Below are 144,179 nucleotides of genomic sequence, written 5' to 3'. Positions count from 1 at the left end.
AGACTGGGCCAGAGAGGACACAGATGCCTTAAATGACTTGATACCATGGGACTGAGGAAGCACGACTCAAGTAAATCCAAACATTTTTGAAGGACATAATAATGAATGCAATGATAGGATGTTTTTCTTCAATACAAACAAAAATAAATGATTGAGGAGATGTTTAGATCACCTCGTGGGGTTATTCTTCATGACATCTGTCATTGAAAAGGAGATGACAAAGTCAGCACGATTCTTCTTGAAATCATTGAAATCCTAATGTGTAAGCTGGGCTGCCATGAAATGGGCATTTTGAAACTACAGCTAATGCTAATTGTCAACTGTGCCTGACTCATGGACAGTTGAAAAGAGTTTTAAGGTGTAAACCGTTGAACCAGGTTGATCCCAGGAAGTCTTTCTCAACTGTTCCTAGCGGAGGTGCACATGAACATGGCTTGTATTGTCACGGTAGCCCGATGCCCACCTTACTACTGCGAACTCGAATCGGCAGAACATAGTCTGAAGCAGTAAGGCAGGGACCAATGAACATGAAATAAAATCCTAACACAATCCTAACACAAATGATATGCAATTTAGGAAGATGCTATATTCATACATAATACATTATAATCTTCAAGAAATAAAAATAACAATCTTGTTGCAGTTCTTTCTGTTGACAACAGGTGGGGCTGTGCCCCACATGCCCCTAATGACCAGTCAACCCTGCCGATACCAAGTTAGCTAGCTAACACCAGATTGAAATTAATTGTGGCCAAGATAATCTAGTTAAATTTAATTTCAAATGCATAATTTTCCTTTGGTTTACCTGAATAAAATCAAGTTTTAATGATTTTGTTTGAAAGAGGTCTGTCACATCTACATTCAGCAGGAACAAGCGAAGGCTTTATGCTATTCTTTTCAATATTTTTTTTATTGAACCCGAGAAGGGCCATGACATTCCGTAGGCATCTTTATACATACAGTTTTTGTTTAAAATCTGTTGTAATGGTATTTCAATGTAGAAGTGACATAAAAGTAATCATTCACTCTCTTCTGATCCTTGGCTGGGTGCCTATCCATATCCCATTTAAACCGAACCACTCAGTAGAATCTCAAGGTTATGTGATAATCATGTTAGCTGTGTTAAAAAAAAAAAAAGATGGCACTGAACCAGGTTGATCCCAGGAAGTCTTTTTCAACTGTTCCTAGCAGAGGTGCACATGAACGTGGCTTGTATTTTCAGGGTAGCCCAATGCCCACCTTACTCGATCGACAGAAGGCCTCTCATTAGACACTAATTCATATTGAAGCACTGGGACCACAATATCGTTTTCTGCCGAGACACTTGCCAGTGTGTTGAGCAGAATGGGCACCACAATCTGGCGTGTGAGAAAAAACACAGGGTTTCTGATAATATTAAGATTTGTTTTTCTCCTTTCTTCCTAAATCAGTGGCTGTATAGCTCTGATTTAGACCCTCTGAAGACAGTCTGAAAATAAGTGAGTCATAACGGTCCAAAAGCCTGCCATTCCTCCAGTACCTACACTGAATGAGGTCTCTACATTTAGGTCTATAGTATTTGCTCCTCTTTCTATCAGTCATTATTTTTTACAACACTGTTGCTATGTAGAAAGGGTGTAAACATACAGATTCAGTGCTTTCCATTAGTCACATTCAAGTCAAACCGTCACTTTAAAAGTGGGACCAGGTCTCACATTCGTATTGGTTTTAGCATAAATGGTTGCTATGTATTAACTCAATGTTAACTGTCAAATACTGCAAGAAGAAAAACACTATAATGAGAATATGCATGAGCTTCCGATACCCAGTGGCATTATTATATGTAAAAAATTGGTGGGGCAAAAAAACATTTCAAAATATAGGATACATACCAGTAAAGCCACACAACTCCCTCTTGCTACTGATGTGTTTATTTAACACATCAACAAACAGCGTGGCTCCACAAAACACTTTGAAAGACAGAGCGGCTTGCTTCTACCAGTTGTTGTAGTACACATTCTGGAGAGAGAGAGAGAGAGAGAGAGACCTTCTTGTGTAATTGCTATCCTTCTCTCTCACTCACATGTAAAATTACCACTGTCACATTTATAAACCTAAATTAGGAATGCAACCAAGCTCAGAACCAATGTGCCTATAGGGCCATACGTGAACAGCAATGAGCTCAACACCACTGAAGGCCACAAGAAGCAAAAAAAAATATTTTTAGGGATACAGATCCATTCTATGAATACAACCTTAATAGATAAGCATGGACACAATGACACTCATCACCATCTATATCAATCGATCTAGCACCAAAATATGACCAATGCACGGACCAGCACCACAAAGGCAGGAAGATAAAATATTCACTCACCAAGACTGAGGACTCACTTGAAGAGAAAGGTGGCATGGCGGTTCTTCCTCTGCATAAACCTTTCAATGACTTTGGGAATGAAGTAATGTAGCTGCTGAATCAGATGGCTTTAGATGGACAACATGGCCACAACTGTCCCATGGTATTGCAAGTAAAGGTTTTTATGCTGTTCAAGGTGGAAAAGTTCCTCTCTGACTCGGATGTCGTCATAGGTGTTGTTATGATAATTTTCAGCAGAGTGACGGTCTCAGCAAAAGCCTCCTCTAGGTTGTTCTCATGGATGGATCTTAACAGAGACAGGGCTGTCTTACCAGTGTGAAGCTCAGTGTGGCGGTACAGAGTGGTCAGCTCAGACTTCCACTTTTCCTTATTTCCTAGAGGCCATAGTTTCACCGCACAGTCAAGCTCAGATGTAGGGAATGACAGGACAAATTGTGGGAAGAGCGAGCTGTCAACCAGCTTGGCAGCGATCAGGTGGTCACTTTGTGAAAACCTCTGCTCCACCTGGGAGATGACTGTGTCACATGCCTCCTTCATCACCCCTGCTGTGTTGGTTACTCCTTGGCCTGGCTCGTCTGTTCCATCGTGAACGGTGGCAGCCCATTTATCGGTTTGCTTCCACATATTCTGGACATTCTCCTGGAAACAGGTGAGTGCACTGCTAATCCCAGATGCATCGATACTCCGTTTTGCATAGTTTTGTATAAAACATCAACTTCTGGCATAAGGACGAAAATAAATCCCAGCAGCTGCAGAAAGGCTCGGTCCCAGAGTTCTTTTGACAGGCCATATGCCTCACTTATCGTGGCCTCATCCCATCCTGGTTGTGTGCGTATGTCCTCCATACACAGGAGCAGCGCATCGTGCTTTTCCTAGAATGCGTTGACAGATCTACTTTTAAAGTTGCAACGTACAGCGGGTGGCCTTGGAATGCATCTCTGTGTTGCCTCAACAAGTGCCGCAACATGTTTTGGAGCACCAGAGAAAAAGGTGGCAAAAGCAGTTAAATCTGCAAAAAACACCTTCAGGATGCTCATCCTTGATGAACAAAGTTGTTGCAAGGTCAGGTTCAGCTGGTGAGCATAGCAGTGAACAAACTGGGCATGTGGGTATGTCTCTTTCATTAGTGTCTGTATCCCTCAGACATTTCCACTCATTACAGCCACATCATCATAAGTCTGAGCGATCAGCTTTTCTCCCAGCCTCAGTGGTTCCAGCACACCATTGATGCTATTAGAGAGGCCGGGTCCAGTTTTTTCTTTGACTTCCACAAACTCCAAAAACCTCTCTGTCAATGTATTGTCAGGCAATATGTATCTCAACACAACCATCATTTGTGATTTACAGGAGAAATCAGTTGTCCCATCTGCCTGTATGGCAACAAATTATGTCTAGTCCACTTGCTTGGCTATCTCCTCCCTGAATACTTCGTACATACAGTCTAACAGTTTGTTTTGTACAGTCCTAGATGTCCCTTTGAAGATGGGCTGAGCCCATAGTGCTTCTGAAAATTTGAAGAACAAGTATTTGATACACTGCCAATTTTGCAGGTTTTCCTACTTACAAAGCATGTAGAGGTCTGTTATTTTTATCAAAGGTACACTTCAACTGTGAGAGACAGAATCTAAAACAAAAATCCAGAAAATCACATTGTATGTTTTTTTAATAATTAATTTGCATTTTATTGCATGACATAAGTATTTGATCACCTACCAACCAGTAAAACTTCTGGCTCTCACTGACCTGTTAGTTTTTCTTTAAGAAGCCCTCCTGTTCTCCACTCATTACCTGAATTAACTGCACCTGTTTGAACTCGTTATCTGTATAAAAGATGCCTGTCCACACATTCAATCAAACAGACTCCAACCTCTCCACAATGGCCAAGACAATTAAGAGAGCTGTGTAAGGACATCAAGGATAAAATTGTAGACCTCAAGGCTGGGATGGGCTACAGGACAATAGGCAAGCAGCTTGGTGAGAAGGCAACAACTGTTGGCGCAATTATTAGAAAATGGAAGAAGTTCAAGATGACTGTCAATCTCCCTCAGTCTGGGGCTCCATGCAAGATCTCACCTTGGGACATCAATGATCATGAGGAAGGTGAGGGATCAGCCCAGAACTACACGGCAGGACCTGGTCAATGACCTGAAGAGAGCTGGGACCGCAGTCTCAAAGAAAACCATTAGTAACACGTTACGCCATCATGGATCAAAATCCTACCCTCCTCGCTCTTCTTGCCGACTAATGTTGGCGCCAGACAATCAGGTCTGAATTACAAAATTATGCTATAGTTGGTCTACTGGCTGTCAGCCCCACTTGGCATCAAATTCATGTGCTCTGCATTGATCATACTAACATTCTGAGCGTGTGTATTAATCATTTCAGCAAGGCAGGGACCAATCCTAACACAAATGATATGCAATTCAGGAAGATGCTATATTCATAGATACTAAATTATACAAAGTAATCTTCAAAAAATAAAAATGTTGATGCAGTTCTTTCTGTTGACAACTAATGTTGACATGGGGTGACTGGTCAACTAATGCCCAGTCACCCCTGCTGATACCAAGTTAGCTAGCTAACACCAGATTGAAATAAATTGAATTTCAAGTGCATCATTTTCCCTTAGTTTACCTTAATAAAATCCAGTTTTAATGATTTTGTTTGAGAGAGGTCTGTCACATCTGCATTCAGCAGGAACAAGCGAAGGCTTTATGCTATTCTTTTCAATATTTTTTTTATTGAAACCGAGAAGGGTCATGACATTCCCTAGACATCTTTATACATACAGTTTTAGTTTAAAATCTGTTGTAATGGTATTTCAATGTAGAAGTGACATAAAAGTAATCATTCACTCTCTTCTGATCCTTGGCTGGGTGCCTATCCATATCCCATTTAAACTGAACCACTCAGTAGACTCTCAAGGTTATGTGATAATCATGTTAGCTGTGTAAAAAAAAAAAAAAAGGAAAAAAAACGGCATTGGTTCCACATTAAAATGTGTGCTTTCAGTTCATACATTTGAATGTAAAGTTGCAGATGAGGTTGGTCCATATGTCCGCACAGGTCGGAGAACTTTGTTCATTTGTCTCTAATCAATCCTCTCATTCTTCTTTTTTTCTTTTGTGTTTTGACATACAGTCATTGTGGCTGGTTTGATCCTGCCCATGTTTCCCAAGAGACGGTGTTCAAATTGGATTTTTTTTTTTTAGAAGGTACTAGAAGTGGAAATCACCCAGCTCTGGCCTGACTCCTCACTGCACTTCACTTCCCATCTCTTTGTTTTGACCAGCGCAAACTGAGGTTCGACACTCATGTTATCACTAACACAGTTCACACAGATACACAAACCCACAACAGGCATGTGAAAACGTACACTCATAGTGAATGAGTGAACTCCCGAAATACTGCCACATTTATGTTGATCACACCACATGTCCCTTGACAGCTTTACTGGGCTAATGCTGAGGCGGGAAAAGCGTATAGCGATCGGTATGTGATCAGGAGGGACAGCGGAAAGAAATAGGGCCGAAACAAGTCCTTTAACTTTTTAAAGACTTCTCAGCATTTGTTCTGCACACTTACCTACGCAAACTCCAAGGGGCCGCAGTGACTGGGGTCCCATTTCAGGGCCCAGCATGGAGTCGCCTAGCTCGTCAGCTGTAAAATGAGAGCGCCGGAGCGCGGTGTGAAAATGGATTAGCCTCGCTGAGATAAGGGGGAGCCCTCGGTGAGCCGCGCGCAACTTCAACGGGGAAAAAGAAACGCCATACAAATTGTTTTTGGTACATTAAGTACCTGTTACTTTATTTCACAGATGGAAAACAATAACACAGACTCCCAGGGCTGGAACCACCGCGGCATGGAGGAATTGGAGGGAGAGAGAGCAAGAGCGCTTGGGCTATAGAGCTTAAACACCCCCCCTCGCCCACATTCTTTATTATGCAAAGTGATTTTCTTGAGGACTTTTGACTCCAGAATTCAACAGATTGACAAATATAGTATATGATGATAAATGACGAAGTGCCTGGCAAGGAGTCAACAGGCTACTGTGGGAAATCATACGGCATCTCTATGTTAATAAAAAATAAAATAAAAAAAGGCCTGAATGTTCTCCGTCAGCGAACGGGAAAGGGATTTTTCAATTAATAAGCTTGCTACCGCACCAGGGCCTACCAAATTAAATGAGTGTGTCAGATCCTGGATGATTTATACATTTGGACTGATCTAACAGCTCGGTGGAACAGCTATGACACCCTGACAAGCCAACAATGGATATGAAAAATGAGCCAATACCACAGCGCTAAATCGGAGACTTTCAAAGCCAAATGCAACACACTTGTGTAGAGTCAAAACCCCATACATACACAGGAATATAATGAAAAGAAAATGGGGAGGAAAAAAATCCCCTCAAGATTCTTCACACTATTTAAGCTAAATCATTCTGTGTTTATATGAATTGAGTGATGGAGACAAATTGGTCAAAGTGGAGCGTACTTGCGATATCAGGCCTATTGGTTTGGGCTTTGATGGAACGGGAGAATGTCAAACCCAGTTAAAGCCAAGGTGCTTTTCAAAACCACAAGGCACTCTAAAATAATAACTCCCAAGCTATGTTTGAATAAAACAAAATTAAAGGAGAAAAACAAATCTACTGTAGGCTTCTATGATGGAAACATTTTCATTGACTGAACTTCTCTTTAAACCAGAAAAATAGTTACTCAACTTGGTATTAAAGACTGTGAAATTGAAATTATAACAGCACAAGGTCAGGACTTTAATTCTAAAAACAGTGTAGTGTTTAACAGTTTTAATGTGGATATAGTCACAATTATAGACAAAAACATGGGGGGACATAAGCATTGCTGATTTCTCAACAGTTGCTCTTTTTACCTCAGTTTTTCTGTCCATCTGATGAAAAACTTCATTTTGTTTTCCTTTTCAGAGCTCAGCAGATTTAGAGGAAACAATTACCAGTCCAGTGATCTCTGCTTCCCGCGTCCCACCGTTAAACGTTCAACGCCCAGAGGTATGCTCTGGAAATGATACAGTTTTTAAAGGGGTTAAATTTCATCTTCTTCTTTATCCCCATTCATTACCTCTATCGCTGTGTCCTTTCAGAGGTTTTATTTCACAAAACTGCCAAACATTGTTTGTTGATGGGGAGTGAAGAAAAGAGCAACAATAAAGATTATGAAAAGCCCATCTTCACAGAACATTAGACATGGCCAAACAACCTACAGCTATTATTGGATATATCAAAACTGACAAGTAAAAGTTGATTGCTGAGTGCTTATTGATTGAGCTATATTTCACAAGGATAGCCCAGGCTGAAATGCTAGCTCCTCTCTGCACATCACAATAGAGCTAGTAGAACCTTCCCTTAGAGAGTATGCCCTGCAAACTAAAACATGTTCGTTCAGATGACCCCCGGAACACCAGCGCTACGGTAGGTTACGTCCTGGTGCCGTATACTGAGGCAGATTGACTCAACTCCAGTTTATTGAACTACATTTCTCTTTTAATTATTGTGCAGAATTTTCTATAAATGGTAATACACACTTACCTCCAAAATTATTGGCATTCTTGATAAAGATCAATAAAAGAAAATCTGTGGCTAAGGAGCTTTGTCTAAACTGACCAAAGAACTATTTTCAGACCCAGTGCTAATGTTGTTTAGAAAACTCCCCATGTTCAAGTTATATCTCTTTGGCTAGGCAAGCCAGTAATTATTTTGACATTAAAATAAGGCATGAGCAAAAAATAACGCACTAACTACTGTGAAATATGGGGGTGGATGTTTGATATCATCGGTCTGTTTGTCTTCCACGTGGTCAAGGGACCCTTGTTTAGGTTAACTAAATCATGACCTTTACTCAGTAACCAGATATTTTAGCCATAAACTCGGGTGCATTTCATGAGGCTGACATTTTTCTGAACAATCAGTGATCCTAAATTCTGGCTTGAACTTCAAACGTTGTCCTTCAAAGTCTTGGAAAGAATATAAATCCTACAGTACATGGACCAATAATACCACATGAGGAAGACGGTTTTGTAATCACTGAGGAGAAACATTCAGCTGCACCTCAAGAGTCTGATCTGTGACGGTTGCTCCGTGTGATTCTCTGTGCTCTCTCCCTCTCCAGTGCTCGGCGTACTAACTACCGGCAGGAGATGATGGCAGCAGCGCACCTCAAAGACACACCTGCTCCTCATCAGTTATTATGTGTTTATTTAAGTTCCTTGTTTCCCCCTGCAGCTTATGGGTTGTTGTGTCCTGTTCGGTTTGAGACCATGTGGTGCAGCCTTTGCATTTATTAAGATAAAGGTATAGAAATGTTGTTCTTCCTGTACTTGTACTTCTCGCTACCCTCGCACCTCACAGGATTTCAATGCCAACCATCCTAAACTAAGCCATTAAAATAGCTATTAGATACATTTGTGGTTAGCTGTTAATTTGGGTAGCTACGTCAAACAGTAATACAACTTAAAAGAGTAGTGTACAGTAACAATAGCATTGTCAGCATTCAATACAAAACTGTCTAGCTAATAATAACATTAATGTTAGTTGCATACAGTTTGCCCTACTACATAGCGGATACGATTTGCATCCCTCTTATTCCTCAAAACTGTAGCTAATTTGTCATAGTTGCATACGCTGATTCAAATGTGTCATTCAAATTAGAATTTTTGTATTAGATTTGATTTAGCTCTAAAAGCCTTTACTCTTTGACACATACACTCACACAAGTATAGACCTCACAAAAAAAACATTGCAGTGTAAATAAACATGGCCGCAGACAAACCCAATAATTTGCTAAGTTAGCGTGTTTCCATTAACATTACAAGACTCAAAATACATGATTTTTCAAAGATATTTGAAAATGTGAATAGAAGAGTTACAAATTATGACTACCAGCCTTGGAATTTCGTCATTTTAGGGCCAAGGTAATTTGGCCTTTGGTGTCACAAAAATGTTTAGGAAACAAAGGCCACATGCCAGGGCACAAAGGCCATTGAGTGAAATAGGAGGATTTGGAGCTAACAAATAAACAACTTGAATTGCTGATAAGGGAAATAAAACATGCATGACATGAAAACATACATTATTCACTTTTTAATATAATTCTTTGAATTGTAACTTATTATAACTGATATGGTTTTTCCACATAAAAAGTTGAAATTACATCTACTCCTCGCTCAAAATGTTTATAGATTCTGGAATTCTTTTCATTTCAGGAGTTGTAGTTGAGGGCGTTCTCATGTCGACACCAAACAGGCAACTGTATTGACAGTTAAGTAACATTAAGGTTAACTAGCAAGAACACTAACATTACCTCAGTTACACATTAAGGTAAAACATAAAGTATCCTTTAACATCACAATCACCTGCGCAAATGTGTACGACCTAAATAAACATGCAGTGACTGGAGCAAGTCATTTTAATTTTTTTATTTTTCACCACAAACGCAGCCATGTCTAGTGTTGTCAAACTTAATGTTACTTCTTGGAGCTCTCAGAAAGCATTCAGGGGTATTCTCCCGTATTCTCCCACTCTGAGTTTATAACTTTCCCACTTCCCAGATGCTCTTGAACGTAGAGGTTTGATTCAGTTAAGCACAAAATATGTCAGCTATCTATCGATCGATAACTAACTAGCTTGCTTACCTCCATGTAGTCCGCTCTTGTGGTTGTTCTCAGTTGCGAACAACAAACAAACAAACCGAGTGCTGACCGTGAGATTTTTACAATAACTGGAGCAAAAAGGCCATGGTGGCCACAGGGCGTACAATGATTTCTAAATGAATCGAAATGTAATGTGCGACGTACCTTTCATGCGGATGCTTAGACACACCTGTTTCCACGTCAGTTAGGCATGTAGAAATGTGTATCGCCACCTGAGCATTAGAAGGGGGGAAAGAGAAAAATGTGTAATTTGTATAGCAACAATAGGAGAGATAATGAGAGGATATTATGTAGCGAAGAGAATTGGTTAAAGAGAGAATAGAAGAGGACCTATAACTGAGCCCTGTGGTGTACCAATGGTGACAGTCCATAGACTAGCCACATATTTACTTAACATGACCTGGGAGACATGGCCTGCTAGGTTGCGTCTGAGATACCCAGCCAGGAGATAGTGGTGAGTAGAATATCAGGGTTCATAGTGACGAAGGCACCAGTCAGATCTAAAAGGGTGAGAAGAGAAAAGAATGAGTCAGCTTTGGCTCAAGGATTGAACGGAAGGTAATGACCATCTTGAATTCAAAGGAGATGCAGCCAGGGATTCAGGAATGTGTTGATGATGGATGTGAGGAATTTGCAAAGTTTTCCAGAGATTATCTGCAGAAGGAAACGGGATGGCATTAATGAGGTTGGGCAGACTTCACTAGTTGCAGGATTTACGATCTAGTTGCAGGATCTGGAGAGAGTGGGGAAAAAGCAGTTAGTGCCTAGACATATTTGGTGTGTAAAAGACCATTGGAGTGAAAAAGACTGAGGTGTGGATCTCATCAATCTTATTTTCAATGTAGTTGTCAAAGTAATCCGGTGAGGGAAGATGAGGGTGGACGCAGAGAGATGAGGAGAGAGCAAAAGGTGGCAAACACTTAGAGGTTAGAGGAAAGAGCATGATATTTGGAGTGAAACAAAGTGGCTTTAGTAGCAGATCGTGAAGAAGAGAAGGTATCGAAGATGGAGTGAATTAAGATTTTTATTTAGCTTTCCTCCATTTTTTCCTCAACTCCCTCTGCAGTTCTACTCTCTGGGCTTGAAGTGAGTCACTTTGCCACAGAATAAGAGAGCTAAGATGGCCAGGAAGGAAGTTGGAAGTGTGAGTCATAGAATTTCACACGATAGTATAGAAGAGCATAGAGTGGTCAGGGTGAAAAAACGAAGATTGCGATGGTGCTTGACCATCTGGGTAGTGGCTGTTAGGGTAGGGCTGGAGAAAAGTAGAGGAACGGAGTGGAAAGAATGAGTTGGAAGTAAATCAAAGGCAGATGATGGGAGGTTGAAGTTTCCCAGTAAAATTAGTAGTGAGCCATTGTCAGGAAAGTAGCTTATCAAGCTATCAAACTCATTGAGGAAGTCTCCAAGGGCCCCTAGTGGACAATAGATGACAGATCAATGACCTTAACAGCATGCAAACAAGGGGGAAAACAGGCAGTCTGCTCTAAGATAAATTTGTGTTCTCTTTTGTAGTCCATATCTACGCCAGGGCTGAGATTGAGAGCAGATTAACCATGTTAACTGCTGTTGGAGACCATTCTGCATGGATGGACCAAATATTAGATGGGTAGCAGCCAAGGTGTGGGAATTATCTATAGAAAGTATAAGATGAAGAATGAACAGGGACAGTAAACAGGCATAGTTGATAAAGCTACAAACATGCAACTGAGATCTGATTTTTGGTAATTTTCATAATTTGTAATTATGATAAACCAAGGTTACATAGTCAATGGGCAGAGTTGTGGAGTAACGGATTACAAAAAAACAGTAACTGTACTCCTTTACATTACCAACAAAAATATTGTAATCGGATTACAGATACTTTTGAAAAAAATATTTATTTTGGATTACTTCAATTCAAAAAGTGAAATAATTATGACACGTTGTATGTTTGAGTTTATAATTTAATGATATAAAAACATTGTTATTTCAACTAAAATATGAATTGTGGGCCACAATTGTGAATGTGATCATCATACGTGAAAAGGTGGACTCGCATAACCAGTTTAGTGATGGAAGAAACGCTAGTTTACATTTCTCCGGTTTTGCTTGGTTGGATGGCTGGTAAAAACAGAGTATATCTACGATAGTATTAGCAGAGTCATATAAAATGTTATTTAGTTATCTACTCAACGCATAATTCTCAGAACAATGATAGGACTTAGGCCTACCTGGTGTTATATCTTTTTCAAGTTTCAAGGTTTATTTGTCAAATGCACCGAACAACACAGCCAGGACGAGTTGCCGAATAACTTTTACAGGAATTGTTTAATAGATTAGGCAACTATTTGTTAAATAGCTGTAACATGGTGCTGCCTTCAAGATAAAACATGAAATGGAAGAGGCAAGATCAAGGTTAATTGGATTAATTGGAATGACTGAATATCTGACAGACCTTTAGTGTGTAATGTACAGATGTAGCCCAATCATATTGAAGTAAAAAGCAATGGTTTAGAAACCCATTTCCAAAGGCACTGTAGGCTACACAACTGTTCAGGGTTGGATAAAGCTGTTGGGAAAATACAACTTACAGTAAATGTTTCTAACTACAAACATACAGCATTAAATATTAATAGATTAAGACAAACATACAGTTGTGCTCATAAGTGTGCATACCTTGGCATAAATTGTAAAATGTTGGCATTCATTTTGAAAATGTGACTGATCATGCCAAAGAAACTGTATTTTATTTAAAGATTGTGGTCATATGAAGCTATTCATTATCACATAGTTGTTTTTCTCCTTTTGAAATCATAATGATAAAAGAAATCACCCAAATGGCCCTGATCAAAAGTTTACATCCCCTTGAATGCCTAGTTACAGACACACAAGGTGAAAATGAATTTTCCACACCTGCGGCTTTTTAAATTGCAATTAGTTTCTGTGTATAAATAGTCAATGGGTTTGTTAGTTCTCACGTGGATGCACTGAGCAGGCTAGATACTGAGCCATGGGGAGCAGAAAAGAACTGTCAAAAGACCTGCGTTACAAGGTAATGGAACTTTATATAGATGGAAAAGGATATAAAAATATATCCAAAGCTTCGCAAATGCCAGTCAGTACTGTTCAATCACTTATTAAGAAGTGGAAAATTCAGCGATCTCTTGATACCAAGCCACGGTCAGGTAGACCAAAAAAGATTGTTCGGGATACAAAGAAAATCTGACAGGTAACCGGAAATAGACAGTGTGGTTGTTTCAAGGAGCACAATACGACGAAACATGAACAAAAATGAGTTGTATGGTCGAGCTGCCACAAAAAAGCCTGGTTACAATATGCCTGACAACACCTTGACACGCCTCACAGCTTCTGGCACACTAATTTGGAGGGACGAGACCAAAATAGAGCTGTATGGTCAAAACCATAAGCGCTATGTTTGGAGCGGGGTCAACAAGGGCTATATTGAACAGAATACCATCCCCACTGTGAAATACTGGTAGACAATTTGCATTCTTCTGCATGAATGCTGCGCATGGAACACTCTTGGACTTTCCAGCACGACAATGACCCTAAGCAAAAGGCCAAGTTGACCCTCCAGTGGTTACACCAGAAAAAGGTGAAGGTTCTAGAGTGGGCATCACAGTCTCCTGACATTAATATCATCGAGCCACTCTGGGGAGATCTCAAACGTGCGGTTCATGCAAGTCGACCAAAGACTTTGCATGTCCTGGAGGCATTTTGCCAAGACAAATGGGCAGCTATACCACCTGCAAGAATTCAGGGCCTCATAGACAACTATTACAAAAGACTGCACGCTGTCATTGATGCTAAAGGGGGCAGTACACAGTATTAACCCTTTGACGCGTACTATCACACCAGTGTGATCAGTCTAGAGTGGTCCCTGAAGCGTACGATCACACCGGTGTGATTAGAACGTATTGTTTAGAACGCACCATTAGAATACCTAGGTACAAGTACAGAACAACGGCTGGTCAGACTGTACTGTTATTTACTCACATTTAGCTCAAACAGTGTTTATAACTTTATTTCCTGATTGTAATTGTTTCAAGACCACACTATGATATTAACCAGGTAGCAAGCATTCAAATCGGGACAAGAAGTGTTGCTTACGTACCAACAGACAGCCAACACTAATACACAAAAATGATTGATATTAGCAACTACTATAGAGCATCTTAACATTTCCTGGAAGAGCTGACAACCGAACAAAACCATTTAAAAAACCTTATAGAAGTTACGTTACCTGTTGTGGGCGCCGCTATGCTTTTTATATAGTTTATTCATTTTCACTGCACTGAATTTCAGGTCACGCTTAGTTAGCTAGTGGTTAGCTGACGATTGCTGGCTAGCTAGAGTTACACATCAACCAGCTTTTGCAGCTCTTTGAATTCGAGTCAATGAGAGAAGCTTGCAATGCAATGTATTGTGTGTTCCTTACCTGGCAAGGTGACTGTTAAAAAAAAAACTCATGCTGGGGAGCCGTTAAGGAATATTTGAAACTTACACGTGATAAGGTTAAGAACTAAGGGTATGTAGACTTAATTTTTTTCTTTGTTGACATGTTTTGTTGTATGATTGATAAATGTTTTAAATGACATACGGCTTAATACTGATTCGGATAAAATAACAGTTCTGGTTCTATTAGATCTCAGTGCAGCATTTGACACTGTAGATCATAGAACACTTATAGTTCGCCTGGAATATTGGGTAGGACTCTTTGGGACAGTCCTTAATTGGTTAGATCTTATCTAGATGGCCGGATTTACTTTGTCACCATTGGTAATCATGAATCTGATAGGGTGACTGTGACATGCAGAGTTCCCCAGGGATCAGTTCTTGGACCACTTTGGTTCAATCTCTATAGGCTACCGCTGGACCAAAATCTACAGAACAACAACAGTAGTAACAACAACACTATCATAGCCATGTCGATGATACTCAACTATATATGGCTCTCGAATTGTATGACAGCAGCTCTATAGACTCACTGTGTCACTGTGTAGAACACATAAATACCTGGATGAACCAAAATTGTCTACAATTAAACCTAGATAAAACAGAGATTATTTTGTTTGGCAACTAAATAAAATAACTGGTATTAGTAAAGAGCTGGATTCTCTGGCTCTAAAAATCTTGGTGTTCTGAAGGACTCAGACCTCACATTTAACAGTCATATGAAGGCGGTCACCAAAACAGCATTCTATCATCTTAAAAATATAGCCAGAATCAAGGACTTTGTGTCCCAAAAAGAACAAGAGAAGCTCATCCATGCTTTTATCTCTAGTAGGGTTGGACTCCCCAAAAAGACTGTATAACAGTTGCAGCTCATTCAGAATGCTGCAGCTAGAATATTAACCAGGACCAATAGAACCGGGCACATCACTATGGTTCTTAAATCCTTGCACTGGCTTCCAGTCAGTTACAGAATTGATTTTAAAGTGGTGCTTTAGTTTATAAATCACTGAACGGTTTAGGCCCCAAATACATTTCAGATATGTTTGAAGAATATAAACCAAGCAGGGCTCTTAGATCCATGAACACAGGTCAGTTAGTAGAGCCCAGAATCCACATTAAACATGGTCAAGCTGCATTCAGCAGTTATGCTGCACACAGCTGGAATAAACGACCAGAAGATCTTAGATGTGCCCCAAACGTATCAATTTTTAAATCCAGGTTAAAATCACGTATTTCTTCACGTGCCTATGACTGAGCACTTAAACTTAATCGCAATGTTTAGGCTTACAGAATTTTCTTATTCCATGTTTTCTTATTAGGATGTTTTGATGTTTTCATTTGAGTATTTATTTTTAGGCATTTTTTTTTCTCTTTCTTTGTAAAGCACATTAAATTGCTAAGCACATTAAATTGCTTTACAAATTGTGCTATATAATTGTATTAATTGTGCTGTATTAATAAACTTGCTGCTTGCTTGTGCCATTCTGTTATGATCTACAGTTGAATGTGAATCCCATAAGAAATAAAATATATTTTACCTGCTCACTCATATTTTCTTTACAAATGGTCCCAATTCTCCTAGGGTATGCAAACTTTTGAGCACAACTGGATGTGAAGGGTCTCTGACGATGCCTCATACCCTGTCCAGACACCCCTTGCACTGGAGGTCAACGATGGCTGGGAGCTGGGCACCAGGGATGTGCTGGGTAGTTTTCACCACCCGTTGCAGGGCCTTCCGGTCGGCCACGGAGCATCCACCAAATCACACTGTGGCGCAGTTAGTCAGAATGCTCTCGACTGTACAGCGTTAAAAGTTCACAAGGATCTTGGAAGACAGGCTGGCCTTCTTCAGCTTCCTCAAAAACACCATCTCCAAAGCTCTACACTCTGCCCTGACCCACCTGGATAAAACCAACACCTATGTGAGGATGCTATTCCTAGACTTCAGCTCAGCTTTCAACCCCTCTAGGCTGGTCAACAAACTACATGACCTGGGGATCAGTCTTCTCTGCAACTGGACTCTGTACTTCCTAACCAACAGACCCCAGTCTATCAGGTTAGACAACTTCTCCTCCACCCTGATACTGAACACTGGTGTTCCCCATGGCTGTGTGCTGAGCCTCCTCTTGTACTCCCTCTGCACCCACGACCGATTTCCTGTACACAGTTCCAAGACCATCGTCAAGTTTGCAGATGACACAATGGTGGTAGGCCTGATCAGTGACAATGAGTCAGCCTACAGGGAGGAGGTCATGCATGGTATGCTGACAACAACCTGGCCCTCAATGCAAAGAAAACCAAAGAGCTCATGTGGATTACAGAAAGTCTAAAAGCTGCAGCCACGCCCCAGTCCTCATCGAGGGTACTGAGGGGGAGCATGTGTCCAGCTTCAAATTTCTGTGTGACCACATCTCCGAGGACCTCTCCTGGACCCAAAAACACCTCAGCTCTTGTCAAAAAGGTGCAGCAGTGCCTGTTAATCTTAAGGAGGCTGAAGAAAGCCCGCCTGTCATCAAAGATCTTTGTGAACTTTTACAGCTGCACAATCAAAAGCATTCTGACAAACTGCGCCACAGTGTGGTTTATGCTCCTTAGCCGTCCAGAAGGCCCTTCAACGGTGCCCAGTTGAATCTAATCTTATCTAAATGACATGTGGTGATAATAAGTAATAAGGAGATAAATGACACCATATGTGGTGATACTTAGATACAGGGAGATAAATGACACCATATGTGGTGATACTTAGATACAGGGAGATAAATGACACCATATGTGGTGATACTTAGATACAGGGAGATAAATGACACCATGTGTGGTGATACTTAGATACGGGGAGATAAATTACACCATGTGTGGTGATACTTAGATACAAGGAGATAAATGACATCATATGTGGTGATACTTAGATACAGGGAGATAAATGACACCTTATGTGGTGATACTTAGATACAGGGAGATAAATGACACCATGTGTGGTGATACTTAGATACAGGGAGATAAATGACACCATATGTGATGATACTTAGATACGGGGAGATAAATGACACCATATGTGGTGATACTTAGATACAGGGAGATAAATGACACCATAATTACAGTATGTGTGGTGATACTTCGATACAGGGAGATAAATGACTCCATAATTACAGTATATGTGGTGATACTTAGATATTTATTTTGATTTTGTTTTCCACTGTCTTCCACAGAATCAAAGCATAGCCTGTCTGTAACTTATTTTGATCATTTGATTACTTTAGTCTTTTGGAATGTTCCAGTAAATCTGGAGGGGTCTTGTATTTTGTTTGCATATTATACTTTGGTACCGTAGTGAATAAGAACATTGTCATTGCTTATAGGAGACATAATATGCAGGTACTCAATTATTACTCCTCACAGTACAATCCATTTTGGCTAGTGAATTTTTATGTAAAACTATATTGTATTCAAGCCAGTTAAATGTCCTGTGGGGTGGGTCGGTGTGTTGGATGCAACAAGGTTCAGGCTATCATAATAGGTATTTTTTTTACCTGCAAGCCAGGGTCAGGGGTTGTCCCTTATCTGTGAACTCAACCAAGTTCTCCTAGATTGTGAACTATGGAAATGACAGCATTATCAATAACTACATGTCTACCTGTGTCTATTCTGACACTCTGGATGTGTAACTGAAGGAAATCCATGTGCACTTTGTCATGTTATATTCCTATATTCCCCAGCAAATTTTTTGTAAATATAACACTTTGTACCTTTTTCTTTGCTTTCCAAGGTATGTTGTGTTTCATCATCTGCACCATTCCGCTAAGTTACTTCCTGAATATGTAAAGGATATGCAGAAGTTTGTGTAATAAGGATCTCTTAAGATGAGGCGTTATGAACAACTCTGGCCCTTACTCACAAACTGGACAGGGAACAGTAAGAAAAACAATACGAGGTGTAGCCAGACAGACAGGCAGACACACAGGCAGACAGCACACCCTAGCCCACAGTGATTGAATGATCCCATCTCCTGGCTCTGTTAGACATCAGGCAGCCACGTATGAAGATTGATACAGAAGTGCTCGACTTGGTTTGCTGGATCATCAAACGGATTGATATTATAGTCCCACTCCGGATGAAGACAAAGTAACTGTTATCATACTCAATACAAGGGTTTGTCAGAAGTGGAAAATCATCCTGTGTCGCTGGTTATGGGAGCATCGCCGACTGTCATGGAAATTTATCTGGAAGATGCCACCGCTGTCTGTTATATGCTACGCCGTTTATTCAACAAAAGCCAAATAAAGATCTTAGCAAAAGACTGAATTACAGTCCCATGCTAGGAATTGTGTTTATTTCATTTCTATAATATGTTTCCTCTGGTACTTTAAATCCCTGCTCTCCATATCAAACAAGATGGATTATCGTTCAGTAACATCATTCAGGGTGATACTAATATAAAGAAAGCATGTATATCTACATGACTTTACAGTGAAGAGTACATTACCTCAGTGATAGATAAGTCTTATCTGTACATTCACATAATAGCTGCTACAGTAAGGTGGAAATCATTCATGATACACATTATCTACCTGATATACTGTAATGCTTAAGCATCGCTGTTGGAGGCTTCATTCATTTGCCTTGAGGGTATGTGAAATTTAACCCTTGAACCTGGGGTATAGTAAAACTGACAACCCATCAAGGACACTTTGTGAAATTGGGCTGAATATGGAAGTAAACCCCTTAATACAGATGAGATTAGATGCTCGACACCATAGCTGAAAAGCATAGTGAGTGAAAGTTTCCAGTACTGGGAGGCAGCTAAGTCGTCAGGGCTCCAGCTTTAATCCTCTTAGTACATGGTGGGAATGACCACAAGAACTCTATGACATTATAGGGGCATGTTTTCTTATGATTAGCAATGCGCTGGTTCAAGAGAGGTATGTGCTTATTTCTGTGGAGCAGTTTTATGCACACTGTAAATATGTCATTCATGTTTTCACTCTCCCTCTCTCTCTAACTCTTTCTCTCTCTCTTTGTCTCTCTCTGTCTCTCAACCGTCGGTAAGAAGCCATGTCTGGCAAACACATACATACAAGCAGGAGTGGTAGTGAATACAAGCACTTACACACACAGTATTTCTCCTTCCATTTATCATGTTTATATATACCTTCTGGAGTGGTGGGGCCACAGTGAAACCAGTGGGTTTACATCTTCACATTGAAATAATAAGACAAGCTGGATTGGTTGGGATCCAGTTACTACCTGGTTTGTAGTGCGTTATGTATTTTCAAGATATCACACGATGTTGTAAATGCAGAATTGTTTTTGGAATGTGTGGCATCACGGGAGTACAGGCAACACAGACACACCGACACAAATGTGAGAGATGTGTTCCCTTTCATCTGGCTTTTTTAAGCTTTTGAACTCGACAGTTGTGACCTCTGACTTAGGCAGGCTTGATGTGTATGCGTGTGTGCGCGTGTGTGTGTGCGTGTGTTTGTCTGCATGCACGCGTGTTTGTGTGAATGTGCGCATGTGTTTGTGTGCGTGCATTTTTGTGGCCGTTTGCATGTGGGCGTGTGCATGTGTGAATTTGGGTCTGCGTGTGTGTGTGTGTGTGCGTGCGTGTGTGTGTGTACAGGGGAGGTTTGAGGCAGAGGGGGGTGATCTACTATCGGGGGACAAACATCTTCTAGGCCCCAAAACCAGACGATCCATCTTCCTTTTCAGCTGGTGTCAGGAGCGTTTTGAGTGATGGCGACTTGACAGCATGTTCCTGTGTCCGCTCTTTAACCCCACGCAATGAGCTATGACAGCCAGAGCCGGGATCACCTTGTTGGGCTCCAACCACGGAAATATAGCCGTTTCTCCACGAAGCCGTTTCATAACCGAGTCCTAAGTATTTTCAAGGCTCTCACATGTGAAAACAGTTCACATGCGAAAACGAGAGGGCGTCTTCCTGTTTTCCGAATTGCAGTAATTGCATACGTTGATAAACACGTCGTTATTGATAAATGCGTGTCCTATGCGCCACGGTGTTGTGTTTAACATCTTCTAATGTAGACAGAGCCTTCGCACACTAGCCACGGCTTAGAGACACGTACACCTTGTCTGCGGCACAGTTATAACTCTCTCCAGCGGTGTGAAAAAAGTACTGGCCAGGGAGTCTGAGGGCCCCTGTGTAAATGAGAAGGTTCTGCTGCATTAGCTTCATAAAACCATAATCCTTTCCCCATAAACCATTACATGCGCCACAACATTTCTGATTTATGGGGTGGAGAATCGATGGGAAAAAATTAATGCTCGCAAAACATCTCCGGGACGTTATTGAACAGATTTTAATTGTGATTTCATTCCTTGTTGTGGCCGTTAGCCAGATGATGAATGAGGACCTAACCTTCCACTCTAGCGAGCACTGGAGAGAGTCTTTAATATGACAATTAAGTGTCTGTCTTTTAGATTTTATTGTATCTCTCCCTCTCTTGTTTGCTGGTACCATTCAGCCCTACCTCCTCTTTCTCTCTATCTCCCTCACTATCTCTCTCTCTCTCTTTCTTTCTCTCTCCCTCTCTCCGCTCAGATCACTTCATCTGTACAGTGCAGCTATTGTGCAGATTAAATTGAGACTCTGGTTTTCTCCATCTCAGAGCACTTACTTATGTTTTATGACACACACTAAATCAATTTTATGCTACTATTGATTTTTTTCTTCTCCCTTCTCTTATTACCCTCTCGGTTAAATCGACACAAACCGTTTTGCCTTTTGCTCTCTGGCTTCTTCCCACTCCTTGTTCCTGTTGACCTTATGTACGTCTAAGACAGCAATGCACTCCTTGGGAGGGGGGGCAATGGGGGGGGTTTAGTGGGAGGAATTTGTGGAGAATAGGTGGAACGGGGGTGGGGATTTAGTGGGAGGAATTTGTGGAGGGTAGGTGGAACAGGGTGGGGGTTTAGTGGGAGGAATTTATGGAGGGCAGGTGGAACGGGGTGGGGTTTAGTGGAAATAATTTGTGAAGGGTAGGTGGAACGGGGTGGGGGTTTAGTGGGAGGAATTTATGGAGGGTAGGTGGAACGGGGTGGGGGTTTAGTGGGAGGAATTTGTGGAGGGTAGGTGGAACGGGGTGGGGGTTTAGTGGGAGGAATTTGTGGAGGGTAGGTGGAACGGGGTGGGGGTTTAGTGGGAGGAATTTGTGGAGGGTAGGTGGAAAGGGGTAGGGGTTTAGTGGGAGGAATTTGTGGAGGGTAGGTGGAAAGGGGTAGGGGTTTAGTGGGAGGGATTTGTGGAGGGTAGGTGGAAAGGGGTGAAAAGCCCTCAGCGGACTGCTCTGAATCGCACTCAGCACCAGTGGGCAGTGTGGCTCACGGACACCAAGCGGACATGGTGCCACCAGAAGGTGGCAGGTTAAACTCTACTATTGTAGTGATCAAATATGGTCCACATTCCGGAGTTCACAGGAGAGTTCTGAGAAGGTGGATAGATACTGTCAGAGTGTTAAAAACCTTCAAATAATTGTTGTTTATTATCTTGTTGTGAATTTATTTAGGTTATTTTTACATGTAATTAACTTATCAGATGCTGTTATCCAAAGGGATTTACAATAGTAAGTGCATTAATATCTAATTTTCTCATAAAGAAATATAGTTCTCCAGCTGATTCTCCGGGAGAAACCTTTATAGATCCCTTTTGGGTTCTACTTTTTTTAGATGGATGCCTGCTTTGAGTTTTCTTTGCCTTACGGCAGAGATAAAAAAAAGAAAATAATTCAGATGAAAGTCCCACAAAAATCTGTTTTCATTCAATATTTTTCCCACTTTTTATCACCTTTACACTGAGTGTACAGATGCCTCCACAGAGTGTGACTGGTTTAAACTGAAGACCATCATTTGAATGACACAAAGATTTCAACAGAAAATGCAAATGTAATGATGTTTAATATAAGCACCGCCTATCGCTACTAACTTACCCTCACAGAAAAAAACATTGAAATGAATTACATCCAAAACAACAAAACAAATTGGCAACATTTCTACAGAAAATGACAGTGAAACAACGATGACTTTCCACTCCACTCGAAAGGGACCTACTTAAAGACTTCATAACGCATTCATAACCGACACAACCTGCATTCATGAGAAGTTCCTAAGATTGCGTAAGTTCTTCAAGCAGCAGGGTTAGAATGAATGTAATGGGAGCTGGCTTGGATCAAATCAATTTGTCCCTGGGTGAAGCTAGCTGGCAAAGGCCCTGGCACTCCTTGCATCCCTGATCGCTGCTGGCTCGGTCGAGCCCCTCAGCAAAGAGCTAAACGCGGGCATCAATGTGACCATTTAGTGTGCTCTCGGAGCAGATGCAGGCTGAAGGTCAGCCCATTGTAGTTGCTCCTCCGCCCCCTGCCTTTCACGGCGACACTCTAGGCTGCTGTCCACATCAAAGGTGTTATTGAAGACCAATCGGAAACCCCGGTTTGGCAGGGAAATAGGACATTAAGAGAGAGAGGAGAGGAGAAAACGACCTAAGATGCAGACTCTTAACTAAGCCAGTGAGCCACAAAGAACAGAGCTTGATTGATGGCAATATCATTTTTAGGGGTTTGGTATAAATAAAATATACAGAAATACAGACAACTTGACCAACGGTTTTGTATGCGGGAGTGAGTGAGAGAGAGAGAGAGATGTGGACATGCAAACGGAGATATGACTAGAGAGGGCAATAGAAACTGGGAAGCAGGGAGAGGTTTTAAAGGGAGGAGGAGGTGTTGGTGATAGAGGTTGGGAGCTGAGGACCCATATGCCTCCCCCCTGCCCCCCTGTCCCCCCTCCCTGTGTCCTGAAGGCACATGGGACAGCCTTTCAAATTATGATGTGGATTGACACTCAGCAGCTGTCCCCGCCTTTCCTCAAACCCTCGCTCCTCTCCTCTTCCTAGTGCTGTCCGTCACCTCCCGGTCACTGCGGCGACAACACTGTGATGGATTAGGAATTGTCATCCAGGGAGCTTGTCACTTGCTTACAAGACGGCCATCCTTCATCTCTCACCAGAACAGGCCTTATAATCCTGTCGACATCTCTCTCTCTCTCTCTCTCTCTCTCTCTCTCGCTCCGTCTCTGAGCCAAACACGCGATACAACACAACACATACATTTACAACTGGCATTATTCCCCCCCCCTCTGGGCTGAGTTTAGATGCAGTCAACACTTATAATGCATTAATGTATTTGGTGCTGTTCGGTTGAGCAATCTCACAGGGACCGCGGTGATGTCTTCTCCTGTCAACCTCCACCTACCCCTGAGAAATGCATGTTTGATACGTACATCCCCAAGGAAAGAGGTAGGAAGCTTTTGTAAACTGCACGTGGGTATTGAAGAATAAGTGGTTTTAAAGTAAGACATGTATATTCATGGGCGGTATATACCATATATTAATTTACCAAAATATGCATTAAAGTTTGACTTGTGACTGGTCCAAGACGGCATGTATAATGTTTCCTAGTGATGTATAATATGTTTCCTAGTGATGTATAATATGTTTCCTAGTGATGTATAATAGGGTCAAAATGTCAATGAATTTCCCACAAAAAAATAATAAAACTGAACTGTTTGTCATTGCTAAACAAATGTGTCAAAAGTCCCTTGGCTTTGGATGGTTTTTGCACAATAAAGAGAACCCATTTGACCTTCAGAACAGGGTGTAAAAATGGTTGTAACATGATATTGCATCTTGATTTTTAATGGTAATGTTGAGCTAATGCTAAGGTCAGGTTAGTGATCACAGACACTGAACACACTAAAAGGTGCCAGTCTGCTGAATGTGGAGAGGAAGTCAACCTGGAGGAAGTGAAGACTCGTCCTGTTGTAAATACGCATGTAACTAACGTTCCTTGTCCCTCTCACTACAACTAAGGATACCCCTCGACTCCTACATATCTCTGTACTTTTATTTTCACTTTTCCTCTATCTTTCTCTCTCCTCTTATCTTCTGATGTCTCCCTTTTTCTTTTTCTCTCTCCCTCTGTCTTTCTCCCACTTTTCCTCTCTCTCTCCCCCTTTCCTTCGTGTCTGCCTGCTGAGAGGGGAACATGTGGATGGAGATGACTGCCGTGAAGCCATTCTTCCCGCTCTGCTCTGCCCAGCTTCTCCCAAAGAGACTCTCTCAGTCTTCCCAGTGTGGCTGTTAACATGGGCCATAATGTGCTCCTATCAGGTTTAATGGTCCCCGCCGTGGACTCACTCTGAGATGGCAGTAGAGGGAAGAGGTTGGGGGTGGTGAGGGGTTGGCATGTCGTATCAGACCGCCAGCATATTGTCTTTAAATTAAAATGTTCCTGAACAACTCCCCTGCTCGTGGCATAACCGCCGCCGAGAGAGCCATCATAATTGGCTCTGAAAACATGGCATAATTGCCTTCAGCTGTCGTTCTTTTACAGTTGACATTGTTCGGGCGGGGGGGGCACGGGGGGGGATTGGCGATTTGAATATGCAGCCTGGTTCGCGAGGGGCGGTCATAAATTGAAATATGGAAGATAACATTAGGAAGACCACCCATATAATCACCTGATAGGGGAGTAATTGAGTCTACAGTCTGCTATAGTGGCTAAGAGCAGAGGGGATGAAGGAGGCGAGAGAGGTGGGGGCAAAGGCATAGGGACGAAGAGGGGAGGAAGGAGGCGAAAGAGGTGGAGGCAAAGGCATAGGGACGAAGAGGGGAGGAAGGAGGCGAAAGAGGTGGAGGCAAAGGCATAGGGACGAAGAGGGGAGGAAGGGGAGTCAGGTATCAGGATGAGGGCTCTTGGCTCACTTGTTCGGAGCACCATTGGAGTGCCAGCCTGACATTCCTGGGATCTTTCAGTAGCCTTGTCTATACTCACCCTCACCTCCTCCACCCGGCCCTCCTCTTCCCCATCTCTCTCAGTCCCTCACTCCAAGCACTGTTGTGTTTTGAGTGTCCCAGTTCCCCTGAGCGAGCTGACAGACGACCATTTATGTCCTTCATTTCAGTTTCATATTTATATGAAATAAATTAACATTTGTCTTGCATTTCCAAGGGATGAGCACCTCTGAAAGACAAAGTAGGGCTGTCTCTGAGAATAAAGGAAGTGTGTGTGGCGACTGGGATTTTATCTGGCTTTTTTGGTGTTAACATAGGGAGACTTTACGAGTAGCACAAATCTCAAATAGGCCTATAGAAAGTTGTCGGGTTTTGTTCTCTCACTGACACAGAAGTGAAGTGTTTTCATTTGGAAAGGAAATAGTAAAATGTGTGTTCTGGGGGAGGGGGTTGGGGATGTGGGGGGAGGGGGCGTTGTTGAGTGTCTAAGTTTGTTTTGCTTTACATCTTTTTTATTGGGCACATGAGAGGGTAGGGCATTCTCCCCCCGTTTTACATTCACAATTTTGCAGGTTTCTAAACATTTTCATGTTGCCACAGATGCGATCCAGTTGTTCATTATTTTTGCAAGGTTGCTATAGAAAAGGAATTTATGTCCATTCTATCAAGAGCTGTTGCCATGCAGTCTGGCTAACGCTCTTGTCACTTTCTAGCAAACTTCATCTAAATCAGACACATTAAATAAGCAAATGGAATGACAGTGACTAGCTGGATTTTCATCTGTTTATTACATTATTTTCTATTGGCATTTATTTATAGACATATCCATGCTGATGAACATGTAGATGTGTGATATTAAGGCTCAGAAAAAATAAAACTGCTTTGTCTTGGCATGCATTGTTGATTCTGGAAGCCTACAGGGGAGATTATATTTCACAGCTAAAACAAATCTTCAAACAGGCACACCATTTTGCTTAAATGATACATCTGCCACATTGTTCTTGGCAAATTTTTCCCAGGTTGATAGGTTCGTTGGTTTGATGACAATTTTGGACTGCAATTTTCAATTAATGTCGCAGGTTATCAGTAGGATTGAGATCAGGACTTTAACTGGGTCACAGTTGGACATTCTTGCCTTGTCCTTGTGCTTGGGATCTTTGTTCTGCTGAAAGGTACGTCTTCCGATGGTTCTGTGTTTTAGTGGACATCTTTTCTTGCAGTATTTCTCTGAATGTTGCTCCATCAATTCTTCATTTAATTTGATCAAGATGCCCAGCCACTGCTGATAAGAAGCATCCCCACTGAATGATGCTGCCTCCTCACTGTAGGGATATTGTGTATTGAGGAAAAGGCATTGAGGCGTGGGCAGTGCTAGGTTTGTGCCACACACAGTGGTTTGAGTTTTGTCTAAAAAGCTGTAACCTCAATCTTAACTGGCCTGCATCCTCTCTCATGCATTCAGGCAATATCTAGTCATGATTTCAGGTGGTACTTTGTGAGTAACAGCTTCTTTCTTGCCAACCTCGTATACAGGTCAGAGTTATACAGGTCTTTATATGGTTGGCCAGTGCACCATTAGTCCCAGTCACTGAAATCTGCAGCTCCTCATAGAGATTGTTGGCCGGGCTGTGGCCTCTCTCACAAGTATCCTTGTTTGAATTGAGGGACAGGCTTATTTTTGGTTGTGCCTATGTGATGATGCAGCATTCACTTCCTGATTATTCATTCAACTGTGCTCACTGGGATATCCAAAAGCATTAATATTATTTTGTACCCTTTTCCTTATCAAGCCATTAGTATTAAACTTTAACTTCAATTAAATGCTCTTCGGTCTTTATTTTCCTTTAGATTCATATCCTGACCAATGATAATTCAATACTGAGGCTTTTATCCAGCTAACTGACAGCAAATGTAATGATACAAAGGCAGAGGCCAAATAGTAAGGTCTTCTGTCGACTGAGAGATTCCATAGCACAGAGGATGAATACTTATGCAAACAACATATATCAGTTTTTGCAATTTTCAGTATTTCACAACATGAAACCAATGTGACAAATAATTTATTTTGAGTCAAAATCTTTCAAAAAAAAATTACAAACAGAATGACATTTCTATGTACATTTTGTAATTCCTTAACATCAGAGAATTGGTCAGAGTTTTTAATACTTTTGGCATAAGTTAAGATATATAAAAGAACAGGCAGTGGCAACTAGCCATTCTCTTTCAATAAACACATGAAAACATGCACTTTTGTAATATTTTTGGCAAAAAAAGACAGATATGACAATCAAAATAATCAACAAAATGTACAGAATTTCTGTAATATTCTATTTACAAACATTTGTTTAGAGGCTTTTTGGAAATTGTATTTTGTAATAGAAAACAAATATAAATATATAAATATGTATAATTACCATTTAACTAAGAAAATGTATTGCCATTATGTGTGACGTGAATCCAGCTGTTAAATGTGTTTTAGTCTGGCTAGGCTGTTTCAGTGGACTCATGTAGGTATCCGTGCACATTTCTTCACACCACATATGTACGTTCCACCATAAAATCTGTGAATGCGCTACATTGACATCTCTGACAAAACACAAAAAATGACATTCAGAGACGCTCAAGCAAAAAAACGACATCAAAGAAGGCAGGGGGTACATTTTCTGTTTGTCAAGATGGACATTTTATTGTGGTGAGGCTTTTCAAGCTCTTCAAGTCAGTCATTCAAGTCATGCATTCCTGATAACTGTTGGTGTGAAATGTGTTGCACATAGCATAGCATAGCATCATCTTCCGCGTAATCGGGGCCGGGTCGCGGGGGCAGCAGTCTAATTAGGGATGCCCAGACTTCCCTCTCCCCAGACACTTCCTCCAGCTCTTCCGGGGGGACACCGAGGCGTTCCCAGGCCAGCCGGGAGACATAGTCCCTCCAGCGTGTCCTAGGTCTTCCCCAGGGTCTCTTCCCGGTGGGACGGGACCGGAACACCTTCCCAGGAAGGCGTTCCGGAGGCATCCGAAACAGATGCCCAAGCCACCTCAGCTGACCCCTCTCGATGTGGAGGAGCAGCGGCTCTACTCTGAGCTCCTCCCGGGTGACCGAGCTTCTCACCCTATCTCTAAGGGATCGCCCAGCCACCCTGCGGAGAAAGCTCATTTCGGCCGCCTGTATCCGGGATCTTGTCCTTTCGGTCATGACCCAAAGCTCATGACCATAGGTGAGAGTAGGAACGTAGATTGACCGGTAAATCGAGAGCTTCGCCTTGCGGCTCAGCTCTTTCTTCACCACGACAGACCGATACATCGACCGCATTACTGCAGAAGCTGCACCGATCCGTCTGTCAATCTCCCGTTCCATCCTTCCCTCACTCGTGAACAGGACCCCTAGATACTTAAACTCCTCCACTTGAGGCAGGCACTCTCCACCAACCTGAAGTGGGCAAGCCACCCTTTTCCGACTGAGGACCATGGCCTCGGATTTGGAGGTACTGATTTTCATCCCCACCGCTTCGCACTCGGCTGCAAACCGTCCAAGTGCATGCTGAAGGTCCTGGCTTTAAGGGGCCAACACGACAACATCATCCGCAAAGAGCAGAGACGAAATCGTGTGGTCCCCAAACCTGACACCCTCCGGCCACTGGCTGCGCCTAGAAATTCTGTCCATAAAAATTACGAACAGAACCGGTGACAAAGGGCAGCCCTGCCGGAGTCCAACATGCACAGGGAACAAGTCTGACTTACTGCCGGCAATGCGGACCAAGCTCCTGCTTCGGTCGTACAGGGACCTGACAGCCCTTAGCAAAGGACCCAGGACCCCATATTCCCGAAGCACTCTCCACAGGATGCCGCGAGGGACACAGTCGAATGCCTTCTCCAAATCCACAAAACACATGTGGACTGGTTGGGCAAACTCCCATGAACCCTCCATCACCCTGTAGAGGGTATAGAGCTGGTCCAGTGTTCCACGGCCTGGACGAAAACCACACTGTTCCTCCTGAATCCGTGGTTCTACTATCGGCCGTATTCTCCTCTCCAGAACCCTGGCATAGACTTTCCCGGGGAGGCTGAGAAGTGTGATCCCCCTATAGTTGGAACACACCCTCCGGTCCCCCTTCTTATAAAGAGGGACCACCACCCCGGTCTGCCATCCCAGAGGCACTGTCCCCGACTGCCACGCGATGTTGCACAGGCGTGTCAGCCAAGACAGCCCCACAACATCCAGAGACTTGAGGTACTCAGGGCGGATCTCATCCACCCCCGGTGCCTTGCCACCGAGGAGTTTCTTAACCACCTCGGTGACTTCAGCCCGGGTGATGGACGAGTCCACCTCTGAGCCCTCATCCTCTGCTTCCTCAATTGAAGACGTGACGGCGGGATTGAGGAGATCCTCGAAGTACTCCTTCCACCGCCCGACGACATCCCCAGTTGAGGTCAACAGCTGCCCACCTCTACTGTAAACAGCGTTGGTAGGGCACTGTTTCCCTCTCCTGAGGCGCCGGATGGTTTGCCAGAATCTCTTCGAGGCCAGCTGATAGTCCTTCTCCATGGCCTCACCGAACTCCTCCCAGGCCCAAATTTTTGCCTCCACAACCACCCGGGCTGCAGTCCGCTTGGCCTGTCGGTACCCGTCAGCTGCCTCTGGAGTCCCACAAGCCAACCAGGCCTGATAGGACTCCTTCTTCAGCTTGACAGCATCCCTTACTTCCGGTGTCCACCACCGGGTTCGGGGATTGCCGCCTCGACAGGCACCGGAGACCTTACGGCCACAGCTCCGAGCGGCCGCTTCGACAATGGCGGTGGAGAACATGGTCCACTCGGACTCAATATCTCCAGCCTCCCTCGGGATCCAGTCAAAGCTCTGCCGGAGGTGGGAGTTAAAGATCTCTCTGACAGGAGACTCGGCCAGACGTTCCCAGCAGACCCTTACAGTACGCTTGGGCCTGCCGAGTCTGTCCAGCTTCCTCCCCCGCCATCGGATCCAACTCACAACCAGGTGGTGATCAGTTGACAGCTCCGCCCCTCTCTTCACCCGAGTGTCCAAGACATGTGGCCGCAGGTCAGATGAAACGACAACAAAGTCGATCATCGACCTGCGGCCTAGGGTGTCCTGGTGCCACGTGCACTGATGGACACCCTTATGCTTGAACATGGTGTTCGTAATGGACAAACTGTGACTAGCACAGAAGTCCAATAACTGAACACCGCTCGGGTTCAGATCAGGGGGGCCGTTCCTCCCAATCACGCCCCTCCAGGTGTCACTGTCGTTGCCCACGTGGGCGTTGAAGTCCCCCAGTAGAACGATAGAGTCCCCAGTCGGAGCACTTTCCAGCACCCCTCCCAGAGACTCCAAGAAGGTCGGGTACTCTGCACTGCCGTTCGGCCCGTAGGCACAAACAACAGTGAGAGACCTATCCCCGACCCGTAGGCGCAGGGAAACGACCCTCTCGTTCACCGGGGTAAACTCCAACACATGGCGGCAGAGCTGGGGAGCTATAAGCAAACCCACACCAGCCCGCCGCCTCTCACCATGGGCAACTCCAGAGTGGTGAAGAGTCCATCCTCTCTCAAGGAGTGTGGTTCCAGAGCCCAAGCCGTGCGTAGAGGTGATCCCGACTACCTCTAGTCGGAACCTCTCAACCTCATGCTCTAACTCAGGCTCCTTCCCCGCCAGCGAGGTGACATTCCACGTCCCTAGAGCTAGTTCCCGTGTCCGGGGATCGGGTTGTCTAGGCCCCCGCCTTCGACTGCCGCCCGATCCTCTCTGCACCGGCCCCTTATGGTCCCTCCTGTGGGTGGTGAGCCCACGGGAGGGCGGCCCCATGTCGCTCGTTCGGGCTGGGCCCGGCCGGGCCCCATGGGGAAAGGCCCGGCCACCAGGCGCTCGCGAACGAGCCCCAACCCCGGGCCTGGCTCCAGGGTGGGGCCCCGGCTGCGCCATGCCGGGCGACGTCACAGAACACATGATTTTTTTCTTCATTAAGGGGTTTTTGTGTTGCACATGTTTTATGTCATTATTAATTATTAATTTTAACAAAAATCGGATTACCCCTACCTGGCTGATAATTGTCTGGGTCCGATCGTAAGGTAATGAAATGATGATCGTGGTGGTCGACAAATCCTCAACCTTCTTGCCCGTAGCCTTTGTGGGCATTGACTGCGGCACAAAACCAAGCTTGGTGAAGATTGACATCCCTGTTTGTAAAAGCAGGGTTGATACAGTAATTGTTAATAGTGCTTTGTTTTACTCCATTAGAAGAAGAGGGAGAGTGCATTTCAGAGAAGACGGGAGAAGAAGAGAGAAGAAGAGAGTGACTTTAATGAGCGGTTTGGATATCCAGTATCCCCATCCCACGGTACATTGAATCAGCCATGCTTCTGTTGCTAAGGTGAAAGCATGCAGGTGCCACTTTTCTATAATCTCCTCCCCCTCTCACCATGATCTCACATTTGGGGCATAAACAAAGAGACTGTAGAACCCGATAATATGCAATTAAAAACAAAGATCATTAAAAGTTATTGGTGTCTGCCTAATTACTATAACTTTCCCATTATAATGAGTGTGCATGGGTATTGATTGGAAGCAAATCTCCCTTTCCTCTTAGAAAAAAAAGCAGGTAGTTACTTTGTGTTAAATCATTAATATAGTAATGATTTTTCCAGAACACTCTCAATTAAGACCAGAGCAGAAAATGACCCAGGGGAATTAACGGTCTCCTGTTTAAAAGTGTGATGTTCCAAACATATCCAGCACACACTGCAGAATATGGATAGGTCTTATAACCCTACTCATGTTTCTGAATAATTTAAGGCAAAATGTGTGTGTGTTTGTGTGTGTGTGTATCTGTGTGTGTGTTTCTTAACTATATAACGGGAACAAAATTTTTTGCAAACTATGGTTGAATCAGAAAAAGTTGACTAATGGGGTTTTGGCTTAATGCTAGGCTAGGGGAGATGTAACAGTTGGGTTTGGGTTATGTTTAGGGTTATGGTTAGGAATTACCTCTTAAGTTAAGGCTTAATGTTTGTTTTTTATTTTAGGGTTAGGTTGAGGTAAGGATTAAGGTTAGGGTAAGGTTTAGGATTAGTTAAAGAGCAATTGACTTTGGTGTCCTCATTTCAATAGCTAACTAAACATGTGTGTTTGTGTATGTGTGTGTGCATCTGAAGATTTCTGATTTGTACTCCTCCCATCTGAAATGGACCACATCCTCCCAAAGTGCTACAACAATTAGATAATTTGTTGGTCTATTATTTCAACACCTGCAAGACAAGTCTGTCTCAATTTCCCCTTGGTTTCTACGGTTTCCTCCCTCCCTGCCCACTCTATGAAATGTCCAGGGTGTGGGCTCGGATCAGGCAGAACCTTGTGTCACAGGGCTTTTGCGCCATGCCAGCCCTCCACGCATTGTGCTCCAGCCAGTTGGCAGTGCCAGTTCACTCCCCTTTAGCACTGAATTCTTGTCTCAACCATCTCTTTTCTCTTTCATTTCAAATCCCTGCTGTGACACCACACACACTCAGGCCCTGACATATACACGCATGTGCGGGCACAAACACACACACACACACAGACAGACAGGCAGTTCTCCCTCCTCCCTTCAACCCAACTCCTCATAATATTCACTCTGGGAGGACCAGCAGGGTTTCGAACAAAGACCTTTTGCTGGGGAGAGATTCGTTATAGTCTCCATAACCAAAATTTACAGCAGGTTCCTTTTGAAATGCTTGACATTTCCTCCCACTCCTTAGATATACTCAGTGTGTACAGTGCGTCATCTTTGTTTCAATTTATCGCACATAACAAGCCATTTTCACCCAGTGTAATGTCATCACCTAGGTAACCAGGAGGTCTTAGGCAACAATGCAGAAACCGCACATTTGTCAATAGAATGTGTAAAGCTTAGTATAAATCTATCTTGTCCTAATCCCAGACTCCCTTTCACTGGACGATTTTTCATATGCATATGAGCATTTTTGGTGTATTGGTTTCTCACACATTTTACAGCCGGGACAGATTGTAATGAGGTTCCTGATGGGGTCGAGGGGAAGGAAAAGGGTACGGGGGAGGGAAGCGGGTGAGGGATTGGCGGTTGTGAGGTAGGAATGGGGGTAAGAGTAGTTTGGAGGGATTTATGTAACTCCTTTTGCAAGACATTTAAAATCCACCCGGGGCGTCACGCACTTTTTCCTCTTTGCCTCTTATCTACACATGAGGTAGCCTGAGCTCATTCCAAAAGATCAACGATAGCAGTGTTATAAAGCCCAAATAAACTCAGTCATGCCTCTTTTTAAAAGCTAAACTCTATAGTATTTTTTTCCTGGTATTTTTCCATGTTTTATTGGTCAGGCAACTGGGGAAAGACAGAGGGGAGAGCATGTTGATGGAAGAGTGGGCGGGATTTGAACCTGTGCTACTTTGGTGCATGTGCACTGGAGGCAGATGCTTAGATGCCTGGTCCACACAACACCCCAGTCAGGACGCTTTTGTAAACACGCCTGCTTCTCAACAGACTCCTTACACTTTAATAACACAGGAACAGACACCATCCCTGTCTTTCCTCAATGGCATTTGTCCATAAACATTGAATAGTGCTGTTTCATTGATTTACTGTATTAATGGAACACATTCATTAATACACATCCATGTGTATGCTGTAAAAGTGTGGTATATGACATGGAAGTCAGTTCTCAAACTTAGTTGCATTACACTATCACTGCATGCCATTTCTAGGTAACATTTTCAAACCGTTCACATTTCAGGCCCAATTAGAAATGCTCATGAAATGCAACAGAAAACGTATGCACTTTCCCTTCTATTGACATGACCTTTAATATGATCTTATTTCATTCATTTTCCCTCCCCTCATCTCCATAGCCACATGTGTGTCCCGCCCGGTCCCTCGATGTCTCCAGGGCCAAATTCCATCTAGTGTATGCCTCCTCTGAAAGCTGTTTCGCTAGGCCTAGCCTTTATTTATTGACTGGCGACAGGGCCATGAATCCCAGGCCCAAGTGAAACTCGCATAGTTATCAAAAGTATAAAATTCCTATCACTTTAGGTGTCAGAGCGGAGACAGGAAAATGAAACAGGTACTCATAAAGACAACGGCTGTCATAAATCGCGGCCGGTGGTTTGTAGCAGGACAGACAGGCGCAGCGGTTCTCGAGATAGGGTGAAGGTGTCCCGTGATTCAATAAGGGGAATTAGGTATTTTTTTTAAAAGCAGGAAATAACAGTGATGTATGCTCTGTGTCAGTGGGTTTGTGTTAGATACTATTGTGTATTGTTTAGTTGTGTCATTTTAGCAAATCAATCTCCCTGGCTGTCGGATGGGCGCAGGATTGCAGGGAACTGTCTGAGAATTCTCCCCTGAAGGCACCTGGTCACATGGTAGTGACTGTGGCTGGCTGTTTGTGCTCTCTGACGTCTTATCAATGTATATTCGTCAACTGTTAAGCTCCCATCCTGGTTGCCAAGATTTTTCACTTAATGTCAGTGTTGACCTTTTCCACAAAAAATCCCCCCAAAATCCTCCAGAAATCTAGGGTTATTCTGTGGTCAAATTAATCAACCCTTCTCTATTCCTGGTCACTGTTATCTTCTCTAACAGTATTTGTAATACACACTCAAATTAAACACTGACTATGCCTTAACAGGAACTTTGTACAATGATGTTTGTAGGGTGGCTAGCCACTGGATGTCTCTAAATATATTATGGCATGCAGTCACAGCTATTACCAGAGTTAACTACTGAAATCTATTGCTGTTGATGTTGCTGTTAATAGTGGATGATAGTTGTATTAATAAATATAGCTAGTTATTGAAACAGAAGGTTGTATATATAACATAGCTAAATTAGCTACCTAATAAAGAGTGACACATATCTGAGAGATAACTGACATTAGCAACCTTTGGTGGTCAATGAGCCTGAAATGAGCCTTATAACCAGCTAACCATCCAGTGTCTCCCCACTCTACCCATATTTTATGTTACTAAGTCTAATATAATTCTTCATGTTCTGAATGGGGTCTGTCTTCCAAATTTGGTTTATATTATACCTCAAAAATCTGATTTTGTAACCCATTTGTAGATAACCATAGAGTTAGTAAGTTAAATCATCATGACACAAGGTAAGCTATAGTATGTATGTAAAAGAGATTGAAAATGCAACATTAGTGCACACTTTTCAGTGCCTCGTTGATGGAGGTATGCTTGTTTTTGTGAGAAAATGTTTGCACAAGGTCCCCTGAAAGGCACAGCAGTAAAGTCACTGCCCTGTAGTTAGCTGTGTCATTGTGAGGCCAGGGTTCAAATCCTGAACAAGGATTAGCCCAGGGGTCTAGAGGAAGGTGGTGCAATTGGCCAGCACAGGGGTTAGTAATCGATTCTTTCACCTTTCCTTGTCGATGAAGCAGAAAACACATATTTCATCATCGTCTGTCTTGAGTCTGCTGTGACTTGCTGTGATAAAGCATGGCCATAATCATGAATTGGATATAATGAAAATTAGGAGGAAAAAACGGGAAAAAATATTTGAACGAGAAATTACCTGTTAATTAATATAAACAAAATACTGATAATTACTTGTGAAAAACACTTCATTTCAGATCTCAATATATATATCTCTTTTTTTATCTACATATGTCTTACCTTTACATTTATTTAGTTTGAGTTTAACAAGATTACCTGTCAGAACCGTTAGACCTCTATATTACTGGAAATATTTGATGGCATTAAGGATTTAAATTTTGAATGAGATCTATTTTTAGGCATTTTTGTGATTAATTTGATAGACAGTGAGGGGAAGAAGTTTTGTAGAGAGCAATTGACTGGAGCAAGGTCTTTTTGTGGTGCTATTTTTATCATTTTTTAGACACTTATTTCTCTGGCTTCTATCAAGCAACCCTGTATTAGCCATTCAATAACACATGTTTTCCATGGCACTCATTGACTGTCATGCTTTCAGAACATGAGTTCGTCTGAGGCTTCGACCTCAACAGCAGCGCTTTGTACTTGGGTGGAGCTAAACAGAGAGCCAATACCATTGATTGTGTAGAATAAAATATTTGTGTTGTGCCTATAGTTTATACCACCTGATTGAAGCAATTAGAAAGTAACACATCTGAGTATGTCATTTTGCTGAACGTTCCTATTGAATACCCATACTATCAAACTGTTTGTATCATCTCCACACATAGACCTGCTGTGCTGTGCGTATTTGTGTCAGATTTTGCGCCTTTATAGACACAATTTCAGGACATTCTCTTTTGTCGGTTGGAGGTGTCTGCAGCACTGATGAGATGTGTGAACTCTGGGGAGTGCGGGTCATGACCTCCCACCCCATCCATCATCCAGTGATAGACATGAGAAGCAGGCCAGTGACAGGCCTGGATTGGTGCCTGATGTGGGGCTGGGCTTGGTCTAGGGGGACAGGTCCACTGTGCGCAGGGAGTGTGGGGGTGGAGGGGTAGATAAGAGATTATCTCTTCATCACTGAAGTCATCTATCATCTCTTCAGCGTCTCTAGTAGGATTTTTGATTACCCGGAATAACCACACCAGTAACGAAGGCCTGATATAAGGGTGTCTCCCTGTTCATTATGTTATAAAACAAACTTAAAACAAATAGAGGTTGACTTAATGTCTTGCACAAGAATGCCAGACAGATTACAAAAAGCCGACAACCAAACCCATACTGTCAGGGGCTTACCTATTATATTTTGTTTAGCAAATTGACAATAGCCTACATACAATTATAGTATCACCTAAAATGACAACTCTCTAAGGCAAATCATATCAAGCCGGCTGCTTCGGTGATCAGCTGACATTTGTGAAGGAGAAAGCCAATCCAATATGAATGATGCATCTGGTCATTGTGACTAGTGTCGCTCCCTGCTCTTCTAATTCACTTGTAATGAGTCTCTCTGGGCCATTCGTTCCTCACACCATTGAAGAAGTGTTCAAAGCTCCCGACATGTCATTAATCTCTACAGTTGGGGAGTTGGCCAAGTTTTCTTCATGTGTTTGGCTATTTGTCTCATATCTACTCTGTGTTGACTCTGACAGAACCTGCTGTGTTTCAGAGAGCAAGGTCTGAGCACAAGCTGTGTAGACAATAGAATCGGCATCTCCGTTTGACACGGTACCTTTGAGTGAGTGACACAAAGGCACACACACACACACACACACACGCATACACAATGCAAGTGTAAAACGGGTTCAGTGACACTTGAACTGTTCCGACAAAGCTTCTCTCAACACATCAGCGATATCTGTGCGTGTCTGTGTTGTCATATTTTTTTCTCAGTCTGTTCTGCATGTGCTACTGTCTAGACACTTCTTGCACATATTTCGCTGAATTTATATTACTCCACTGTCAAAGCTTTCCTTTTTAAGGAAGTTAAACAAGTCTCCTTCCTTTTCTGATCAGACAGACAACATATTTCTGCTTAGGATGGTGGAACAATAAAAAAGACATGGTTGAAAGATGAGGCTAGTCAACACTGAGGGTTTAAGATTGATTGTAAGAGTTGTTTTTTGTTGTTGACATTGACATTTATTGAGTTATTTGGTTATCATCGCTGTACAGTTTAATTTCAGGTTGCTAATGCGTAAGTACAGGATCATGTAAATAAGACGAGATCTCGTTTTAATTCGATAATGTCTTAATGCTTTGGGTTACCACATCTGTAACTACAGACAAAACCCTCCACTGAGATTCCTTGAATAACCGAGATTGACACAGATATGCTTTAATCCTCTCTTAAGATTTCCTCTCTGATTGAAATACATGTTTTTCCTTTTAGGGAGACAGGTCATATTAAGCCTTCATACCAAAACATGTGTAGTAATTCTTGGATAGGCCATACACATGTGTCCTTTTGTTTAGATGTGCTAATGCGTGCCTTGAGCACACGCGTGCGAGCGAGCAAGCGCCGCTTCCCGAGGACACGCGCAACGCTGTGAAACTCTGTGAAACAAGCTGCCCTTGCTCGTCTTCTGTTGTTCCGCCGGGTCCTCAGTGGGACAGGCGGTTTGCGAGATGACGAGACGTGCCAACAAATTGCATCACTTCTGCCTCCGTGGCCGAGGACAATGGCCCACCATATGCCGACGTGGGGAAATGAATGGGGCTCATTTGCGCTGGCACCACAAGGCCCCTGGTCCCCCCGTCCCCCTCTCCCCTGCCCGAGCCCCGCCTCGCCCCCCTCATCCCCCTTGCCCTGCGCTCTGCCCCACCATGGACGGCATGGACGGGTGAGAACAGCCTCCGCCACGGAAAACAACATCAAAAAGAGATCATCTCTTGTTTATGAAATCATTATATCGATGTTTCCAACAAGGAATTCGCCCGAGGCGGAAGTGAGGTCATAACAAGTTGTTGTTGTTCTCGTGGATTTTGTGTCATCTCTCTGCACGCATGGGTACAGTACAGACGTTTGTGGGTAAATCATTACGAATACCTGTTTGGGTCTCCGTTTGCGTGTGTGTATGCCGGACGTGTGTGTGTCTGGGTTTGCGTGCGCCGTGAGAGTGTGTGTGAGTGCACAGGCTTGGGATGATAGCAGATGATTAAGGAGAGGGTGCTCCGCTGACATGAGATACTAATGAGGATGAAATGAGAAGGTCAGGGCTTGTCTCCAGGAGAGGCACACACCCCCAAACCGAGCCCCCCCCCCCCCACACACACACACACACACTCCACTCATCCCCCAACTCACCCCCTCGCCACCAGCCACCCTCCTCAGGACGGCCAGCTGATATCCCTCTCAACATTGAACACACCAACACACATAAGCTACGTTGATCAGTGGCACTGCATCTTCATAATGGCAGTAATTAGCCGTTAGCACAACAAGGCCAGCTCGTCGTTATGATTAGCACCTTTCTTGGGATCCACTCAACTTCGGACCAGTCTTGTCGATCTCTGTTCTACCCTGCCAATACACAACATGATGTTTAACCCCATTGCACTAGGGCAGCAGACATCAGGAAAAGTTTAAAACATTGTTTATATATAGCGTATCACTGGGTGAAGGTAACAGGCTAATACATGACGGGGAATGTTCAAAAAGAAATGTGAACTGCCTTCCAAAAAAGGAACTCTGAATCGTTCCTCCATAATGTTATACGAACCTTTACACAGCATTCAGTGAATTGAAAGGGGCTCCCCAACAATTTCAATTCAAAGAAACCCTAATGGTTACATTTCTTAGCTAACATCCTGAGTGTAGGTTAGCCTAGACAGAGTAGAGGAGAAGTGAGAGATGTCACCGGTATGCAGACTCTCCTCATGTGAGGGCTCCGCTCTTATTAATGGACACATCAAGGTCTCTATCAACACACTGAACTGCTGACCCCACAGTAACAAGGAAGTGCCCGGCCAGCTGCACGCCATTTTTCATTGTCCGTTGCTGCCAAAAGACCTCAAAAGTAAGAGAGACAAACAGAGTCAGTGTGAAAAGTTGCACGCGCAAAGTGCGGTGTTGGATGGAGGTCTCTTACTCCCGACCCTAGCTTTTTAAAAGAGTGCTGCTTCACCTCGTTAATCAGATGGCGACGCGTATCGCCACAGCCTTCACCCTCCGGGTGTCCCCCTCACACTTGTCATTTTTCACAGTCGCTCACAGGGAGATAAGGATCCCCAGGTGACAGGCCACTCTGCTCAATGGGGGAAATGTGCATGGAGCATGAATGCGAGAAAGACTGGTAAAGAGAGAGGGAAACGGGGTATAGTTAGCTGAATGGTCAATGTCTCCGTTTCCAAATTTAATCACCAACCACTAACATCCAAAGAGGGTCAGAATATCAGCAGAAATTATATAGCAGCAACAACGATAAGGATGCAAATCACTCTGCTAACCACCAACCTGAACAGACATTTGTAGGTGTCAAACTGAGACTTAAATAGAGCGACTGAGAGGGAGAGTAGGAAAGACAGAGGGAGATAAGAAGAAAGGAGTAAGAGACACAGAGAAAAGGCAGTGTGAAATGACAGAAGGAACGAAGAGAAGGAAAGGAAAGGAAGAGGGAAGGAGTGACAGAAGTAAAAAAGAGAGGGAAAGAGAGACAGAGAGAAGAGAGAGAGAAATGAGCCTGCCAGTGGTTAATTGAGCATACAGATTCCTAATGTGTCAGGCGTTGGCCTCACAGATGAGGGATGGCACTTTTCAGGACGCATCTTCCTTTGTTTCCTATTTGATACTAATGAAGTCGGCCTTCCATAAGCCTGAGCCGGACACTGATGCAGTGCCCTCCCTCTCTCTCTCTCTCCCTCTCTCTCTTTCTCTTCCTCTCTTAATTTTTTTTTCTCTCATGTAATTTAAATGTAATGAAGTATAAAAGATATTAAAATAATAAATGTAAATGAACAGAATCCACGAAATGTCCACTGAAATATATTCAAAAGCAGAATTTTAAAAACTACTTTTATGCTCTGCATACATTACAGATATTCCCTGATTAATGCTTGTAAATAAACGTCATCAGCCACCTCGACAACCTAAAGCATTTAAATGTTATTGAGGTAGCCTCACAGATTAATTTAATGTGGGAATAATTTAATAAAGACTTAAGTATTTGGTTTTAATATTGCATCAGATGTCGCCAACCATCCATCCAGAGAGCCAATGTGTTTAGGCTTCAATTTAACCACATTGTAGCTTAAAGATCAGCTCCAAGACAATACATTGAAAAGCTTAGTTGTGATTCAGGGTTGGACTAAATGTCAGCACACCCAGTTGCTGTCCTGATAGAGGGGCTGTTATGTCTTTTATCAAGTAGCCTGACGTAGCAGTTATTGTACTTGGTGCCTGGATCTAGAGCACAATGGTAGGAGCTTGTAGAACTGTAGTATCAAATACCTTTTATTTATATTTAAACAAACTCCAAATGGTTGTTTGGGGGCGAGCATTTAAGTATTGTGACACCCTGGTCTAATGGACAGACTTGGAAAAAGACAGTCCATGCACTTAATGCATTTCAAGTCAAGCACTGTCCATAATTTACTATAAAACAGTATGTATTTAACATGGCACACTGTTTTTAAACAGAAAAAAATCTGAACAAATTCTATATTTGTGATTAATCGTGATTAACTACAGAGGATCATGCAGTTCATCGAGATTCATCATTTTAATCGTTTCACTACACTCACACTTTCTCCTCTACAGAAGAGGTATTTGTTATGGAAGGGTTGAGATCACTTGGACTTATATCTCTTTTCTGGATTTGGATAAATAGTCATCATTCGTCACTGCAACCGTAGTACCTTGGTATAAAGTGTTGGTAAGTAGTACCTTGGTATAAAGTGTTGGTAAGTAGTACCTTGGTATAAAGTGTTGGTAAGTAGTACCTTGGTATACATTGTTGGTAAGTAGTACCTTGGTATAAAGTGTTGGTAAGTAGTACCTTGGTATAAAGTGTTGGTAAGTAGTACCTTGGTATAAAGTGTTGGTAAGTAGTACCTTGGTATAAAGTGTTGGTAAGTAGTACCTTGGTATAAAGTGTTGGTAAGTAGTACCTTGGTATAAAGTGTTAGTAAGTAGTACCTTGGTATAAAGTGTTGGTAAGTAGTACCTTGGTATAAAGTGTTGGTAATTAGTACCTTGGTATAAAGTGTTAGTCAGTAGTACCTTGGTATGAAGTGTTGGTAAGTAGTACCTTGGTATAAATTGTTGGTAAGTAGTACCTTGGTATACATTGTTGGTAAGTAGTACCTTGGTATAAAGTGTTGGTAAGTAGTACCTTGGTATAAAGTGTTGGTAAGTAGTACCTTGGTATAAAGTGTTGGTAAGTAGTACCTTGGTATAAATTGTTGGTAAGTAGTACCTTGGTATAAAGTGTTGGTAAGTAGTACCTTGGTATAAAGTGTTGGTAAGTAGTACCTTGGTATACATTGTTGGTAAGTAGTACCTTGGTATAAAGTGTTGGTAAGTAGTACCTTGGTATAAAGTGTTGGTAAGTAGTACCTTGGTATAAAGTGTTGGTATGTAGTACCTTGGTATAAAGTGTTAGTAAGTAGTACCTTGGTATAAAGTGTTGGTAAGTAGTACCTTGGTATAAAGTGTTGGTAATTAGTACCTTGGTATAAAGTGTTAGTCAGTAGTACCTTGGTATAAAGTGTTGGTAAGTAGTATCTTGGTATAAAGTGTTAGTAAGTAGTACCTTGGTATAAATTGTTGGTAAGTAGTACCTTGGTATAAATTGTTGGTAAGTAGTACCTTGGTATACATTGTTGGTAAGTAGTACCTTGGTATAAAGTGTTGGTAAGTAGTACCTTGGTATAAAGTGTTGGTAAGTAGTACCTTGGTATAAAGTGTTGGTAAGTAGTACCTTGGTATAAAGTGTTGGTAAGTAGTACCTTGGTATAAAGTGTTAGTAAGTAGTACCTTGGTATAAAGTGTTGGTAAGTAGTACCTTGGTATAAAGTGTTGGTAATTAGTACCTTGGTATAAAGTGTTAGTCAGTAGTACCTTGGTATAAAGTGTTGGTAAGTAGTACCTTGGTATAAAGTGTTGGTAAGTAGTACCTTGGTATAAATTGTTGGTAAGTAGTACCTTGGTATAAAGTGTTGGTAAGTAGTACCTTGGTATAAAGTGTTAGTAAGTAGTACCTTGGTATAAAGTGTTAGTGAGTAGTACCTTGGTATAAAGTGTTGGTAAGTAGTACCTTGGTATAAAGTGTTGGTAAGTAGTACCTTGGTATAAAGTGTTGGTAAGTAGTACCTTGGTATAAAGTGTTGGTAAGTAGTACTTAGGTATAAAGTGTTGGTAAGTAGTACCTTGGTATAAAGTGTTGGTAAGTGGACCCCAGACCTCACAGCCATTGAGGGCACTGGGATCTGTAACCTTTTTGAGTATTTTTCCCATGATGTGGATTGGAACATCAAGTTCCTCATCTTGTCTCTCAAGTCAATTACAGCATGGTTGAAAAGTTCTGGGGTGTTGAGGTTTGGGTTGAGGTATGTGGAATTCGTTGTTTGCTTTCAGGTCCCATTGTCAAGATGTATACCATCCAGGTTCTGGAATCGGGACCTTTTTTGGAACACCATTCTCACACTGGTTCACTGGTGGTAGACAACATCTGACAGAGTGTGTTCAGAAGATCCAGGTGCTGCTGCTGGGCGTTCTTGGTTGGGGGCAGAAGCACATCTGCAAACAGTCAACATTTGATTTTCAATTTCAGGTGAGTGAGGCCAATTTGTAGAATTGCCAAAACACTGATTCACTGTATCTCTTTCTTTCTCTGTCTCAATAAAATGTAACTTAAACGTATTAGTATGGGAAACATTCATCTCTGTATACTAACCCTCCAAATCTGCACAGTCCTGGCCAATGGTTCCACCCTCCATGGGACCCCTGGGCTAATCCAGCCAGACTGAATCACCTCCCACTGTCATTTAATATATAGTGATTTGAGGAGAGGGGACATTTAAAATGTTTTTAATGGTGTATCTTTGTCATCATCACCTATCATCTCTAAAAGTTTACCCACTGATTGACCTGAGACTGAACCCTGATTTAGAATTCCACGTTCCCTTTTCCTTAGTCCTAACCCTAACATTAAACTCAATAGCCTAACTTTTATGCTTAAAATGTACCTATTTTCCCTGGTGGGACCTGTCATAATCCTTGCTTTTTGTCAGATATTCTGGTCCCCACAAATACACAAAGGCATGGATCGCACACACACCACACTGAGTTATGAGCTAGACAAGTATAATAGACTCATGCTCTGCAGGGCTCAACTTTAAAACATACATTCATTATCAAAGCAGACCTGTTTATTTTTACTGTCTCTCCAAACAGCACGCATCCGTTACTCCAAAGATTATCTCTCTTTTCTTTCTCCTTAATGCCTTAGGGTCACTCACTAATGAGCTTAACACAGAGGAAGCATGGAAGCTATTACTGAGGGTGTTTGAACAAGGGGGCAATGATATTGTACTTTATGATTACACTCATTTATATCAAAGAAGGAAAACTACATCTAAACTGTGTAGCGCACGGTCGCTGAGACTATGTGGGGTTGACTCCGAGACTTGGGGGAAGAGCAGGGCATGTGTATAACACTGGTGAATACAATCCTTCCTATTCTTGTCCCATTCTGGTTGTGGCTCTCCTTAAGTATCTCTGTCTTAAGGATACTCTCCCTACACAATCTGGCCACCTGAACGTGTTCAAGGTGTTTCATGACCATATGTTTCCTCATTGGGGAGGAGGGCAAAAAATGACTGTTCTGGTGTGACCTTCACTCAAGTTGAGTACAAAATCCTCCAGGCTCTGTTTGGTTGGGTTCACGCCAGGTGAACACGGCCTGGGAAACCAAACAACAGCGACAACAGCGACAACTGCCGGTTACAAAATGGCCACTAGAAGGGCCTAACTGACTATGCGGAAATGCTGCTGAAAAGTGCTCCATTGTTAATGGATAGGAATATCTTTGTATAACGTTGAATGTATGGACAGTCAGTGTTTCATAATTTTACATTGTCGAGATTAATGATTGTGTTTCTGGGCCAAAAGTATACCAAAAAAAAACATTGTGTGATTGTCGTAACAAATGCATGTGCTTAACAAACATTATTTATACAACTGTATGCTAAGTATATCATAACTGTAAACTTGGCTAGATAACTCCAATATTTTGAGTTGACAAAATTTGACAGGGACGGCTGAAGAAATTTGAACAAAAACCGACTCATGCATTTAGATGGTCCAACAAATCACTTAACAAATATTAGTGTCTGGTGGAAACATAGCGTTCAAGAAAAGTCATTAATGTCACATTGAAAGCAACAAGATCTCACAGTTTCAAGCACAGTTTTAAGATATTGTAACCTATGTATTGTGGAATTTATTCATTCTAAGCGTTTACAAGTTTTGCGATAGTAACACGTTTTGAAAAAGTAAAACAAAATTCACCTTAGCAGATGATCTGGCCAAACCCATCTGTCTCAAGAATGTCATTGTTCAGAATGACGCATGTTATTCAGTGCACTTGACAAATGAAATACTTTCACCCATCTGTTTCTGGGACCAATTCAAATGCTTTCCGAGACCATTCAGAACGTTTAGAATTATTTCGCAGTCAAGATACTGCGTGGACATACACCTTGCATTGAAGAAATTCCATAGCATTATATTCGCCTGGCTACATTTTATGATACTTGTTTAAATCTAAAGTTAGTTATCTAAGTTTTTTGTGTTGTGGTTACTCATGGAACTCATGTATGGGGATGCCGCACCAATCTCCATGTGCCCTGTTAATTCTGCTGTAGGATGTGAGTTCAACGCTGAATAAACATATAAGTAGATTAATTATAAAACTATGACAAATGTATTTAATGTCATGTAATTATGTGTAATTATAAAAACTGATGATCAATGTTATTGTCGCTGGGAAAATGTAATATTTCTCCTTAAAAACACACTTTACATTATGAAATGACTGCTGCCACACACACATACTCTGCTACACTCACACACAAATGCCCACACATGTGTACGCACGCAACAATGCCACACAGAAACATACACACACACACACACACACACACGCTCCCCTGGTTTTGGATGGATAGATGGAAGTGGGGGACGGACAAAAAAAAAATTATCTCCTGAAAAGAATTAGGCCCTCTGGGATTTTCTCAAAGTGGCCCCTCTGTGTAGTGGGGGCCGATTGGGTGGGGGAGTGGGGGGGTCTACAACACATGCACTCCACACTGTAACCTGAGCCAGCGGGGGGGCCAATCTGTCAAATAATTAGCCGTCGCCGAGGACAAAGGTTTTTTTTTTTGTTGCAGGAATTTCATAGAAGCCCAGATTGAATAATATGTCTCTGTATTGTGTGGGGTCATGGGAACATCATCTTTTACTGGTGGGGCTATAGATGATAATGAGAAAAAGGCTCTGGTAATTCAATTCCTCAAGCATTAGTTTCTATCATTCCTTCTTTCTCTCTTTCCTCCACTCTCTTCACTCTTTCCGTCTAGCTAATTGGAGAAATTCATTTTGACAATAACGTGCCACTTTCTGGGGCTGAGAGATATTTGCTATTCTTGGTTCTCCTCAAAATCGTCCACACCAAGATATTAAAACTGTAAAAGATTTGAGAATATATGTTATTTTTCATGGTTTAAAGTATTTCATGGAGATAGTGTGTTGTTGGTAACACATTCTAGTATATTTTTTAATATAAATATGGAGAGGAATGGGAAGTCAAATGTGTTTGTATGTTTAATGACTAAATCAGTGTTTGTAATAGTTTGAATATACTTAATAAATTAATAATATATCTGAATGTGTAATGATGCTATATTACATACAGATCGTGGATTGGCCTCATTCAGACAGGGGCATGTTATCAGAACAGACTTTCAACACTTTCTGACATTGTACAGTTTTTTCATGGGATGAATCCCCAGCCCAGGGGGTTTCTCCATCCCAAAATAAACAGGTAACGGAGACATGTTCCTTGTGTGTGCATTTGGCCTTTTAATACCAGTTCCCCAATATATGTAGAATTACAACTGTCTCGGCTTCATTTTTTCACTTCTCTTTCCCTGACCTCTAAACATTTTCAAACCTACTTGTGATGTGCACTGCACCCTTTAAAATTGAGGTGTTTTAAAATGTTCCAGTTTCCACGCTTGCTGAAAACAACTGGAGAGAGAATGTGCCAACCTAACGGTAAATGTGTTTCCCTTTTTTCAGTCCCTTAGCAAAGTCCACTATCTGTCTTCCTCTGTGTCTGCTGACCTATGCTCCTTATGGGCACCCAAGCAGGAAGTGGACAGTGTTAAAAGGGATTGATTGGTTTGTGGTCTATAGACAATTGTTTATATCATTCCATACCGGAGGGTTGACCTTTTGTGACCCCTCTGCAGGCCAATCGGCTGAGAGCTCTGGCCCACGTCCATTTGCGACAGTGCTAATTAGTGTTGACGGCCCCAGTTTTGGGGTCTTAAAGGGAGCTCCTGTGTTGCTTTGATGATGGAGCAAAACACAGAAAGGTCGCTCTCCTCTGATTTTCCTGTGCACTGCTTCTTGATGCTCCCCCCCATCCCGAATGTCAAACACATTAAACTTAATGTAGCGACAAATTCTACTCAATTATTTGCATGTTGTTGTAATGTGACTTAGTGTGTGCCCGTGTGACTAAATGAGATTCATATGTCTGTTTACAGCTGTGTGCAATCGAGTCAATGCATGTCTGTCGGTGTGTGTAAACGTGTGTATTTGTGTGTTTGCCTGTATGTCCGTTTTTCACACTACTGCTGCAGTGCTTTTAAACTGCATGCTTGCATGGGGTGGAAGTTTGAACATCCTCTAACACATTCCAAAGCAATGGCAGCGCTCGCTTTTAAGTAAAATAATTGGATTATTGCATCCTGTGATCTCCCTAATTATAATGAAAGCTAGCTTACAATTTTCCAGTCATTATTCTATACAGCCCCCCCCCCCCCTAATAAGAAGGTGCAGTGAAGCACAACAAAATACTATAAGACTATTTCCTGCACTTTTGCCTTAGAGCTATTTATAGATGAAAACCATCTACACCCTCCAAATATCGTAACCCGTCCTCATAAAAGAGTGAATCACAAACACACAGAAAACACAAGCCCACCAACTGCACCTGTTCACATGTAAACATTTAATAATAATCTGTCCCAAATGACTTGTTACGCAGACATTTAAGCTTAAACAAACCCCAGTAATTTAAATACAGAGTTCCAAAAATATTTTTAAATATTTTGTTACGGTTATCTCAAATCACTCAGTCCGCACACAAAATACAAGAGCTCTAATGTGTCCAAGGCCTGACATCTGTACTCCCAGTAACACTCATCTCCCCTCCACATGCTTCTCATTCTGCCCATCTCCTGGGATCCCAGTATATCTGACAGTATTTCATGTTGGATTTGGGGATAAGTGGGAGGATTTCGGTTCAAGCTCCAAGCTTAGCATTGAGTCGCGGGTGCTGCGGCGAGAGGGCCGTTTGCCTGCGTAAAGCTCTCCGCTTACATGATGTAGGATTTTTTTCTCCACTCTCTCACCCTCTTTTCTGGGTTTTGTTGATTTAGCTGTGAGTAGCTGCCTGACACAACATTGGCTAAATCCTTAAGGAGCTAAATAAAGCTAACCCCTTGCTTAGTTATTCTATCACTGGACTCTGGGGACGAGGAAAAGGGATGTCTTTTAATTGACCAAACCCAGGGGCTTCAGTAATACTGTAACCACAGGAAACAGTAGACAGAAGGAGAGGGGGAGGGAGAACAAACAAGACAGAGGGAGAGAAATAAAAAGAGAGAAAGAGAGAACAGGGGTGGGAGAACCAGACAACTGAAGGGAGAGAGGGGGAGAGGGAGAAATAGAGAGAACTGGGGTGGGAGAACCAGACAACTGAAGGGAGAGAGGGAGAAATAGAGAGAACTGGGGTGGGAGAACCAGACAACTGAAGGGAGAGAGGGGGAGAGGGAGAAATAGAGAGAACTGGGGTGGGAGAACCAGACAACTGAAGGGAGAGAGGGGGAGAGGGAGAAATAGAGAAAGAGAGATAAAAACAGGGAGAGCTTTAGAGACAAAAACCCATATTGTGATATTAGAGGCTGTATAATTATTTTATCGTAAATAAATGTATTGACATTTATTTATATACAATGTGTACACTATATATTTATCAAACCCTTCATTAAAGATAATGTTATTTCTAAAAAGTAGTATATAGGGGAGTATAACAATAATACGCCATCATTAGACTATCGGATCATTTTGACACTCGATCACCCGTTAAGGGTGGAGTTCCTTGAGTGCATGCACACAACACTCAGCGGAATCCACCGTGAGCAGCGTGGAATGATGGGTGTTGGAGTTTAGTGGTGTGCTGTGTGACACACAGACTTCCCAGCGGTTGCTAACGTGTCACAGAGACACTAATTCCCATCGAAGGCATGGTGCCTGTGGCCCTTTCCCACAACACCCACACCCACAACACAGGTTAACCCGGGAAATCAAGAGAGAAGGGAATAACATGGGAGCTACCTGAGAGGAATCCTGAGTGGCCAGTTCCTAGCAGAAAAAAAAAGATGGATTGCCTGGATTCTCCACCAATCACAAAACAACACATTGGCTGCAGCATTGATTGATGAAGTATTTAAGTTGTCAATCTCACATGACCAGCTTTTCTCCTCTCTCTTGTTTTTTTTTTCTTTTCGAAATTCAGGAAAGGCATGCAGCGTCTGCGGCTCGGAGGAAACCTCAAAGTATCGCTGCTCTTCGCCTTTCCATTTCGGCTCAATTGCCCCGAGTGTTTGGGCTGTGTGTGTGTGACTGATCGAAGGTGGGTCTAGAGAGAAAAAAAAAAAACGATCCCTTTTTCATTTTAATCTATATTGACATTACAGTATATTTGACAGACTACAGGCAACATATTATTGTATTCCATGTAACATCCTTAATAACAATAATTACTATTATTTGCAAATAATATTGGTCAGAGTACAACATGCCCTTTCACGGACTGCCTCAGGGATTAGGACTAGATGGGTTGGGTTCACCTAAAGGTCTGGAGGTGAGAGATAGCGAGCTGGACAGGTTAATAGTACTTTACCCATCTGCATACAGTTAATAGTACTGCCTCCCTTATACACCTATCACCAACATGGCTCATGTCTGGACGGCAATGCGCGCTAAATATGTCGGGACGGGATGCGCGCTCAGTGTTTCGGGACGGCGATGCGCGCTCAATGTTTCGGGACGGCGATGGGCGCTCAATGTTTCGGGACGGCGATGGGCGCTCAATGTTTCGGGACGGTGATGCGCGCTCAATGTTTCGGGACGGCGATGGGCGCTCAATGTTTCGGGACGGCGATGGGCGCTCAATGTTTTGGGACGGTGATGCGCACTCAATGTTTCGGGACGGCGATGGGCGCTCAATGTGTCGGGACGGCAATGCGAGCTCAATGTTTCGGGGCGGCGATGCGCGCTCAATGTGTCGGGACGGGATGCGCGCTCAGTGTTTCGGGACGGCGATACGCGCTCAATGTGTCGGGATGGCAATGCGAGCCCAATGTTTCGGGACGGCGATACGCGCTCAATGTGTCGGGACGGGATGCGCGCTCAGTGTTTCGGGACGGCGATGCGCGCTCAATGTTTCGGGACGGCGATGGGCGCTCAATGTTTCGGGACGGCGATGGGCGCTCAATGTTTCGGGACGGCGATGGGCGCTCAATGTTTCGGGACGGTGATGCGCACTTAATGTTTCGGGACGGCGATGGGCGCTCAATGTTTCGGGACGGTGATGCGCGCTCAATGTTTCGGGACGGCGATGGGCGCCCAATGTTTCGGGACGGCGATACGCGCTCAATGTGTCGGGACGGTGGTGCGAGCTCCATGTTTCGGGACGGCGATGCGAGCTCAATGTTTCGGGACGGCGATACGAGCTCAATGTTTCGGGACAGTGATGCGAGCTCAATGTTTCGGGACAGTGATGCGAGCTAAGTAGACTGAAAAAAGATCCCACTTGATATTTGATGACGCATTTAAAACATCAAAGGGGACATCGGAAATGTGGTTATGGACCGATCAATGGGTTGACCTAAACTCTTCCAATAGTGAAGCACGGCTTATCCAAGGAGAACATATCACCTAGCCATTGTTCCCCTTCCCCAATAGGATGCCCCACAAAAGGGTTTTCATCTGAGATCATTTCTAAACAAGATATGGGTCTCCCTGCAAAACGAACTGTCCCTGCAAAACAAATGACTTCACCTTTCCCAGTTATTTCTTCGCATTGATTTCTGTTATTAGCCAATTGATTTCCGACCCCTCTTCTTTCTCTCTGATCTGTCTCTCATTGAGATGACAGTGGGAACTCTTCCATTCCGAGGCCCGAACCGTGTTATTGGGCATAATAGGCACTCTTAGCGGGTGGTGAAACCAACCAGTTGAGGTTCTCCAGCGACGGTGTGGTACAAGCCTGTACATTTGGATAGTTTTTTCTGTCACGGTCCCTCTCCCAGCATATCTCTTAAAATCCACCTGCTCATTATACAGTGTCCATATTACCAGCCACATCTGACCCTCTTCTTTAATTCCCTTTGAGGGCAGCACAATGGATAGGAAGTGCTTTACAGCAAGTCAGACTCCACTTCACTGCAGGAATTCGAGCTTTTCATTCTCCGTCACTGGAGCGTTGTGGTGACGCGCTCCACCGGCACATCAGCAGCCGATGGTGCACTTTCCCCCTTCTCTCAAACATACATGTGATAGTGCCATCGGCATGCACACACACATACCAGGACACACACACACACACACGCAATGATCAGCCAACCGGACCGGGTTCAGGGGTGAAAAGGAGAGGCTGTGTCTTAGGAACACACAGCCCCGACAACGGGACGCCCAACACAGATTTATACCCTCAGCTTGAAAAAAGAAATAACGGCAAATGTGGAACGGAATCTGAAAGAAAAAAAGAAAAGAAATGCAAATGTTTGCTTGTTCTAGTTAGCCCATTATTCATCAAGCCAGCTGCCTAAATCTATTAGGATAAACACTGTTTGAGTTGTCCTGACAGCTGCAACTGCATATTGTCTCCTCAGAAATGCTGGCATATTATTTCTCCCTTTCCTGAAGCTGTCTAAGTGTGACAGTTGGTCCTCTAAGAAAACAAGCTGAGGTAATACAGCTAGTTATAAAACGTCTGGCCCGGCCCAGTCACTCTGCCCTGCTCTGCTCCTTAACCGACCACTCCATCTCCCTCTCTACTCTCTCCACCTCTCTCTACCTCTCTCTACCCTCTCTACCTCTTTCTACCCCTCTCTACTCTCTCTACCTCTCTCTACCTCTCTCTACCCCTCTCTACCTCTCTCTACCTCTCTCTACCTCTCTCTACCCTCTCTACCTCTTTCTACCCCTCTCTACTCTCTCTACCTCTCTCTACCTCTTTCTACCCCTCTCTACTCTCTCTACCTCTCTCTACCTCTCTACCTCTTTCCACCTCTCTACTGCTCTTTTTTTCTCTGTATGTACCTTGCTCTCTCTCTCTACTGCTGTCTTTTTCTCTCTTTCTCTGCCTACTTCTAACTGATTTTGATTCAAACTCTTTCTTTATCTCTCTGGCTCTTTCTCTGTTTACCTTTCTCCTGTCAATATCATTTCCAGTCTTCCTATTCCCTCTCAAACATGTTTTTATTATATATAAATACTATGATGACAGGATATTCAATAGTACATAATAAAACTAAAACAAAATGCATGGAATGACTTACCACATAACCAACACCCATCCATACCCAGTTGAATGATTGAGGCATAAGAATGTTGCATGGTAAGAATGACAGACAATTGTATGGCTTTTTTCCCTTCCAAACACTTCCCAGTGTTTGTCCAGCTTGTGGGAATTCCTGTTCCAGGAGTTGAAGCCATCAGGAACATTGGTATTCCTGTTCCACCCAAACTGAGCAATGGAAAAACTGTCCCATCAAGGTAACTTTTACTTTCACTTCATTACCTTCACTGACACCAGGCCACATTGGGCCCTCCTTTACAAATGCATTTACATTTCACATCATCATTTTTTCATTTAAATAATCAGATTTCTACAAATCAATTAGCAATGCTAGGAATGTATTGCATGTGTGTCACTGTGATGACAAGATAAATTGACAAAAAGAAAACACGCAATGTATACTTTTTTTTTTACCCTGGATGGATATTATGAATTACGGTCAGATTAATGTGATGTTGATAAAGGCGTTCATTGTTGGCCTTAAATTCAACGCCATCGTCCTTCTGAAAGACCTAGAAGAAGGCCGTCTTGATTTTCATGGTTCAGATCCCTGTACGCTGGAGGCTTTGGACATCAATTAGCATTTGTATTTTCTGTTCTCTATTATCCACTATACATAATCTATTTTCTCTCTCTCTTTCCTCTCTCCCCTCCTGGCCTCTCCCCCTCCCTCCCTCTGTCTCTCTCCCCTTTCCTCCCTCTCTCTGTCTCTTTCTTGTTTCTCTTCTTTCCTTCTCTCACTCTGCTCTCCTCACTAGAAATCCTTTCAGGGGTTCTGGCAGCAGTTTCCTGTTCTTTCATCTGCCTCCCTTGTGGTAGGACCATTAGCCCGGCCGTACCTGTGAGTGCTTCCAAGGCAGCTGGCCCAGGTCGCATGCACGGCACTGTGGCTGTGGAACCCAGAGGCTTTTCCCCGGAACATGGGAACGTTGGCACCAGATACCAATGGGTAATTAGACCTTCGTTCAAAAGCTAATGTGGCAAGCATTAGACACAAAGCCCTTTCCGGTTCAAATCATATCTGTATCCCGGCCTTCCGCCTTTCCTTGGGAGTAAAATCTTTTGTCATTTTTTCCCCCGCCCCCTTATTTCCACTCTTCCACTATTCATTAGTGATCACTTAGCTTGGGTTTGTTGTCTTGCTGATGGTTAGTTTTGGAGAGGAACATCGGGAGGTCATTATCGGGAGGTCATTTGAGTCTGGTGACTCTGCATAGTGAAATGAGTTACTTTCAATTGTGTATCTTGACTAGACTTGAAATGTTCTTGACATAAACCCAAAGATTCTGCCAAATGGCCGCAGCTAATGGAGCAGGAGACAAACTTCAATGTGAATACATTCCTCAGATTGTTTTATCAAGGCCAAGATCCCTCAGTGTACATGACAGATTTTCCCACCATCTAAGATCTTCCCATAGAAATTAAACAAATACTGACGTTACAAGACAAATGGATCTACTACCGTTGAATCAGGGTAAGAAAATGCACATGTTCACATGTATTCAGATAAAAGCAGTTATTGTGCGTCTGAATCCAAGAAGACCAACAGTGATCCCCAGTATCACTTACATACAGGCTAACTTTCCTGATCCAAAGATAATTTTGCACAATGCGCTGGAAAGCTCCCATTCAACAGGCGAGGTCCTGCGTGGGTCCAGGTGGTCGTTTGGTTTGCAGGGTCGTCAGCAGGGTGCCGTTTGCAACATTCCTTATCTGTCTGTTTGTCTTCACGTTTTTGCGTTACAAAAAAAACAAAACAAAAAAAACACGGTGGATCGTTTTGTATTTTCTCGTCTTTCACTCCTTTGAATGCCAAATGGCAATTCAAAAGTCATCTGGATCTTCCTGTATATTTAGACGTCAGGGCCGTGAGAAACATGTTTCTCATCATGAGAGGGAAACTGTCAGGAGGCCTTTCTTGTTTTGTGGTGAGAGGTGACATAACCCATAATTCCACCCAAACCACAAAGGCCTTTTAGCAGAAACCTTCCAGCCTGGCTTTGCAGGACACTTCAAGTATGGGTCAGTATGATACTCACATCTGCAGGAACAAATCCTCAAAGGCCTTATACATTTGGAACGTTCATCTCAGGTGAAAATGAACACGCTAAATGCTTTGTGAGTGTTGCTGTGCCTACTGCCGTGGCTGGGCTAGAGGACCCTGCTTTTAACGCAGAGGGAGAAGCACTGACGCCAAATTAGCGTAAACAGGAACACAAAAGGGAAGGAGAGAGGAGCGGAATAGAAACTGGCGTTTGTCAACAGGACCCCCCACCGAGGAATTTCAATTTCATATATCTAATTATCCCTGTCAGATGGAAAGAACTGACAAAAAGCTTTCTTTGTTCCCTCTGTCTGTCTCCCGCATCTCTGTCAATTAATTTCAGCCGAGGAATATGACTAATTGTCTACTCCACAGCTCTGGCAGTTATATAAATAGTAATTTGGCTCGCGTTGGATGGGGGGTTTGGTTCTGTAGGTATTCATGCATCAATTTATGATATTTGAACACAATGGGCTGTGCATAATTTAAGGTGATCATGTAAGCAGGCTAACGCAACCTTGTTATAGACATGGGTTGGCTTAAGAGTCTTTTTGGAGCCTGCAGTCTTGTAGCCCACACAATGCCTCTGTACTTCCCTCTTTTGTATGAGGAGAGCATTATGTTTCACGTTTCTGTCACTGGAATTGCTTTTTTGTTTAGAGTGCTGATATTAGCATCATAATTAGACAAAAGGGAAAGAGGCAGGAGTGTTGCAATTCATGCATGTTTTTCAAAGTGCAGAGTGTGTGGAGGCCTGAATTCTAGACGATGAATCAGTTGCTGTTTAATGACGACACAGTTCAATCAGAAATTTGAATGTTAAATATCAGCTATCAAATCATTTCATGTGGAAATTATTTGTAGAAAAATAGTTTAGTTATCAGTTGCCATAAAAGCCATTTAGCTCTTGTTCCAGAATGTATGGAATTGGGTGCAGCTACCTCCTTCAGATGTGTAGTGAAGAAAACCCACATTAGACCTACACTTTTAAATACATTTAATTGACAGTGCTGACAGTTAGATACATGTAAAGACTACCTTTACTCTTAAAAAGGACACAAACAAATGAGTCGACGGCATATTCAAAGCTTTCAGCTTGAGTTTGATTGAAAACTGTCTTTGTTCAAAGTACTTATAGTTTTTTTTTTTTTTTTTGCTAAGACATCCACTTTTCCATTCAGGTATGTGAATAGTGTAATTTGAGTTTCTTTATTCACATTAAAAAATATATCAAGCAAGGAAGGCCATGATGACACATTCAATAGTGAATAGATGCTTTTAATTGCCAAAAAACAGTGCTAAAGAAGTGACCCTGGCTGCCGTAATATTGGTAATGGCAGAAAACTTAATTCAATTCATTCCCACTCGAACTCATCCAAACCAAAAACCTACTGTATCAAAAAGCAAGTCAGCTTACAGTAAGCCAACCAAAACACAGTTGGACAAAAACAAAACCAAACAGCCAGTCGTCCAAACTGAAAGTGAATGTCCGACTCCAAAACAAGGAGAAGGGCGGGGGTGGGGGGGGGGGTATTGTAGCATTCATTACCCACATTGCTTTTGTGTGGACTCTTGACCAGTTGCCATGGCGCTAAAGCAGACTACAATTAATAACCTATCTTGCTATTTCTTTCTTCTTCTTTCATTCTTTCTCTATTTCAATTTCTTCCATTTCTTTCTATATTGCACTACTCTACTCATCAAAGTTAATGTTTTTGCAATTGTGTTTCCATGAGATCACGACTGATGTTCCCAGAGTTGGAAATGACACTAGGGCCCAAAATGCTTGATCATGTAACTAAGCAGATGGATTTTTTACTGAGTCAATGCTAAATCATTAAGATATTATTTTAAGTACAGTAAATGTTACTCTGCATGTAACATCAAAACAAAAGCCTGTCTCACAGGCACATAATGTAAAAACATCTGAACCTTGTTTCCATGCAGGCACTTGTATTAGCACACCTACAGTCAAGTGCATAAGTGGCAAAAAGATTAGCATTTTGAGTATAAATAGTTCCAGGACAAGGGCTGTTAAGTTTGGAATTAACATGTAAACAGTTGGAAAGTCCTAATACCCCCCTCCGCCGCTACCCTCACCCCTGCCTTCTTTCTAAACCTTGATAAATATACATAAAGTCTCACACAAAGACAGCCTTGTTCCTTTAATGGGACACCCCCTTTAATGGAGACATATATTTCCTAGGATTATATCAGCATTCAGTTGCAAATTTTTGCTTGAGTTTTAATACTCACTCAATTCGGTCTATGAATAAGAGTATCATTTGAATTCAGTGGACACCTGGCACCGTGGCTGGGTTATAGCTTGGATCTGACCTGGTATCAGTGCCAAGAATGCTTTATTTTCCCAGCCTTCCCAAGCTCCTGCCCGCCTGGCAGCTCCGCTCAGCCTCCTGCCTCAGCCTCCTGCCTCAGCCTCCAGCCTCTAGCCTCTCCTCTGCTACTGTAGAGCCCAGTAGCCACCACAGCCGCGGAACACTTGTAACTTTATTCCCTTGAAAAAAAGAGAACGGAAATAATCTCATCCATCCCCTTTCATGTTAGATAAGTCAGCCGCTGGTTTAGGTCATCGGCGGGAAGCACATCCAAAACAGAGAATTCTATATCATAATTTTTTTAATAAAAAAAAGAAACGAAAACGGCTAAGATGCTTTTTTGGATGATGTATTGTACATTAGCCACTCGATGGTATGGAGAGCAGAGACAGTAGGGGTCGGGCACTGAGGCAGGCCTGTTTGGAGGAGCGGAAGAGAGGGGGAAGGGGCCATTCGTATGCGTCCCACATCCAGTGAACACACAATCAGGCCTGTATTGCGTTTTTGCAAATTTATACCCAGGATGTTGGTTTAGAGTGTTTGCCTGAAGAAAAAAAAGGAGTTTTTTTTGTTTTTTTTTCTTTCTAGTAAGTGTCTGCTTTCATGAACAAGAGTGATTGAGGCACACAAACAAACCTTTGTTTTCCCAGCTCACAGATGCAAGGTCCAGGCATTGGCTCTCGCTCCGCCCCAACACATTTGCACTTTTTTTTTCTCTTTTTTTTTTGAGTAAAACACAGGACTGTATAAAGAAAAAACGAATACTTTCTGATTGAATGATCCCTGTACTCTTTTGAGTTTTTCTCAGGATTCAAACAGCTTTCATCATTTCAAGTTTTACAGGTTGCTTGTCTGTACAATTAGTTATAGCAATGTTATAATATTAGCAAAATTTCTATTAATTTCAATTATGGTGATTTGGTCCATACCATATATTTACTATATACATACATGTGAGGAAAATAGAAAAAGAGAGAACTCATTGGCCATATTCTTGCCAATACATACAGCATAATTATACTCATATTGGATGTCAGATAGCATATCAGCCCAAATGAAATCAATGACAGTGTGAGATCCAGACAATCATAACATTTTAGCAGCTGCTGAATCCATAAATATAACCCCAGTGGTCAGTTAAATGTTAAAGGGGCTTGTTCTCTGTGGTGGCGAAGTTTACATTTTACATTTCAGTCATTGAGCTGACAACAGTAATTGTTACCTCACAGTCTACAGTGAGATGAAAACATAAAAAGTCAAATTGTTTTCTCACAAGAGAGAGAGCCGGTGACAAGCAGATCAGATCAGCCCCCCCCCCCCCCCGTGAGGATGAGGCTTTTGACGGAGGTGATCATTCATGTCCCTCTACAGCCGCAAACGAAGAGCCGAGCTGACTTCCAAGGCCCTCTTCCGTCAGGCACCCACCCGTTGTCCTCGGCCAACAAATATCAAATACCAGCAAAACCCAGTCCCCTGATTATCTCCACTGTTCTCATGTCTCACAGGGAGCAGATGTACCGTCATCGGCCACGGATTTTTATTTTTTTGCACATGCAAAAAAAAGTGATTGAGGTGGTTTGTGCCCTTTGAGCAGATACTTTATGCAGACCGTACATTTTTTATGATACTTTGTTACACAGGATTCACCATCTGCAGCATCCACCACAAGCACAAGCTTTGGTTTTCAGGGGAAAGGGAAGAAGGCAGGTTGTTAGCAAGATGACGCAACATCTTAACTCCTCCTCGAAGCAGTATTGGGTTTTCGCATGTAATACTTTGTTTAATTATATGAATGTTGACACGTGCGTTGTAACAAACAGGAGTGAGGGGAAAATGTATCGGTCTGTTTGCATAAATCTGCCAGTTTCCCTCACAAGGCGGATGGCAGGGGAATTATACGACTCAGATGTGTGTGATTGGCAGTTCCCTCGGCTCTCTGGGTTAGAGAGTTCAGAGAAAAGCCGATTATTACTCTCCCTCAGGTCAAGTCTTCATAAATAAACGCTGAGGCGCCCCGGGCTCTGTGTGTGAGTATGATTAGCATATCATACAGCCTATCGACAGGGCACTTATCATATTACATCGCCGCCGCCGCCCCCCTCGGAACACGCTGAGGTTACACGTACAGGGCGGCTGAGCATACATCTCTGTTCATTAGACCGCTCCGCCGGGACTGAATCAATCATATCAGCACACATTTATGGCAGCCAGCGCAGCCGCTAGCCTCCGCGGAGACGACCTTAAAGGGGGATATTTAATAAAGCTGGAAAGGGTTACATGTCGGCTTCTGTGGTGAGGGTGAGGCATAGGAGGGAAGGAGGACAGATGCTGGAGTGGAAAATTTAGGGGGGCAGTAAGTTTGGGAAGTTAAAAAGACGAGAGATTGAGTAAGCTGAAACAGAATGGGGCGAATGATGATGTTATGGTGAGCAAAGGGAAATGGCAAAAAAGTTGATCGAGGCCGACACATTGCACGGGACTTGGAGGAGGGAAAAAACATTTCAGAACTTTTCAACTGCTGAGGAAAAAAAGAGGCCGCCGATGTTTTAACGTGTCTCAAAACTGCACAGCAGTGTGAAAATGGCCCCGGCTCTCAGACATGCTACTTAGATTTCAATTTAGCGAAGCTCTGCGTACATTCGCTCCACTCACAGACCAAGGGCCGCAATTAACGCTGAACCACTCCGACCCGGGCGAGAGCGCAAAATGATATCCCCTTCTAAGCTCCTCTAAGCCAGTAGAGTCATGGTAGTGAGAAGTAGCACTGTCTCCCTCTCCATAGTCAAGCATGGGCTCTTCTAGGTTGACCACAGTCTGGTTAGGATGCATTTCATCCACTTTTAAAACCTCTGCCAAGGATATTGGGGTTGTTGGTGGCTGGCTAATGGGATGATATGTGTACATCATGCAAAAGTGGAATATTGGCAGAATGTTTTTCAGTCACGCTTTGCGGTGGGGGAGCAAAGCTGGGATCAGTGTGAAAGCCATGTCCACCAGGCTAATCACATCCACCTCTGATCCTGAACCAGCTAGGACACCAGTGACAGAGAGGAGCATGGCGGTGGGGAAACACAGGGGTTATCGTGGACAAACACAGGGACAGGAAGTTAGAAAGGAACCCACACTGGAAATCCAAAACATGTCTTTTCAAAATCTGTGTTTTTATAAATAAATAAAAAAGAAACAAGTCTCATAACTTACGTAGCATGGGTGTTTCATTCAGTACTGCGGTTCCGACGAATGTCACTGACCGATCAAAAATCCAAACCTAAGTTTTTGGATTTGCATGTTCTGTGCTCCGCATGTACTGTATGAAGGCCTTTGCTTCAGCATTTGTTCTTTCAAGGGTGTTTACGTTCACATTGAGGGTGGGTGAGTGTTTGAGAAATGACACCCCCCCCCCCACCCCTCAACACACACACCCCGCCCCCGTGCAAATTAGAACTTCACACACGTAGAGGCAAGCTGCCGGGTTCTCTGTGATTTCACACGACCAATTAAGACCCTCTTGGCAGTTGTGTGAACAGTTTCATTAGAGGAGATAATATTGCAAAGTGAAATGATAAGCAATCATTATGATGAATGCACAGACATTACATTCCCCCGTTAATGAGGTGTAAATGATCTCATTATTTTTTTTGAAAGACTACAGATTAGATTAAAGTGGAGTGGACAGAGCTCCTCCGTGTTCAGACAAGTTAGTGTTAATTAGGTCCAATCTCCAGGAGCAAATGAGCCGCAACCCTTTGGTAAACAATTAGGCTGGCATAGCTCAGGGCGGGATGGACAGGAATGGGCAATTGAATGCTGGTGGCTGGATAATGGAATAATATAAGTGTACATCATGCAAAAGTGGAATATTGGCAGGATGTTTTTTTTGCATGATGCTGCATGGTACATTTTCCAATATCCTTGCAAAATGATGTTCCTGTCACGTCGATGTTCTTTTACAAGGGGCTTATCTGGAACCGTTTCTGGGAGTCAAGGCCTAGGACGGATGCTGCAGAGTTCAAATGGTGAAAAGCTGAAACTGACAAGTGCATGTAGCTGTTTTGTAGCTGTCTATCTCCATGCCACTTAAAAGCCTATACAACAGTTGTTTGAAGGTAAGGAGTTTTTCTAGATGTTTATCCCTAGAAATTGTGTCTATAACAGAGTTTTTTAAAAACTTTTTAGGACAAGGGACCAGTAAAGCCAGACCTTATCCCTCTGGAGACCAATTGCATAAGAAAAATGTTGGCAATCACTTTAATAAAAAAAGGTTCATTGTCTGTTTGATATCTATTACTTAAACACAGTAAATTGTTTTATCATAATATTAGTCATAACAAGGTACATCAAACTTTTTCAGGATCTATTTTAGGGAATATTGGGGCAATTGGAAACAATTATGTGATTAAATGAAAAAGTTATAATTAATCAATTATAATTAATCAATCAAATGAAATATATTTTATGAAGGCTTTTTTACATCCACAATTCAAAAAATGCTTAAACAGATATCTAGCCTAAAACATCCAAGAGCATGCAACAGCATGAAAAAACTTCCTATTCAGTTCAGAAGAATTTATGTTTGTGGTTGATAGTTATTGAAATACATCCAAATGATTTTGGGAAGTTCATGAAAAATGTTAGGGAAGATCATCAAGAAAGCGTGGAGAGTAAAAAAGACGTGTTGCATTTTTCACATTACATTATCAGAGGGACATTTTCTTCAGGTATTTTCTATGAATGGGTAGGCAATTCTCTACAGATGAGCGCCGGTCCACAGAAAAGGGTTTGATAAAAGTTTATCTACACAACACAGTTGCTGCATCCACCTCCACAAAGTAGTCACTGACATTTGTATCAAACAGAGATTTTTTCTGTATTGTATTTTCTAAAAAAGCTTATCATCAGGTTATTGATGGGGGGATATATTGTTAGTTAAATATTTCAGTAAAATATTCAATACAACGGTTTGTCAATTTTTTCTGTAAACCACTTTTAGCTATGTTTGTCCTGTAAATAAAATGGTCAAATACATCAATGTCATATTAAATATGATGGCTAAGGAGCCTAGTACAGTTTTTTAACAAAGTGTAGACTTCTCAACGAAGTGTAGACTTCCTTGTTGATTTTTGGTCAAATTCAGGCATTGCAGCAACTTGCTCAAACGTGAACATTCAATATCAACAGTACATTAATCACCTTTATTCAAATGTAAAGATTTAGTGCATCTAAAAGACTAAAATGGTTTTATATGCATCTGCTGCAAAATGATCAATCTAAGGTTTAACAATGAAACAATGTGGATTCAAAACTAGGGCAGGGGTGTCAAACCGGTTCCACTGAGGGCAGAGTGAGCAGGTTTTTGGTTTTTCATTTAAATTGGTTCCGAGTTCAGACTTGAACTACCAGGTGAGGGTGGAAACTAACCAATTAGTGACAAGTACAAGGTGAGAGCAAAAACCTGCAGACACTCGGCCCTTCGTGAAACCGGTTTGACAGAGTCTTGGGAAGTCTTCTGTATTATCTGAAATTATAGAATAGCTGTGACAAAAGGGTACTCTAAACTATCAGTACACATGTTTATCTATTTTGGTGCGTATAAGATTTACCTAGTTATTCAATTTCAAAACCAATGCCAATATTGTGCTTTTATTCTTGGTACAACAATGAAGAAGAAACTACTCGAGCACTTTCTGAATGAAAGTTTAGCTATAACAGTTAATGCCGCCTGAACGCATGTAATGCTTTTGACTCCATCCCAGCTCATATGAAGAGAAATGTAAGTCTTTGACTTTTTGCGCTGTTTGGAACTCTCAAATGTTTAGGAGTTAAAGGAAAGGTTCGCTATTTTTGATACTTGGGCCTTTTCGGATTATCTAGCCTAATCCAGGACTGTGGAGACATTATTGTTTGAAATGTATACAGTTTTAAGAGTTTAAATTTTTTTAAAGGAAGCCTCTTGCTTACAATGAAAGTGAACACGACAACTGATATAGCGTTCGAAATTATATGATACATTCAGTTTTCCAAAACGGAAAGGCCAGAGTATATTGATATAGGTCTCCGTATGTTCTCTGAAAAAAATAGTATCAAAACGAGCATTGTATCAATGGTTATCGCTGTTTATTCTTTATGGAAAATGTATAAGCCGCTGACGCACGGATTAATTTGTCTGTGAGGAGGCTGTTTCCGTAACCGGCTTTATTTACAAAACTGTAGCTCATATTAGCTAGTATAGACTACTAGCTCAAACAAAAATACCAACAAGTTCTATTAGCTGCTAGTAAATCGACGCAAATCTTTCTGCAAGGAGGATTTATCCGGCAACCGGGTTTGTTTACTAAAATGTAACTCATGTTAGGAGTGGGATTTATTGCTACCTAATCCCATCAAGAAACTTGTCTGTGGATGAGGCTGATTCGGCTCCAGTGCATGCAACAGATGGCATTGACTTTCAAGCTCTTATCAACCCTGCAGTTTTGGAAACCTTCCACATCCCCAAAAAACTGGAAGAGGCAGAGGCTAGAGCTAAACGGACTACTCTCAATTCTTTAAGTTGGCATGTAATAGCTATTTGGATAATTCTGTTATTAGTCCCGTTCTGCAGGAATAGTATGGGGAAGTACTGAAATTATTATTACTATGGAGCCCTGGCACGATTTTCATGCGGTTGGGAACGGCCACGTCAGTTATTTTCCATGACTGATAACATTCAGGAATGACGGCCTGTCTTTTACACAATTTGCTAGATTTAATTTTATTAGCACAATAGGGGACTGCACATTCTCTAAACATTTTGCAAAATGTTTCTAAATTGCGCTGGTTGCTAGCTAGTAAACTCCAATGAGTTCAGCACCGTAGTTCAGATGTTTTGAAACAGCACCGCTTAGCTCAAGTGAGGACGTTTACAGATGTGAGGTAGTGCATTGTTCATGAAAAGAAGAGTGTGGTTTCACATAGAACATAACCATTGATAGAAAGGTCTTTTTGGCTGAATTTTTTGAGGAGAACATAACGGAGACCTGTATCAATACACTGTTACCTTCCCATTTTGGAAAACCGAATGTATCATATATTTTCGAACGCTACATCGGTTGCCCCATTTAGTTCCATTTTAGCCCAGAGCGAGAGACTGCAGGAAAACTCGTAAACTCTCAAAACAGTATTCATTTAAAAAAAAGGATGTCTCCACAGTCCAGGATTAAGCTAGATAATTTGAAAAAGGCCCCAGGATCAAAAATTTCCTTTAAGGATAGGTTTAGTGTTAGTGTGAGGATTAAGGTTTTGGGGTTCAGGGTAAGGGTAGCCCCTTAGACCTGGCCAGGCTATGCTACACTATATCTGGCAAATTGAAGTGCATAAATTGGGCGAAGCACCCAAAGATGCTCACTAGATATGTTCATGGCTAGAACACATTCAACTCATGTCAACTCATAATCTAACTTTACACTCAGACCTTCCAAGTTAACAAGATAAATCCTTTAGCTACTAATTTAAGCTGATCTTATTTATATATTGGTGACCAATATCTCCAAGTTATCAAATAAACAACTTTTCTATGATAGTGACCATGGCTGTAGGAAGATAATTTGATGAGGTGGTGCTGACAATGGACGAACGTGAGTCGACAGCAACAGGTCCAGAGGAAGAGAGCTCATCTACAGTAGTGACATAAGTCTTGCTGACGCAAATCTGGTTGGGTCAAACTCAAAATATATTTTGGGAATCTTGTCATAGGGCTACAATAGTGACATGATAGTTAACTAACGTTAGTGCCTGTCATAACGACATTGTGATGAACACTCGGACCAAGGAATGAGGTTCCAATTGCGGAACGCAACCGTCTGTTTTATTATTACGGCACAAAAGGGCTGAGGCAAGAATCACAACGAGAAGGACGGGCAGGAGTTCGGTAACCGGTTGACAATTCGAGAAGGCGACGGTACAGGTACGGGCAGGCTTGACAGAATAATCCAAGGGGCAGGCAGGCAGGTCAGAAGGCAGGTTACTAGACACGGAAACCAGACGGGAACAGGGCAAGGGGAGAGAATAACAACAGGTAGAAACACAAGTAGTTAGCTCAGTCGCTAGGCAAAGGCTTGGCACAACAAACAATACCTCACAACCAAGTGGTGGTGGAGGACTGGCTTAAATAGGAGGAGACAATGAGAAGCAGGTGTCAGTATTCTGATTGTGACCTTGACTGGGAGCTGCGTTCAGGTCCACTATGCCGTGAGGGCGCAGTGGTGCTGGGGCGTGTGAATGACCAAAGTACCGGTGATGTGTCAGTGTGCTTGCCGAAAAGTGACTTCATTTCCACTGGCAGCCACTGACAATTTTTGAATTGTAGCTGTATCTCTATGTCATGCGCAGAATCTAAAGTGGCCATATTTTCTCTCTGGAAGTCATTAAAAAGTTTGTTGATATCAGTGGGTGAGCAATTTATCACTTGGACATTTTGCCACCATCTGAATGTTATAGTGACATGACAATTAGCTTACCTAAATTCCCATGAACGCAAAACGAAATGCCAATCTGAATGACCAGACAACTGGTGTTGCATAAAAGTGCTGATAGTGAGTTGCATACCACTGTGGGGAAGTAGTTAACAGTACCATGAGAGGAGTAACATTAGTGCAGCCACAGACTCCATATTGCCAAAACAGATAGCAAAAGAAAATGGACAATACAACTCACCATTAAACCACGATGTTGACATCATCAATAGCCATTATAATGAGTTGCTGCAAACATTGAGATGCTGCAAACATAGTTAGGAAAGCTGACTAGTGTCCAAAGGTCCCTGGGTCTTATCCCTCTAAACGTAGGTGAAAGCTATGTTGTTCTGTCCCAGAGCAAGAAAAGTAACGGTAATCAATTTGCTTGGTTAAGTAATATAAAAATTATAATCTGCATTGTTGCAAATTAGCATACAGAATGAACAAACTTCTTAAAAAATTTCTTCAGGGGAAACAGTGTTAAACCACATTAAGCATGCATTCAACTAGCATGTGGCAGTGGTTTCACGAAATTGAACATCCAACAGAATTCTTAGCACTAGGAGTCTTGGCTCCTTTCAACCATTTCTGAAATACATTTTCAGACCTCCAAGGAGATGTGACAAGATCTCGAGTTATGTCCTTGTGAGACTGAGGTAAGGGTACATTTACGTTGCATGGATTATTTTCTTGGTCCCCACCAGTATAGTTAATACCAGTGTGTTTTTGTGTGCACTTGTAGTCCCATAGTTAAGAGCAGCAGAATTCCTCAGAAGTCCTCACAAGAAATAAAATACTATCAACCTTTTGTCCCGTCTTCAGATTTTGAGTTTGTTTACATTACAATAGATAGACTAATCTCAGTTTGCATAATCGTTACCACAGCATTTGAATTTACACCAGAAGTACCATGTAGGATTATGGCCTTCAATAATAGGAAAAGCGAGTGATATGTGTGTGCACTGCACAGAAAATGTATACAGTTACAACAACATGTTTTGACTCTCGCAAAACTGGGGGGCACTATCAAAAATGTGATGCATGCTTCCTCGGAAGGTGTCACCTCGCACTACTGATATCTGCAAAATACACAACAGTGCCTCGAGTATGATACGTCTCAGAAAATGTAGATGAATGTATAGAAGACCTAAGACCTATTTTTCTGCATGGATTTAACGTTTACAGTTAAGTGAAAGGGTGAGGATTGTATAATTGTGTGTATGTGTGTTAAATAACCTCACATCCTAGACAAGCAGTTCAATGTGTTCAAACTTCATTCTTCCGATTTCTTTTGTGCTAACCGCCCAACTAAAATGGGGAAACCATATTACTGTCTCTGCCTTAGATGTCTGTCTCAAAAAGAATTGATCTAATTCTCCCTCTTACCTCTCCATAGATGTGCTTGGATTATGACAAGAAAAGCATTTTGTGTAATCCCTCTGCCAATGGCATTGTGTTCTGCCGACGCGAGGCCCTTATCAGTGATTGATAACGCTTAACTCAAAAACATATTTAAGCATTAGGAACGTCAATATTTTGCCGGCGACTGAAGGTGACCCTTGGCTCCTCTGTTTGCTGTGCTCACGCAGGGGTTTGATGGTAAACGTGTAAGGGCGGTTGTGTGGGGAGGCTATTATGGATTTGCTATCTTGGCCTGAAGTGTTTGCGGCTGATTATGTGATTAAATCAATAATAATTTCTGTTTGGGCTCCTTGGCTCCTCTGCTTCATCTTCTTTTTCCTGTGTAGCTGAGCGGAACGGCCTAGTAAAAGTACACACATACACACACACAAATAACACGCACAAGTAATCGCAAACACACAAGCAACAAGGCTATACACTTCCAAAAGGGGAAATTGGAATACCCAAACAAAAAATATCTGAGAAATGTGAAATAAAAGGAGATTGTCAAAGCAATGATTTTTCTGATTAATTAATGTATTCCAAATACATTTACAAAAATTGGTTAATCATTTGAAAATTCATTAAAAAAAAAAAAATATATATATATATATATATATTTCACATATCCTAAGATAGCATCGCAAATACACTACAGTTGAAAAGTTTGGGGTCACCAAAAAATACACTTGTTTTCTATTAAAACAAACAAAATTAGTTTTAATATGAAATATTGCAAAATGAATGGTAATTATAGTCATTGACAAGGTTAGAAATGATGATTTGTCATTGAAATAATGATTCTGTCCTTCAAATTTTGCTTTTGTCAAAGAATCCTCCATTTGCAGCAATTTCAGCCTTGCAGACCTTTTGCATTCTGGTTGTCAATTTGTTGAGGTAATCTGAAGAGATTTCACCCCATGCTTCCTGAAGCACCTCCCACAAGTTGGATTTGCTTGATGGGTACTTCTTACATACCATACGGTTACACTGCTCCCACAAATAGGCTTAAGATCCAGTGACTGTGATGGCCAAACCATTATAAACAGAATATCAGCTGACTGTTTTTTTCCCTAAATTTGCATAGTTTGGACATGTGCTTTGGGTCACTGTCTTGTTGTAGGAGGAAATTTGCTCCAATAAAGTGCCATCCACCAGGTATGGCATGGCATTGCAAAATGGAGTGATAGCCTTCTTTCTTCCCTTTTACCCTGTACAAATCTCCCACTTTACCACCCCCAAAGCACCCCCAGACCATCACATTGTCTCCACCATGCTTGACAAGATGGCATCAAGCACTCCAGCATCTTATCATTTGGTCTGCATTTCACAAATGTTCTCCTTTGTGATATGAACACCTCAAACTTGGATATGTCTGTCCATAATATTTTTTTTTCCAATCTTCCTCTGTCCAGTGTCTGTGTTCTTTTGCCCATCTTAATCTTTATTTTTATTGGCAAGTCTGAGTTGTGGCTTTTCTTTGCAGCATCCCTGAGTTGCCTCTTCACTGTAGACGTTGAGACTGGTGTTTTGCGGGTACTATTTAACAAAACTGCCAGTTGAGGATCTGTGAAGCATCTGTTTCTCAAACTAGACACTGTATTGTATTTGTCCTCTTGCTCAGTTGTGCACCGGGGCCTCCCACACCTCATTCTATTCTGGTTAGTGCCAGTTTGGTCTGTTTTGTGAGGAGAGTGGTACACTGGTTTGTACAAGATCTTACGTTTTTTTGGCAATTTCTCGCATGGAAAGGACATTTTTAAATGACCTCAAACTTTTGAATGGGAGTGTTTATATTTAAAACATATTCACAGTGCTAGAACAGCTTTAAAATTATTTTCATGACAATTGATCCAACTAATAATCCAATTGATTCTCTCCATTGCAGGGCTTTATATCTTTAACATTGAATAACAAATATTTTCATTCTGAGCTGGGTGTTTAATATTTTTTATCTATAAGTGGAATCACTATCATAGTTACCCATGAAATTCCAAGTTTTCAAGCAAGTTATTTTAATAATGGGGCACATGGGCACAGACTCGGGATGGTTTGGCTCAGGAGCACCACTTTTACTACAGGTGATCAGAATTCCCAGAAAGTATCTTTTAATATGCAGTCCTAACAAACCTTCAGCTGACAGAAATGACTTTTGCTAAGATTTAGAACAGGTTTTCAAGTGAAATTTTGAATTTTCTTAATTTCAAAGTAATATTTGTTTGTTTTTCAAGTACAAAAAAACAGCCTTTTGCTTTGTGTTTATAGTGCTTGGAAACTAGACAACCTGGAAATTTGACACTGAGCTTTCGATAGAGAGCTTGATGGAAGAAGACAATGTATATGTTCCATGTGCAAACTTCACAATTAGAATGGTTGCCAGAGATGAATTCCAAATAAATCCAGATGAGAAGGTTTAAACCAAATCATTCTTCAGGTCGATATAAGTTACCCCTCTTTCCCAACTAAACCTACATGATGTAGTTGACAAGAAATCTAACCTCAAGTACAGTTGACTCACAAGCGGCAGGTGAAGCTATTGGATTTGTATTGCTGTTCTGACCATATTCTCTCTCGCAGTGCCACTCCTCCCTCTTTCCCCCGCTCCTCAAGGGAAAAGAGAATTTAGGAGTTTGGTACAGAGCTGTGCCAACCACACCTCGGGAACCACAAGTGCTCCCCTTTCTGGAGCTGCCAGGATTTTGTTGTTGTGTCTAGACTACAGGAAATGCAAAATTACGTTTGTTTACAACCAACAGGAACTGGAACCAGAAGCTGTTATGTGATTAAACAGTACTACCCAGAGAGTGTATGAAGGGTTCAACTCCCACAGATTTGGCAATGATGACCAAATAAAGAATAACCAGATTGCCATATTGGACTAAAGATTCAGGGTTTACCAGCAGCAAAGACACAAGATATTCCACGGTACAATTATACCTCTGACCTGGATAACCAGACACAATGTTGAAAGGCAACAATTTAAAGACACCTCTTGAGGCAGTATATGTAATACTTTTTTTAACAAGGGTGTTGCGATTATCTGACACAATATGTAAACCATTGGTTTGAATGTTATTTTTCACAGTGTAGCAGGTGAATGACATTTGAAACGTGCATGCATTGATTAGGGTTAAGCTAAGGACAGCACATCTGACAAGTTGACTGAATGCATATCCCTTGTCAGTGGAAGCTTAGAGGTGTGCGTTTGTGCATGTGTACGTACAAGCGTTTGCGTCTGCGTGTGCGTCAGTGGAAGCCTGTGTGTGCATGTACGTGGGAACAGGTGTGTGTGCGAGCGCATGCATCTGTGCGCTGGGTTAGTTCAGAAGCCAGCACGATTCCCTCAGCACCCTCCTAAATCTATATCCAATAAAAATCAGCGCTGTCTCGAAAAACAAAAGCCAGGGAAACATCTGTAAAACATCGATTTCTGCAGATTGCAAACCAACTGCATACGTAATGAGAAAAAAAATCATTTTTGATTAATTAACCTAAAAATTGGAGAATCCAACTCCCCATCGGGGAGATGACAAGTCCAGCAGTCGTGATGGGTAGTTAGGTAGGCATTGCTTGTGTTCAGTTTTCCCTCCAGATTTCAGCCCTTTTGGCTCGGGAAAGGAAAAAACTTTTACACAACAAGCTCCTTCTCTCCTCAACACTGCGGCCCAAAAGTACTTCTCTGCTTATTAGAAACCCTGTACTTGCCGTCGCTGTTATAATTAGCATCACAGAGTTGCACGGCATGAGAGCAGGCTGAATAATGTTAGCAACAAGCTAGCATCACCCCCCCCCCCCCCAACATCATGGGAGTCTGACGAGTAACATCTTTAGCTAATTTAGATGAACCCCCAGGGAGGAAAATGATGTGAGATGATCCACTTACACACACTAGAGAAGAATACCTCCCTCAAACACACACACACACACACACAAACACACACACATGCACATCTCCAGGCTTTTCCCATCAACACACAGGGTAGAGAAGTAAATACAAACATACAAAGACTGCAGGAGGGTTCTGTGAGCTGAAGTTTTGTGGCTGAGATCTGATCTCAGTATGGTTGCATTCACACCACAGCGGATTCACCAGAGACGAAAAGGTCCATGGAAACTCTTTTTTCACCCAAGTTTTTCCTTTTCTTTTTTACACTGCAGAGATAGAGATTTGACAGATTTCAATGAATGCACAGGTTGTGGTCATGGGAGGATTGCACATTTCTTCCTATCGATTTTCATTAAGGTTCATCTCTGTTTTTTTTATTTAGCACATTTATTTAGGGATTGTTAAAACATTTATTTAATGTTGTGTAATGTAATCTAATGTTCTAGCCCTGTAAGTAGTCTGTGGCATGGCAGCCACCCTTGCCTTTGTTCAATTTCATTGGCACTGTTTTTACATGCTAATGTTTTTAGCATTTATTTACTCAAATCTTATGTCATGGTACCAATCTTATCGATTTTTGACATGCATCCTGTTCAAATTCTTCATGAGTGACTGTAGGGGTTCACTAACATTTTATGACATTTTTGAGTAATTTCTGAAAACCATGCTTATAGTGAACTATCCTTTCCATGCTGTCATCAATTTCTTTCATATATTTAGAAATTCTAATGACTGTGGAGAGAACCAGGAAACCAGGCAGACAAGCTCCTATCCTGTAATAGCCAGACAGTGGGCCACACTGTAATGCTGTTCCGAATCACAACAGAGATTTATGGACACAGTTGCAGTTCAGTCACAGTTCCCAGAATGCAATGTCACTCTGTCACCCGCTCATCAATCTGTTTCCCTCCCCCTCTCCGCCTACCACCCATCCCCTCTTACTCCCTCACTGCCTAGGCTGACTGACTGACTTACTGACTGACAAACTGACTGGCTGACTGCACCAGGGGAAGAGAGAGTGTCCTGTGTCAAAAAATTGTTTTGATTGCAAAATATTATAATGATCAATTATATACTGTATAAAATATTTTTTACATATTTTTTTCATTCTCCATTGTAGATCCTGTTTAATTGAATTAATGTCTTGGACCACACCTCAGGTGTATCAGGCTCGAAAGACTTGTTTCTGTCCCTGTCCTTAGTCCTCCTGGTTCTGTTGCAGATCTTGACAATGCCTGACGATTCCAGCTGCCACTCTGCTGACCCTCCCCCCCACCTGGATTATGTTTTATGGTCTCTAGACACACATCACATGCATTGATGATTTACTGTAATTTGTATTCTTAAAATGTAAACCTGACACAACCGGAAAAGGACTGGTCAGCCCTCTTAGCCTGGTTCTCCTCTAAGTTCTTCTCCAAGTTTCAGCGCCTTTTAGGGGGGTTTTCCTAGCCACTGTGCATCAAAATTGTTGTTGCATGCCCCTTTGGGTTTCAGGCTTGATGTAAAACTGCTGATGTAAAAAGGGCTTTATAAATAAATCTGATTGATTGATTTTATAATTATAAATTATAAAAATATTTTATACAAATAAAAAGAAAATATGCTTCTGGGGATTCAATGTTTCAAGGATATTAACCACTCACAGAATGTTTGCCTCATTAGATCTTAAAATGAAAAACTACTAATTCAAATTCTCAAAGTGGAAGAAAGATTGTAATACAACCTCTTTCCAAAATATTTGGGACACTGCGTAGAAATCGAATAAAAACAGAATATAATGATGTGCAAATCATTTATCCCACTATTTAATTGAAAATAGTTCAAAGATAACATCAAATATTGAAACTGAATAATTGTATTGTTTTTGGACAAATATATGCCCATTTTGAATTTGGAGCCAGCAGCCAGTTTCAGAAAAGTTGGGACAGGGGCATGTTTACCACTTAGTTGCATCATCTCTTTTAACAATACTCTGTAATCATTTGGGAACTGAGGAGACCAACTGTTGTAGTTTTGAAAGTGAAATGTATTCCTATTCTTGTTTGATACAATATTTCAGGTGCTCAACAGTTCGGGGTCTCCTTTGTCATGTTTTTCATTTCATAATGACCCAAATGTTTCCATCTGTGACAGGTCTGGACTGCAGGCAGGCCAGTTTAGCACACTGCCTCTTTTACTACAGAGCCATGCTGTTAATTCTTGCACTATTTGCCTGAGCAGTCTTTCACAGAGTGATGAAGCCCACTCCATATTTTCTTCTGAAAGACTCATCCACACTGGGATACTTTCTTTATACCCAACCTACCGGTTGAACAGGTCTACAGAAGACGCCATCTCCACAGCTTTACACTCTGCCCTGACCCATTTGGACAAAACCAACACCTATGTGAGAACGCTATTCATAGACTTTACCTCAGCATTCAACATGGTCATCCCCTCTAGGCTGGTCAACTAACTCCATGACCTGGGGATCATTCTTCTCTGCAACTGGACTCTGTACTTCCTAACCAACAGACCCCAGTCTGTTAGGTTAGAAAACTTCACTTCTTCCACCCTGATCCTGAACACTGGTGTCCCACAAGGATGTGTGCTGAGCCCTCTCCTGTACTCCCTCTTCACCCACTTCTGCATTCCAGTACACAGTTCCAAGAACATGGTCAAGTTCGCAGACGACACCACGGTGGTAGGCCTGATCAGTGACAATGACAAGTCAGCCTACAGAAACAAGGTCAAGAGCCTGGCAGCATGGTGTGCTAATAACAACTTGGCCCTCAATGCAAAGAAAACCAAGGAGCTCACTGTGGATTACAGGAAGTCTAAAGACTGCAGTCACGCCCCAGTTCTCATCAATGGCACTGAGGTGGAGCGTGTGTCCAGCTTCAAATTCCTACATCTCTGAGGACCTCTCCTGGACCCTCAACACCTCAGCCCTGGTCAAAAAGGTGCAGCAGCGCCTGTATTTCTTGAGGGGGCTGAACAAGGCCCGCCTGTCCTCCAAGATCCTTGTGAACTTTTACCGCTACACAGTCGAGAGCATTCTGACTATCTGCGCCACAGTGTGGTTTAGCGGTTGCTACGTTGCCGATTGGAAGGCCCTGCAACGGGTGGTTAAAACTGCCTAGCACATCACTGGTGCCCAGCTTCCTGCTATCGCAGACCTCCAGTGCAATCATCAGGGACCCTTCACATCAAGGCCACAAACTTTTTGCAGGCTCAGGAACACTTTATTTCTGTCTAATGTAACCCTGCTTATCTATGTGACCCAAAGAACTCTGTGAACTCAATGACCTATCACCAAGCATACCCCGCTGCCTCTCAGGGACCTTGTTGCACTTCTCCCTTTGTACTACTCTGACACTGCCTTGCAAAGTCCGGCCACCTCTATTTGCCTTTAATTGCACATTTAGTATTGTCATTTGTAAAGTATTTGCCTCCATTGCACATATATACATTCCACTTGTAATATACATAAACTTATTGCTTGGAAATAGTACTCCCCAACTCTGCTTGTTGTTTTTTGTTTGGTGCCTGCCATATGTAATGGTTGTTCTGTCTTGCCTTAATGTACAGTGTTTCTTTTGTTAAAGTTCTAGTTTTTATTGAATGTCCTCTGTTCTCCCTGCACGTGTCCTCTTTCAGCAGCATTAAGGAGACTGGTCAGGATGGAGGGAAGGTTGAATGGATCAGAATGGATACAGCGAATACCTTATCCAGAATGCACAGGGCCTCAGACTGTGGCAAAGATTCATCCTTCAGACAACAACAACACAGCTAAGATGATACTGCAGTGGCTTTGGAACAAAACTGCAAATGTCCTTGAGTGGCCCAGCCAAAGCCCAGACTTGAACCCACTTGAACGTTTGTGGGGAGACCTGAACATGGCAGTTCACCCACACTTCCCATCAAATCTGATTAAGCTTGAGATGATTCACAAGAATGGGAGAAACTGTCCAAATCCATCTGTTGCAAAGCTGGTAAAGGCATGCCCAAGAAAACCCCAAAACTGTGATCCAAAGTACTGAATAAAAGGGTCTGAATACCTTTTATTTTAAAGAAATGGGCACACATTTCTAAAAACTTGTTTTCACTTTGTCATTATAGGGTATTATGTGTAAATTGATGGAAAAAAGCAGTAGGATACAGCACGCTATGTTCCTTTCATGTTTTTCATTCATGTCATTGTAATCCCTTTTTAAATGTTAAGGCAGCACAGAGTCAATTGGTGTGTGGGCATTCACTAGGACATGTATATACACTGTATTTTGCTTTATGGTCAGTTTTGCTGCAAGTCAGATCTGCATTCTGCTTACGTCATCCTGTCGAGTGATGTGAAGTTTTCTTACAGTTGGGACAACAATGTCTTCAGACTGACAGTATTTTGCTACCAATCACAAATCCGTGCACAATACACATCAAACCAACACGGCATTGCTCTTTCTCCTTACTAGTAAAACACTATCTTAACGAGTCATGTTCCATGATCTTATTGCTGAGATATTGAACATCATGAATTGGCTTCCTGTCTTAATTCACAATTTACAAGGAGTGACGTGTCCTTTTGAAAAGAAAAAGAAACGTAAATCTCCTTGATGAATGTACCATCTGAATCACACATTCCCATGACAACCAGGGCAGCTTGCCATGCCATTGAGAGGCTGTGAGGGGTGACATAAAAGTAACTTTCTCACAGTATAGATCTCACCAATGCATCACTTCCTGCAGTTGGGCCTGAAACTCATAGACAACTGTTTAAATTATATTTTATCCAATTTCCTCTCAGCTTATCTATTTTTATTTCGGTTCCCTATGTCTTCATCTCATTCACTCTAGCTAAAAATGTTTTTAGTAAGTAATTTAGACATCATAATTTAATTCTTCTTATTTTGGGAGTAAACCTACACATAAAATAACAATTATATTGAGGTAGAATCACTGAAGATAGAGATATACAAGTCAGACCCTAGCCTTTTAGAGACCCCAGTCAAGATTTGGCTGGGAGCCCCCCAACTCTCTGCGAAACATTTTAGCAGCCGTTGTCTTGAGGGGGCGGACATGTTTAGTTTACCGGAAATTATTACCGTAAAGACAGTATGTTTCATTTTTAAAGTATGTTCTCTGCTATTATAAACATTTTGCTGTGCCATGAAAAATGTTGCTATGTCTGTATTTATTTGTTGACAGTGCAGAGATGAAGCACACTCATGGCTGGGGGTCCTAGACAGGGCCTTCTAGTCCTGTACTGGGGGGCAAGCATTCGGGATACATACCGTAAATTTGATGAGAGCTGCATCCCCAACTTTTCCTTGCCTCTTTTACACTGCATGTAGAGAAACCCCTTATTAACACGATATCCAACAGCAGTTTTAAAATATATCTTCTTTTATGGTATAATTATTTTATCACATTGTAAATATTTTCTTATTATTGGTGATATAAAAAATGTTAACAGGCATTTTATAGATTTTCTGAAATATCAGTGGAAATATAAATGTTAGCTATTATGAATGCAGCATACATTTTGAAAAAAGTTGACAGTTAGCCAGCTGCAATTGTATTTTTATTAGCTAAACGTACCGTTGTTTTCCAGTGCCTTTATGTTTTGAGCTTGAGACGATTTAGTTCTCTGACCTCTTGAAACAGCCAGTAACAGGGGTTGGGCAAAGTCAGGTGGTCATTAGCTAGTACATAGAGATCACAAGAAAAGCAGTGATTTCCTTTAGCAAAGTTGTTCATGCACAGAGCCTTCTTTGCAGGTGTTGCTCCAGTTTACGAAGAGTCGTAGCTGCTATACGGGTTGTGTAAGTTGTGTAAAATTAGTCAACCACTGCCGATACAGAAGACAAGCATGACTGCAAGAGAAATCAAATATTTTTAGTTAATTGACAATAACTGTTGTGTAATCAACTAAATGTAATTAATCTCTAGATATCATCTAAACTATTTATTTGCTAATGTGATATTTTCCATATCATCTAAGGTAGCTGGCTTGGCTGGATGGTTTGCTGGGTAGCTGATATACCTACTGTGACACTTTGAACCCTATTGGCTTAATTGAAAACGCATTAGCTAATGTGTTGATGTTTAATTTCCTAAAATCAAATTAATTTGGACTCTAGCTAATATCTAAGTCACACAAATCTATCCAGAGTTGAGAGGGTTGTTAATTAACTAGCTACCTTTTAGTGTAACTATTTTTTTACTGAGCTTCAAACTATTCACAGTTGACTGTATGCATTTAGTTTGATATTAGGGGGGACAAATATTATATTTTTTGCAAATTGTTGTAATTATTTGTGGGGAACAATTTACCTGCTTCTAACATTGGTGGACATGTCCCTGTCGAGCACTGACTGCATGCCAGTAGAATACAAGGCTAGAATTATACTTTCTGAAAGACTTTCCTTTATATCAATACAATTATTGACACTGAGTCCTTTCTTGACCTGGCACAAAAGAAAAAGGAAAGATACGCCTAAAAAGAGAAGGTGAGGTGATAGAGTAGAGAGAAATAGCAGATATTGTCAAGCATGATTTGTGGAACCTGAAGGGACCACTAGGTTTAGAAAATACAATGATTTTATTTGGTAGGAATTGCTGTCATATGTTAATAAAGAGGTTAGATAGTGTGGGAATTTGTGGAAAAGGGCTTTTTAGACAAAGCGTGGCATAGGAAAATGTGCATTTAGGCATTTTGAATCATTTCTGTATTTTTACAGATAATAATATCTGTATTCAATAGATATTAATTTCATAGCTGGACATGCGTCTCCTGATACATTTCTCATTTAAAAAAGTTATCCAATCTCAAATTAGCAATAAAACCTAAAAGCATTGCGCTGATGCAATGTTTATCTTCTGAGATTTTAATATTAAATCAAGTAAGCAAAGATTAAAAGCCGTTTTTTTCCTGGGTTTAAATTGAGCATTTGAATCTTAAAGACAATAAAGTTTTTATTGATAATGTTTAATCAAGAGATGTATTCAACTTACATACTTTCAAACGGATTATAATGCTCAGGTTTTGCTGTCTTGGGGGAGGGGTGACTCATGACCTCACTATGTCTGGAGTGCTAGACACAGCCTTGCTCCCTTTTCTTTCAAAACCTTTCTTCTGTAAAAGGTGGTTACACTATAGAAGTGGGTAAACTATATCTTCTTGCTCCATACACTTTATTTTGAGAGTCCAAATGTCTTTCTCTATATGCTTTAAAGACGGTAACACAATAAACAAACAATCAATAAACTATATGTTGATAAGCAACAGCTTGTTAAGTTTAAAGAGTGTTAAGGTTAAAGAGTAGGATAAGCATTAGCAGATAGTTACTGAAATCTTACTGGTAATCTTTATGTAGTTTGTAGAGGATCTAATGACATAATTTTGGGGTTCTCTTAAGCATTCCCTCACTGTAAATGGCACAAATGTATCCATCTCTCTCTCTCTCTCTCTCTCTCTCTCTCTCTCTCTCTGTCTCTCTCTCTCTCTCTCTCTCTCTCTCTCTCTCTCTCTCTCTCTCTCTCTCTCTCTCTCTACATACATATATATATATATATATATATATATATATATATATATATATATATATATATATATACATACATACATACATACATATATATATAAATCCTGAGGTGTGGTATAATAGCCAGTCAGTTTCCTTAACTGACCATGCATAAAGAAATGAAAGGCAAAGCAGATGCTTTCACATGACAATTCCACAGCTGGATCAAGTAAATGCAAAGGCACATTCTAACTCACAATTCATGGATATTTGACAATGAGAGACCCTAAATGTGAATGTTTTTCTTTGTTGCAAATATGGAAATAAGGAAAAGATGTAAAGGAACTACCTCGATTATGTATACCAATACGTTTTGTACAGTGTATATTTTAAAACAGAAAAATTATAATGATATATTATTATTTTTTATCTTCATGTTTATTGATGATTTACAGTTAACGTGTTCACACATACAGTGTGTTTAATTCATAGTTGTTATAGTGCTAATGCAACTGTGTGGACAACCTACTAAAACAAAATCTAAATGATTTAGATTCAACACAGAATAAAGTAGTTATATTCTAGTGACTCAAAAAATATCTAAATAATAATGTCGCATAATATAATGTTATTATAATTATATTAGATCATCGGGATCTCATTTTGCTCAAAAGTTTGCACAATATCAAAGTGACTTGGGCCTAAGAGAGATTTTGTTGTCTACCAGCTCAACAGGAACTCTCAATCAGATTAAATAAAGGCTATTGAGTACGGTCCTAACCAGATTTAAGAATCTTTAAGAAATATATATACATATAAGAAATATATATGAGGACTGACCATTATTGAAATTCTGCATGCTAGCACCAATGAGAAAAAAAGTGATTGATTTCAGCAAACGGCCAGTAAAATGTTAGTTTATGTATTAGATAAAATAAAATGGAAGAGGAAAATAAACAACAAACTGGGGTGGTAGGTGATAATGAAAAGTAGGTCTGGATAAAACTCACCTCCTACCACACAGTTGTGATTATAGGTTTGCGGTTCGTCTCCCATATCCTTTAGATAATGTGAAGTATGTCTCTTCTTATTTACAATCTCAATAACATCACGGTGGATGGGCCATTGTGGGGGCTCAGGATGATCTACAGTATATGGACATCTCCGAATCTGTTGCCAGTTCTCCAAAAAAAAACAAAAAAAAACATTTTCATCATTAGAGCTAAATAAAGAGTAGATTAACCCTTCAAAATGCTACATTCTTCATCAGACCAAAGAAGAACATTTAGAAAATACTTAAAAAATCTATAAAACTATCACACATGCTTTCATGACTGCCCAGGTGACCATTACAACCATATGTCCATGAGAAGGATACCGAGGTGAACATGCGCAGGAACATGTCCGCTGGCATCCGCTAAATGGTTAGAATGCCCTAATGCCCAGTAGATATTTCTCCTCAGTGATGAACACGACTGACAACACACTGCCAACACCCTGCATTTTGCGTTCCTCTCCAACACCGTGTTTCCAATTAGAAGACTTCAACACGCTGCCCAAATACTTAATCACCACAGTGACACGGATACTTAGATTTTCCCACAGGTTGCAGGGTAGAATAACCGCTGCTCAGTGGAAGCGAACCTGCCTGTACATCTCCCATTGACGTCACTTTCTGATGTGCATGCTTAAATTGTTTTATGAAGTATATTTTGCATCATAATCAGTTAAATGTGGATCGAATAATGAGGCTCATCTAATTTCATGGACAGAGAGGACCACTGGATGACGCCACTTGCACCAATTCCAGAGTCAAGCTTCTGGAGGAACATAAGGAGGAGACAAAGTTAGACTGATCACCTGGTTGTGCTTTTACACTCAGGATAGGTGGATGTCTTTTTTTCCAGAAAAAAGGTCTTTATAAAAGACAACAAAGTTAAATTAAAGTAGAGGAGGAGGGATGCATTGATTGACAAGAGGGCATCTTTGAACTGGGCCCTAGAGAGCAGAGAAAAAGCACTCACACTGATGACAGATTCTTGAGGGAAATTGATGTTAATTGGTGTCTAGACATTTTATTACTGGGTTAAAACACCAAAGCATGGCTACCTCACTATCTCTCAGTCTATATCTTTGACTCCCTAAGTGTATTAAAAAGTTCAGTAAAATACAGGACTTATTCATTGCTCGTCAGTGGGAAGAGTCTGAGCAATGTAAGACCAGGACATTTGTCAGGCGTCGTCTAGGGATTTCACTAAGGTCACCTGAGGTCATGATTTCTTCTAAACTCCTCTTTAACCTTCCTGTTTCCCTTTTTTAAAGAGTGAGAACCAGTCAGAAGGTGGGGAGAGCAGGAGTGTGGTCCATACTGATGTCATATCTGTGAAAGGTTATGACCCTTATAATGGTGGTTCTAGGGTAAGGGTACTATTATCAGATGGTAGTAATGTGGAAAAGACGCCACTGTGCAAAAATCATGAATTGAAAACTGAGAGATATCACGTTTCAGGAGGACATTTGCATTTGTGCCTTTCATGGAATGGAAAAAAACGGTGTTGTGAAGGGGTCATATTAATGTAAATGTGTGTCACAACGTAAATGTTGGTCTACCATTGGTGTTTTGGTGGTTCTGAGTTAATAAAAAAGAACTGTTTGACTTTTCTGGCAGAAATGTGATATAATTCCTCTGAACCTCCCTTGACAGTTTAACACCCTATCACCAGGTTTTGTATGTGTTCGGATTAATATGAGGGATTTGCAACGAATGGACAAATTGAAACCATTAAACTAAACTAAATAAATGACGTACTACGACATGCATTTAAAGTGGACACACAGAAACACGTGTTGTCTGGATGAGACAGGGACCCTATGAGCATATGTCACTTTTTAGTGCAAAATTACAGCTCCCTGAACAATTCCTCAGCAGGACATCTATTCTTAAGTGGATTTTATTTGAAAATCGCAATTATTTTCCTCATGCTCCATTGTAATTGGAATCCCTACTGTGCAGAAGAAGACAGAGAATCATTAACTTACTTTTATGGTTGGTCTAGGGGTGACTGACATGATAACATTCTCCAAGCATATTTGTCTTTATAAAAAAAAAATCCATCTCCAAAAACAATGGCATTCGCTCCCCTTTCAGTAACCCCCTATTTGAGCTAGGTGGAGCCTTTTGGATGATTGAACCCCACTACTCCTAGCACAATACATAGGTGTAAAGAGGCTTTCTGGAGGACTAAAGAGATCAGATTTATGATGCCAAACAGTAAAACCAAAGGACCAGATGTCATAGTAAATACTGGAAAAGAGAGGCCGAAAGTCAATTATTGTAAAAACATGATCAATAGCATATAGGCTGTACTGCTTTAGTCAAAGGAAAGAGAAAAAGAAACCTGAAGGGCACCGGAGCAGGAAATTACGGAGTGGAAAATGGTCAACAATTTAAATGACATTCTGTAGATTCTCTTCAAAAATTTGATTATATTGTAAACAGGAAATTCAGTAGGGCGAAAGACATGACTTGTGGATTACCTCTGCAATATTTCTGACTTCAGATTCAAGAGTGGCCAGTGAATGTCTAGTCATCGGACAGTTTGCACAGATGGTGACCTTCGTCTGTCAACATGCAAAGAAACACACGTCCCGAGCATCTCTCCTACTCTTCCCTCTCCCTCTCCAGCCCTCGGTTTCTTCTCTGAATATGGGCAGACACAGAGAGAAAAGGGCTTGGGGTGTAAAAGTGTTTAAGTATGCAGAAGTTGTGAAGACAAAAGCAGAATTGCCTTTCACTGCCTGTGCAATCCTTTCTGCCTTGTTGAACTTTATTAAATTCGGTCGTTCTCTCCTTCCCGTCTGGCCTCCTTTGTCAGCTCCTTCTCGTGCGTAACTCAGAGATTTTGAGAGGGAGGAGGGAGGGCCATGTTTAAAAGAATGTGATAGTGGCAGTCATGACACAGTACGCCAAACCCTCTCGTTTCACGGGCAAAACGTCTGAGCGGAGGCATTTAAATATTCCACTGACCTCACAGTTGTGAATAACAGGAAAGGCCCTTGTAGCATTATGCAAAACTGCATGTTTTATCAATGCAAGATATTTTTATTTCTACTGAAAATATGTCTGTGAGGTATTGAGTTTGTTAAACCTGTGTTGTATTGGAAACAGCAGAAGGCGACATAGGCATATTTCCTCGTCAAAGTCTGAGACTAATGCCAGAGCGAATCGATTGAATTGTGGAGATTGAAATGAAACACTCCTGTGATCGAAATGGATGTGTTTCTTGCGCATTTGAACTCTCTGTTACACAATTCATAGCAATGTTTTTCTTTAATTAGTTCTTTCTGAGAAATGAGCGAGGTCTTAAATCACATCGATAGACTGGCATTTTGTTAGACGGCCTATGAAAGCAGGACTAATGGTTATGAAACACCAATCAATGGCCAGCTAGGCAAGTGAGTCAGCGCAGTTCCCTTCTCTCCTTGACAACCATGTCATGTCTTTTTCCATGGATCTTTTGACCTACTCTCATCTTTCATCACCTCAGCTTTAATCTTCAATATGACTTAGAACTCTACATCTAATTCATAGAAATGCATAGAAATGAATTAATGTACCGCCAAAATATATATTATGAATGCAGAATACAAGCAGCTGTCTATCTATCCATCATATTTGAGAAGGAAGCAAAAAAACACATCATGAATACAAGAAAAAGTGTATGTTTTTGCTAAACAAACATCTATTTTGAAGTGACATTTGGTCTAGGAAGTCCCAGAAACTCTCCTGTAGTGGCAGGAAAACACACAAACACAGGGACGAGCTAAGGCGCAAAAGCTGACCTTTGTTCAAAGTGGCGATCTAATCTGTTTCCACTTTACTTAATTAGAAAAGCAGAGCGATGTTTAATGTGCCTGGTGTTAATGGGAAACAGCTCGCAGGTGCTAATTAAAAACAAAAAAAAGACGTGTTAGGTAACTTTTATTTATTTGAATCTATATTTCTCTATCGCTGAATAGGATGGATTGTCCCTAGTTGCTTTTGATGGTAGATTAAAGGATGAAATAATTCATTATTTCTATAAAGTATGAAATACATGAGCCTCAGTGTCACCACTCAGGAAGTAGAGGCATGCTGCAGAAACATGCCTAGAAAATATTTTTAGAGGTGCTCACATTTTAGTCATCCTGAGGCTGTGTGTCAATGTAAGAATGCTCACAAATGCTAAATTCTGCACCAAAATCAGCTATTCTAACTTTTTAGTGAAATACAGTGTATGTTTAGTTCATTGTATTTAAAACCAAAGATGCCTGCAATTTAAATGCTTTTGAAAATCGAATGGTTTTATTTTCTCCAGATTCTGGCTTTAGAACAATTTACAGGCTGTGATTATGTCCTGCTTTACTGCTTGTGATTGGGTGCCATGTGTGCCCTAGAGGTGGCAATCATGAGGAATAACTTCCTCTTTGTATTTAACTGTGTCGAATACCTAACTCTGGGCTACTATTTTGTGAGTGAGGCTTGAACCAATAAAACAATTTTCACAATACCGCAAAGTTTAACCTACAATACAAGGTATTAAAACAATCCCTTCAAAGAATAACATTGGAAATAGTAGGAAGTTAAATTAAAACTCAAAATCAACATCCTCTCCCTCTCTCTAATCTCTCCTTTTTGTTATCCTTCTCTTTCTCTTGTTCTCATTAGTCAGGTGGTGAGTGATGTTACTAATGGTTTGGGCCAGTAATGACATAATCGTGATCTGATCAGAAAGCTGCTAGTGTACTGGGTCTTTTATCAAACAACAGTAGCTGAAGTTTGAGGATGTTTTTGAACTGGTCGGACATCCGTCTGTACACCAGCAAATGCCCAACCTTTCTGCTACTAATATATTCTCCTTCAGTGAACTAACAACTACTTGGTCAACGCTGAGCAATTGCTAAATGGAATTTGGCAATAAATAGGACAGTGGGGATAGGCAGAAATAGGAAGTGTGTATGTGGTTGTGGCAATAGAACCTGGAGTCTGCACCATCCGCATGTTGTTAGGGACGTTAATATGTCTACCTGTCTTACCTTAAATTTGGAATATATATATATATACACACACACACACACACACACACACACACACACACACACACACATATATATATATATATATATATATATATATATATATATATATATATATATACATACACTCACCTAAAGGATTATTAGGAACACCATACTAACACTGTGTTTGACCCCCTTTCGCCTTCAGAACTGCCTTAATTCTATGTGGCATTGATTCAACAAGGTGCTGAAAGCATTCTTTAGAAATGTTGGCCCATATTGATAGGATAGCATCTCGCAGTTGATGGAGATTTGTGCGATGCACATCCAGGGCACAAAGCTCCCGTTCCACCACCTCCCAAAGATGCTCTATTGGGTTGAGATCTGGTGACTGTGGGGGCCATTTCAGTACAGTGAACTCATTGTCATGTTCAAGAAACCAATTTGAAATGATTCGAGCTTTGTGACATGGTGCATTATCCTGCTGGAAGTAGCCATCAGAGGATGGGTACATGGTGGTCATAAAGGGATGGACATGGTCAGAAACAATGCTCAGGTAGGCCGTGGCATTTAAACGATGCCCAATTGGCACTAAGGGGCCTAAAGTATGCCAAGAAAACATCCCCCACACCATTACACCACCACCACCAGCCTGCACAGTGGTAACAAGGCATGATGGATCCATGTTCTCATTCTGTTTACGCCCAATTCTGACTACCATCTGAATGTCTCAGAAATCGAGACTCATCAGACCAGGCAACATTCTTCCAGTCTTCAACTGTCCAATTTTGGTGAGCTCGTGCAAATTGTAGCCTCTTTTTCCTATTTGTAGTGGAGATGAGTGGTACCCGGTGGGGTCTTCTGCTGTTGTAGCCCATCCGCCTCAAGGTTGTGCGTGTTGTGTCTTCACAAATGCTTTGCTGCATACCTCGGTTGTAACGAGTGGTTATTTCAGTCAAAGTTGCTCTTCTATCAGCTTAAATCAGTCGGCCCATTCTCCTCTGACCTCTAGCATCAACAAGGCATTTTCGCCCACAGGACTGCCGCATACTGGATGTTTTTCCCTTTTCACACCATTCTTTGTAAACCTTAGAAATGGTTGTGCGTGAAAATCCCAGTAACTGAGCAGATTGTGAAATACTCAGACCGGCACCAACAACCATGCCACGCTCAAAATTGCTTAAATCACCTTTCTTTCCCATTCTGACATTCAGTTTGGAGTTCAGGAGATTGTCTTGACCAGGACCACACACCTAAATGCATTGAAGCAACTGCCATGTGATTGGTTGATTAGATAATTGCATTAATGAGAAATCGAACAGGTGTTTCTAATAATCCTTTAGGTGAGTGTATATATATTTAGCCTACTTTAAAGAGCTTGACAGGAATAAGCCTGAAAATATAGGTTTATCTCTCATACTGTATTTATAATAGACAAAGTGTTTTCACTGTGCACAACCTAAACGGGCAGGAGCTAATGACGCCCCCCTCCCCCCCATGCTGTCATTCTGGCATTAAAGGCCCAGTTCTATGGGAAGTGTGTGGTCTGTCTCTGAGGGACTGCAGCGGACGGAGGAAACAAATTAGCTTACTTGACCTTGGCCCAAGTTTTCCTTCCACCCCCTCTCCCTGCCTCCCTTCTCGTCCTTCATAAGTCAGCTGTTTGACAAAGCCCCTCCGTTGTCCCCCTCTACCAGAAGCCATCCAACATGAACAAGTTCTTCAGGCCAAAGGGCTATAACGCATTGTTACTAACATCTGTCCAAAATAGTCTGAATGTGGTAACTGTTCTATCAGCTTTGTTTGAACATTTCAGAGGGTTCTGAGTCCTTAAACTGTTGTTTCTTATCAAGAATGTATCTTCTGAGATGCCGAAATCAATGAGATATGATTTTAACCAGTATCTACTATATTCGTTTTAATCATAGATAATTCTTTAATCATATCCCATTGATTTCAGCATCTCATAAGATTATATAGAAATGGACTTGGGCTTGCGGTAAAATGACTATCAAAAGTTAGGTTGACAAGACTCCAAAGATTATGAATAGAATACATTAAACCTTTAAGCTTTCAGTGACAACAAGCAGTTCACAATGTCCACAACAATAGGTTTGTCTTGCTAGGTCATGACCGCTGTCCACAGCTTTCCAAACCAAAGGACTTTTTTAAGCCGATAGTCCTAACTGGTTTAAAAACACACAAGAAATGAGATTTTCGGTACCAATGGGGCCCTTCTCTGATGCTAAAATGGGAGACCTTTGGCCATTGCCATGAAAAGAACCCATTCAATGATAGATATTGGATTGTAACCAACGGACAAATCTAATTCTCTCTGCGTGCACTGAAGCATGTCCTTGTGCGTCTATGTTGGGGTGTGAGTGCAGCAAATAACCCGGGGTGTTCCGGGGATGAAGATGTACTGTTTTAATGCTTATGCTGCTTCATTGATCTGTGAGCACTCCTCTATCTTGTAGACAATGCACACGGCCTATATTTCCTAATGTGACATACAGTATATCAAGAGCCCTGATAAGGACCTATATTTCCACGCTGACTCACGCCGGCTTTGTCATCCGTCTCCGCATCGATTTCCGAGGGAGGAAAGCACGTTCTGTAGGACAGGGGACTGTCACACCTTGCGGACATAACAAAATTGTGAACACATGTCCTTGTTAGATATATTAACGATAACCATAATCAATGGAGGATGGAGAAGGAGACAGAGGTGGATATTTTCCTCTCCGGAGGGGCCAGGGCTGCTAATCGTTACCGTCAGGATGCCTCTGCGATTCAGGTAATAACTTGAAGAAATAGGAAAACAGCTTTGCTATTAATAATTTATCATAATTCTGGGAAACTGAGAGAAAAAATAACCAATTTCAGTTGATTAGTCACTAAAGTCATCTTTGAAAAAGACTAAACTTAAAAATTGTATACCCAACAGGCTCATTATGTTGTTAGTCATGATTTATCTGTCTTTCTGGGAAAGGCTGCTTAGAAATGCATACAGTAAAATCATGAGTCAGGAGCCTAGCTTAACCCAACTGGACAAAATAACAACAGAAAGTGGTCATTCTTTCATGTCTGAGCTATAATTGAAACCACACACATACAGTATACTCTGAATAGTTTACAGGAAACTGTCTCCTTTCCCTAATTTCAAATGGGACACAAAAGCTAAAACAGTACTGTAAGCTTAAAAACAAAGTTGATGAAATACTACTTTTTGGTGAAGTTTGTGTGCTTTATTATAGGAAGCCAGCGGCAGCGCTGCGTTTTTACTCTAGTCTCAGAGGCGGCTGTGTGCATTCCTGTGAAGTGAGATCACATAGGCACATGGCTGGCACTCTTTAACCAGACAACAGGAAGTGAAAGAACCACTGCCGCCACAACACAGCCTCCGGTGCCCTCCAACCCCCATCTAAAGAGGAAGCGATACATTCTAATCCAGGGTAGTGAGCTAGTGAAAGGAAATCTGGCTAATAATATATGCAAAAGTCTGGGGATGAGATGTCTTTTATCCATTTCTGTTGCCAGCAATTGCATGTTTATTTGTAATAATAATACGTACATATTTTTATATGATTAATATATACATATTATATTTTCTATAAATAAAGTAACACAGAGAAAGGTTTCTGTTTACTGATAATGTATCTGAATCAAAACAAATGCAAAAAATATTAGTCACAGATTGGGGATGGTTGTTGATATATTCAACTTTCCTCCATCCATCTATTTAGAAAGGTATCACTGCAAAATGGGTGGGAAAGAGATTAAAATAGTATCAGTCATTTTGTGCAAGATTGATGGCCAACACCACTTATTTTAGTTTACTGTGTGAACAACCAAACAGCAATTATTTCACTTCCTTATTCTCTCAAAGTTAATGTATTAGTGCACACAAATCAGATGAGCTAGTTCAGATCACCTCTTAGCAAAATCATAATAAATAGTACCTCTGTCAACAGCTATCTCAGTTGTTTTAATCACAGAAAATAATAGATAGATATTATATATAATAGATATTACAGACATAATAAAATGTGGAAATGAAATAACATAATAGTACAACATATGGGTTTGTTCATGTTTTAAACACTCTTTCGTAGCATCAAGCTAACCTCTATAGTCTAGGTTTAAGCCATTAATATGCAGAGGGACATTCCATGCAAAGGATTTCCTGGTTTTAAGTCAATCTAGCAACTCCCTTAACAGGCACCTGAATAGCTAACTGAGGTTGTTATGTGAGTGCGCCTGCTATCACACAGGACCCACGTAACTTCCTAGTTGGATGAGCATTGTGAGAAAAAAAAACATAACAGTTCAGTGTCGATGCCTTGGAGGAAGGAATGCAGCGATTTTCAACTCTCTCAAATTCATACGAAGTGGTTGCGATGAGACAGGATGTAACCATATGGATGTGATTAAATTGTGTAAGGAGGGAAAAGGGGCCAGAAATATATTAATAAAGAATCTATGTATGCATGTATAAACAAGAAAATAGTACTACCAGATTTAATGCATAACAGACATGTCTGGTTATAGGCACGTACATAAACATACAGTTACGTATTCAGGGACTCCCAGGTGTTGCAACAGTCTAAGGTACTGTAAAGTACTGACCATTAGAGTCTAGGAGGCTTTGCCATGACGCCGGCTGATAAGTAGTGGGGAGACGTGTGTGTGATGCTAATGGGCCAGCATCACCAAGGGAGGGGATAGGCCTGCAACTAAAATCACCTGGAAAACATAAGCCATAGAACAAGTGAATAATCTCATAATCAGACAGCATATTATATCCTGTAAAAAAGGATTTATATACTTATCTGACCAATACATTTGTTACTGCTGCTGAGCAAACTTGATTGAAAAAAAACATGATTGAACCAAATACAATGTTATTTTCCCTGAAAGCATTTAATGAAAAGACATTCAGCATGCTTATAGGAAAGGAAACTCAACATGTTGAGCACTGACACAACTGACCAATGGTAAAATTAAATGTGTAAGAAAACTTTCTGAACTGTTTTGTTAGACTTCAATGCAGCATTAATAATAAACACTTGCTACTAACCAGGGATGTCGCTAGGCTTAGTTTAGGGGGGGGGGGCTTTAAATCTTAATTAGCCTCCCTTAAATAAATCAATATATCTGTCCATGTATTTTCTCTGTAATTTCTTTTTTTCATCAACTGTTCCATCGCTCCTCTTAAACTTCTTACAAATTGTATAGAAATTGTATAGAATCATGTTCATTTGGCAGCATGTTCGGTTGAGTTTGATGCTTTGAATGTAACTTGCTCATCTGAAGCGAGCTCTCTTCTGTGAACAGTAGCTGACACCTGCCTACTATCGGCCACCCCCATTATCGTCCGTTTCTAGTGGTCAGAGAAATAAATTCTCTCAAGTTCAAAATGTAATTGCACTTGAAAGCAACGGTGCATTTTGCTAATCAATATACACTTTCAGCTTGCCCACCACCATTCATTTATAGAAATGTATGGAGTAAAAAATAATATTTTAAAAAATATTTTCAATTCGTAAAATTCGACTTGCACGACAGACCAGTTAGCAACAACTGTGTAGTAGACACTTCAGAGAAAACTATGATCTGTCATTTGTAATACACATAAAAAGCAATAATATTGTAATTCAAAAAAATAGTAAGGTGGCCAATAATTGGGGATGGTGTATGATTATAAGGGGTAGTACTTCTTTGCTACTTCACTAACCAACTACCTGAAAACATTATTATTTCTCCTGAAATTTCAAAAATTATCATTAATGACATGCTAGCTAACATTTTTATGTCACTAATCATAAACATTGATGACTTGATCGAATAATTACTCGGAACAAGATGTTTTTAAAAATTGGTGTTGGATATGGCGATACTAAGGGATTAGTTATGTTCAATTCTTCGGTTTTAACAGAACACAGGTGCAAAACTCGTGTTTCAAAGAATCATGTTTATTTCAGTTTGAAGACAACATATTTCAACATATCCTGTTCAGAGGAAGGGAGATCTGGTTATGGTAATGTTTCTTTGTTGGTTATGGTAATATTTCTTTTTTAAAGTAAGATATTTAAGTAATTAATTTGCATTTTATTGCATGACATAAGTACTTGATACATCAGAAAAGCAGAACTTAATATTTGGTACAGAAACCTTTGTTTGCGATTACAGAGATCATACGTTTCCTGTAGTTCTTTACCAGGTTTGCACACACTGCAGCAGGGATTTTGGCCCACTCCTCCATACAGACCTTCTCCAGATCTTTCAGGTTTCGGGGCTGTCGCTGGGCAATACAGACTTTCAGCTCCCTCCAAAGATTTTCTATTGGGTTCAGGTCTGGAGACTGGCTAGGCCACTCCAGGACCTTGAGATGCTTCTTACGGAGCCACTCCTTAGTTGCCCTGGCTGTGTGTTTCGGGTCGTTGTCATGCTGGAAGACCCAGCCACGACCCATCTTCAATGCTCTTACTGGTGAAAGGAGGTTGTTGGCCAAGATCTGGCGATACATGGCCCCATCCATCCTCCCCTCAATACGTTGCAGTCGTCCTGTCCCATTTGTAGAAACGCATCCCCAAAGAAAGATGTTTCCACCTCCATGCTTCACGGTTGATATGGTGTTCTTGGGGTTGTACTCATCCTTCTTCCTCCTCCAAACACAGTGAATGGAGTTTAGACCGAAAAGCTCTATTTTTGTCTCATCAGACCACATGACCTTCTCCCATTCCTCCTCTGGATCATCCAGATGGTCATTGGCAAACTTCAGACGGGCCTGGACATGCACTGGCTTGAGCAGGGGGACCTTGAGCAGGATTTTAATCAATGACAGTGTTGTCTGTTACTAATGGTTTTCTTTGAGACTCTGGTCCCAGCTCTCTTCAGGTCATTGACCAGGCCCTGCCGTGTAGTTCTGGGCTGATCCCTCACCTTCCTCACGATCATTGATGCCCCACGAGGTGAGATCTTGCATGGAGCCCCAGACCGAGGGAGATTGACCGTCATCTTGAACTTCTTCCATTTTCTAATAATTGCACCAACAGTTGTTGCCTTCTCACCAAGCTGCTTGCCTATTTTCCTGTAGCCCATCCCAGTTAATACAGGTAATGAGTGGAGAACAGGAGGGCTTCTTAAAGAAAAACTAACAGGTCTGTGAGAGCTTGAATTCTTACTGGTTGGTAGGTTTGGCGTAAACAGAATGAGAACATGGATCCATCATGCCTTGTTACCACTGTGCAGGCTGGTGCTGGTGGTGTAATGGTGTGGGGGATGTTTTCTTGGCACACTTTAGGCCCCTTAGTGCCAATTGGGCATCGTTTAAATGCCACGGCCTACCTGAGAATTATTTCTGACCATGTCCATCCCTTTATGACCACCATGTACCCATCCTCTGATGGCTACTTCCAGCAGGATAATGCACCATGTCACAAAGCTTGAATCATTTCAAATTGGTTTCTTGAACATGACAATTGCCACTAAGGGGCCTAAAGTGTGCCAAGAAAACATCCCCCACACCATTACACCACCACCACCAGCCTGCACAGTGGTAACAAGGCATGATGGATCCATGTTCTCATTCTGTTTATGCCAAACCTACCAACCAGTAAGAATTCAAGCTCTCACAGACCTGTTAGTTTTTCTTTAAGAAGCCCTCCTGTTCTCCACTCATTACCTGAATTAACTGGGATGGGCTTCAGGAAAATAGGCAAGCAGCTTGGTGAGAAGGCAACAACTGTTGGTGCAATTATTAGAAATGGAAGAAGTTCAAGATGATGGTCAATCTCCCTCGGTCTGGGGCTCCATGCAAGATATCACCTCGTGGGGCATCAATGATCATGAGGAAGGTGAGGGATCAGCCCAGAACTACACGGCAGGACCTGGTCAATGACCTGAAGAGAGCTGGGACCACAGTCTTAAAGAAAACCATTAGTAACACACTACGCCGTCATGGATTAAAATCCTGCAGCGCACACAAGGTCCCATCTGCTCAAGCCAGCACATGTCCAGGCCCGTCTGAAGTTTGCCAATGACCATCAGGATGATCCAGAGGAGGAATGGGAGAATGTCATGTGGTCTGATGAGACAAAAATAGAGCTTTTTGGTCTAAACTCCATTCACTGTGTTTGGAGGAGGAAGAAGGATGAGTACAACCCCAAGAACACCATCTGAACTGTGAAGCATGGAGGTGGAAACATCATTCTTTGGGGATGCTTTTCTACAAAGGGGACAGGACGACTGCAACGTATTGAGGGGAGGATGGATGGGGCCATGTTTCGCCAGATCTTGTCCAACAACCTCCTTCCCTCAGTAAGAGCATTGAAGATGGGTTGTGGCTGGGTCTTCTAGCATGACAACGACCCGAAACACACAGCCAGGGCAATTAAAGAGTGGCTCCGTAAGAAGCATCTCAAGGTCCTGGAGTAGCCTAGCCAGTCTCCAGACCTGAACCCAATAGAAAATCTTTGGAGGGAGCTGAAAGTCTGTATTGCCCAGCGACAGCCCCGAAACCTGAAGGATCTGGAGAAGGTCTCATAGTTGAAGTGTATCAAATACTTGTTCTCCCCACTGTATATTACATTTGACACATCATATCACAAATATGTGATATGATGTGTCAAATGTAATGTGTTTTGATTCCTGTTAACCCTAACCCCAGGAAATATATTTGATGCCTTGGCAACAGCATATCAACAGAATATCTCAATTAAGTGTTTTGTTCAATTGCATGGGTATCAAAGTTATAATATCAACTAAAAGGCACAATTAAAGTTTATGAAAACTTTTTAGCTGATGAATATCTTCTTATTGATTTAATTTTATTTGACCATTGAAAATACATGAAACATGTTTCACCAAGCAAGATACATATACCTGAAACTATTGATGAAATAAACACACTAAAGTTAATTTCATGTTTCTGTTATAGTCACTATCTCCTCCATTTAACATTTTTGTAATTGAACAGATGCTCTTATGCAGAGCATCTTACAGTTGTACACAATATGATCGATCCTTAGTGAGTCAAACGCACTACTACAGTAAGTTTTGCATTCCGAGTGAGCTACAAGGTATGTGAGCTACTAGCCACTTTGCATGAACTGTTTGATCTTTGGAATTTCAGGCTGGGTATCTGTAAAAGCACTTTGGGAAAAAAGCGTATGTAAAAAGGTCTTTTCAAAATACATTTGATTGATTGATTTGCATGGAGACAGCATACACCTGCCACCTGCCAACTAACAATAAGTTAGCTTATACTTAGCTACAGTAAGTCTATGTCTGAGAGAGACTAACTGCGAGTGGGGGACGGGACTGGAGTGAATTAAGATACTTTGAAATTAGATTGGCCACAAAATGTTATTGTGAACATGATGACCTATCACTGAAGGTGCACCAAGATGAACATCTCAGAACTTAGTTAGCTTTAGGTCGCTAACCAACGGCAGTCCGGTTCTATTGCACATTAATATTTTCAGCATTTGTCGTCCTTTAATTTTTGTGTATCATCATGTTAAATGTCTAGTGAGACTGTTAACATTGTCTGTTAAGGTGTATAGTTTGGTTTACAAGAGGCCAGAAAAGTTCAGCACTTATGTTTGCCAAATATTTATATTGAATATGTCAGCAAAGGAAAATATTGCATTCTGAAATGAATAAAAACTGTGATTTTGTAGGATAAAATGTTTGTGGTCTGTGTGTGAGCATGGTAATATTCTTTCAGATATTCAATTTCTAAACAGAATTGACAAAGAATCGCCTTACATTTACATTGAAGCGGGCCTTCTGTGTTTTTGTGTGCAAGGCAAAGCATACATAAACTTCCACATCACACACATACACAAAAACGGTTGCCATTAAAAGTTTAACAACACAAACACATCTTACTGTAACTCATAAAGCAAGACATGCGTTCTTCCGCTGAAGACACCCATCTTTCACTCGTAGTGGCATCTTGATTGTGACTTTAGGGTTACATTATTAAGAAGCGTGTATTTTCTTTCTCAAACATTTAATGAACTGAACCCTGGAAGTGTTTTGGAAATAGGTCGCACCGTGCGTTATTGGGTTTGATTTTCCCTTTGTGGGTGACATCAAGGGCAGAGAAGAAAGGAGAGCTCCTGAGAGGGTTGAACGAGAGAGCGGCAGATGCTTAAGTGTGAAAAAGAAAAGAAAAGGGGTAGGCATTTTTGAGCAATAAAGAACCTGCGATAAAAAAAGTAAAGGATCACACTGAGATAGTTGCTCTAAATGAATTACCTGGAGATTGCATGTTGTGTTGCGTTTGCAGGGGTATTCAATTTTAATTAGTGTTTTGTAGACATCTTTTATCAGACTGTCACTAAGCCCCTCACTTTCAGATGGAATGTGCTTTCTCCCTGTCTCTCTATTTCTCTCTTTTCCTCTCTCCTATGCCATTTCTGTTCGGCTCATTCTCCCCCTGCTTTCTCCATTTCTCCCTCGCTCTCACTGCCTCTCGTGTCCTCCCTGCTCCCTCCATCCTTGTTCTTCTTTCAGGCTCTTGCCTGTCGCTCTTTTTTTCTCCCTCGGTTTTGAAAACCCACTAATGAATAAAAATGTCACTGACACATATAACAATTTGTTTAATATCAAGGTTACCACTATGAATTGAGAAAATAAACGCAAGTCCTATTAAAGTTTTGAAGAAACATACTTCCCTCTCTTAACTGTATTTTGGGGGAATAAGGGTGATACTTCATTTAGCTCACGAGGATACAGAGACACACAGATGGGCACATATAAGTCCAACAACACATTTAATAACAACATAAAGAACTTTAAGTGCCTTTTGAAACTTCCTCCAGGAAAATAAATAATTTCCATTGTCCTACTGCCTTCATTTTGTTTATAAGAACCAACTAGTTGTTTCAAATCCCTGAAATATGAATGGAAAGAAATATATGTTTTTTTGACATTCTGGTAAAAAAAAATAAAGAATCAACGCGGAATTGCACGGCTTGTTTATCATTCCAAAAGTGACCAGCTGCATGAAACCGCTAAGTATTTGATGCACGTTCTCTGGGCTATGTGTCTTAAGGCAATACCCTGTCTCCCTCTCTTCATTCCTGGCCCACTTCCATTGTTAGTCACCTCGTTCATTGGCTGTAGCAGCCATGGCGTACTGGACATCATCTGAAACTACAAACGACAGGATGCAATAAGCTGGAGAATAGCAGCAATCTGAGGAAAGTTCTCCATTCACTAGAGCTCCCTAACTCTCTGTCTTCGTATCCTGAACAGAAAATAAAAAAATCAATACCAGCTCACCAGGCTTGATAAAAGCGCTGGACAGGGAGAGCGGCCTCACTGGATATAGTAAATTAAAGTGATCAAAATTTTCCAGTCGACTCAGGCCCACAGCCTACATAAACTAACAACCCTGTCTCCACAACTGCCTGTCACCCGACCTCTTCTCACTATCTCATCTCTCCTCCCACCCTCACCTCTTCCTCAGCCTATTCTCACTCTTTCTTTCACTATCTTTTCTGAATTCCCTTTACCTCCTTTGCACTGTATTTCAATTTTAGCAGTGTCTTAGCCTTTCGACTGCTTTGTATTACTTGTGGCAGGTGTCTTTACACACATCCAGACACACACACACACACACACACATATGCAGGCAACAGACCCACACACTCTCCTACAAACGCCCATATTAACATGCACATACACACACAATAAGCAGGTATGACTTGCATGACTGTTGCCTAGGGGTGATTTCCTTTTAAGAACTGTGCGAACGAAAGTGAAGTGCTGCCCGGTTTTGTCCATGAATCCTTTGACTTCTTTGACCTACAGTATTGTGACATGGACAGAGCAGTTTTCTCATTGAGGCATACGGCTCAGATCATGTGGTAGCAGTTTACCTTTTCAGAACCGTAGCCATTCCATTAACCTAATATGACTATGACACTGTAAATACACATCACTTGGGCAACAATAGCATGTTTTTAAATAAATTCATAAGGAATCAATGGCCACGTTGTTTCATGAAAAAGTGTAAAGGGGATTATTTTGTAGTATAGAATTTGCAAAAACATACAGGTTGTTTGTAATTATTTGTAAGTACACAAAGCTATCAAGAGGTTGAAACATGAAACAGTATACAAAACTGTGTATCTTTGGGAGAGTGAGGGAAAAACGAAGTATTCATCCAATACAACAGTGTCCAATCGCCAAGCAGATAAAAGCCATTGAGCTAGTCCTTAGGAAACTTTCGAAAAATAATCTTAAAATAATGTTAGGAGAGGAAGGTGTTCCATTTCCAATGTATGTTAGGTAGGTAATGTGTTATTATAGATGTTATGATTTTTTTAGCTACTATACCCAATTAACTATTGCTAAGGATATCTGCATTGCATTCTACCGTTTTCCCATGTGAAGCTAAATAATGTTAAATAATGTTTTGTTAGGGATTTGTGGCCACTTTAGGGTGTAAACTCCACCGACCCTTTAACCGTTTATTGTTTGTTTTTTGTCTAACGTTATCACTAACCTTAAACATTAACCACGCTGGAAGCGTTATTGAACTTTAACCATTAAGCATTGTTGTTGTGTAGTGCTTCCCTCTATGTACATCCTCATTTGGGAGTCGACGTTACCAACACGGGCGGACTCTCCATATATAACTTACATAACCAGAACCTGTAATTGTCAGATCATACTATTGTGAGTAGGTGCACGTTCATATGAAGAAGACTGTATTGTGACTGGCTATACGCCTCTCAGGGTCTTCTAGACCCAAACATTTAAGTGTAAAGGGGGGTCTTCCCTGTGGATTCTTCCCTCTATGAAAAGTTAAATTACAATGTCTCTAATCAACATAGTTCCTGTGAATGTGACTGACTGGAGTAAATGGGTTGTATGAAAACCCTCTAATGGGTTGTATGAAAACCCTCGAAACAAGGCATTACCCATTTTACCTAAAAATGTAACATAACTAGTAGACAGGGCGTTTACAAGTTGTCTTACAAAATGCAATTATTCAATTATAGTAATGCAGTAGACAGCTCAATCATAAGGCCACAGAAGACCTGCCAAACCCATGAGGCGACCCTTGGCATTCTGTCCCGAGGACAATAAACAGGGATTATTAGGGACTTGACCAATCAGCCTGAGTCACTAGCTCTACGAGAAAACAGTGGATGTGTTCTCTGTCTCTACTCTATCTTTCCTCTCTCCTCTGTCTCTCTTTTCTCTCTCGTTCTCTTAAGTCTTTCTCTCTTTATAACCCCGGAGAACATGTATTATATCATTCCAATCAGTTCTCAGAGTTTAAAGGGGTTCACGATTATACTTGGATCATGATTATACTCTCAATTATGTCAGATCACCATTTAGCTACTTTTTGGAATGGGATATTAAAGGTGATGTTAGACGACATGCTTTGATTTGTTTAGCCATTTCCCTCATAGGCATGCTGGAGTGGGATCTTTAACGAGAGCCGTGGCGCTGTGGGACAGGAAGAGAGAAGGTGTGTGTGCGGGTATGTGTACATGCGTGTGTGCATTTTTGCGTGTCTGCAGCCTGTGCTAGCCATGACCTAACATGCAGCTGACCTACAAAAGGTCAGACAGCAGACTGCCGTCAAATGCCTAAACTCAGCGGTAACCCCAAGCGCCCCGCAGTCCCTCTTCTTAGCCCAGATCAACCTCCCTGCCATTCCAGGGAGAGCGGTCTGATCCTGGCCAAGCTGGCTCTCCTACAGCCCCCAGCCCCGGCCTCCACTCCACCTAGCCAAACATCTCCACACCTGAACACCTTCAATGTGCATTGCAATTGCTCCATACAATTTTATACTTTAACATTAATTAATGATGGCATATCACACATCTGCTTCACAGTCTCTATTGAGGGAATTGCTTGATGGTGCTCCCTTTTGTTCAAAACGTTATATATGTTTTGAAAGTTCAAAGAAGAGCTGTGAGTTATTAAGAGTGTAGATGTACAATCTAATCAGCTTAGAATAAATTGTTATTGTTCTTCATTAGCTCTTACAGTAAGCCATTTGCAACCATGCATCATACTCTAATGCAGCACTATATTTACCTACAGTATTTTAATCTCTTTATCAAGCAAAAGGATTGCATTTGCAAATGTCACTGGTGGCAATCCAATTGAAAAAACAGTTGGCAGTCGTATTTGTAAGCAGTGCTTTACCGGTTAAAACCTTAAGGATAGATTACACAGCTCCCTCCTTTCTGCAAAGTGTGTGTGTTTGTCTGTCTGCGTGTGTGTGTTTGTGTGTGTGCAGCAAACACGCAATGTAATGACTAAATGCTCTGAAACTATTAACTTAAGTGTTTCTGTCAGACTCGTGCAACAGCAAATTAATTGCCGGTCTTACTGTACACTGCAGACTAGTTAGGGAAATTAACTGCAATTAATGCTAAGCCTTCTGGTGTCACAGACTTACATGTAGTGGTCTATGTGATTAGGAGTATACTGTAAATTAAGTATAGAATTCTTAGGTAGGAATACTGTAATACTTTAAACTCCATTAACTCAAAAGTAACTTTACATAAATTCTGAGATGACAAATTCTAAGATGATGAAACATACATATTTTTATTGTATATTGTGCAGTGTTCTATTCTTGAGGTTGTATCCTCAAAACCGATTATAACTCAGCAATGTAACATTGTACTTTTACCAGAATGGTTTGATCCAGACTTTTCTAGCATTATTAATCATTATTATCATTATTATTTTATTTTACTTGATGTTAAATGATTCCTCACTCTGAAAGTAATCTACAGGCCAAGAAGAAAATATGATCTATTAATTTAGTTTTATGTTTTTTATTTTTAAACTGCCAATACAAACTTCAGCAAACTTTAACCCCAAAAAAAAGTTCAAGGTTATTCAGGTCATTGTAGATTTTGAAAATGTTCTTTTGTTTTTATATTGTCCAAATTGCCTTTTAGTAACGTTTTCAAAATTGTAGTTGATTTGTTAGAAAAATGGTCACACAACCTGATTACTTCCATTGATTAGCTAGCGGTGGCTAAAGTTAGCATGTTTGTAATGGTAGTTTAAAGTGGCCATACAATTTGAACTGTACTACTTGCATACATTTCAAACGTAAATGACCAGCAGACATATGCAGTTAATGTTTTATGTTAATATTTCAAATACTTTTTTTCTACAAAATAGTGCTAGAGATCGTCCGCATTTATATTTTCTTGCTTGAATGTCTATCAGTGTGAAATGACTTGTAGTCCCCTCAGACTAATTTCAGACACTTACTATGCTCCCACCCTGGACTAACTAGTACTATTCCTGTCTCATAAAGAAAGGGAAGGGGAGGAGGAGGCAAGTTGTGTTATTCTTTAAAATACAGTCTTCTAAAAGTTAGAGGCAGGATTCTACACAGTCCCTCTAAAAGAAAACTGAAATAGTGCTTTTTCAAATACTGTATTTTGAACTCCACTGAAGGGCTAAGCAATGGATTAAGTTAATGAAGTGATAAAAAGACCCAAGAAGTGTTATACTCTGTAAGCCATTATTTTAAGTTAATGATGTGTACATACAAATTACTTGTTTTACATTGCTTGTACGCTTGATTCCAGAAATCGTGTTAATAAGTATGTGTGTGTGTGTTTCGTGTGTGCACACACATACACACACACATACATACACACATTTTCTTAGCTTAGACACCAATGTTGATTGCCCTTACTTTTACTAATCCTAACCTTTACCCTAACCTTAACCTCGACAACCTAACATTTATGCCTGTACTTGATTTAACCCTAATGTGGCTAATATTAACCCTAAACACAATGGTAACTTTTGTCCTAAACTTATCACCTTAACCATTTTGTTTTGTCAAAATGGGGATAAAAAAGAATTCCACATTAGCCAACTTTTCTTTTACCACACACATTTTTACCACAGTTTGGGTACAATGTTGTCCCTGTTTTAAGTCAGAAACACACTAACACACACACACACACATAGTATTTTAATTTTAAATAATATCCTGGCCCCTTAATCACAGCCAAACCACTGACTGATCATAGACATCTATGAGGAACTACTTGAGTATTCTAACAAGGTTGTACTCTTAATCTATGTATTAATCTACCTATTTAACTGTGTCCCTCTATTTTATCAGAGATTATATTTCTTTCTCTTTTAACAGCCTTCTGCACCTTGGACGGATATTAATTAAAATCGAAACACTAAATATTGATTGATACGTTATCAGTGCATAGCAGTTGGTCCGCAGGCTATTGATCCGTCCCTGTGATTTATTATCATATTTAAGAAAAATCCTTTTGTGTGATTATACGAGGTAATGGACTTTTAGTGAGGGTTGTAATTCTTTTTTTTCTGTATTGTGTTTGTTGTGTGGGAGGCGGGAGACGATTTCTCAATCGCAGTCGGAGATCACCGATATCCTTGGAGGCGCGCTGCCTTCCCTCCGTGGAGTTTGCTGTCGGCCAACGCTCGTGTAAGAGAGGCATCCTGGCTGTGTCATTGGAAATAATGGGTATTGGGAGTACCTCTTTAATCACAACAAAGATTAACAGATGGCATGAGAGCAGTTATTAGCAAACATCTTGCACTCATCAAATCAATACGTTGATTTGTAATCAGGCTGTCGGTGGGTTGCGGGTGGAAAATGGGGAGCCAGGGCTGTTCCCAGTGAAAGATCCTGGCAATCAGACGCTACTGTGTAGCAATTACCTCTCAGCAAAATAGGTGCTCTTCCTTTCCAATCTGGCAGGCCTCCAAAACACAGGGCTGACAGATAGGAACACGGAGCATTAACACACCGAAACATTTGAGGACGCTAACCGTGTTAGCACCTCAGATGCTATGTTTGTTAATATTGCTAGAACATTGTCAGAAGGCCCTGTGAAATGAGGCAGAGCTTGGAAAACATATTGTCGAAACGAACGGCAAATATGGCAAGCTTTCGTGGGGAGTTAATATTTCAGCTTAAGGTTACTATAAATTGGAAAGTTGAGAATTCTCCAGGGAAAGAGTAAAAAAGAGAGGGATATTCTTCAGGGAAAGAGAGTAAAAGAGAGAGAGGGATATTCTCCAGGGAAAAGGAGTAAATGAGAGAGTGAGAGAAAGCAGTAGCTTGCTAGAGAAAGAGTGGTAGCAGACTGAGGACCCAGACATGAATTCAACAAGTCGAGGACTACTTTCACAAAAGCTGTTTCTCAGCCACAGCGATGAAGACCTTCGTTCCATCATTTTAATAAGCTGTTTGATTAATAAACACCCTTATTATTCTATTGATGCCAGGTCTTTATCATGGTAATGCCCAGCTATGCTTTATCACCCATGAAATCCACAACCCTGTCTTTGGAATTTATTTATTTTTTGTTATTGCATGCTGCACGCATGAATTTAACAACTCAAAATAAAGATATTTGCCAAATAATTTCCATAAGTAAAAAATAAAACTTTGAATGGGACAGACTGGTTCTCTGTGAATGTTCTGAATACACCTTTGTTTCATTGTTTTTATCATATTGTTCTCAGTAATTACGCAAAATGTCATGTTTGCATAGATTGCAGCTACTCTGGGACAGGGAGATATGCAACACAATTCTGATATTTTCACACCAAATCCTCCTTCGTATAAATCAAAAGAGCCCTTAAGCCAATCATTTTGAGGGAATAACATCTGAATTTAGCTGCCTGTCTTAAAGGCAGGACATCTTTTGAAACATTAACCTAGCCTTTACTTAGGCATTTGGGGGTGCATCAACCAATTATGCCCAACTGTCAATTTTCTCCAAGATCATCCAAATAATGAACGGCTTTCTGTGATTTATGCGGATTAGTCCCATATGGCCTTCAGTATTTCACTTTGCTTAGCAGCACACTTTCTTTCTATTCAACGGCTTCCACACTACCCATTTGTTCACACTGAGTGCTATCAGCTTAAGTTACTTTTTTTGTGCGCCTTTTAGGGCACCCAAGGGCTGCAAAGCTTTACAGCCTTTCAATGGAACCTACTTGTTTGTATTGAAACCTACCTCCGTGGTAGAGACCAAGGGGTCAAATTAAATATGTCTGAAGCCAGATAAAGTGATGTGGATTGAAAGAAAGCAGTCATTGGAGTCTAGATTGCAGAAACACATTTTAGCGGAATTGGTGCATTCTTTACAAAATGACTGCTGAACTAGTTACTCATGTAAAAAACAGACGTGACATTAGTTATCAGGCATTTATTGTCAACGGGTGTGGCTTTCTCTATACATCATGAGCACATATAATACCTGCCCACAAACACACATCTTAGAAATGCACAAAAAGCTTTCTCTCACAAGGAGATGCTCCCGAATTTCATACAAAACTCATAAAATTATATCATATTAAGTCCCTCATCACAAAAAAGAAGGGAAGCGTTTTGGCGCAGAGGCACCAATTCTTGAAACTGCAGTCTGAAATGATAGAAAACTCCGGAGCACACATTCAACACTAACTATTCCTCCATATACTATCAATGAAGAATGGAGTGATGTTCAGAGATGCACTTACCAGGATTAAGTAAGGCCAGTGGTGCCAAAACAATGACAGTTCGAGGTAACTGATGCCGTTTAAAAATTCAAAGGCCTCTATTGAACAGACAATGTGGCACATATCACTGGCCCGGAGTGCATAGATCCTTGCCCCCATCCCCCTTCAATGGTCTGCCTCCACTCAAACACAGACAGTCTCTCTGCCTCACTATCTCAGACAACTCTAATGACACCTCTTATGCTAACCTGCCTAACTTATGCTAACCTGCCTAACTTATGCTAGATGCCACAGAATATTCAAGATGGCTACCTACGTATAGCACGGCTTATTTAAACTTAATTTTAAATGGGGGTTGTACAGATATAGTTTGTTTTTTTTTATACGTGAATTTAGATTTTTCCATGCATCTTTCCCATGAGCTTCTTTTTTATTTTACATTTGACAACACTAATCAATGAACTATTTATTAAAGAGGTACTGTGTGGAATCCTGCCTCTAAACAATAACACGACTTCTGTCCTCCTCGTCTACCCTTACCAAAAGAGTCCGGTTGGTACCAGCCAGACCACGGTGGTTTAGGATGGGAAGGATAGTACTGTGGCTGCATAAAATGATTTTAAGGAGATTACGGAGGACATGCAAATAGAAAGACCAGCGAGAACTTTTAAATGGGAAATATGTCAGTTACTCAAATTAATTTTGTAGAAAAATAGTATTTGAAACATTAACTTCCAATACTTTACAGAACTTTACAGAACAATACAAAATTTCACAGAACAGAACTGCCTTAACTTTAAAACTAAGGGTTTTGTAAACAAACTGTTCAATCCTTCTGCTTGGTCCAGTTAGGTCTGGCAAAACTAGAAATATTGCATTCAACATACTTGATCTCACATAAAGTATCAAGACAATGATCTAAAAAACAATATACACTACCATTCAAAAGTTTGGAGTCACTTAGAAATTTCCTAGTGTTCAAAAGAAAAAATGTATGTTTTGTCCATTAAAATAACATCAAATTGATCAGAAATACAGTGTAGATATTGTTAATGTTGTAAATGACAATTGTATCTGGAAATGGCTGATTTTTTTATGGAATATCTACATAGGCATACAGAGGCCCATTATCAGCAACCATCACTCCTGTGTTCCAATGGCACGTTGTGTTTGCTAATCCAAGTTTATAATATTAAAAGGCTAATTGCTCATTAGAAAACCCTTTTGCGATTTGTGTTGATTAAAGAAGCAATAAGTCTGTCTTTCTTAAGATTAGTTCAGTATATTCAGCATCAGCCTTCATGGGTTTGAAATTAAGGCTATTCAATGCAAGAAATTGCCAAGAAACTGAAGATCTCGTACAACGCTGTGTAATACTCCCTTCACAAAACAGTGCAAACTGGCTTTAATCAGAATTGAAAGAGGAGTGGGAGGCCCTGTTGCACAACTGAGCAAGAGGACAAATACATTAGAGTGTCTAGTTTGAGATACTTACAGGTTCTCAACTGGCAGCTTCATTAAAAAGTACCCGCAGAACACCACTCTCAACATCAACAGTTAGGAGGTAATTCAGTGATGCTTGCCTTCTAGGCAGAATTACAAAGAAAAATCCATATCTCAGACTGGCCAATAAATGGGAAAAATTAAGATGTTCAAAAGAACAGAGACAATGGGCAGAGGAAGATTGGAAAAAGTGTTATGGACAGACAAATCTAAGTTTGAGGTGATTGGATCACAAAGAAGATTATTTGTGAGACACAGACCAAATGGAAAGATGCTGGAGGAGTGCTTGACGCCATCTGTCAAGCATGGTGGAGGCAATGTGATTGGTCTGGGGGTGCTTTGGTGTTTGTAAAGTGGGAGATTTGTAAGCGGTAAAAGGGATATTGAGGAAGGAAGGCTATCACTCCATTTTGCAACGCCATGTTATACCCTGTGGATGGTGCTTGATTGGAGCCAATTTCCTACTGCAACAGGACAGTGACATAAAGCACAGGCACTAACTATTTAGGGAAGAAGCAGTCAGCTGCTATTCTATATTTAATGGATTGGCTAGCACAGCCACCACCTCTTAACCCTCTTGAGCTGTTGTGGGAGCAGCTTGACCGTATGGTACATAAGAAGTGCCCATCATGTCAATCCAACTTGTGGGAGGTACTTCAGAAAGTATGGGGAGGATTCTTTGACAAAAGCAAAGATTGAAGAACATATTTCCTATTTAAACTAATTTCATGTATGCTTTCATGGAAAACAAGGACATTTCGAAGTGATCCCAAACTTTTGAACGGTAGTGTACATATTGAAATGGCTTAGTAAATGTGTAGACTTAAAACCACTTGAGGTGTTACGGGAGGACTTTACATGAGCAGTTCATCCTCAAAAACCCTCGAATGTTGCCAGTACCATGCACAGACCTTCTGAGGGACACGTGCTGAATCTGAAAAAATGGGCAGAGTTGTTGGCTCACACTGTGTGTCGGAGAAAATTACAGCAGACGACGCATGCCTGTCGGTGTTTGCGACGCACGTCACCAAGGCGGATGGGTACATGTCAACTGGAAAGGGCATTAGATAGAAAAGGGGCATGTGCTCTGCACAGGTTAAGCCTTAACTGTGCAGTGCCAGAATGTTGCTGAATTCAAGCTGTTCTGCATGGAAGAGTGGGCCAAAGATCCTCCACAGCATTACTTAACCCAGGCCTTTATTTATATACAATTATTTTCATAAAAAAGGTTGCCTATAAACGAACAAGATTAACACACAGCATCAATAAAGTGTTGATCAATGAAGATGCAATCTGAAGAATGAAGATGCAATCTGCAATGAAAAGTGATTCCACATACTTCTAATGTGTATCTACGCTAGTTTGGTTTCCAGTGTGAATCAGGTACACATGCCAGTCGAATTCAAGATGGATGTACTGTTTTAAATTCTAGGAAGATCTCAGTTGCAAAACCTATTGGACAGTATCTCTCGCCTTTGACTTTCTCTTCCTATAGGTTTTAAGTAGACAAACGGTGAAGAGAGGAGAGTATGAATTTGAGATATTGCCTGGGTGCCTGTGTGTGTCTGAGTGGGCCATCGCCTGAGGACTGAGAGCGAGACACGGTTTCAACGGCAGGAAGTCAATAAAATAATGATGTGCCACATACCAAACCAGATAGCCAATTCAAAAAATTTAGCTTCTAGCATGGTTAACAGTTATCTCAATAGTCCATTATTTAACTAGCACCAACAATAATCACTAGTTGCCCTTCCGCCATCACTAGAGAAAGAAACAGTTGGAAACACAATTTATAGGTAAATTATTTTAAAAATCAGCCAATTGGCCTTGTAATGGTGACAATGTTACAAATATTAAGAGGAATTTATGCTTTGAATACAAATCTTGAATGATGATAGTTTATACATCTGTCCTAGCCACCTTGTTTTGAAGGAGCCCATACCTTATCCCCTTAATCCCTTATTCACCAAATTCAGAAATAATTTATTAAAGACATAAAGTACTAATATTTAGTTGAAATGTTGATCTCAGTGGAAGGTCTGATAATGTTCCTGTAAAAAAGGAAAATTTAAATGGCCAAAATCAAACGGGACAAATACTTTCTCACAGCACTGTATATAGAGATGCATACACACACACATACACAGAGACACATAAGAACACACACTCCTGATGTCACTTGCCGAGTGGTTAATATCTTTCCAAGGTCGGGCCTGACAAGGAATTCCAATGAGATTAAGTGTCATCAATGCGGCTTTAGCCCTTTTTTACTCATTGCTCTTGGAAAAGGCATTAAGAACCACAGCCGACCAAGGCCTTGGAGCTCGGCTGTGTTCCTTTAATGCTGGGTATATCTATCAGACGCCCCTTTCACATTCAGCCGCGATAAGAGCTACTAGACCAATGATTTTTAATACTCTACCAGGATACATTTCCACATCCCATCCCACAGGTGGCAGCACCGACCGGGTCATGGGTTATGGGCCGTGCTGAGCCAGGACGTCTTGGCAAATTGTGTTGTTTATTGTCAGTTCTGGAAAGAGTGCAGGCCAGAAGCCTCTAAGACAGCCGTTTGTTTGTTTGAGGTAATCTGTTTAGCTGGGTATGCCTTTTGTAATTTGCTTTTAGTATCTATTCATTTTGGGTCTCCGTCTTCTGCTTGGACTGGCTGACCATGAGGTAAGAGGCGATAGAGCTGGCCCTGGACTATGAGAAATGTTGCTGTCTCCCAGGTGCCGTATGTACATTCAACAGCCATTTGCATTTGTTGCCTCACGTACACATATCAACTCAGGTGAATGACCATGTAGATAGGCTTAGACATAACACACAACCAAGTGAGAAGACTAGCTATCAGTTTTGTAGCAGAGTTATTACAACTGTTGTTAAATATCTACTGAAATTCATGAACAAAAAATCTTATTGGTCTCTTGCAGTCTTTGGACATGCATGTCTGGAGGAGAGTCTCACTTCTATAACTCAGGGCTTTGACCAGCTCTCTTTTCTTCATTGCTATCTGCCCAATCTGTCAACGCAACAGCCCCCTACTCTTTCTCAATGTATAAAAGTACCTTTTTTGTAATACATTATTCTGGCTGCAGACGGCCATGATATGTTTGTGTGTGTGTGTGTGTGCGTACGTGTGTGTGTGTGTTTGTGTGTGTGTGGGGTGTGTGTGTGTGTGGCTTTTTCTATACATCAAGAGTGCTGATAATAGCTGCCCACGCACACAAATCTTAGAAATACACAAACAGCTTTATCTCAGAAAGAGATGCTCCTGATTCCATGCCTACAAAACTGCAAGTGTCATATTCAGTCTCTAATCACTCACCAGAGACCAGACTTTCAAACAATAATATACAAGGGAATAGTGGGATAGCTGAAGTTTCTTGAGTATCACACGGACTCTGTATTGGTTTATCCTAAAGAATGGAGATGCAAATGGCTTAGGAGAATCCTGTATGGCCCATTAGAATATGACATATTGCAGTTTAGTAGCTGAAAGGACTCTGATTTGAATCCTGAGCAGACAACATCAAAAAAATATTGTTGTGCCCTTGAGCAAGGGACTTGAAGTGCCCTTTGGGACCTTACATTTGTACGAAAAAAATTCAAAACATATACAGTATATTATTTGATAATTTATAGATTTATTTTTACAGCTGAAAACACATTTGATATGTGTAAAATATACCACAGTTAGATGACATAATACACTAAAACAGGGACCTGTGAGCATGAGCACACTTTCACAACTACTGGCTGAAATTATAGAAAAACTCTGGAGTTCATCTTTAAACTGAAATGCTCCTCTTTTACATAACTCTGGATAAAGGCGTCTGACATGTAAAATGTTATGTGAATACAACATTAACAGTTCCCATTAAAAGTTAGCTTAATAACTTTTTTATGTTGTTTGCCAATAGTTTCGAAATGTGTGCTCATGAAAAACAATGGGCCCATGTTCTTTGCAGACTACAACATCAGATTGTGTACTGTGTCATCCATTCAATATGTCACATTTTGACAAAACTTCTTTGTATGATATTTTACAAATCCCATTTGGAAAATAGTGTGTTATTAATGTCTTGTGTTTAACATCCTGAACTACGTCTCCCATTGATTAAGTGTAAGATATTCTGTCAATAGTATTGTCTGAGTAATTTCCATTTCCCCCTTTCAATTCAAAAAGTTAAACGTATTCCAATTTTATTTCATTTATTAAAAAAAGCTCCCAGATGGACCAGAAGTCTCAGGGGCTTTTATGTAGAGCCAAAAAAAATTGTCCTCATACACGTTGATCTAACTGACTTCCTGTTTTGAACGTTCAGTTTGGAAAACACCAGAACAGCTTGTTTCGTATGCCTAGAAGGAAGACATGCTGCCATTTTCAATTCTCCAGGGCCAGTTGGAAGTGGCTTCGAAGAGACATCGTCATAGGCACAATTTGATACTACAAAACTGGGGAGAGGATTACAATAAACAACAACAAAATAAAAATGTATTGAGAAAGTAACAAGAGAACTGTAATTTCTCTGTACTTCCAGAACTGATAGCAATTTAAACTGACAGACCCCCAACCTGATCTCAGTATTATTTGGCGAACCCTTGAGCCATGACGCTTAGCCCAGGTCAGGGTTCAGGATCTAACTAGGAGGAACTTGACATTACATGCCACAGGAGGACCAACGTCCTCACAGGAACTGCCTACACCTTCTGTACTGTAGAATAGATTGTCTGCTCATCTTTGCATACCCCTGCATTCTCTTATCGTACCCTCTCTCTTTCGATTTGACACCCTGTTCGTCTTCAATCTATTCTCATCTCTCCCCTTTCTTTTTGGCCACCTCCATCATATCTCTGGCTTCCGAGGTGCTTCCTCCAGTGCTCACCCCACATGTCACGATTAATGGTTGACACTGATAGATCCATCAAATATGTTTTGTTTGCAGTGCTGAGTTGGTAATATGGGTCCTGTCAATGCGTCAGGATGCATTGGGCGAGCCCCCTTTCACAACCAATTTAACACCTTGTTCTTCCTTGGGAGCGATGAGCAATTCACTGTGTGCCCCATCCCCCTCCTGGCCAACTCAAAGTCCAACTACACCCAAGCTACTAATTTAATTACAATAGCAGATTGCATAGGTCGATTCAATTCATTTCAATTAGGCCTAATTGAACCAGTCAGATCAAATTTTACTCATCTCCTATACAAGCCATCCGTTTCATTTTAGTTAATCTCGCCTCATTTCAAATAGGGTAAACACGTCATAATATACCGCCATGCAGATATATGATTGACTGATTATGCTGTAATAGCTTATGTAAATACAAGTAAAAACATCAGTCAAATACCAACCACTCCTTGTACAGTACAAGAGTACCAGAGCCCCTTACTTTAGTCGTATTTATGCACATTGTTGTCCAGAATCGGTCAACAGGTGTGTGTGTGTGTGTTTGCACGTGTTGTGTGTGTGTGTGTGTGTGGGGGGGGGGGGGGGCACGTGTGTGTGTGTTTACATGGGCTGACATTAACTGATATGTGTCCATATAACGTGATCCAAACGATTGGTATGTGGGCTATGAAGAAACTCTATACACATTAATTAGATCTCCGAAGTTATTTCACTCATCTACTATTTCATCAATTTTTTCGAGGAACGAATATCGAATAATTCACACCTGTGTCCTGTGCTGAAATGGTACGGCCCAAACAAAACTGTGCGTCGTCAGAGCTGGTGGTCGCAATCCTATCAAACGACGGCAGATCTCTTGACATAAGTTGAAGCTGAAGGAAATCTCCGAGGTGTTATGCTTTGGCAAAATCCAGTTATTGACATTGAGGAGACTTACCTATTTATTAGGATATTCGATACAAAATACCATTACGTATTCTATTATGATGCCCATTCTCCAGAAAATAAATAAGCGTTTCACACAAACTATTTTAGGTAGGCTAACTTGCTTATTCGTTTTGCATGCAATTGGCTACCTCCCCTTTCAACACGAATGCAAGGCATTATTTCACTGTAAATGACTTTACCTTTAAATCCAGTTGTCTCGCGGCCTCTCTTAATCCGATCAAGTGGCAGTAGGCTACTACTGCAGTCTATCTGTTCATCGCAGGGTATTTGGAAACCGTATGGAATAAAAGTTAGCCGGTACCGTTAGCTGTAGAGGTGCCCCCTTCCTACCATGCGATACAAATCCGAGAAGGAAAGAACTAAAACGGTTGTTTCGGTGATTAGCCTACATGTTTTTTTTGTACCCCCCCCTCCCCCCCTTCTTATACACCGGCCCGAAAGGAGCGGATACGGAGTGCACAGTTAATAAGCTAGTCTGGCTATGCAACAAACGTTTAATTTAAGCCTTACATAGTCATTCCTGGGTCCATGTTTTTTTTACAGGCAGGAAAGTTGGATTTCCATCAAGTTTACGAATTATTACCTTATGCTACGTTATATAATTTATGCATGTGATGGTTATTTATACAATTGATAAAAAAATATTTATACAATTGATAATTTTTTATCTCATGCAAATTAGACGATATGAGTCCTAATGTTCCCATTACATTTTGCGCATAAGTTACGGAGAGGGTTGAGATTCTTCTAAAGATTAGGCTATTCCTTTTAGGGAGGAATAGATGGTACTGGGAGGAAGGACCGTGGTGTTATGCAATTTTACTGTGATGGTGTCTTAAGCAGAGCTACTGACAGCAGTGTTGTCATCTTTGGATATGCACGTTTATGGTGACAGGAGACGCGAGCGCACACAGCTTTAAAAAAAAAATAAAAAAAAATAACAAACGTTAAATGAATGACCAATTTCCACATAAGCTCTCCAGACGACAATACTACTGATCGAATTGTGTCGTCCTTTCACACAAGCTGTGTGTGTACAGGATTAAATAGCATTTTGTCTCTTTTCTTTTCCTTTCATCATCAGCGAAGTAAAGATTAGAGGGTAGATTGTGAGAGCTCCCTTTAGAAGGCACAGGGGATCTTCATTCCTCTGCCTTTGTGATGATATTGATGATGATGATGGCCAAGTGGACAGTTTGATTTTTGTGTGGCGAGCTAGTTATAAAGAATCAATATTATATCAAGGGGTAACTTTCGTGATAAAGGACTATAGCCACTCTAGCTATTCATCATAAGTCTGTAGCAAGCAGATAGGTCAAAATAAATTATATTGCTCTAAAGAGTCTGTCTTCTTATCTCGCTATACCAGGGGAGTGGAGGACACGCCGATCGATACAGTAGCTGCGGTACACTCCTTGCAATTATCAATAGCTGATTTTGTCTTCCCGGGGTTGCATCTATTAATAGAAGGTAATAACAGCCTTTCGGACATAACTTCTAAGGGAATGATGAAATAAAAAGTTTGCTCGTTGGGTGACTTTGCTGTCAAGGAAAACCTCTTTTACTATAGAAAAAAAAAAGGGGGGGGGTCTTAAAATAAAGCCATAAGATCCTTTAATTATCAAAGTAGAACTAAGAATACATTATGTCACTTATAATTTCTGGGGATAAAAGACATCTCTAAGAATGCTGGCTAATATTATTCGTTTGCTTTGACTTATTATAGGCAACCGTTTCAGTAATAGGATTGAAGTGTAATAAATACATAATTTTATTTATGTAATTGTTCAGAATGATTTATGAATGCAATATATATATATATATATATATATATATATATATATATATATATACATATATATACATATATATACCATAAAAAATAACAAATCATTTAACATTACAAAAGATGCTGGTGTTAGAATAGTAGTTACAAAGGGAAAATGTCCATTCCTTTAAATTTCTTCAAAGAGGGAAGAGAGAATTTGATTACATTAGTTATTTGTTTAGTACATGATTATTTGTTCCCGTTTTCATATTTGATTAACAAAGTTTCTAAAACCGGGTAAAAAGTGAATGGACTAAGCCATACAGGGCCAGGCACATTGTGGCAACACAGGTGTCACCAGAACAACCATTCCTCTGAACAAACCCCTCCCCATTGCCCCCGTCCCACCCAAGAAGCCTGCTAGGCTAAAATGTAAATTACCATTTGACAGTAAATGTAGCAAGGGCATGTTTATTCTACACCAGAGAACAATGAGGAATACCAAAAAGCACACTAATGTTATTTCACACATGTTATTTCGCATGCTTGGTATTGCTTGGTTGTTAGCTAAAGTATTGAAAGTTACAAACCAAAAATTCTATACAGGCAAAACTCATGCAAAAAACGCTCTTTGTTTAGTTTTGAATTAAAGGGATACATCTGATCTACAGCACATGAACCATCATCACTCAAATGTAAAGTAACACGCGTTGTTAGTGTCAACATGTTTTCGATGTCGTCTTCAAACATGTAAATCAAAAACCTTTATGAAATATAGTCAATATTTCGCAAATAACTAATGTTAGAAATTATAGAACTTCTAAATCTAGTGAAATATAACTGACTGTAATTACCATCAACATCACCTTAGACACAAACTGATTCGGTTTCCTATATTAGGAAATATATGGCTATATGGTGCGAAATGGAATCGATAGCATATCGTGTAAAGCCTATGACTTGAACAGTAACGGTGTGGTACATCCTAGCGGCCGCTCAACGCAATGGGCTGAACCTAAGCCCGAGGTTTAACTATCTCACACACAGCGCAGTCCCCACACAAGGAGCAAAAGGCAAGGGCAACAACGGCTACATCAAACCTCTCGAGTACAGCTCCTGTAACGAACCATCAAGAGAAGTCAAAGATAACTTTCACGTACAAATATTGTGAGAACGAACATCGATTTGAATTAAAGACAATCTTAAGCTCTTTGGAATGAACTGGGAGCGTTGGCGAGCGACATACGGAAGACAGAAGGGACTTTGGAGAACGGTTTGAGACAAACGCGCAGCCGGGAGCAAAGCACTGCGAGGGGGAAGACCGCGTAGTCACTCAGTGCAAGTTGAGGTGCATTTTCTTTTTTTATGTATATATATATATATAAGGTCATTATACAATCGATAAACTGCTGTATAGACACAAGGAACTAATTCACAGTTGATAGCCTAACTCCAAGAAGGTGCGACGATTCTAAGACGCACAAGAAACTTTGAGAGGCAATACGAACCAGTACGTTCCTTGCTTACCAAAAGCTGTCAATCAACACAAACTTTTACAATTCGCTTGTACAACGGAACAGTATCATCAAGAAGCACTGGGAACAACTCATAAACATCCTCAAAAACTTTATCAGTCCCATCCGGTTTTAGCGGGTATCATCGACTGAGATCCAACGCCAAGGAGTTTATTTTAATGAAGATGCTGTCAGTTATATGAAGATTAAAAAACACTGAACAAATTCAGGGACTTAAGAACACTTTCATTTCCACACAGGCACATTCAGAAGTAGGCGACTCGGTTGTGGGACAAAAGTTGTCTAGCCAAATATAATGCAAGAAAAGATGGATGGAAAGCATGAGCATTAAGGTACGCTGTTCGAATCACGTCATCTAAAGTAGCCTACCACAAGTTCACCACCCAAGTGGAAAATACTACTTGAAAGCATGGCTGAAGTATGGGATACACGAAAGAAAAGCAACGCATCAATCAATCTCCTGCACTCGTGAAGCAAAGCTCCGCAGAAAAGGAGAAAAGCTGACCTTCCGCAACGTAGACCCCCCTGAGTGCTGGGCGTTACAATCGAGATTTGGTGTGTTGTTGGAGGAGGTGGGTAGCAAGAGAAGAAGAGAGACAGACAGTCGGAGAGTGAAGCAGCTAATTGCTTAGTCCGTCCCTTATTACCATATCCAGTGTGTGTCCGCTGGACTTCAGCCAATCCCCCGCACACAGTACTATTAATCGCAATGCATTATTCACTATCATAATTATATACCGACATGCGCAATCCACACAACAGCAACACCAGCTCATTTCCGTAATTTTTGCAACCAGACTATTTGTGAACATTTTTTTTCATTCGTTTGCTGCTGATGTATCTGCAAAAAGCAGAAACATCTCGCAGCATATCAGCAGCATGTCCCGCCGCAAGCAAGCGAAGCCACAGCATCTCAAGTCGGACGAGGATCCAACAATAGCCGGGGTAGTATCTGAAAATGGTAAGTAAACGTATGCTTTTATTGTCGGGTGGGACAATGTTGTTATACGTATATAGGCTACAAGTCAAAGTTATTGTCTTCTTCAAATACAAGCAGGCAACTTTCCCGGCTCATGATATTGTTATAATTTGTGTTTGAAAGGGTATGTTTTTCTTTCGATAAAACTTTATTATTTTGGTAGTTTGACCTATAATATACTCAAAATATGCCGGTCCCTGCAAAACATCATATGATTTATGCATTGCACTCCATAACCTATCCACCGCTTTTCCCAACGCAAACTATAGGGCTGGGAACTCTGTATTTACTTCATCCAATTATTAACCTGACTGTTTTATAATAGCATAGTCACCAGATGAAATATAGATATTTTCTTTAACAAAAAAAACACATTTAACGTCCAATGCCTATTTCCTACCGTTACTAGTGTAACATTTTATATTTCCAGTGTCAAATTTGGGCTTCAGCCACGTATTTAGTTTTACAAATACAATGCCTACCTCTTTACTCAAGTAGGCTACACATGAGATATCTAGTTTACAGATCGCTCCAGAAAGAAAGTTCTATAGGCTGTAGTCTTTGTATGAAAAGGCTAGACAGCTGTGTCTGGATTTTGTTGCTCATTTTATTATGAAATAATTTTAATCAAAATGGGAATTTCTTTAAACGCAACTTAGTGTCGATCCCTGTCTTTTTTCTGACACATACACAAAACTCTCTCTCCCTCTCTCTCTCGCGTTCTCTCTCCCTCTTTCTAACTCTCTCTTTCTCTAACACAGACATACACACAAATAATGATACACAAACAATTTGTAAAAATTGTAGGACTAATAGTAAGCTATGTATTGTAAACACCAGAACTAGATCCTGCTGAGGCCTAAACGGAATTGGATAACTTGGATACATTGCGTGCTTTGAAACAACGTTATCTTAATGAAAAGAGGACAGTATTTTTATTTTATTTATGTCAATTTACGGATAAGCTATTTTCCACTATCGATGCATTTTTTGCCATTCAAAGGAGGGAGCATATTCTGCGATAGATTAAGTGCAAAGCATGTTTTGTCATGGAAATGTTTTTGTTTACTCCCTCACATACATTTATCACAGTTGGTTTGTTTCCTATCGTTCCCAACGTATAAACGATCAGTTGACAGGGTTTGTCTTAGCCGTGTGAAAGGGGTCACTGTTTTTGTTAATCTGTGCTGCGCCTGCAGTGTAAAATCTTATAATTAGAAAACGAAACTGAATTATTTACTTAAAGCGCCCAAAAAATGCATATCAGTATATACTAATATTCCATCTGGACATTTTCAGAGTCCAAATAATAGTTTTCTTTTAATATATTTAATAGCAGTTTTGAGAATTTTTAAAAATAATAAACTCTGATTAGTGTAGAATCATTTTAATTGGTAGTATAAGTAGGGAAGCCTAAACTTCCATGGTTAGTTATTCAGTAAAAGTACATTTAATATTACATGAAATGTTCGTTTTATTATTAATTTGTAATTTCAGGAGTCCTGATCTGCAGACATAATTCATTTTAAAATAAGTATTTGCTTCTTATAAATGTACCTAAAATATCCTACCTGAATATATAGCCTAAATCCAATTTAACTGTGAAAGGTCTGATTCATTTAATGTTTTGCGCATTCACAATATTTGTTTTTCCCGATGCTGAACTAATGTTTTTCCTCTAAAGACTTTGGGTGTTGTCCAAATTCCAATTGCAATCCTAAGGGTTTTATAGTTATTTAAACAACATTCTGAATTGAACTACACCTTTTTCCACCTCTCTCTGTTAGATTTAAAACGAGTGCAATGAGTTAGTCAGCATTTCCTATTGACAACCCATAAAGCTTACGTGGTATTCCCAACAAATCACTGTCATTATATCCTATCTTGAACCATCGCTGACCAGCACATACAGCCTCCTTTCTCGCCTACTCCTGTAGGAACGAGAATAACGTGTGATGTCATCCCTAGGGACAAATAACGGTCTTCTTTCCGTGTGAAATTGTTAGGCTGACTGGGTCACAATGCTGACCATGGGCTGCAAATCATTATATCATACACACACGCACACGCGCGCGCACACACACGTATATATATACATATATATATATATATATATATATATATATATATATATATATATATGTACATATATATATGTGACATGAAACAAGATATATATATATATAGTTCGGATTGTCTTGCCATACATTACACAATGAATAGGTCAGTCAGTGTCACACTAAGTGAATGCAGATGATTGGATGATACATGATGTTTCAAATGTTCATTAGAGCTGATTTTGACAGGAGCAAATCCATTATACAAATATAACTGTTTACTATGTCAGGACCTGTGTATGTCAAGGACCAGGTATTTGAGAAAACATATTTTAAATAGTTTATATACTCCTTTTTTCAAAATACATACTTACTTTGAGTAAAATTTCATTTATTGATAATTTGGGCATTTATGCTGGGAACAGCGGAGGCTTTGGTTGTCATTGTCCAGATTGTGTTTAGAAGGTAATGGGTTGGTAACAGATGTTTAAGGCGTGTGTTTTAACATGATCTGTGTTAGTTGTATAGGAGGGTGAACGCTTTGGAGTCGAAGGCTTCTGTCATCCTTTTTACTCTTTTTAAATAGATGGAAGTCGAACCGAGTCTGAAGATCCCACACAGCCTCATGTACTTCACACATACACATCACACATGTGCGTACACACACACTGTACGTGATTGATCACACGAGAGGCCATAACATCAACATGTTAAGTTGATGTCGATCGCTACGCATGATGCATCTTGCTGTTGGACGAATACACTGAGTCTCCTGTCAGGGACACACATCGAAACGTTCTCCAACTTTGGACGGGAGGAGGCGACAGGCCAATTGATTCAATAGCGTAGTATGTCCATGAGAATCACTTTAAGTACATCAAACGGTTCATGTCATACAAAACATTTGATTTACCTATGACCAGTTTATGGCCACTTTGCCATTACTGACCACAACATTGATTACGGTGCTTGAACCAATGGCGAATGTTGTTGAAAGGAATTCAGTGAGTCTGGGCATCTTTCAATGGTTGTAAAAGGCTTAGTTTGTTCATTAGATCGTTCTGCACGTTGACGACCTGGTGTGTAACCTCAAAGTCGAAATACAAGGTGAACGTGGAGCTACGGCAAACAGGGACGCTGCACTAACAGTGTACATTTGTGTATCTGTGTGTGTACATTCTGTCTTGCTAAATTCCAACATCCAATATCGTGAGATAGATTTTTTGCAGGTTCGGTGCAAGTCGTGGAACTCTGATACGTCGCAGTTGCTTTCTGGTGCAGGAGCAATGCCCTCGTTTGTGTTACGCCTCCCGCCTACGACTAATTGGATTGGTCAGTTATTTAAATCCCGTAGTTGATTTGACCTTTTTTTGTCCGTAGGGCTTTCGTGGGGAGGTTACTTTGTTGTCCGGTGTAGCACATTAGGGCCCCTTTTTGTGTGGCAACCCTGAAAAGGTGGAATCGTGACCCCATCCCCCCTCCACCTCACCCCGAGGCCTCCCTGTGTCTTGCCCCGGGGGTGGCTGGTTAGAAGTGCTTTGACGGAGCTCGCTGACTTAACCTTTGCCTACCGCATTCTGCCAAGGGCTGCCTCTAGATGTCAAGCTCATAATGCTATTAGAACATCTGTGCCATTGACCTTGGTAGCGCGGCTTACCCATGTGCTAAAAAGTGTTACCAGTGACAGGTTTTCATCACACGGCGACTGCTTCCTCCTGGGTTTTGTCCCTTTGAGGTTCTTGCCCAGGGTAAAGGAAAAACATGCCCGGACACACACACAGACACACTCACGCAGCCACACGCACACTCACAACCACACACGGTGACACTGTCAACAGTTATTGTGGGATGATGTGCAATGCGCCACGCAAGTTCCGTAAAATACAACAGCTGAAGGGGAAAGTTTGGTAATCCTCTCCAGCACTTCCTAATGTCCAACCTGTTTTGGTGACAAGGCAGTGGGGGCAGCGCCCGGTAAACGTGACAGGAGTGGGGGGAAAGGAATGTAGGGGATGGAAGTAGGGAAGAGAAGACAGAGAATAGATACACGACAAGGCGGTGTGATGTATAGTGAGGTACCGTCCCGAAAGCAGTCACAACATTGTCTCTTATTCCACCACTTCCCCTCCAGCAAAGATTTCTTTGGCTTTTGTTTTAATCCTCTGGACCACCCAGCTATGACAGAGGTATCCCAGAAGAAGGCCCTTCAACGTGGCTGTCGTTTAATTACAACCCATAGCACTTGAAAACGCACGACGAGCGGCGTGCCCCTCGACGAAGGGGAGTTCGCAGACGTCGCGTCATCGGGAGAGAGCCGCCACTGTCGAGTACCTTGTCGCGTATGCTTCCGCAAATTGTTAGCGTTTAGGCTGGGGCCAGCGTCTGCATGGGCTGACAGAGGCCCCTCTTGTTGGAAGGGAGATAGGATATGACTGGGAGCTCTATGTTAGGACCTGTGGACTGAGAAGCTCTGCCGGTTGGGGCTACTACCACGTCGTTGGGTGGGATACGTCTGCCAGTGATATTAGGAAGACATGAGGAGCATCTTAAAACATGATGTGGAGGTCTCAACGTCACCACTGGCTCCGACACAGGAGAAGTCACCCGTGTGCGCGTCAGACAAAGGGGTGGCATTTGGGGAATTTGCGTTGCTTATTAGTCACGTGCGGGATGGCTGAAGCACAGACCGAAGGAAAGGTAAGATGGAAACAAATGACCACGTGGGTCAATTCAAACGGGAATTTCAACATGGTTAAACCCTGCCCCGATCCTCAACTGGTGTAGCTGCAGGTCTTAGTGATTCATCGCTCATTTAAGGGTACGATCACCGCTAAATGGGAATGGGCATGTCCAGCGACCTAATATTTAGACTGAGTCCTGACCTGGATTCGTTGGATAGAGGCCGCCCTGTCACAAGCTTGCGATATCACGAGAGATAGTGTTTTTCTAAGGCAAAGGGGAAGCATTTAAATTGGACAATGTCATTTCCTGAGTAAATTATTTGTTCCTAAGTACTTTGTGTGATGATGAGAATCCTCATTCATTTCACTCGTGCATGGAGTTTTTTCAAGTTCCAAGTGTGTGTGAGTGTGTGTGTGCACACGAACGCAAAGATGTGAGCACGTTTGCACGTACATGTGTACCTCACAGATAGCCTTTGTCTGTGTGTCTGTGTGTCTGTGTGTCTGTGTGTCTGTGTGTCTGTGTGTCTGTGTGTCTGTGTGTTTGTGTCTGTGTGTTTGTGTGTGTGTGTGGGGGGGGGGGGGGGGGGTGTGTGTGTGTGGGGGGGGTGTTAGGGGTGGAGGAGTGGCATGAGTTCGTGCCCTGTCTGGAAACAGTTAAGAATGGAGAGTTTGTAATTGCTCAATACGTCTCTCAATACACTTTCACAGAACCAGTGGAGAGCATGAATAAGTCGTCTGATATAATATGTCAGATTAGCGGTTTCAGCTAACATGCCAAAGATTGCTGAGTAAGATAGGGGATACAATGATTGGAAGTCCCACAATCCTTCTATTGATTGTGTTGAGCTTCATATTTGCATTTGACTAAGGGGACACTCTTAAAGGAATGAAAACCGCATTGGATTTTCCGATGCCTGCCTTTCTCATGCTATATGTGAATCAATATCCCCCCACCCCCCAACACCAATACACTGACACACACCCACAGCAACACTTGAGTGTGCACACACACAAACACACATCAAAAGTCCTGTCTGAGATGTAGAAAACCTATAAAGCAAATGTGCTTTATGCTTATATTTTCACAATATAGATGTATAGATGTATAGTTTGAATAAAATAAAAAAAAATCAAAGTCAAAAAGAAGAAAAAGAAAATCTGAATTTGGTGATATGTTGTTATGGTGGAATTGTGCCGAGTTGCACAATTTAGAAAAGGAAGGGATTGTTGAAAATGCTTTTGAATTAAATTCAATGTATATTATAGGTTATGAACACTTCGACCTCGGCAACGAAGAATTTTGGAGGCAATGAAATAGATTTTCAAGGAAATTTAGGAAAATATTTTTGATATCCAGCCTAGTTGTTGCAGGGGGAGTCATATATTTGTAGATTAGGATGCCAATATACGTGTCCTACAATAATTTACCTCGGAATTCAATCCCTTTCTGTAATTTTTGAAAAATACATATTTACATTATAAGAGAATGTCAGATCAAAATGTATCAACGTTTATGTTGAACATATTGGCATATACTGACAAAAACATTAATTATATAGCACATTATATGAAAACAAAAAGTAGGGAGTGACAATATTACCTGCCAAAATAAATGCTAACAACTAATCTGCCTGTAAAAATGGCTACTCATTTAGACTGACCTTTCACCCTTCAGTTATGGAAATGAGCCCCTCTATGTTTGTCGATCAGGGATATCTGCTTCAAATCATGTGTCATGGCTGTTTCCAATAACTCACCCCCTTTTCATAATTTTTTAAAATTGTATTTGGCTGTTGTGAAGTAAATAACTATTTCACAAATTGCACTCATAGGTTCATTTTATCCACATTGAAGCTGTGTAGCCGTAGATGCTGAACAGATCTTGTAGGAAAGAAATGATGTCTGGCTTTCAGTGCACGGCATGTTTGTACACATGTCCTTAACTTGATTTTGTGCGTCTTCATTTATGCCATTCTGTCACACCACGCGAGGAGAAATCAAATCATACCTGCAGCTGGCGTCGCTGTGCCTCTAGCGGGTCCCCGGGATGAGCTGAAAGCCTTTCCAAATGCTTTTCTCTTGATTATTAATTAAGTTAAAGACACCGGACACTGATAGTGCAAAGTGAAGTCGCCCCATTGGCCAGAAATTACAGGAAGAAGGATGAATTATTCCACTAACGACCCATTGAACCGACACGTAGGGGTCACGGGTTGCCGTGGAACGGGTCGGCGATGTGGTGCCCTTTAAAATGAGCTGAACCATAGAGCGTTATACTGTACGTAGGTTCTGTGTCCCTTTTTCTTGTGTTTATTGACCAACCTGCAGGCTCAAAAAATATGGAACGTTCACGGTAGATAGCGTACAGAAGAAAGAGAATGAGTGTTAACGGAAATTATCATGTTGGTAGGTTGTCTTTTACTTATTGGGGTGTGTGTGTGTGTAAGGAATTATGCCCTCACCATTCACAGCATATTTTGTGTTTAGGAGCACTTGTTCAATCTTTTACGGGGTGCTTACAATTTGTCCAAAATTGCTGAACAAAAAACTAAAACAATATTTTTCAGATGGAATACGGTGGTTTGTGTTGTGATTCTGAACGTGTCCTGAGGTTTGATATGTTTTTTCAATACAAAAAATACAGCAGAACCAGACTCTACACTGGGGCAAATGTTTGCCTAAACACTGCAAGCATCAACGTTCTTTCTTTCTACGTGCTCCCATTTGTCAACTCATGGCTTAGTGATTCCCTGGAGAAAAGCCATGTTCTTGGTTTTGCTTTGATTTTCTTTTCACCTGTGTTTGTTCCTATGCCCTCAAGAGGCATGAGCACATAAATACACTTTCAGTCTCTCTCTCTTTCACACACACACACACACACACACACACACACACACACACACACACACACACACACACACACACACACACACACACACACACACACACACACACACACACACACACACACAGAGTGTAGACCCTACTGCTGGCTGGCATTTTAAATGACAGATTTAAAACACTCTTTTATTGGGTTAGTGTTAGTTTATATAAAATAATAGATCATACCTGCATAATACCTTCATAATAATATTTCATACCACTCTTGTGATTATTCTTTAGTGAAAAGTCAATATATATGTATATCAATGTATATATAAATGCTTTTCGTTCATAAATTATCATTCAAGTTCCGTTATTCATTATCTTGCAACTGGAAGTAAATATGTTTGCCTTCCTTTTCTAGGCTGATAGAAACCCCTCTACAAAAATACCCTATAAGGTGGTCGGTGTCATGACATTTTGACATTTGCCTTTGTCACATTCCCACCCACTATTTCAGTCCTGTTTTTAAAAAAATAATTGGGGTAGAAGGAGCAAGATTTCTTTTTTTTTGTCTATAGGTGTCAAGTCATAGTGTTCTCTGAAGCAAAGCAGTCATGCAGTTGCCCATGTAACAGAGTTAGTAGCAAACTTTATGGGAATAATTAACAATGCCCTAACACACACACATTGCGCGCGTGCACACACACACACACACACGCTAAGCCATGCGTCCACTTGAACATGAAATAAAATAAATGAATAAGAGGGTCTGTTTTCATGGTTAAGACCATGTTTGAGTGAACATGCTTCCTTTCCTGGCATTTGATTTCAGTGCAAAGCAGTGGCTTCTAACATCTATGATTAAACACGCATAACTAATCAGAGAAATCTCTGCCATGGCACTAGTATGTCATTTGTTGTGTCTCATTTCAAAAAGGGATTCATGGGTAAAAAAAAATAAAACCAAAAGCTGCATGTTTCTCATTTAGATAGAGAATGCTTCTTATTTGAAAGGTTGAACAATTATAAGGTAGTCATTTATAGTAATGAGGATATTTTGGTCTCCCATCCACATTTTCCTTCCTGGTAAATTCTATGATACACTCGGAGAAATAAACAACAACAGCAACAACAAAATAATTTGAAATATATCCGTCTCATAGTAGAAAGCCACAGGCTTTCATATTGCATTGCAGCTAGTCACAAGGAGTTGCTAAAGGTTTAATATATTTATTGACTTATTCACTTTAGTTGCTGGGCTTATGTATTACCTTAGCAATGCTAAACGAGAGAGGCTCAGGCATTTGAAATTCAGGTGGAAATGACTGGTCTTGATAGCAGAGGAGAATCCTAATGGGCCCATCAAAGAGCTGATTTGTACCCAACAGACGAGGCAGCTGTGAATTGTATGAAATATTGGAAATCAATGGCTTCTATGGAATTTCATTAAGCGGCAGTATCCACAATTGATAGGCCCTCATAATTTGATGGATTGCACAAAGAAAATTATTAGCTGGCTCTATGGAGAGGGCTCGAATGCGCAAAACTGGGTCTTGAGAATTGGTGAACTAGGGCAATTTGTTCAAAGAAAAAAAGACGAGAATATCGATTCTGGTTATGTTAAAAGAAAGGAGAAAAAAAATCAAAGGTTAAATCTTTGCAGAGCTGCTCTGCAGAATATGTGTGGAAACTCTATTGATTATTTATTCATTAATTCTCCTTTTTTGTTTCCCTCCCATCACTCTGTCTTTCTCCCACCTTCGTCCATCCCCTTCTGCCCTCAGCCACAGGAGAAGTGCAGGATGACGCAGACAGCGGAAATGAGAGCCGCAGTGGGAGCGAGGAGACCCACGTGTGCGAAAAGTGTTGCGCTGAGTTCTTCAAGTGGTCTGACTTCTGCGAACACCTAACGAGCTGCACCAAGAACCCACTGGTGCTCATAGTGAACGAGAACGAGACTGAGCCCGACCCCTCCCAGGAGTACGTTGAGGAGCCGTCGCCCACACCGAGCTGCCCCAGTGACCAGGCAGACAGTGAGGATGCTGGGGAGGGCAGCAGTCACAGCCCTGTTGAGGGAGATGATGGTGCAGAGATAACCCCAGAGGCAGCCAGTGTCCTGGATGAGCCCATGGATCTGGAGCTGTCTCCTGAGAAATCTGTGGACCTCGAGGAGTGTGACGCCTCCCCGGAGTCAGATGGTGCCGCGCCTCAGCTGAACGACGCTGACCCGTCCTCAGCGACGAACTACAGCATGCCGAGCACCAATGTCACCCTGGAAACGCTGCATAGCACCCGCGTGGCTGTTGCCCAGTTCTCTCAGAGTGTCCGCGCCGCGGTGGCTGGGAGCGGGGTTTCCCCCATGGCAATCCCCATGATTTTGGACCAGTTGATGGCACTCCAGCAGCAGCAGATCCACCAACTTCAACTGATCGAACAGATCCGCAGTCAGGTGGCGTCCATACAAAGACAGCCCTCCATCATTCAGCCGGCCCTGGACCATCACCCCCACCACCACGCCACCATAGCCGGTTCCCAGGTGCCATCGTCCCCCTGCCTACCTGCCATGCCTGGGCAACTCCAGCAGCTGCACAGCTTCATCACTCCCCCTGTCCACCAGCTGTCCATTCGGTTGCCTTCCACGCTGGCGAGCCAGGGCTCCTCCTCGTCCCTCACCTCTTCAATAGACGGACCCATCCTCTCCCATTCCCAGCAGAGCAGCAGTCAGCAGTCTAACTCTTCGATGGCCAACTCCTCAACAAGCACCTCTTTCCCTCCTTCCAGTGGTAACACACTTTCGTCTCTAATGCCTACCTGCATGGCTTCAGTTGCACACAGCAGTGGCAGTGGGGGATCAGTATACACAGTTGGAGGAAGCATGAGCAGCAGCAGCAGTGGCGGTCCAGCTCTCCCGAGGAATTCCATCAGCCCCCCGGCACTAGGCCACAGCAGCCTTGTGACCACCAGTCCCTCCAATCTACCGCTGGTACCTCACAGTTCGCCCAGCAGTGTGATCTTCCCCAACCCGCTCGCCAGTATAGCTGCCACGGCCAACGCACTCGACCCGCTATCCGCTCTGATAAAGCACCGCAAGGGAAAGCCGCCTAACGTTTCAGTGTTTGAGACCAAGCCCAGCTCAGAGGATCCCTTCTTCAAGCATAAGTGTAGGTTCTGCGCTAAGGTGTTTGGCAGCGACAGTGCCCTGCAGATACACCTGCGCTCTCACACCGGCGAACGGCCCTTCAAGTGCAACATCTGTGGAAACCGGTTCTCCACCAAGGGCAATCTGAAGGTCCACTTCCAGAGGCATAAGGAGAAGTACCCGCACATCCAAATGAATCCTTATCCTGTGCCGGAATACCTGGATAATGTGCCGACAAGCTCAGGCATTCCGTATGGCATGTCCTTCCCCCCAGAGAAACCGGTGACCACCTGGCTGGACAGCAAACCTGTTCTCCCCACGGTCCCCACGTCAGCTGGGCTTCAGTTCCCCTCAACTCTTCCCAGCATGATGGGAGGCTATGGGGATTCCCCGAGCCTCACTCCCCTCAACCGATCACCACAGAGACCCTCTCCACCCTCCAGTGAGTGCGCCTCTCTGTCCCCTAATCTATTCACTGATGCCGGCCTGACCACCACCTCACAATCACCGCAACCCAAGTTAGTGGGGGAGATGCCACCGGTTCTGAAACCCGAGGGCATCCACCTGCCCCCAAACCTCCCCTCATCCAGGCCCGGGGAAAACACCACCACAACCACCACCGTTACTCAGGTGGTCCTCGCCACAACGGTCACCGCAACAACCTCCACTAACAGCTCCCAGAGCACCGAACCCATCATCGCCCCCACCTCCGTCTTCCACCCAGTTCTCCCCATGATCTCTGATCAGTTCAAGGCCAAGTTTCCATTCGGCGGCCTCCTGGACTCTATGCAAACGTCAGAGACCTCAAAGCTGCAGCAGCTGGTGGAGAACATAGACAAGAAGATGACCGACCCTAACCAGTGCGTCATCTGTCACCGAGTACTCAGCTGCCAGAGTGCCCTCAAGATGCACTACCGCATCCACACAGGGGAAAGGCCGTTCAAATGTAAGGTTTGTGGACGAGCGTTCACCACCAAGGGCAACCTGAAAACGCACTTCGGGGTCCACCGTTCCAAGCCCCCTCTACGGGTCCAACACTCCTGCCCCATATGCCAGAAGAAGTTCACAAATGCTGTGGTCCTGCAGCAGCACATTCGAATGCACATGGGTGGCCAGATTCCCAATACCCCCCTACCTGAAAGTCTCCAAGAGATGGACACCGACCTCTCCTTTGACGAGAAGAGCTTGGACGCCATGAGCAACTACGACGATGAGCTCCTAGATGAGATGGAGGCAGCCATGGAGGACGAGGCAGAGTTGAAGGAAGGCGAGATGTTGATAGACCCATCCAAACCTCTCCATCCTTATTCTGGGTTTTCCCCTGGTGGCTCCCCACCTACCTCTGTCATCTCCAGCATTGCTGCTCTGGAGAACCAGATGAAGATGATCGACTCCACTGTCAATATGAACCGTTCCTTTGGGCTGAAGCCCACGCAGAATGGAGGAAGTGCTGGATTTGGAGTGGAGAACGACTTCTTTAACAATGATTCGCTGTGTGCCTCAGGCGAACTAGAGGGCCAGAGTGTTGGGAGTCCGGCCCTGTCAGAATCCTCAGGGTCCATGCAGCCCCTCTCCCCAGCTCACAGTCATGCTGAAAGCCCTCACTCCAAGTCCCCAGCCCCACTCAACCATAACATCAGTACTGCAGCAGACGAGGGGTCTGAGAACCACGGCATGGCTACAGTGAAATCTGAGAAGTCAGACACTCCATCACCAGCACCTGTGTCTGAAGCTAATGGGGCACTGGACCTGACTGCTAGCATTACCCAGCACAGTAGGCATTTCATCAAGGAAGAGAACCACTTCAACATGATGTTCCTCAGCAGAGATAAAGGTACATTCAATTATACCACATTAATTTTGTATTTCATTTCCAAGGAAAATGAGTTGATGCAAATAAATAACATGAAATGTAAAAAACAAACACTGACATTAAAATAACCCATGTGACTTTGCTCCTAACTGAGTAATCTATTTTTTTCCCTCTCACTCTCTTTAGGACTAAGCAACTCCAGCCTGTTAAACACCGCCTCTAACATGATCAAAATGGAAATGAATGGGCACAGGCACAAGCCGATGTCCTTCAATGGCAGTCATCACATGCCAGTGGGCATCCAAGTACCCAATGCTGTGCCCCAGACCACCATGAGCCCCAGCATTACCCCGATGCTGGCGCCACCACCACCTCGACGCACCCCCAAGCAGCACAACTGCCACAATTGTGGGAAGAACTTCTCCTCAGCCAGTGCCCTGCAGATCCACGAACGCACACACACAGGAGAGAAACCATTTGGCTGTTCCATTTGCGGAAGGGCCTTTACAACTAAAGGCAACCTGAAGGTATGAGGCAGCTTAGTTGCTGTTCTTCAATGATTTTTTTTAAAGCCTTGACAATTGGATTCAGTGGAGATAATTGTAATGGTATGGTTAAAAAGGGTAGAAGAAAAATACACATGTTCGAATTTGAACATGAGAAAAAAAGACGAGAGGCTCTAGAATGATAATGTCTGTTCCTTGTGTTTCCTGTTGACTGAATGCAGGTGCACATGGGGACCCACATGTGGAACAACGCGCCAGCGCGTCGTGGACGCCGTCTCTCCGTGGAGAATCCCATGGCCTTGCTGGGCGGGGACGCCATGAAGTTCAGTGAGATGTTTCAGAAGGACCTGGCGGCGAGGGCCATGAACGTAGACCCTGGATTCTGGAATCAGTATGCCGCCGCCATCACCAACGGCCTGGCCATGAAGAACAACGAGATCTCTGTCATCCAGAACGGAGGCATCCCCCAGTTGCCCGCCAGCCTAGGGGGTGGAGGTCTGACCTCCCTGGGGGCAATGTCCGGAAGTATGGACCGTTTGGAGCGAGTGCGTGCTGGGAGCAGCCCTTCCATGACTGGGCTAGACAAAACAGCTATGGAGGTCGGGGCAGGACGGCCCTTCTCTAGATTTATGGACGAGAACAAAGAAATTGGGATAAATTAATGACATTATTATATAGTGAAAAACACTTTGAGGAAAAATGATAGTCCTACAAGAAGGAATAAACTGTTAATTCAGTTTGAACTCTTATGTACTATATTATGTACAGATTACATTTTTGTTTGGTTTTGGAAATATAATATTTAGTATTGGTTAGAGGTCTTTGCCTTTTGCCCTTTCACCCATCCTCCTTGATATTTTGATCATACAAAGAATTCTTTGTCACTTGTGTGAGAATATGTTGTCTTGCAAGATTTGCATGGTACTTATGGATTTCTATCCGTATGTTTGACTGCTTTTAAGGATTCTTTTCGATAATGAATATCTTGACTCAATTGTGATGGGCTAACTTCTTATTGTGAAAGAACTGAAATGATGCTGAGAAAGAAGTTATATGTGCATAGACTGTCTACCCATTGTAAGGCAATGAGACTGAAGAGCATTGGACATGTAGTGTTTCTGTGCTCGCCTACAATTTTTCTTTCCTCATGAAGTAGAAAACTTGAAAAAAATATTTGAACTATTTTAATCTTTACATTTAGTCTCCCAGCATTGTCTTATAATATTGTCATGTGTCTTTAGTATTTATGATATTGACAAAAAAGCGGGTATAAGAAAATATATTTAATGGCCCCAGCATTTTATTGATCCTTTTTTTCTAAACTGCAGACTTCACTTATAAATATCTCTTTCAATAAATACATCATGTCGGAGACAAATTGTGAAGTTTTATTTGGATATCAACCAAGACCATGTGAAACATGTCTTGTGCACAGTGAAGAAGCTGAGATATCTAAAGCTGCTATTATCACAAACCTGCTTTTAATCTTTTTTTTAAGAAGAAAAAAAAGATATCCTTTGAAAGAACTACATATGTATATAAATACAGACAAAATCTAAAACAGGTATGCATATTTTGTATCATGAAAATAGACATCATGAGTTCAGAGTATTTGTCATGTTTGTGAATGCACTTTTTCAACAAGACGTTTTGTCTGTGACTTATCGTTAACCTTTTGACTGAGCTATCTATCACGTGTTGTTTTAATTGTTTTCAGCGTACCATTCCTACTATTTGCAGAGTCGGGCCTCTGGTATGGCAACTTATGCTGCTCCTCAGAGTACCACCTCATCCACTCAATCAAATTCTTCTCCAATAAAAAAGAGAGAACAGGTCGCTTGTGTTTGACTTGTCTCCTTCTCTGCACTTTCTGTTGGTATTCATTAGTATTACTATTATTTGCTGATGGTACTCATTACCATTATTTTTATTTGCTAATGGTATTCCTTATTATTAGTAATATTTGCTGTTGATATTTAATGTTAATACTATTATTTTATTTTTTTGTGGAGGTTGGTAGGGGTTTGCTTGGATGTTCTATTTCTTGTCTTTTTAAGGCTGTGATATATATTGAAGTCTTCAAAATGGTTCAGTCTTTTATCTCTTCCTCATTCTACCTGTATATTAAAGCAGAACAGAATATTAGCAAATGTATGAGAGAAGAATTTAGAAAGATGCTCTTGTTGTTGCTTCAAAATATATAGATAATAGGGACTCTGGCTGACATGTTTTGTCCGACGAGGTTCAAGAGAGACCCAAGCTTTCAGGTTTAACACTGGGAACATACAGTTTGGTGGTAAATGTTTTTTTTTTGTGAAAAGTAATGTAAGGGAAATGTGTGTTACAAGCTTATGGATGGAAAAAACACACTTTTGCACAGTGGAAATGTCCAATTGGGATCCTACTGTTTCAAAGCAGGCACAATTGCTATTATCTGCTTGATGTTTATATTATTCCTTCTTCCTGAATATTTTCTGCACCATCTAAAATATAGGATCAATATAGGATCAATATATCAATATAGGACAATTAAAACCATACTGTATCAATATCATCCACTGAAATGATCACAATCCATTTGATGTTTACAAATTACACATTAAATTACATGTAGGTTACCAAACAGTATATGGACAAGGAATAACAGTGATTTATGCTTTGGGTTTCTGGTATTCATTCCACATTCTAACATTTAAAAAGATTTACACCAAACATGCTAAAACAAAACAAGATTTGGCAACAGTGCCAGGGAATCAAAAACAAATGTAGGATTGCTGGCATACCTGGTTCATATTCCTTTGACACCAGTATGTCATTTAATACTTTTGGTGAGCTATCCCTTTAACATATTTAGAAAACTCTAAAGAAACCTTTCACAGACAGACCATGCATGGGGGAGTGGGGTGCAGTGTTGTTTAGCAACCTCATGATAGGGTGAAATCTGAGCTAAATTGTAGCCTACCAACAGACCGCAAACTAACAGACATATGTTTAATCTTTATTTGATCACAACTAAACAACAAATCAAAACAACCACAGCAGCCATTGTAGTAATTGCTTCCAAGTTTAGTTTCTGTAATATTTTTCAATTGCACTTGTTTTGTCATTAAAAAGTTTTTTAGCAGCAGCTGTGATTTCCTGCTTCCATGCTGACATCGCCTTTTGAGAATCAAAAAATATGGTATGGATTGTGTAGCTAATGTAGCTTTCCCGACATCATTACAAGTATCAAATGTGTTATTTGCTTAATGTAGATTGCCATCCCCAAGGTGTGTATTGTGAAATCAATAGGCCCAGTAAAAAGAAAGAACTTCTCCGTAGAGGTGATGTTACAAAATATTTCTGTTTAATGTAAAAGCATTTTCCTGATGGCCCCTTTGAAACTGACATTTATTTTGGGAACATAAAATAAATACTAGTTTCCTTCTGGGGATGAATGGCAGTTAAGCGTTGTATTCCCAGACATTGATGGTGATTAAAACATATATAAGTCCTGATGGAGGAAAAGAGGGAACATGTTCAATTTTGGTGCATTTATTTTTCCCTTGAAGAGAAAAAAAAAATATTTAATGAAAGTATTTAATTAACCAGCATCTGTTTTCTAGATTCCCTTGACAGGGATGTGTTGTATCTGGGAAATTAACATATTGCACAAATAAGAGCTCATCTTATTCTACTATAATAGTAAGTGTAAAAGTGTGTTTTTTATTATGGATTTGAGCAACATTATAATTTTGTCACAAATCATTGTGTGGTATGATGTTAGTGTGTGTGTGTGTGTGTGTGTGTGTGTGTGTGTGTGTGTGTGTGTGTGTGTGTGTGTGTGAAAGAGAGCTTTGAGATGGGTAGGGATTTTTCTGACCTGAGGAATAGGACTTGTTGGCCCCTTGCTCACCGCACAAAAATAGAACAAATAAATTAATTTGGTTAGATACAATCAATGCAGGATTACATCTCAAATGTCCCATGCAGATGATATGTAGTGCAAAAGTTATAATATTTACAAACCCTATCCAATTTGTTTATAACGTTTGTGTTGGCCAATATCCCTCAAAAGCTTTTAGTGCAGCCAGTAATGCGTGCAAAAACATTTTTGAAATTACATTAGCTCATGACAGTATAGCTTAGATAATTAACAATGATATATGTTGTTTGTTTTACCCATGACTCTAAGTAATAGTGAACTACTGTATGTTCTCAGTGTCTAATGAAACAAAAACTGAAATATACTGTCCACAGACATGGCTAAAGAAACCTGATCTATGTTACATTTGTTACAAATAAAACAGGACCAAAACCATTAAATCATTTGAACTGTTAGAGCAAATTACGTCATTGCGTTGTTACGTCGTCTGCTTTTGCAAATGTAGCAGGAGACAGGAAGCATCACACGCCACTTTATACCCAGCTAAACACGCCACGTCACATTGTGTCAGACAGAATACACCTTTGTTAGCGCGGCACAGCAGCAACAGCATGTCACGTGATTGGCGTGATCGTGCGGATGGGAAAAACCTCTATTTGTCCCGGAGGGCCAGATTGTGTCAAATCGTGTCAAACAGCTGTGTGGTGACATGATTCCTCTAGTTGATCACGTTCAAGATCCTCCTTTGAAGATCTTCCTTTCTTACTGATGCGGTGTGTGTGGTTTAGTGGGATCTCTTTGTGGCATTTGTGATGACGATTTAAGTCGGTCGAGTCATCACACCGGGAGTGCGCATGCATGCGTGTGTGTGACAGATAAAGCGAGCGCTGGTGGTCGGCCGCCCAGCGTCGCCCCCTGGAGTGTCACGCCACCTCACACGTGGTCCGCATGCGCACGCAGGCGCACACATACACACAAGCACGCACGCACGCCATCTGGTGAGAATTACCACTGCCTGTCTGTGCTGGTGTGAGATCCAGCCTTGTTGAGATACTACACTATGATCTGTGGAAGTGATGCAATGAGAGTGTACAAAGTTAGAACCATCTCTATTGAGCTGTTTGATAAAAGGTTGGAACTGTTTGTACACCGTTCTTCGATAGACCGTAGGATTGAATAGTTTGTGTACAGCTTTTCAAAAGACGTTGCAACCATTTGTAAACAGCTAATTAAAAAATAGTCTGGAATTATTTGTATACAGCTATTTGAAATAGGTTGCAATCATTTGTAAACAGCGATTAAAAATATGTTGGAATTGTTTGTATACAGCTACTAGCTCGACAACAGGTGTATTTGAGTATACTGTACTAAAACAAATAATTTTATTATATTATGCTTTGTGCTTATCTTAGAAGAAAATGTAGTTTTAATCTCTGTTGTAGATGAGACCAGATGTTGTTTTCTTCATCCTTACAATACAATACAATCAATACTGGAACATCATCTTTTGTAATTTTGAGTAGAAGTCATAGACAGCATGCTCATGCACTTGAAAACAAAGTTCATGCATTTATTTAAGCTGTAAATCTGTTAATTTAGGACAGAACAACTCAATACCATGTGCGCCTATTTCTAGACTAACACATTTTTCTCTATCATAGTCTTGTCTATACCAACAGGACATTCAGACTCAGACGTGAATGTGGCCAATGTGGTCCTGATTATTACAATATTAGGTGAACGTTATGCACTACTTAACATTTTTCTTTTTTTTTGTGGTTTATAAAGTAATATGTTTAAATGTATTATAAAAATGAAACCAAAATAAAACCATTGAACTAATTCCAAGAAAAATAAATAGGATTATCAAATTTCAGCATTTTTACTTGCCTCATGTATACACCACAGTGTCCATTTAAATGAATGTTATGTCTAGGACATAATTGTGTCTGCCCTCACAAGCAACCTTTAAGCAGCAGACAGCTTTGACTACTGGGCTACAGAAATTATATTGACGTGATCAAATGAGAGCACCTCAAGGCAAAAATAAATTGATGTACTGTAATCCTATGAAAATAGGTGAAGACAGCACACAAAAGGACACCTCATAAAATCAACGCATCACCAACAGCAAATAGATATTATTTTCTAATGATGAGTGACAGAAGCATATGGGCAGATAGCCTTGTAGTTTAACCACACTCAACATGCTAATAATTATTACATGTTATTATATGTTCATTCAAATGTTTGATCGAAACATGATCTATTTATTTTTTATACATGAGGGCTATTACACAATGGTTGTTGTTGTCAGTTAAGTTTGCCTTGATTTACATTATGGCGCTGTCAGCTGTGTCCTCACAGAGGCTTTCACAATGAAATTCTTTGGCAATGTAATACTCACATTTTCTCAATCTGCCAGCATTTTGTCCTTTTTTGCGCTTAGCATTCCACTCGTTCTTGAGCTCATGTGCTGGCAATTACAGAGTGAAAATTTGTAATTTTCCAAACAGGCCATATAAATATAAAGACTTTTGTTCAACTCTTGGAGAGCAGCAATTTTATGGCATTTTATTATATAATTCAATAGGCTGTAGTTTAACCTTCATAAAAGCACTTTGTGGAGGAAAGCCATTTTACCTCAAGTGATTTCAATTATGCTGCACCAGCCAGCCGAGCAGGAGGTACATGGGAATTCAGGACAGAGGTTAAAAACACACAATTTGCAATTTATGAACAATTTGAAACATCCATAAACCTAACAAATAACATAATTGCATTTGCGATAACATGCGCCAAAATGCATATTATCAATAATAAATAAGTAACAAACACGCCATGATTTATGGAGTGAATTTCCACTCAGTTGTACAGATCGTTGTAGATCTTTGCCAACTATTGCGGGTGCATAAAAAACCCATTTAAGTCTTACTGCTATGACATTGTAAACCAATATATACAGTAGATAAAACAATACAATACAATGGCAGAATGTCACCTGGTGAGACTTGGAACAGGGTCTCTGCAATCGATCTGCATTCTACTAAAACCTACACATCCATGACACATGGTGCCCACGACGGGCATGCATTATTCGACTGTCTTCTGTCTCCTGTTAATAAAATAGTCCGGCGCTGTCCCATTCCCGGCCCGCTGGTAATACCTGTTTAAGTGAATAAGCAAGACATTTGGGAATTTGTGTTGACACGGACAAACAGACAGACAGAGACAGACAGACAGTCCTGTCATTGAGATGAGGCATGTCTTGTGTTTGTTTAATGCTCTGCCTACTGTGAAAAGCCTCCCCGAAACAGGCGTAGTAAATATCCCCATTGATCGTGAGGCAGGAGGCGCTGCGATGATGCAGTGGCCGGGAGCCACGCGAGTAAATCTGCTCGACGGTAATCCATTCCTATTCTCAGGGCCCCTGGATCTCAGATAGATGCTTAAAATCTGAATAAATTTATGGCCTTTAAGCACAATTTATTTTCCTCTTGATGTTGGTGCATTTTTATTTTACGTTACATAGTTTCAACACCTAAAAATACATTCATAAACGTTCATAAACCTGATTGTCCGAATGGAAACCTAAGAGTATGCCTCAAAATCAACCCTATGTTTAGTTTGATCTTGCATTAGGTTGATTTTGCCATTCCAAAATAAAAAGAGTAATGTCCCAATGACTTCCATAGATTTTTGGCTAACCAGTGGCTAAATGTCTGTAATCATGGATTACTGTTTATTTTGGCCCTGCTTTCAGGGTGTGAAACCATCTAAAATCATGTTTTATACTCGGTGAAATTCACCTTTAAGCTTCTTTCTCTGAGACCTGATGTGTGAGCAGACTCAGCTTGGATGACCTACTCCAACCGAAATATGGACCACCTTTCTCTGGATGGCACTGATGTTACCCTTAGTCGATGTCATTATAGGATACTCTGGAAACTCTGACTCTACCCCCGAGGCTGGAATTTCCCTCAGGCCAAAGGCTGCCGCTTGACTGGCTCCTTGGCTGCTTCAGTAAGTGTTAGTTTTCACAGTGGCCCTCGAGATGACAAAGTTACGCACTCCAGATCCCCTGGAATAGGATTGTGTGGTTTACCGATTCAAATTCTTTCCTGTGTGGATTGTTAAGAACCTCTGAGGCGTGGTAGCACTTTAACCTTTTGAACAGGTCCAATACATTACCTACTTATATTGGGTTCTCTGACCCAAATTTTGATTGACACGTACTTCACAAGACAATTCAGCCTTTTATCTGCTTATGTTTCAGAATTCTTTTGGTATTTGAGCAGATTCTATTTTTTCAGAGTGGTCAGTGATGTGTTCAGACGTTCTTCAGTGTTCTTCAGACGAAACTTTGGTACTCTCATCAGAGATCCATTTACAGTAACAGTGAGGGCATACTCTTAGTAGTTACTGTCACTGCACTGGATACAAGGCCACATTTGCTAATCAAATATGTAAGACTTCATCTACACCAACCAAATACACTGAATAAAAGCTGTAACTGTAGATTGCCAGAATGGGCTTTCCATTGGTTCATATACACTATATTACCAAAAGTTTGTAGACACCCCTATTAATTAATGAGTTCAGGTGTTTCAGCCACACCCATTGCTCACGTGCATAAAAATCCAGCATATCTCCATGGACAAACACAAGCAGTACAATGGGTCGTACTGAAGAGCTAAGTGACTTTCAACTTGGCAATGTCATAGGATGCCATCTTTGCCACAAGTCAGTTTGTGAAATATCTGCCCAACTAGATCTGCCCCAGTCAATTGTAAGCGCACTAATTGTGAAGTGGAAGCATCTAGGAGCAACAACAGCTCAGCCACCAAGTGGTAGACTGAGTGCTGAAGCACATAATGCATATAAATCACCTATCAACGGTTGCACCACTCACCACAGAGTTCCAAACTGTCTCTGGAAGCAACATCAGTACAAGAACTGTGCACCGGGAGCTTCACAAAATGGGTTTTCATGGCTGAGGAGTTGTACGCAAGCCTCACATCAACATGCCAAGCGCCAAGCGTCGGATGGAGTGGTGTAAAGCATGCCGCCACAGGACTCTGGAGCAGTGGAAACAGCTTCTCTGGAGTGATGAATCACGCTTCACTATCTGGCAGTCTGATGGATAAATCTGGGTGTGGCGGATGCCAGGAGAACACTACCTAACATAATACATAGTGCCTACTGTGAAGTTTGGTAGAGGAGGGATAATGATCTGGGGTTGTATTTCAGGGTTTAGTTCCAGTGAAGTGTCATCGCAATGCTATAGAATACAATGCTTCTCGTCCAACATCAGTGCCTGACCTCACAAATGCCCTTTAAGCTGACTGGGCACAAATACCCACCGAAACACTCCACAATCTTCTGGAAAGCCTTCCCAGAAAAGTGGTTGCTGGTATAGCTGCAAAGCGTGGGCCAACTCCATATCAATGCCCATGGTTTTGGAATGGAATGTCCAACAAGTTCATATAGTTGTGATGTCCACATTCTTTTGGCCATATAGTGTTGGAAATCTCACAGCCAAACACACAAGTATTTAAGTGATCTATGGTTTTATGTTATTTACTCCCAATTAATAGTTTGAAAGCTTAGGATAACAACTGTTTAGACCATCTACTGATAACCATTTGTCTAACCATTCCCTGAATTAAAGAATACTGTTTTCAACAGCCAGGCCGTTTCCTTATGCCACAAAAGCTGTACATTTTTTGGAATTTTTCAATCATCAGCAGATAAAAGTCAAATGGGGACAAGCTGCAACTAGTAAGTAGCTTATAGAGAATAAATCCAATAAATGTGAAGAACACCACATGCAGAAGCTTCCTCCTCTTTTGTGAAGGATATCATTATTTTTGAATGATCAGAGAAGATTTTGATTTGCAGGAACATTTTGTCAGCAGAGGGATTTGAAACTACTGATTTGTAGGTCCACTTTTGTTTTTATTATCTTGGTCTGCAATGTGCAGAGATCCAGTGTTGATGAACAATTCATTGACACTGCTATGCGATCGCTGCATGTTTATAGCCAACATTTTGGCAAAGACATACTGCTTTTTATCACCCGATTTCATAGAGAAAACTGAACATCAACTTTGATTTGAGAAAGTTTGATCAATTACATGTAGCCTATGTCAATATGGGAATTTGGCTTATGCTGGATCTGTTCACAGAGGTAATCAATCTCATGCGCATTTTAGCATATGGCTACATTACATTTAATATGTTCACCAGAAGGGAGACGCTAAAATATAGCGTTAATACATGTAAGGATTGCAGGCACTTCGATAGTTTGATGCAGATTGTAGTATGGAGCATTCTTTGCTAAGCCCCACAGTGAATTGGTTGTAAAACACATGTTTATTCAGCACAAGGCATTGAGGTTCTAAAGTGAAGACTTTCTGGCGCAGTTGTTTTAACAGGCTCAGATTTAAAGACGCATTTGTATATTTCCAAGTTACAAAGTGTTTAGTGCATAGTTCCAAGGCTTTTTAAAGTGACTTCCTAAATGAATGATTCCATTTAAAGGTATCCCTTTATGATCACATATTATACATTTCTTGATGTTTTGGTGATGACATACAGTACTTCTCTTTGACTTCTCTTTCTTCGTAAGCCACCCCTGATCTACGAGTTATGACATGCTTGCTAGTAAAGTGACTAATAGATCCCATTGAAATCCAGCCAGAGGTTATCCAACAGATATTCTTTCACTGACAACCTGATTTCAGAATGAATACAGTGAGGCACAACTGAGCAATTAATGCTACATAACCCACTGAAACTGGAACAACTATAGTAGTGATGGATGCAATAAGTCCAACACTTTATAGACTGGAGAGTTTAGAAAAATTAAAGATATTTACCATTGTAAAGAATACGATCAATAAATTAATGAATGTGCATCAGGAAACACACAAAACAAAATGTACTTAACAAATGAGATGGTTTGGAAGGAGTTGAACCACATAGTGAATGAAAAGGTAATGTTACATTTAAGGAGTTACAATGTGGAAAATAGTACAAATAACCAATATACCTTCGAATGAGGAGGTGTGACCAAACTTTTGGCTGGTACTGTATACATACACACATACATACAGTATATATATATGAAAAAGCAATTAACTCCTTTAGTTAGTTATCTGAATAGCTTATATAACCCATTTACAACCTGAACTCAAATCGTTAAGCACATCTCCCTCATAAGAAAGATAGTAAAAAGGAGGAAAAGTGGTGTTAGTATTGACTTTGCACACTGACCGACCATGTGCCAAGTGTTGGCTACTTCCTGAGTCATGGGAGAGATTATTTGCACAAATGAAAAGATGTTTAAATAATGGAAATCGGGATCAACAAGTCATTCTGCTTGAGTGATTGCTGTTTGTAATCCCTAAAAACTAAGCTAACGAAAAACACTGGAAAGCATTAAATTGGTTTGCTGCGAAAAATCCAATTTGTTCATTAGAGACAAAATCAATATTGTGTTTCATGTGGATATAGTTCTGTGATAGTCAAATTGGGGTGAGACTATTAGGCCAATATAATAGTCATTTTCAAAAGAGTGCATATGAGTAAAAAATACTTATGTTTCTTTTTACTCTCTAGGAAGTGGGAAACAGAATAATCAATATTCTGCAAGCATTTTGGGACATCATTTAGAACCACTTGATTTCCCAGACATACTGACATATTGTACAAACTTAGATAAGGAAACTCAAAAGATGAGCTTATAGTCATTAAAAAATACAATTACTGGCTACTACATAATCGGACACAACCATAACATAGCCAAATGGCTGATGATAAAAACTGAGATTAATGAATATTTATTCTTCTCTAACTCCATTTGTAAAACTCAATTTTCTCATAATGGCCCCGGCTAATGAGGAAGTGCCTGCAGGTCATGTGACAGGAATGGGCCCTAATCATTGTAGTGTTACTGTAAGTCATGACAGTTTATATGCGTACAATACCATAATGGAACCAATCAATATCCACCTAGGAGGCTTTCCACCTCAACTACCTGGTTTCATAAATTTGAATAACTTCCACAGAGGAATAAATGTGTATTAAGTCTTAACGTTTCATTTTGAAGTGAGATGATAGCATCTAATGAGTGATTAGGTCTCTACCTTACTGCAGACCAGCCCAAAACAGCTAGATTTAGGCATATTTTGGACTGACAAGGGTAAAGGAACAAACACATTAAAAGAAAAAAATCTAAGAAAACTAGAAATAAATGTTGTTAGTTTGTTAGATTTAAAAGCCAAAAAGTCATACCTAGCAAACAAAATAAAGTAACAGCCAGTTCAAGATGACTGAAATGGACCAAGCAGTCCCCGAATAACCTTCTTCCCACTTGAAAATCACTTTGATTGTAATTGCCTCAGATATGACTAACACAGGATTAGGTCACTTTTAAAGATGAGATAAATTTCGGACACTTGAATGCAGTGATCCGTTGTCTGTTACTTCCCTTTTTAAAACAATTTGCCGAAGGCCTTAAGAATTCCTCTATTTTTCTGAAGTGCATTTGTTTTGCATAGTTTGATTACATGTTTGATGTCCCTTGGGATACCAATATTTCCCTAGTAAACTTAATAAACCTTAGACAGGAAAAATGGAAGAGTCAGTTTGAGAACCGATAAATTAAAAAAAACGATACGATCAACATCCCTAACCCCTCGTCAAACTCCTAAGCCCCTCCTTTTGAACTTGTCGCTTCCAGGGAATAATGTAGGGCTGTTGGAGCTACAGAGGGGGGCCCCATCAGCATGATGATCTCTATCGATCTGCATCCTCAGGAGCGCCCAGGAGGTGCGCCATTTGTTACATCGAACTTGAGCCCAATAGCTGATCCGTCCAGCTTCTGATTGGATGTGAGTCAGGCCTCCAAGTTTGTTTAATTGATTACTTGTATATTTTTTGTTAGACCAACACTTACAGTACCTGTAAAGTTTGGACACACCTACTCATACAATGATACTTTGTGATTTTGACTATTTTGCACAGAATAGAATAATAGTGAGGACATAAAAACTATGAAAAACATCATGAAGAATCATCAAGTAACCAAAAGGTGTTTAAAAAAAATTATGCAGCACCATCATTCTCCTTTGTCAAACAGCCCTTAAACAGCCTGGAGGTGTGTTTTTGAGATGTCCCACTAAACCCTAAACAGATGGCATAGTGTATTGCTGAAGAATTCTGTGGTAGACATGTTGGTTCAGTGTGCCTTTTATTCAATATACAGGCGCTGGTCATAAAATTAGAATATCATTAAAAAGTTGATTTATTTCAGTAATTCCATTCAAAAAGTGAAACATGTTTATTATATTCATTCATTACACACAGACTGATATATTTCAAATTATTATTTCTTTTAATTGTGATGATTATAACTGACAACTAATGAAAATCCCAAATTCAGTATCTCCGAAAATTAAAAAATTAAAAAAATATTTTTAGAAATGTTGGGTAACTGAAAAGTATGAACATGAAAAGTATGAGCATGACCTTGGACCTCAGAAAACACAGTGGACCAACACCAGCAGATGACATGGCACCCCAAACCATCACTGACTGTGGAAACTTTACACTGGATTTCAAGCAATGTGGATTAAGTGCCTCTCCTCTCTTCCTCCAGATTCTGGGACCTTGATTTCCAAAGGAAATGCAAAATGTACTTTCATCAGAGAACATAACTCAGCCGCAGTCCAGTCCTTTTTGTCTTTAGCCCAGACGAGACGCTTCTGACGCTGTGTCTTGTTCAAGAGTGGCTTGACACAAGGAATGCGACAGCTGAAACCCATGTCTTGCATACGTCTGTGCGTGGTGTTTCTTGAAGCACCGACCCCAGCTGCAGTCCACTCTTTGTGAATCTCCCCCACATTTTTGAATGGGTTTTGTTTCACAATCCTCTCCAGGGTGCAGTAATCCCTATTGCTTCTACACTTTTTTCTACCACATCTTTTCCTTCCCTTCGCCGCTCTAATAATGTGCTTGGACACAGAGCTCTGTGAACCCCCAGCCTCTATGACCTTTTGTGTCTTGCCCTCCTTGTGCAAGGTGTTAATGGTCATCTTTTGGACAGCTGTCAAGTCAGCAGTCTTCCTCATGATTGTGTTGCCTACAGAACTAGACTGGGAGACCATTTAAAGGCCTTTAGAGGTGTTTTGGGTTAATTAGCTGATTAGAGTGTGGCACCAGGTGTCTTCAATAGTGAACCTTTTCACAATATTAGTCAGTTATAATCATCCACATTAAAAGACATAAATACTTGAAATATATCAGTCTGTGTGTAATGAATGTATACATTATACAAGTTTCACTTTTTGAATGGAATTACTGAAATACATCAACTTTTAGATGATATTCAAATGTTATGACCAGCACCTGTAGATCACATACTGTGTCACCAGCAATGCACCCCTACAAACTCACACCTCCTCCTGGTGGTAACTGCATATACAGAGATGCTATTTGACCATAAAGGCCTGATTCACGTAGGCGTTTCAAATGAACCTATACTCTGCAGCAGAGTTTGTGTCTGCACTAAAAAAAATATTTTAAACTTCTTTGAATTGGTCCAGATAGACTGACCTTCATGTTTTAAAGTAACTGCTCTTTGCCTTTTTGAGCTACACTATAAAACATAATGATGGTCTTCTGTATACCAACCCAACTTTGTCACAACACAAGCTGAAGTACCTACGTTTTTTTTTCATTAACACATCACTATTCTTTTAATCTGGATCATGGATGAACTCCTACAATATCAGATGGTCCCATCTGAAAAACCTCTGTATACTGCTCCTAAGAAAAAAAGTGGTCGGCTCTCGGAGTGTAGGGACATGTTATCCTGCGCATAGGATGTGATGCATTTGACGTAACAAACAAAGAGCTGAGGATGGACAAAATAAGGAAGTGGCTACTAGTCAATTTGATAAAAAAAAAAAATGGAAGAAGTGAGTGAAGTAAGCTAAAACGCTAGCTCCCGAGATAATCTCACACTGTTGTTAGTAATTGCCCTATTGGTGTTAATGTGGCTAGCTATTCAGGCAGACCAGATATGGCTATTATTGACCGTACATCTATCCACCAGACATTGTTCGCAAGTTACTACTACCAGCTACTACTACCAGCTTCTAATAACGTCAGCTTGCCAGCAAGGACAATGTTAGCTGCCAAGAATAACATCATATGTTGGCTATGATTAAGTTTAGACTAGTAGCTAGCTATTCTCACGTTTCTGTATTTATGCTTCATCAAATACATTTTGTTTAATACATTTTAGCATATAATTATAATAATCGTATGTCAATTCACTTGGTCGAATGAATAATATTTTTTAGATGAGCTGATAACCCGTGTCAAATTTCTGGGAGAATGAGGCGGAAATACTTCCCGTTTTGAAAGTTACATCCTTCAGCTTTAAGAAGGAAATAAATTCCACAAAGAAACTTTCAACTAGGCACCAGAACCGTGTCTGTATCTCAAATCGTAAACTGTACGTACTTTGTGAATGATGGTAAAGTACTGTAACACCCCTGGTCGGGATGCTAAATCAGGAGCCGGAGTCAGAGGTAAAGAATGCCAGGTAGAATTTATTAACCCTAACAAGACAGCTGTGTGGCCACTGTCTACGCCCAACAATACCTGTTAACACACAGGTTCTTTACAAACCCTCTTAGATCTGTAGCTAGCTAAGACAAGTACACCTGTCACGGTCCTCTATCACACACAGGAGTGGAGCCACGAGAGAGAGAGAGCTTCCCAAAACCCCACCTTATATAAGCTATGGCCTGAGACCCCTGGACCCGCCCCTGCTGTCCCCAAGTCCCCCAGAGATGCCCTCCTCACTGCGGGACGTCCCACCAGGTAAACCAGCCCCACCTAACTGTCAGGCCCCACCCCCTAATGAAGCATAACTGACCAACTTAGAACTTTAAATGAACACAGGGTCGCTACAGTACGTACTGTTTAGTACATCGGAAGCTAGTATGCCAGTACTGGGACCGATTGGGACAGACTACCTCGTCATAAAATTGCATCTCAACATAAAAATTTGTCGCGCATTAACATCATGACAAATTTGAATATTTTGCTAGACACCATTAAGGATTGTGATAAACTGAATAACGTTTCTTATTAAGTTTACTTCCACCACGAACACCATCTATGAACTGTATGCCTTCAACTAGTGTTTCTCAACAGGGGCGTTCAGAGGATGACGGTGGGCGCTGGAAGCAATATTTTGGAAAGGGTGCCCTTGGGGAGCGTTTGTTTTAGGACAAATTTATGTAGTGATTCATAGACTGTAACAGGACCACACTGCCCTTTTGGTTCTTTTATTTGTGCAATTTGATATCTGCAATAGTATGAATAGGAACAAGCAGAAGTTCTTCAATGCACCAATAATAAGTTTTTCTCATTCTCTCAATTCAGACTTGACTGAGCATTTCAGAAATGTATACAGGTAATACAGAAATATATCAATTAGAATGTCAAAATAAAATGTCAGTACCTGCAATCATATGAATAAGAACAATAAGAAGTTCTTCAATGCACCAATATTACGTTTTTCTGTAAAAGATGCATACAGAATTGTAAACTTGAACAAATAATAGCTGTACGTGACAGGTGGATACAGGATATAAACTACACTGCCCATAATACTGTACTGTATGCCAAAGGTATTAGCTCGAATGAGGCAGCTGATCTTATGCACGCATTCATGAAATATAGCTTATGAAACTGTGACTAAACACATAGGCCATCCTACTTCACATTG

The 144,179-nt window shown here is 41.1% G+C and overlaps 1 protein-coding gene and 1 long non-coding RNA gene across 3 annotated transcripts; one reads left to right on the top strand and one right to left on the bottom strand.

Annotated features, from left to right (window-relative positions):
• Positions 1 to 64,818: 64,818 nt before the first annotated feature.
• Positions 64,819 to 110,569, bottom strand: LOC105028216. The gene is made up of 6 exons (XR_002195668.2): positions 110,376 to 110,569; positions 88,940 to 89,056; positions 79,264 to 79,435; positions 76,329 to 76,432; positions 76,022 to 76,071; positions 64,819 to 64,974 (listed from the first exon to the last, which is right to left on the bottom strand). It is a non-coding gene; the product is annotated as an uncharacterized LOC105028216 (long non-coding RNA).
• A 2,195-nt stretch (positions 110,570 to 112,764) lies between these two features.
• On the top strand, positions 112,765 to 129,338 carry sall3a (spalt-like transcription factor 3a). 2 transcript variants are annotated; one of them, XM_020040656.3, is made up of 4 exons: positions 112,765 to 114,460; positions 123,830 to 127,018; positions 127,184 to 127,524; positions 127,714 to 127,930. In XM_020040656.3, exons 1-4 carry the CDS (start codon positions 114,379 to 114,381, stop codon positions 127,822 to 127,824), a joined length of 3,723 nt encoding a protein of 1,240 aa, XP_019896215.1. In that variant the 5' UTR covers positions 112,765 to 114,378; the 3' UTR covers positions 127,825 to 127,930. The 2 variants fall into 2 exon arrangements, with proteins under 2 accessions (XP_019896215.1, XP_010899092.1); XM_010900790.4 differs by having other exon boundaries at positions 112,766 to 114,460; positions 127,725 to 129,338.
• The last annotated feature ends 14,841 nt before the right edge of the window (positions 129,339 to 144,179 follow it).

Source organism: Esox lucius, chromosome 20, assembly GCF_011004845.1.
Source record: "Esox lucius isolate fEsoLuc1 chromosome 20, fEsoLuc1.pri, whole genome shotgun sequence".
Classification (NCBI taxonomy): domain Eukaryota; kingdom Metazoa; phylum Chordata; class Actinopteri; order Esociformes; family Esocidae; genus Esox; species Esox lucius.
Note: the sequence above shows the minus strand (reverse complement) of the source record. Positions and strands in the feature narration are given on the sequence as shown.

Coding starts and splice junctions, on each gene's coding strand:
- sall3a (XM_010900790.4), top strand. CDS start 114,379: ATGTCCCGCCGCAAGCAAGCGAAGCCACAGCATCTCAAGTCGGACGAG. Junction 114,461..123,829: donor CGGGGTAGTATCTGAAAATG/GTAAGTAAACGT, acceptor TTCTGCCCTCAG/CCACAGGAGAAGTGCAGGAT. Junction 127,525..127,724: donor CAACTAAAGGCAACCTGAAG/GTATGAGGCAGC, acceptor GACTGAATGCAG/GTGCACATGGGGACCCACAT.